We start from the raw sequence: 144,179 nt of genomic DNA, 5'->3' as shown, positions 1-144,179 counted from the left end.
GTTCGAATCCCAGTGTCCCATATGGTCCCCCGTGCCTGCCAGGAGCTATTTCTGAGCAGATAGCCAGGAGTAACCCCTGAGTACCGCCGGGTGTGACTCAAAAACCAAAAAAAAAAAAAAAAAAAAAAAAGAAGTGTTGTGTGTGTAGGTAGCCTCATCTCTCATCTGGGCTGATACTTTTATGGCACTTTAAAAAGGAGTGTGTGTGTGTGTGTGTGCGTGTGTGTGTGTGTGTGTGTGTGTGTGTGTGTGTGTGTGTGTGTGTGTGATGACCCAGGCACTTTAAAAAGGAGTGTGTGTGTGTGTGTGTGTGTGTGTGTGTGTGAGATGACCCAGCAGCGCTCAGGGGTTACTCCTGACTATGCTCAGAAATCGCCCCTGGCAGGCACAGGGGATCATATGGGATGCCGGGATTTGAACCACTGTCCTTCTGAACGTCTTACCTCCATGCTATCTCTCCAGCCCTGAGATTCCCCTTTTTGCATGAACTACAACAGTCCAACATAATATCTTACAACCTTTGACAGAAATGGCCCAGTTCCACAACTTTTTTTTTTTTTTTTTGGTTTTTGGGCCACACCCGGTAACGCTCAGGGGTTACTCCTGGCTATGCGCTCAGAAGTTGCTCCTGGCTTGGGGGACCATATGGGACGCCGGGGGATCGAACTGTGGTCCGTCCAAGGCTAGCGCAGGCAAGGCAGGCACCTTACCTCTTGCGCCACCGCCCGGCCCGAGTTCCACAACTTAATCTTATCGATTTTCCAAGTACCAAATTTGTTTTAGATCTATTAAAACCTGGACTGTGTGACCACATGTAGTTGCATGACACCGCAAAATTTTATAGTAGTGTCAGCCTAGTAATGCCACAGGAAATCCCAAGGGAAAATGACATAGTAATTACCAAGCTCAGAAGCCTAAACAGAAATACAGAAAGTCAAATTGCACCAACCACAGCCCAGTCAGTTAGTCCATAGACACTGACTTTAGTAACACCATGAAGAAATGTAATAATCATTTCAAATTAACCTATGTTGATCTAAGTTTTGATAATTCCATTTGCCCTGGTGTTGTAGGAAACAATGTAAAATTAATTTATTTTTGCCTGCATGCAGGCAAGTGACAGTGATGGGTAGGAGATTGGGAACACTGGTGAAGGGAAGGTCACACTGATGGTGGTATTGGCATTTGAACATTTGATACCTGAAACAATTATACTATGAATAACTTGATAAATCACTATTTTATAAAAAAAATAGAAGAACATGTAAATTCAATAGATAAAAATTAATCCCTTAGAGGAATATCATATGCTAAAATCTAAGCATACTGTTTTGTTTTTGGTTTTTGGGCCACACCCGGCATTGCTCAGGGGTTACTCCTGGCTGTCTGCTCAGAAATAGCTCCTGGCAGGCACGGGGGACCATATGGGACACCGGGATTCGAACCAACCACCTCTGGTCCTGGATCGGCTGCTTGCAAAGCAAACACCACTGTGCTATCTCTCTGGGCCCATCTAAGCATACTGTAATAAACTGAGACTTACATTCAAAGCAGATGGTTGATAAGTACCAAAGAAATTTTTCTGTGGAAAAAATAAAAAATGATGACTATTGGGGCTAGAGAGATAGCACAATAGCTAGGGCACTAGTCTTGCATGCAGCCAACCTGGGTTTGATCCTTTGACACCATATGGTCTCCGAAGCCTTCCAAAAGTGATACCTGAGTACAAATCAAAGAGAACTTCCTAAAAACTTCTAGGTGTGCTATCTGCACATACAAAAATGATGATTGCATATTGGAAATATTTTTGCAGAACAGATTAGTTGAGTTTTAGTTTTAGTAAAACATAAAAAAAGAAAATCAGCCTTTCTAAATACCTGCTTAGTATCTTAACCTTTATAACCTGTTATACCAAAGAACTTCAATCACAAAATCAGGTTGGCAGACTTTCAGAAATGCTTTTCAAAAACCTTTTTTTGGAAACTTGGATTAGCTTAACACAAATATGGATATGTAAAGTAGGCACTGAGTTATGCAATATTTATTCAAGTGAAATTTTTGCAATGTTTTCCAGAAGAGAGACACTTTTCAATAATGCTATTCTGTAGTCCAGCATTTTAGAAAAGTAGTTATAAGGGCCCAGAGAGATAGCACAGCGGCGTTTGCCTTGCAAGCAGCCGATCCAGGACCTAAGGTGGTTGGTTCGAATCCCCGTGTCCCCCGTGCGTGCCAGGAGCTATTTCTGAGCAGACAGCCAGGAGTAACCCCTGAGCACCGCCGGGTGTGGCCCAAAAATCAAAAAAAAAAAAAAAAGAAAGAAAGAAAAGTAGTTATAAGTATTCATGTAAAAATAGTAATATGAATAAAAAGACATAAATATATGAAAGTAAGAAATCTTAGATTTTAATGTGATTAATGTTTAATTTCAGTAAGTATTATTTAAAAATAAAATAAGCTCAAGGTTTTCCTCTAAATGTTCTCTAAATATTTTATTTCCATTTTTCAAATCCTGGTAAAATTCACTTTACTAAAATGTAAAAACATCTAATGTTCTCCTTTACTTCACCTATAACAAGCACACAACATACTAGGAGTGAATTATCTCTATTGCATCATCACAATATCATAGCATTCATATTATCATCTCACACACATGGTGCTCAGGGGTTAGTTAGTCTGACCTATAGCTAAATGGCTAAATTATTCCCAATGTTTGTGGCTGAAGAGATTTGTATTTAGTAAACCTGGTTTTAAGCTTTAAGCTTTGGGTCTTCCAAGACCCACTAGGAATGATCCTGAGCTCAGAGCCAAGAATCACAGTTGGTGGGCTCAGGGGGCCATATAGAATGCTACAGATCAGACCCAGGTTGTCTGTGTGCAAGGCAAGCAATCTCTACTTGTACTATCCCTCAAGCTCTAATAGTCGGCTATTTTACTTAATAGTAGGTGCTGTCTAGTGAGCTTTAGTAATATATTTTACTTTGATTTGTTTTTAATGAGAAAAATTAATTGCTTAAAAGTTTTTTTTTTTTTTTTTTTTTTTTTTTGGTTTTTGGGCCACACCCGGTAACGCTCAGGGGTTACTCCTGGCTATGCACTCAGAAGTTGCTCCTGGCTTGGGGGACCATATGGGACACCGGGGGATCGAACCGCGGTCCATCCAAGGATAGCGCAGGCAAGGCAGGCACCTTACCTTTAGCGCCACCGCCCGGCCCCGCTTAAAAGTTTTTTTGTACTTCTGTTTATGCTTTCATGTTTATATTTTTGATATATTTAATTTTTCAAAGTAGGCAAACTCCCTATCCACTTTACTATTCATCTAGCCCACCTTTACTATCACTATTATTATTCCTATCTTTACTATCATTCAATCCTTATTCTCATTTTCTTCTGCTTAATTTTTCTAATTACTTGAAACTTTGACAAAAATATTAAAATGATTATTTTACCATTGTAGTCATTTTTAAATTTTAGTTTAAAACAAGTTACTGACATGATAAATCAAAAAAAATTTTTGAGGGTCACACCCGGCAGTGCTCAGGGGTTACTCCTGGCTCTATGCTCAGAAATCACCCCCAGCAGGCACAGGGGACCATATGGGATGCCAGGATTTGAACCACTGAACTTCTACATGAAAAGCAAATGCCTTACCTCCATGCTATCTCTCCGGCCCCAATAAATCAGTTTCTAACTCACTCCCCTGGTAATGTTAGTGATGAACTGTTAAGATTTTCTTTTTTTTTTTGGTTTTTGGCCACACCCGGTGATGCTCAGGGGTTACTCGTGGCTATGCACTCAAAAATCACTCCTGGCTTGGGGGATCATATCAGACGTCAGGGATCGAACCGTGGTCTGTCCTAGGTCAGCTTTCGCTTGTGCCACCACTCTGGCCTCAAAACTGTTAAAAATTTTAACACCCTGAGCATGCTACAAAGGGGAACATGCAGTTCTAGGGATGGAATTTTATGCAATATGGGCTCTACCTATATCTCTACCTATATGAGCTATTGCCCTAGCCACTTTAGTAATTTTTTTTTTTTTTTTTTTTTTTTTTTTTTTTTTTTGGTTTTTGGGCCACACCCGGCATTGCTCAGGGGTTACTCCTGGCTGTCTGCTCAGAAATAGCTCCTGGCAGGCACAGGGGACCATATGGGACACCGGGATTTGAACCAACCACCTTTGGTCCTGGATCGGCTGCTTGCAAGGCAAACGCCACTGTGCTATCTCTCCGGGCCCAACACTTTAGTAATTTTCAATATGAATTCAATATATAGACATTTCCACTAAATTCTATTCCTAATTAAATACCACATACTATCAATTTGTGGTGAGAAACTATTCAAGGCCGGTGACCATCTCTTTATATGAGAGAATTAATATGATCAAGTATTCTAAATGTCTTATTTAATAGTAAACAATCTTTTTTGTTTGCTTGGCCACCCCATCAGTGCTCAGGGATTACTCTTGGAGGGCTTAGAGTCCATATGTGGTGCAAGGGAACAAATTCAGGTAGGCCACATTCAAGGCAAGTACCTTAACCACTGTTCTGTGGCTCCAGCCCCAATAGAAGTCTATCTTATTTAATAAGGAAGTGTTAGTGATATTTTTTACTTAAATTTGTTTTTAATGAGAATAAGTATATGCTTAAATATGCTTTTCTACTTTTAAGTTTGTTTTTTATGTTCATATTTTGTAATATTTAATTGTAAAAGCAGAAAGAAAAGCATTTAATTTTTAAAGTGGTCAAAAATGTATGAATTTTTCACAATGTCATGCTCAACGAATATATTTTAAGTAAAACATTTCAAACTCATAAATTTTTCCTTTACATCACCTTGAAAATATGACCTCTACAACAATGAAAGAAAGAGAGAAGAGAAAAGAAGACAAAAATAAAAGGAAGGAAGGAAGAAAAGAAAAAGTGATATGGTGGGGCCGGAGATATAGCATGGAGGTAAGGTATTTGCCTTTCATGCAGAAGGTCATTGGTTCGAATCCCGGCATCCCATATGGTCCCCCGAGCCTGCCAGGAGTGATTTCTGAGCATAGAGCCAGGAGTAACCCCTGAGCGTTGCCGGGTGTGACCCAAAAACCAAAAAAAGAAAAGAAAAAGTGATATCATTAGGGAAATCCAAGTCAAGATAACAATGAGATATCATCTTATGCCAGTAAGGATGGCACATATCAAAAATACTGGGAACAGTTTGTGTTGGCAGGGATGTGGTGAAAATGGAACTCTCATTCACTGCTAGTGGTCTGGACTGGTGCCATCTGGTCCAATTCCTATGGAAAAATATATAGAGGGTTCTCAGTAAACTCAAAATGGAGCTGCCATGCAATTTAGCAATCTTACTTTTGGGTATTTACCCCAAAAGTAGGACAGAAAAACATTCATCCAAAAAGATGTATGGTATTCATTGCAGCACTCCAATCCCAAGACATTTTAATAACTACTGCTTTGTAGTACAGTTTGAAGTTGAGAAAGGTGATACTTCCCATCCTCTTTTTCCCAAGAATTGCTTTAGTTATTTTTGGAAGTTTATTGTTCCATATGAATTTCAGAAGTGTTTGATCTGTTGCTTTGAAAAAAAGTCATGGGTATACTTATAGAAACTGCATTGAATTGATGGAATGCTTTGGTAAGTATTGCCATTTTAATTATGTTAATTCTCACAATCCATGTGCAGGTGATGTGTTTCCATTTCTTTTTTCTTTTTTTTGGTTTTTGGGTCACACCTGGCAGTGCTCAGGAGTTACTCCTGGCTCTATGCTCAGAAATCGCCCCTGGCAGGGACAGGGGACCATATGGGATGCCGGGATTTGAACCACTGACCTTCTGCATGAAAGGCAAACGCCTTACCTCCATGCTATCTCTCCAGCCCCTATGTTTCCATTTCTTTATGTCCTCTCTTATTCTTTGAAGTAGTGTTTTATAGTTTTCTATGTATAGGTCTTTCACCTCTTTAGTTGATTCCTAAATACTTGATTTTCTGAGACATAATTGTGAAAGAAATTGTGTTTGTAATGTCTCTTTTCTTTTATTATTTGTATATAGCAAAGCCATAGACTTTTTGCATTAATTATGTAGCCTGCCACGTTAGTATAGAAATCTGTTGTTTCCAGAAGCTATTTTTGGTAGATAAGCCCTATCTTGAGCTGTGCGGAGAGTCAATTTTTTCTTATACTTTTGGAATTAAAAGTAAAATAGGGACAACCACAATAATATAGTAAATAGGGTGCTTGCTTGGCATGTGGCCATTTCAAGTTTGATCCTAGCACTCCATATGGTCCTCTCTAAGATTCACCAGAAGTGATCCCTTAGGCAGAAGCAGGCAGAAGCTCTAAGCACCAACAGGTATGACCCCTGCCCTCCATTAAGAAAGAAAAAAATATAGGTGAGGGGCCGGAGAGATAGCATGGAGTTAAGGCAGTTGCCTTGTCTGCAGAAGGTCGATGGTTTGAATCCTGGCACCCCATTTGGTCCCCCGAGCTTGCCAGGAGCGATTCCTAAGCATAGAGCCAGGAGTAACTCCTGAGCGCTGCCAGGTATGACCCAAAAATCAATATATATATATATATATATATATATATATATATATATATATATAATCAGTGAATAAATGATTTTTGGCAAAGAAAAGAGATGCTATGATTACAAAATATCAGCAGGAGAAACTAAAGACATGCAAATTTTAAGTGGAGAATCTTTTTTTGGAAGAACATACAACTTGAGCACAAAGAATAATGCTCAGGAAACCACAAGGTACTGGGGATCCAACCTAGGGCATCTCCATGCAAAGCTATGGGAAATGGATTGGGTTGGGGGAACATATATGACTTTCTCTTGTTGGCCCTGAGTTGGAAGCTGACAGTAATTGACCAAGTTCTGACACTTACAACCAATTACTACAGAGCTATGATTCTGTCTGCCATACTGGATATTGCCAAACCTAGGTAAGTTTTGTAAGTGTTTAATTAACACTGAAATTTGGCCCTAATTCATTTGTTTACCTATCTCTCAGTATTCACTACTCTGGTGGATAGCAACCATTATGAGAGAAAGGAAAATGACCATGAAAGGCTAAAATCTGTAAAGTTTCAAAAGGAGAATACAATCATTTCTCTTTTACTCATAATTTCTTTTAGTTCTGAAAAATAAAGGCAGGATAAGAGTACTTGTCATTACTAGTCTTCATCCACCAAAATATAAGCTCTATTTTTATTTTATGTTATATGAACTGATGAACCAAGCAATCAATGCCCTAAGTTCCACAATGGATAAATGGCAGACAGAACTCCAGATTAAACTTTTTTGTTATTGTTTGGTTTTTGTTTTACTTGTCAATGCTCAGGGGTTACTCCTGGCTCTGCAATCAGTAATTACTTCTGGCAGTGTTTAGGAGATTACATGGGATACTGGGAACTGAAGCTACATACAAGGTAAGCACCTTACATCCTGCTCGATCTAGTCTACAGCCCCCAAATTTAATTAACCTTAAAAGTTTTTTTTAGGGGCTGGAGTGATAGCACAGTGGTGGGGCATTTGGTTTACACACGCAGATCTAGAACAAATTGAATTTGATTCCCAGCATCCCATATGATTCCTGAGCCTGCCAGGAGCGACTTCTGAGTGCAGACTGAGAGTAACTTCTGAGCACTGTTGGGTGCGGCCCAAAAACCAAAATAAAAAAGAGAAAAAAAAGAAAAAAGCTATTTTTCACTATGCCATTTGTTTATAGAAATATAGTTATTATTTTAGACAGGGGTATAGCTTGATGTGTGTGTGAGCCCTGGGTTTAAACCCTGACATGAAAGTCCCCAGCCTATGCCAATGACCCAACACCAACAATGTAGCCTAGGGCACCACAGAGAACTCTCCAAAACACACACACACACCGTACACACACACACACACACACACACACACACACACACACACACACACACACACACACACACACACACACACGTTATTCTAACATTAGGAGACACATTTATAATTAACAAAGGTTAAGCATAAAACATTTTTGAGGGGCTGGAGAGACAGCATGGAGGGTAGGGCGTTTGCCTTTCATGCAGGAGGTCATCGGTTCGAATCCCGGCGTCCCATATGGTCCCCCGAGCCTGCCAGGAGCGATTTCTGAGCTTGAAGCCAGGAGTAACCCCTGGGCGCTGCCAGGTGTGACCCAAAAACCAAAAAAAAAAATTTTTTTTTGATTGGCATATTAGTGTGTATTAAAAATTATATTTGCTAAAAAAATTATATTTGCCAATATGATATTAGAAGTCAGAAATGATTGCCACCCTTTTCAAGTTGAGTTTATAAAACTCATAGAACACTAGATGAATTGGGCCAGAGCAATAGTACAGAGGGTAGAGTATGTGTCTTGCACACAGTCAACCTAGATTTATTCTTGGTACCCAATATGGTACCCAAAGCCCACCAGAACTAGTTCCTGAATGCAGAATCAAGAGTAAACCCTGAGCACCACTGAGTGTGACCTAATTCCCCTCCTCCAAAAATGAAATATTAGTTGATATTGTTTGCTTTATTCTTATGTATTTCCCTAAAAATACCATTTACAATAGAGTTGTAGGAGCTAGAGAGATAGTACAGGGGTAAGGTACTTGCCTTTTACATGGCTAACCCTGGTTTGATCTCTGGCACCTCATATGGTTCTTTCCCCTCCCTCAAGCACCTCCCTAAGCACAATGCCAGTTGTAAGCCCTAAGTACAGCTGAATGTGGCCCAAAGAGCAAAATAAAATAAAAATAAAATGCAGTGGTAAACTGTAAAGTACTCAGCAGTAGAGTACTTGCATGTATAGGACCCAGGGCTTAATCCCCAGCACCACAAAAATTAATTAAATGCAGTTATTGCTCATGAGAAAATAGTACAGCAGGGAGGTTTTAATATCTTTCACAATATCCCTTTCAGAGCACAATCTATCACCTACAGTACAGATGAAATGGTAAGTGACAAGTTCTCTTTTTTGAGATGTTAATGACTCCATTTCCTGTGGGTTTACAGCAGGATGTAAACCAATTAACTGGCTTTTGTGTGGTAAAGTAGCTAGCCTGACTAAATTTTTAGTTAAGAGTTAAGAAAGTATTGTATTTATCTCTGTTTTAAGGAATGTAAACAAATACTTTAAGGGCTGAACAAATGTTTCTCTTTGTTCGATCTTGAAATCACAGTTGTGATTACTGCAATTAGAAAAAGAAATTTTGGGGCTGGAGAGATAGCATGGAGGTTAAGGCATTTGCCTTGCTCCATGACCCCTGAGCACTGCCGGGTGTGAACCAAAAACTAAAAAAAAAAAAAAAAAAAAGAAATTTTTATTTTAGATAAGTCACATTCACACATAACATAGATTAATATTTATAAATATCTTCTGTTGCTGTTTTGAATGTTATTGAGTCATATAATAATCCAGTGGTTCTCAAACTAAAGTAATATTTTGAAATCACTTGTAGAATTAAAAATAATACTATCATTTCCTGTTAGCTTCCCTCTCAAGAAGTTCTTAAGTGGTGTACTATAGATGTTTGTTTAATATCTTGAACTTCCTTTTCTTCTGCCTTTTTTAGCCTTCTCTAAGGTTTAGGGATCAATCCTGGTTTGGAGGGGTTGGAGGAGACATATGTGGTGCCTGGGATCAAAGTCTTGGAGGACATGTGCGAGGCAAGTGTTCTATCCACTGCACTATATCTCCTGTCCTTTTAAACTATTTTAAAGCTCACCATGTGACGATTCCTGAGAAAAAATAAATGTTAAAAGAGTTTACCATGGGGCCGGGCGGTGGCGCTGGAGGTAAGGTGCCTGCCTTATCTGCGCTAGCCTAGGAGACGGACCGCGGTTCGATCCCCCGGCGTCCCATATGGTCCCCCAAGCCAGGAGCGACTTCTGAGCGCATAGCCAGGAGTAACCCCTGAGCGTTACCGGGTGTGGCCCAAAAACCAAAAAAAAAAAAAAAAAAAAAAAGAGTTTACCAGCTGTAGACATTTGCCTTGCATGCAGCCAACTGGAGTTCAATTCCCAGCATCCCATGTGCCCCTGAAATTCCTGAATGGAGAACCCTGAATGGAGAACTCCTGGGCACCTACTGGTGACGAAAAGAGCCAGGTAACCCCTGAGCCCTGCCAGGTCTGGCCCAAATACAAAACAAAACAAAAAAAGATCTACTGAAAGTGGTCTTTATTAAAAAAAAAAAAAATCATTGGGGCCGGGCGGTGGCGCTAAAGGTAAGGTGCCTGCCTTGCCTGCGCTAGCCTTGGACGGACCGCGGTTCGATCCCCCGGTGTCCCAGATGGTCCCCCAAGCCAGGAGCGACTTCGAGCGCATAGCCAGGAGTAACCCCTGAGCATCACCGGGTGTGGCCCAAAAACCAAAAAAAAAAAAAATCATTAATCTGAAATTTTAAGACCTATCTATTTTACTAAACAAAAATTATACCACTGTTTTGAAAGACTTCGAAATTTAAGCTAATTTAAAACTAGAAAGGCAGTTACACCTCCTGGTAATGCTGGGCTTAATGGTGTAAGCCTGATTGTAAAGTAAAAATCCACGAGTTGTGAGACTGTCACAGGCATATTGTCTCTAAGACAGTAGGAGGATGGGTCTGATGAAGTAGGGTAGCTGCGAAAAAACAATACCAAGCCAGTCAAGACAGAATTATTGGAGTCAGTCTGTTTTTTACCTCATGGTCTCTCTGCTATGTGCTCCCTGTGCCCAAACCAAAATCCAAACTCTTTTCTTTTTTTTTTTTTTTTGTGGTTTTTGGGGCACACCCGGCACACCCGGCAGTGCTCAGGGGTTATTCCTGGCTCCAGGCTCAGAAATTGCTCCTGGCAGGCACGGGGGACCATATGGGGCTCCGGGATTTGAACCGATGACCTCCTGCATGAAAGGCAAACGCCTTACCTCCATGCTATCTCTCCAGCCCCCAAACTCTTTTCTTTATTCATACCAATTCCACTTACCAGCAGGGGGAAGGTCCAGTAAAGCACAATAGTGAACTTTTACATATCAAAGAAAGAGGTTACCAAAGAGAGGAATTTGGGGGAACACCTTTGTTTGGGATTGATAGCTGGATATTATCTTATAATTCCACCCTTTCTGTTTAAAACAAAACAAAACAAAATGATAAAATTTACAAAAATTTTGTTCTACTTTTCTTCACCAGAAGTGGGAACTCCAGATCCTAACATTAAAGTAGTTTACTGTGCATAGGCACAGTAAAAGTTGGCTGTAATAGCATCAAAGTTTAAATTGTATACATCATTTTTAAAAACAATCATCTTTTTCTATATCTTATACATATCTTTTCCATATCTTATACATATCTCAATTTTTTTCACAGACTTCTCTCAATATAAACATTAGAATCATTCTACAGATACACCTAATTGGAAAATCCCTAAACATTCTTAAGAGTCTAGAACATCTGAGTTCCTTAAAATAAACTTCTCTAGGGGACGGCATGGTGGCGCTAGAGGTAAGGTGTCTGCCTTGCCAGCGCTAGCCTAGGACAGACCGGGGTTCAATCCCCCAGCGTCCCATATGGTCCTCCAAGCCAACAACTTCTGAGTGCATAGCCAGGAGTAACCCCTGAGCATCACCGGGTGTGGCCCAAAAACAAACAAACAAAAAAATAAACTTCTCTAAACAAAATCACAAAAACATTTCTTAAAAAAATATAGTTTGCCCCAGCACCCCTCTACCGCCTTGCTCCAGATCTCCAGGGCTTCCCCGAGCCACATGCCTGGGCAAGCCAGCAAGGTAGATCCCTTGGCGGAGCTTGAAGGTTGCCCTAGGCTTTCCCCCATTCCCCACTCGGCTCCTTAGGGAGGGTCTGGGTGGGGGCCCCGAACTTCTGGCCTTCCAGCCTCTTGAAGGTTCTCTCTTTCCTTCCTGGGAGCCGGGAGTCTCTACCAGCATGGGGTTCGGCAGGCCTCCGCCATGCCAGAGGCCTTCTTAGGCCTGGGGGGGATGCAGGACTTGGGTGACCCCAGCACTCCTCTACGGCCTTGCTCCAGATTTCCAGGGCTTCCCTGGGCCACATGCCTGGGCAAGCCAGTGAGGTGGGTTCCTCAGCGGAGGTTGAAGGTTGCCCTAGGCTTTTCCCCATTTTCCACTTGGTTCCTTAGGGAGGGTCTGGGTGGGAGCCCTGAACTTCCGGCCTCCCAGCTTCTTTTTTTTTTTTTTTTGGTTTTTGGGTCACACTGGGCAGCACTCAGGGGTTTCTCCTGGCTCTAAGCTCAGAAATCACTCCTGGTAAGCTCAGGGGACCATATGATTGAACCATGTCATGGGGATTGTTGGACTTGTTCTTATGGCCCCCATATGCGCCAATAACGCCACGTGGCATTGCTCCTTTTTGCATAGGCACATTAAAATGGGAAAATACTATACATACAAATAAGTTCTTATCTAATAGAGATGGGAACACACAAATCTTGTAGTGCAATGGGACCTTACACCCTGAACATTGACATAATGACCTGGCACAGGCCTCAGAAGAATGGGCATTCTCCATTCACCCCTGATCTAGGGAAAACATCTACGAAACATCCATGGTTGTCTATAACATCACCTGGAGACAATCCTCTACCAGAGAAGACCCTACCGCTGCTCTGACATCGACCTACTCAAAAGAGACTTCCCTTAACACTGAGAAGACTTAACAACAACAATGACCTGCTTACTAGACTGGGATTTCTGCATTGCCCCTTAATTGTGAGGTGAAACTAGAGGATACTCCACACCAGCCTGACTTCAATGTAGGATGTGCAGATTCCAGGATCTTTAATACAGAAACCTGATGCCAACAATAGAGACTGCGTGAAAAATAAAACTGTATTGGCACTACAAACAATGACTTGGATTGAACAAACTAGTTTGCCTGGAGCCTAGAGTTGGTCTTATGCCAGGAAACTTCAGGGGTAGGATCTCCTTGTATTTAGACCAAGGCTTTTCCTTTTCATGTCCCCCATATTTTGGTGGGCCTATGCAAACAATATTTGCTACTCTAACACCGTTTTTACTGTGCTCCTTTGACTCTAACCCTTAAAAAAAAAACCTCTTAAACTTTTGATGTTAACTTAAACCAATATGCATGTGCATATTCAATGTTTAAGGAGTCACATAAATTTCATGGCTTTAGATTGCTTTGTGTACTGCTAAGAAATGATATAATGTACTACAATCTGGGGACTTGTGGACAAAGTAATTGTACATGGGTTCTGCCTTATTTTTCTTTTTTTTTTTTTTTTTTTTTTTGGTTTTTGGCCACACCCAGTAACGCTCAGGGGTTACTCCTGGCTATGTGCTCAGAAGTTGCTCCTGGCTTGGGGGACCATATGGGACACCAGGGGATCGAACCGCGGTCCGTCCAAGGCTAGCGCAGGCAAGGCAGGCACCTTACCTTTAGCGCCACCGCCCGGCCCCTGCCTTATTTTTCTTAATGCTCTTTGTAAGTTCAAAATTTAGGCATCAGCAAGGGGATTTCTTCTGAGAACTCTGTTTATGGGTGATTGTCCTTCCACTGTAATTTTACCTTGTCCTCTTTCTTTGCATCATTGTTCTCATAATTAAAAATAAAAAATTAAAAAAATATAGTTTGAAAAAAGTTTGCTAAACATTCTTATAATGAGAACTGTAATAAGAGTCTATAATTCCAAGGTTTTTTTTCCCATCTAATTCTGTGGACAAAGACATTAGGACATTTGAGGGTTTGGGTCACACCCGGCAGTGCTCATGAGTTACTCCTGGCTCTGCATTCAGAAATTGCTCCTGGCAGGCATTGGGGGGGGGGGGGGTTTGACCATATGGGATGCCGGGATTAGAACCGTCCGGGATTGGTTGTGTGCAAGGCAAATGTCCTATCACTGCACTATCTCTCTGGCCCAACATTAGAACATTTTGCAGGCATAATTTGAGAATAAGTTGCTATATAATATACACAATAAAGCATCATAGCAATTAGAAAACATTCACTATGATAGCTGAGAACTTCTAAAACCCTAACAGCATTATGCATTTCCCCAGAATTGTGCAGATTCATATAAACCACTGAAGTTAGATACAAAATTTTCTGTTTGCAGTGGAGCATAAAACAAAACAAAAATATCCATGCAGATAAAACACAGTTTAACCAGCAATATAGCGACTGATGTAAATAGATTCAAAAAATTAAACTAGGAGAAAGTTATAAGTCATTCTGAAAGCAGTTTCTCCTCAGTTGGGCTTCGGCTGGGCTTGGATCCTCCATTTTCTCCATCTTTTCCTTCTGAGTTAGGCTGCTTAGGTTGTCTGGGACGAAAAGGTCTTCAGTTCCTGAGCTAGAATCTGGTATGGGGTCCTGCTCATCTGCCTGCTGCTGGTCTCCTCCAATGGAGCTTTCTCTTTGGCTTCTGCCCCATTAGTGTCCTCAATAAGCTGCTGCAGGTTGGGGGTCTGAGGTCCTTGCAAAAGGCACTGCCTTTTGGGAGAGGAGAGATGGTAGAAATTAGTGTCTGGGACACTGCCCAGAATCTTCAGCTCTCTCCCCTTCACTGCCTGCTTCTCTCTACCTGAGGGAACTTTTGCCATCATAGGTAGAGAGCAGTGGAGTTAGTTGAGGGGATGAATTGACAGAACCTATATTGATTGGGAGCATATCTGCTACCTTTCACTGGCATTCTGCCAGATCTGGATACATTAGCAGCTTTTGGTCCCTTCCTTTCATGACATCAAACTCCACAATCTCCCCATCTCCAATACTACACAGAGGCTTCCTAGAATTATTTCTATTAATAGCTGTCCAGTGAACATCTTCTTTGGTGTCATTTCTGTTGATAAATCCATAACCATACTAGACATTGAACCATTTGACAGTGCCCAGGACTTGGGTTGTTAGCACCAGCTTGTCCACCTTACTTTGTGCTTGGGGCCCAGGAATATTTCTGGTTGAGTCTTTTTAAGGCTCTGAGTCTGCAGAAATGGCAACCAGCTCATCATCCTTGGTGGGAAATTTGGGTCTCTCTAGTTTAGTGTCAGTAGTAAACAATAAATTATCAGCCCTGGAAAGGCCTTTAGATTGGGAACTCATCACCACTGGGATGGCACCCTTACCCTCTTGTGGCATGTGTGCAGGAGAATCTCTAGGAAGCCTGGCACATAAAGTTCATAGTGAGAAATGCAGGTAGATGGACCAGGGCAAAATCAAGCCATTTTCAACAAGGACCATATGCACTGATGTTCCAGTAAAGGCCTGGCACATTCAGTCCAGCTCAAGGTAGCCAGGGTGATTATCCACCAGAGGATCATATCATCAACATCGTTGGGGTCTTTTTGGGTCTCTGGGTCCTGTTTCACTGTTCAAACACTAGTTGTAAAATAAAAATATCCACCAGTGGTACATGCCATGTTTCTAACCCCTTAGGGGGATGGTTGGATGAAACAGGTTAATGGTGGAGAAATAAGACACCAAGAAGTCAGGAATCATTTGTCAGTCTGCTTATTCCCTCCTGGAGCCTCTCTCTTCCAAGTGCTCCCTCTGCCCCAGCCAAAAGCCAGAACTCCTTTATTCAAACCAATTGCCCATACAGGAGGGGGAAGGTCAAGTAAGATACAAAAGTAACTATCCAATGGCTTTTACATATCAAAGGAAGAGGTTACTGGGAAGAGGAAGTTGCGGGAACACCTTTGTTTAGGTTTTAGCTAGGTATTATCTTAATGAATTTCAAGAAGTGTATACTTATTTTCTATCTCTTTGTGTCTCTCTGTTTTGTTTTGGAGCCATACCAGAGAGTGCTTGATGGGAAGTGTACTCCTAATCCTATGTTCAGCAATCTCTCCTGACAGTGCTTGCTTAAGGGATCATGTAGTGCTAGTGATGGAACATGGGCCTCTGCATGAAAAGCAAGCCCTTAGACTGCTGAGCTCTCTCTTTGGCCCAACACACGTATTTATTGAGATAGAAAACATTTCTTGGGGCTGGAGAGATAGCATGGAGGTAAGGCGTTTGCCTTTCATGCAGCAGATCATCGGTTCGAATCCCGGCGTCCCATATGGTCCCCTGTGCCTGCCAGGAGCAATTTCTGAGCACGGAGCCAGGAATAACCCCTGAGCACTGCCGGAGTGACCCAAAAACCACAAAAAAAAAGAAAAAAGAAAGAAAATATTTCTTTTTTTTCTTTTTTTCTTATTTAAGCCAGGAGTAACCCCAGGGCGCTGGAGAGGGGGGGGGAGAGAGGGGAGAGAGGAGGGGGGGGAGGGGAGAGAGGAGAGAGGGGAGAGAGGAAAGAGGGGAGAGAGGGGGGAGAGAGAGAGGGAAGAGAGAGATAAGAGAGGAGAGAGGGGAGAGAGAAGGGAGAGAGGAGAGAAAGAGGAGAGAGGGGGAGAGAGAGGGGAGAGAGAAGAGAAGGAAGAGAGAAGAGAGGGGAGAGAGAGAAGGGAGAGAGGAGAGGGGAGAGACAGAGAGGGAGAGGAAGAGAGGGAAGAGAGTGAAGAGAGGAGAGAGGGGAGAGAGGAGAGAGAGACAGGAGAGAGGGGAGAGGGGAGAGAGGGGAGGGAGAGGAGAGAGAGAGGAGAGAGAAGTGAGAGAGGAGAGAGAAGGGACAGAGAGGGGGAGAGAGAAGAGAGGAGAGAGGGGAGGGGGGAGAGAGGAGATAGAAAATATTTCAATCTTCCCAAAAAGTTGGTTTCACACATCCAGTTAATTCTTTCCTTTGAAAGTCACTTTATGACCTTTAAAACAGAGAGAGAGAGAGAGAGAGAGAGAGAGAGAGAGAGAAGTGAAATACTATGGCTGAAACTCAACTACGAACAATTTTGTAACCATGGTACTTAAAGTAATTATATATATATAAATATATATGTATATGTGCATGTATATGTATATTGGCTTTTGGGTCACACCTGGCACTGCTTAGGGGGTTACCCCTGGCTCCATGCTCAGAAATCGCTCCTGGCAGGCTCAGGGGACCATATGGGATGCTGGGATTCGAACCAACGTCCTACTGCATGTAAGGCAAATGCCTTACCTCCATCCTATCTCTCCGGCCCCATTATATATTTTTTAAAAAGATTTTTTTTCTTTGTTTTTGTTTTTGTTTTTGGGCCACACCCAGCAGTGCTCAGGGGTTACTCCTGGCTCTATGCTCAGAAATCGCGCCTGGCAGAAATTGCTCCTGGCAGGCTCAGGGGACCATATGGGATGCTGGGATTTGAACCACGGTCCTTCTGCATGAAAGGCAAATGCCTTACCTCCATGCTATCTCTCTGGCCCCTAAAAAAGATTTTCGACCTGAACAGCAGTTTGCCAACCTTGATAACGCTGGAAAACTATTTCTTCCTCTCCATCCTTCTATAATCAGTCCTTGTAGAGTGCATATAACCGGAGTAATGTGTGAATGTTCATAAGTACTTTCTTTTTTTTTTTTTTTTTTTTTTTTGGTTTTTGGGCCACTCCCGGTAACGCTCAGGGGTTACTCCTGGCTATGCGCTCAGAAGTCGCTCCTGGCTTGGGGGACCATATGGGACGCCGGGGGATCGAACCGCAGTCCGTCTCCTAGGCTAGCGCAGGTAAGGCAGGCACCTTACCTCCAGCGCCACCGCCCGGCCCCTCATAAGTACTTTCTTCCAGAAAATTAGAAGTATGAGAAAAGAATTACTCAGTTTTAGCCCTATCCCTCCAAAAAAACTTATTTTAAAAATTGTTGTTTTCTGCATGAAGGATTTGCACCAAAAGATCTTTTTTTTTTTTTTTTTGGTTTTTGGTTTTTGGGCCACACCTGGTGGTGCTCAGGGGTTACTCCTGGCTGTCTGCTCAGAAATAGCTCCTGGCAGGCACGGGGACCATATGGGACACCGGGATTTGAACCAACCACCTTTGGTCCTGGATCGGCTGCTTGCAAGGCAAACACCGCTGTGCTATCTCTCAGGGCCCACATGAAAAGATCTTTAGTGAGATCTTTTTAATGCCATTTTAAATGGTATGAGATATTATCCAGATTTTGCCAATGTATTAAAATATTTTTTATTTTTGTATATTGAGTACTATCTTTTTTTTTTATTGTGGTTTTTGGGTCACACCCAGCAATGCTCAGTGCTACTTCTGGCTCTGCACTCAGAAATCACTCCTGGCAGGCTCCGGTGACCCTATGGGATGCCAGGAATTGAACCACTGTCAATCCTACTTCTGTGCTATTGTTCTGGCACCCGAGTATTATCTTCTAAGCTTTGTAACTCACTATTTTTCCCTCCTTGGATTTTTGGTCAACACCCAGAATGCACAGAAACTACTTTCGGCTTTGTGCTCCAGAGTTACTTCTGGCAGTACTTGCAGAGAACCCAGATTCTCTACAAGTCAAGAATCTTAATTATGGGCCTGGAGAGATAGCACAGCGGTGTTTGCCTTGCAAGCAGCCGATCCAGGACCAAAGGTGGTTGGTTCGAATCCCGGTGTCTCATATGGTCCCCCGTGCCTGCCAGGAGCCATTTCTGAGCAGATAGCCAGGAGTAACCCCTGAGCATCACCGGGTGTGGCCCAAAAACCAAAAAACCAAAAAAAAAAAAAAAAAAAAAGAAAATAAATTTATTTATTTATTTATTTTAAATAATAAGGCAAGCAATTTAATCATTTTACAATCTCTCTAGCCCTTCAATGAATTTTTAGTTCTTTCATTCAAATATTGTATCTTTTATTAACTTACTGTTTTTTTCTGTACTATCTAGAATAGACTATATAACGAACAGTGATATTATTATGTTCTTTTCTACCTTACAAAGAAATCTTTAAAAATTTTTGTTTGTTTATCTGTTTGTTTTGAGCCACATCACACCCGGCGGTGCTCAGGGGTTACTCCTGGCTCTGCACTCAGAAATTGCTCCTGGCAGGCTCTGGGGACCATAGCTGGGGATCAAACCCAGGCCTGTCCATGTGCAAGGCAAACACCCTACCAATGTGCTATCACTCTGGCCCAATTAAAAACCTTTTAAATTCCAGGGGCTGAAGAGATAGCATGGAGGTAGGGCTTTGCCTTGCATGTAGAAGGATGGTGGTTCGAATCCCATATGGTCCCCTGAGCCTACCAGGAGCAATTTCTGAGCATAGAGCCAGGAGTAACCCCTGCACCTTGCCGGTTGTGACCCAAAAACCAAAACCAAACCAAAACAAAACAAAACAAAACTTTTAAATTCAATTATAAATATTAATATTTAAATTGTATGTTTAATGTATACTTTTTAAAATGCTTTATGTGGGTTATAAGATAATATAATGAGTAAGAAGCTTGCCTTGGGGCCGGGCGGTGGCGCAAGAGGTAAGGTGCCTGCCTTACCTGCGCTAGCCTTGGACAGGACTGCGGTTCGATCCCCCGGCGTCCCATATGCGACTTCTGAGCACACAGCCAGGAGTAACCCCTGAGCATCACAGGGTGTGGCCCAAAAATCAAAAAAAAAAAAAAAAAAAAGAAGCTTGCCTTGCACATGGCTGACCGTAGATCTCCTAAGCACTACCAAGAGGGATACCTGAGTGCAGCGTCTTCAGCTGGGAAGGAAGGAAGGAAGGAAGGAAGGAAGGAAGGAAGGAAGGAAGGAAGGAAGGAAGGAAGGAAGGAAGGAAGGAAGGAAGGAAGGAAGGAAGGAAGGAAGGAAGGAAGGAAGGAAGGAAGGAAGGAAGGAAGGAAGGAAGGGGAGGGAAGGAGGGAAGGAAGGAAGAGGAGGAAAGGAAGGAAGGGAGGAAGGGGAGGGAAGGAAGGAAGGAAGGGGAGGGAAGGAAGGAAGGAAGGGAGGAAGGAAGGGGAGGGAAGGAAGGAAGGAAGGAAGGAAGGAAGGAAGGAAGGAAGGAAGGAAGGAAGGAAGGAAGGAAGGAAGAGGAGGGAAGGAAGAAAGAAAGGGAGGGGAGGGAAGGAGAAAAGGAGGGAGGGAGGAAGGTCTGAAGGAGGGAGGGAGGGAGGAAGGAAGGAAGGAAGGAAGGAAGGAAGGAAGGAAGGAAGGAAGGAAGGAAGGAAGGAAGGAAGAAAAATACCTCTATTGGAATAAATATCTTTCTTTTGGGGGGGCACAACACCCAGTTGTGCTCAAGGTGTGCCAGGGTGTACTCCTAGCTCTGTGCTCAGAAGGAAGGAAGGAAGAAGGAAGGAAGGAAGGAAGGAAGGAAGGAAGGAAGGAAGGAAGGAAGGAAGGAAGGAAGGAAAAAAGGAAGGAAAAAAGGAAGGAAGAAAGTTTTCATAACAAATGGAGGTCAGATTTTATCAATACCTTTACTCCTGGGGCCAGAGAGATACTACAGCATATAAGGCACTTGCCTTCATGTGGCCAACCTGAATTCAATCTCTAGCATCCCCAACATGATTCCCAAGCAACACCAGGAGTGATATCTTAATGCTGAGCTAAGAATAATCACTGAAATAAACAAACAAAAAAAAAAAGAATAATCACTGAACACTGTCAGGTATGGTCCAAAATAACAAAGGAAAAAAAAATCCTTTTTCTTCATCTATTAAGCTCATATTATTCTTGTCTTTTATTCTATTATTGTGGTGAGTTATACTAGTTGTGTTTCTAATATTAACTCAATGTTTAATTCATAAAATAAACTCATTTTTCATGAAGCATAACCTTTTTCATTAATATTAAAATATTATCCATATGTGAGGCTGGTTTTTAATTTCTCATTATCCCATTATTTAATTTTCTCATCTCCTTGCCTGGGTTAAGTATAAAGATTATTCTGGCCTCATAAAATAATGTTTTCCTTTTTCATCTCTGAAAGGTTACGTTCTTCAATATTTGGTAAAAGTCTGGTCCTCAAGTTTTCCCATCTATGACTACTTTTTTTCCTACTTGTTTTTAATTTTCAGCATTTATTTAGTCCCCTCTGATAAAGTATTGGTCTTGATTATCTTGCTTAGAGTTCCTAGACTCTTTTTTTGGTTTTGTTTTGGGTTTTAGATTCTTTTGTTTTTGTTTTTATTATTTTGTTGTTGTTGTTGTTGTTGTTGTTGGTTTTTGAGTCACACCCAGCAGCGCTGAGGGGTCACTTCTGGCTCCATGTTCAGAAATTGCTCTTGGCAGGCTCCGGGGACCATATGAGATGCCGGGATTTGAACCAATGACCTTCTGCATGAAAGGCAAACGCCTTACCTCCATGCTATCTCTCTGGCTTATTGTTGTTTTGGTAACAACCTGTGGTTCTCAGGACTTACTCCTGGCTCCATATTTAAGGGTCACTCCTGGTATGTGTAGGGGACCAAAATGGATAGCAAGGATTGAACTCCAATTGGATGCATGCAAGACAAATGCCCCACCCAGTGTACCAACCTCAGCTCCAAGTTTCTAGACACTTTGGAACTTGAGACTTATGTCTTTATTTACTTTTGAAAGTTCTGGCCATTATCTCTTAAAAGACTATCTTTGACTTCCTCTCCCTCTCTTTTTAGGGCATTCAAAGATTTCAGACCTCCTCACAAGGTTTTCTAAGTTTCTTATACCTTCATATGCTTTCATTTCTCTAGATTCTTTATATAATCTATTTTTTTATTGTATTTAAAAATTTCATGCTTCTCTTTGCAACTTTCTTGTGGCAGACATGCTACAAATTCTCTCTCTGATATGTCTAGAGTTCTTAAGCTATTATATTTTCAGTTCTATTTATGTTGAATATAATCACCATTTTAGGGATGGAGTGACAGTACAGCAGGCTGAATGCTTGCCTTGAAGCAGCTGACCCGGGTTTAGTTACAAGTAGCTCATACGGGCCATCGAGCACCACCAGGGGTAATTCATGAATATAGAGCTAAGTGTAACTTCTGAGCATTGCGAGGGTTACACCCCAAAATAAACAAAAAACCCCAAATAACTATTTTAATACCAGTAAGACAATGTTTGTTATATACCTCTTTTAACTATACATTTCTACTGATTAGCAAATGATACCTAAAGAAATTTTAGAAAGATCAAATTATTGTCTAGGTAGGAGATGGTGTGTACTGTCTGAATGGTATGTGTGTGTGTGTGTGTGTGTGTGTGTGTGTGTGTGTGTGTGTGTGTGTGTATTGAGAAACAGGAAGAAAATGTGTGTTTAAGAAATTGTTTATTGGGGCCCGGAGAGATAGCACAGCGGTGTTTGCCTTGCAAGCAGCCGATCCAGGACCAAAGGTGGTTGGTTCGAATCCCAGTGTCCCATATGGTCCCCCATGCCTGCCAGGAGCTATTTCTGAGCAGACAGCCAGGAGTAACCCCTGAGCACCACCAGGTGTGGCCCAAAAACCAAAAAAAAAAAAGTTTATTTTCTCTACTTTCCCTTTCCCACAACTGAACAATAGAGATATGAAAAAGGTTGTAAGGTAGGAGTGCCCCTTAGCAATTCGTTTTGGAAAGTCATAAAACCAAGATTTGGGCTAAAAAAGGAGTTCCTGTCACCATTACCCCAGCTCCAAAACTAAGGCTGGACAGACCCTTTGGAGATGACCCTATAAACAAAAACCTTTTATTGAATTTGGGCAGTCCTCAAAAACCTGGAAATTGGGGCTGGAGCAATAGCACAGCAGCAGGGCATTTGCCTTGCATGCGGCCGATTCAGGACAAACCTGGTTTCGATCCTAGCATCCTATATGCTCCTTCGAGCCTGCCAGGAGCAATTTGAGTGTAGAGCAAAGAGTAACTCCTGAGTGCCACTGGGTGTGGCCCCAAAACAAAACAAAACACCCTAGAAATTGAGCTTCCATATGACCCAGCAATACCACTACTAAAAATAAACCCAAAGAAACAAAAGTATAATACAGAAAAGTCCTATGTAGTCTTAAATTCATTGTAGCACTATTCATTATAATTATAATCTCAAAACAACCCAACTGCCACAGAATAGACAAGTACTTAAAGAAGCCATGCTACATTTACACAGGGGAACACTCTGCAGCTATTAGGGAAAGTGAAGTCATGAAATGTGTTTATACAATGATGGTTATAAGCAATATTATGCAGAGTGAAATGAATCAGAGGGAAAGATAGACATAGAAGATTGTACTTATTTGTGGGATATTTAAAAATATATAGTATGATAGCAAACTAAACACAAAATGAACCTGTTATACTAGTTGTCCAGAGGGCTAAGGGTGGAGGTATCAGATGCATGCTGGGAACTATGATGGAGGGAAGTCAAGACTGGGTGGGAATGGCCCTAATTCACTGTCACTATATGCCTGAAATACAACTGTGAAAGACTTGAAATTCACAATGGTCTCAATAAAATTAAAATGCATATATTAAATATATATATAGATAGATAGATAGATAGATAGATACATAGGGAGAGAGCAAGAGCAAGAGAGAAGGAGAGAGAGGGAGAGAGAGAGAAGAGAGACTATGGTAATAACACCCAAAGAAAATAACCTAAAAGAAAAGAAAAGGAAAGGGAGGGGAGAGAAATCTCTGCCACAAAGGGGAGGAAGGCAGGAAGGAAACTGGGGACATTGGTGGCTGGAAATGTGCACTGGTGAAGGGATGGGTGTTGGACATTGTATATATATAAACTCAGTCATGAACAACTTTGTAACTATGTATCTCATGATAATTTAATTAAAAAATGTATTACCAAAAATGACTGAATGAAGCCAGCTCAAAAGACTAAGTCTAGGGGCCGGGTAGGTGGCGCTGGAGGTAAGGTGTCTGCCTTGCAAGCGCTAGCCAAGGAAGGACCGCGGTTCGATCCCCCCGCGTCCCATATGGTCCCCCCAAGCCAGGGGCGATTTCTGAGCACATAGCCAGGAGTAACCCCTGAGCGTCAAAAGGGTGTGGCCCAAAAACCAAAAAAAAAAAAAAAAAAAAAAGACTAAGTCTAGGGGCCGACGTGGTGGCGCTAGAGGTAAGGTGTCTGCCTTGCCAGTGCTAGCCTAGGACGGACCACGGTTCGATTCCCCGGCGTCCCATATGGTCCCCCAAGCCAGGAGCGACTTGTGAGCGCATACCCAAGAGTAACCCCTGAGCATTAACGGGTGTGGCCCAAAAACCAAAAAAAAAAAAAAAAAAGACTAAGTCTAGATTCTTAGAAGAGACTTTTTTTAAAAAATAAAAACAAATTGGGGGCCGGGCGGTGGCGCTAACGGTAAGGTGCCTGCCTTGCCTGCGCTAGCCTCGGACGGACCGCGGTTCGATCCCCCGGCGTCCCATATGGTCCCCCAAGCCAGGAGCGACTTCTGAGCGCATAGCCAGGAGTAACCCCTGAGCGTTACCGGGTGTGGCCCAAAAACCAAAAAAAATAAATAAATAAATAAAATAAAAAAATAAAAAAATAAAAACAAATTACATTTAGAGGTACTGAGAAAGGGGAGAAAAAGGATAAGAGATAGGGGGCCGGAGAGATAGCACAGCCGCATTTGCCTTGCAAGCAGCCGACCCAGGACCTGAATCCCAGCGTCCCATATGGTCCCCAGGGCCTTCCAGGAGCAATTTCTGAGCAGATAGTCAGGAGTAACCCCTGAGCACCGCCTGGTGTGGCCCAAAAACGAGAGAGAGAGAGAGAGAGTGAGAGAGAGAGAGAGACAGAGAGACAGAGAGACAGAGAGAGAGAGAGACAGAGAGAGAGAGACAGAGAGAGAGAGAGACAGAGAGAGAGAGAGACAGAGAGAGAGAGAGACAGAGAGAGAGAGACAGAGACAGAGAGAGAGAGAGACAGAGACAGAGACAGAGACAGAGAGACAGAGACAGAGACAGAGACACAGAGAGAGACAGAGACAGAGAGAGACAGAGAGAGAGACAGAGAGAGACAGAGACAGAGAGACAGAGAGAGACAGAGACAGAAAGACAGAGAGAGACAGAGACAGAGAGACAGAGACAGAGAGAGAGACAGAGAGAGAGACAGAGAGACAGAGAGAGACAGAGACAGAGAGACAGAGAGAGAGAAAGAAAATAACCTGCATAGAAAACCCCAAACCAAGGAAGTTTAGGAAAAGGCCTGTAAAATAAACTTAGCAAAAGCAACTTAGCAAAAGCAAGCACAGTCCGTCTTGGAATCACCCACACCACTCTACATTTTCCTTTTACATTATGGATGTGCTTCACTTGAGTTTCCCACATTCTTTGAAGCTTGTAATTCCTTTATTTTAATTTTGTTTTCTCTCCCAAGTAAAAACATTTGGGGGCTTAAAAAATAGGAAATTTAAGGTCTTTACCTTACATGTAGCTAACTATGGTTCAAAATCCCACCATATGTAGGTGTTGGTAGCAGGAATAACTGTAATCTTTCCTGCACATCAAGAATAAGTGAACAGAAGTCAGAGCAGTGGTGCAAGCACTAAAGCCTCTGCCTTGCCCACACTAGCCTAGGATAGACCGTGGTACTATTCCCCCCCCCATTTCAAAAGGTCCCCCAAATCAGGAGTGATTTCTGAGTGCATAGCCAGGAGTAACCCCTGAGTGTCACCGGGTGTGGCTCAAAAAAAGAAAAAAGAATAAATGAACATTGCCCAGGGAAAAAAGAGAGGGTGATATAGCAGGACTTCTAAAGCATTTTCTAATAGTGACTTGGTTTTGACCAAGACATTTTTACTCAATTCCAGTTTATAGGAATATAAAAAATAGTTATATAAAGAAAACACAAATAATACAGAAATTTAGTTAGGGTGGGAGAAATAGTACAGAGGTTAAAGTGCATTTCTCACATGCACCCCACCCAGTATGGTTCCTAGAGCCAGGCCTAGCATTTAATTGAAAGATCCAGTTAATCAGTATCAGGAATAAAACACTCCCATATTCAGTTATGGGACCCTATCTAGGGTCACAAGAAACTAGGACATAGATAAGTTAGTTTACTAACGAAAGATCTTTAGAATACACCTAGAGATACACTTAGAAGAAAATGAGGAAGGTAGAATATAGAAAAGATAGAAGGGACTGGAGTGATAGCGGAGCAATAGATAGGGCGTTTGCCTTGCAAGCAGCTGACCCAGGATGGACCTAGTTTGATCCCCAGCGTCCAATATGGGCCCCAGAGCCAGAGAGATTTCTGAGCTCATAGCCGGGAGTAACCCCTGAGCCTAGAGTAACCCCTGAGCCTAGAGTAACCCCTGAGCGTCATGGGTGTGGCCCCAAAACCAAAAAAACCCACAGCCTACCTTAACCAATGATCTTTGAGTTGTCCCTATTATAAGCAATGTGACCTTTGTATTCTCTTGTTAGCTTAATTAGTTTTCCTCCAAGCAATGCAAGTTCACTAGTTAGCGGGAAGTGAGGAAATAGCAACTGATTGTTTCAACAATTGGATTTATTTTCTGATTTTGCATTACAACCACTCAATATTTACACTTCTAAGGAAAACAAATTAGTACAATTGGTCCTGGGTTCACAGTTTGTGAGCAAGGCAAATTCCTCAATTATGCCCTTGCAAAACTGCACAAAGAAATCATTCCTGTGGGACTGAGTGACAGTACAGTAGATAGGGTGCTTGCCTGGCATGCAGCAGATGCAGATTTGATTCCTAGAATTCCAAATATGGCCCTGAGAGGTATGGGTGAATGGTGAGAGGCACTTTCACCTAAGAGGCAGATGAATAAAAGAAATAAATCATTCTTGTAACCCACCAAAGAATCAAAAGAAAATTTAGAAATAATATAATGAGGGGTCAGAGAGATAGCACAGCCCTAGGGCGTTTGCCTTGCATACAGCTGATCTAGGATGGACAGTGGTTTGAACCCGGGCATCCCCCGGCATCCCATATGGTCCTCCATGCCTGTCAGGAACGATTTCTGAGCATAGAGCCAGGAGTAACCCCTGAGCAGTGCCAGGTGTGACCAAAAGACAAAAAAAAAAAAAAAAAAAAAAAAAAAGAATATAATGAGGGGCCAAAGCGACAAAGCGACAAAGCGACAGATAGTACAGGTGTAGAGTGTATGCCTTGCACACAGCCTATCCGGGATGGATTTGGGTTTGATCCCCAGGATCCCAAATGGTCCTCCAAGCCTGCCAGGAGTATTTCTGAGCACAGAGCCAGGAGGAACCCATGAGCACTGCATGGTGTAGTCCCCAAACAAAAAACAAAGAACAACAAAATAATATAATGAAAGATTAACAAACTCTGAAAGGTCAAATTTGCTAGAAATTATAAAAAAATTAAGCCATCTTTAACTAATTACGATAAAGATTAAGAAGCATCTTTCTAAAAAAAATTTAATAATATTCTTATTTAAACACATAGATTATAAATATGACTTTAGTTGGGTTTCAATCATAAAAAGAGCCCCCCCCCTTTCACCAGTGTAACATTCCTACCACCAATGCCTATCATCTCTCTCCTCCACCATCCCCTGCCAGTATTCGAGACAGGCATTCTACTTCTCTCACTCATTAATATTGTCTTGGTAGTTGTTAGTGTATTATTTCTCTAATTGCACTCACCCCTCTTTGTGATGAGCTTCATATGATGAGCCAGTCCTTCTGGCCTTCATTTCTGGGCATTATTACAACAATGTCTTTTATTTTCTTTCTCAAAAATTTTAAAAGGCAAGGCAGAGAGACTTGCCTTGAATGCTGCTGACCTGTGTTCAATCCCCAGCATCCCATATGGTGCCCCCAAAACATCCTAGTTCTTGAGTGAGGAGTCAGGAATAACCCTTGAGCATTGCTGAGTGTGGCTAAATTATATATATAAAGGTAGTAGAGGTAGGTGCTTGTCTTGCATGTGGCTGACCCTTATTTGAGCAAAGAGCATTTTAATAATTCTTCCCTCTGCCCCAGACGATCCCACATGCCAGGATTCCTGCTCCTCTCCTATGGGTATGGCTGGGAATCTGGGCAGACAGCTGGCCAATGGCCTCTTGGGCTGACCACTTAGTCCAGGAGACCGAGATCCCCCCCCCCCATGCCAAACTGATCTTCAGGGCCAGGTCTGGCAACTGGGCTCTGGGGGGAGGGGGGAGGAGGAAAACTCCTCCCGTATTCATACTGGATCCCCTGCAGCAGTGTCTTTTCTTACTAAAACTCATTTTCATAACCGCATGGGCGAGAAATATCCTTTTTAAGCATTATCTAAAAATGTTCTTTGGCTCTTAGGAAAGGAAACGGAATACCAACGATTTGGATGATAACACTCAAATAGATCTTTAAAATCAGTCTTTATGGACATGACTTTCCATACTGACTCCAAGCCGAAATCACAAACAATTCATATATATATATTGTATATAGCCCCTATCATGTATTGCCTCTCCCCTACCCCTGTGTCTCTTCTATCCCCTCATCTCCCAATCCTGATCCGTTATCTTCCCCTAATTTAACCCTCTTTATCCTCAGTTCCTAACTCGGTAGGCACCAAGATTGACCTCCTGCCCCAACAGACCACCTTCCAGCTCCTCAGTGAAAGACACCCTCTGGGTCCCCGTTCTAATGCCTCGGCAAAGAACTACAACCAGCATGCCTGCTGACTCATGCTTGATGGCCCCTCTCACCTCCACCAAATCATGGACTGTTGCACGATATAGGAATCGGCCTCAGCAAAACTCCCAGCTCAAAGACACTATATGGTCTCGTAATTCAGCAAAGCATCTCTCAAACTCAATTCCAAGGCCTGTGAATCGAAAAGTACTTTTACTCCCCACAAGAATATATCAAAAGACTTAATTGGGAGTCTTATATTGCCTATGGAAGCTCAATACCTGTATAACAATACATCTTAAGATGTGTATTCCTAAATATACAAGTAGCCTCCTCCACCACTTGTTTTATTCGAATACCTTTTCTTTTTAACTCAGTTTTATTTATTTGTTCTATTTTAATATATACATTTTTTTTCTCTATCCTTACCATTTTTGGTGCTGCTTGGTACAAAAAGCCTTGATTGGGATAAAAGCTCAGAACAAAACCAGATGACAGAGACTGTGTGTGCAGCCTGTCATCCTTACCCAGAACAGCACCAGCAACATAGTATGACACCATATGTTTTTGTATGGGCACAGTAAAAAAAGGGGAAACCATACACACAGAAAGAAGATCTTATCTTCTGGGGATAAGAACTCACTTTTTATAGCAGAAGGGTGCCTCCCATCCTGAACATGTGTCATGTGGATACAACCAGTCCCCAGGAGATTGGACAGTGTTAGTCCAATCTGAAACCCCAGACCCCGACGTAAAAATGATACAGCTCCAGGCAACACCACCAGGAACTAAGCTCCATTGGGAAATTTATAACACTACTATGGCACCAACTTGTGCCAGTTTTGATATGACAACAAGGAAAGGAAAACTTGACCTAAGACTAGGCTGTCCTATCACATAACCTAACACTAAATGGAAATCAGAAGAGATATCGTCCTTTGAACTGTGAAAAATAAGAGCACCAACAACAGAAAGCTGACTTTGAGAACCGTGACTGAACAGAACCTACCTTGGGACTAATAAGAAAAACCCTACCCTCAGCTGTAGCCCAGGACACATAAACAACAACAACAACAACAAGATGTCTTATTGCAGAGGTCCAACTTGGACAACAGAGACTGAGCAGAACCTTTGGATCCATAATATCCTAGGCTTCTGCTTAGGGACTGAACGAAAACAGGGAGCAAGTGTTACAGAAGACTGAACATAACAACAAGGATGAATAGGAACCCTAGAGACTCTATCCTAGACCCTGACCTATAACCTGCACAAACACCAAGATCGCTAGCTACAGTGGCTTGATTTTCTCACACACAACCAAGAGGAAACTTTCCTGGCATCACAAAAAAGCCTTTGGGATGGGGTAATGAGTATATATAGAGCCAGGGGTTGATCCCATGATGGTATGCTTCAAGAATGGAGAAACCCTGCATCTCTTAGGCCACAGGAATTCCCTTTCTTCCCCAATGCTTACTGTGCCTATGCAAAAAAAAAAAAAAAAAGTGGGGGGAATGCCAAACCCTACCACTCCAGCACCCATACTTTTTTTTGTTTTGTTTTGATTTGTTAGTTTTTGACTTTATTTTCCTTCTCTTTTTTCTTTCATTTTTCTCTTTCTTTTTCACTCTTGTGGTTATTATTTAGAGATTTGTTTTTATTTTTATTTGCCGGGCCCATTTTTTTCTTTTTTTTTTCCATTTTTCTTTTTTTTTTTTGTTATGTATTTATTTTTTTTATTTTTTTTAAATTTATTTAAACACCTTAATTACATACATGATTGTGTTTGGGTTTCAGTCATGTAAAGAACACCACCCATCACCAGTGCAACATTCCCATCACCAATGTCCCAAGTCTCCCTTCGCCCCACCCGACCCCCGCCTGTACTCTAGACAGGCTCTCCATTTTCCTCATACATTCTCATTATTAGGACAGTTCAAAATGTAGTTATTTCCCTAACTAAACTCATTACTCTTTGTGGTGAGCTTCCTGAGGTGAGCTGGAACTTCCAGCTCTTTTCTCTTTTGTGTCTGAAAATTATTATTACAAGGGTGTCTTTCAATTTTCTTAAAACCCATAGATGAGTGAGACCATTCTGCGTTTTTCTCTCTCTCTCTGACTTATTTCACTCAGCATAATAGATTCCGTGTACATCCATGTATAGGAAAATTTCATGACTTCATCTCTCCTGACAGCTGCATAATATTCCATTGTGTATATGTACCACAGTTTCTTTAGCCATTCGTCTGTTGAAGGGCATCTTGGTTGTTTCCAGAGTCTTGCTATGGTAAATAGTGCTGCAATGAATATAGGTGTAAGGAAGGGGTTTTTGTATTGTATTTTTGTGTTCCTAGGGTATATTCCTAGGAGTGGTATAGCTGGATCGTATGGGAGCTCGATTTCCAGTTTTTGGAGGAATCTCCATATCGCTTTCCATAAAGGTTGAACTAGACGGCATTCCCACCAGCAGTGGATAAGAGCTCCTTTCTCTCCACATCCCCGCCAACACTGTTTATTCTCATTCTTTGTGATGTGTGCCATTCTCTGGGGTGTGAGGTGGTATCTCACTGTTGTTTTGATTTGCATCTCCCTGATGATTAGTGATGTGGAACATTTTTTCATGTGTCTTTTGGCCATGTGTATTTCTTCTTTGTCAAAGTGTCTGTTCATTTCTTCTCCCCATTTTTTGATGGGGTTAGATGTTTTTCCTTGTAAAGTTCTGTCAGTGCCTTGTATATTTTGGAGATTAGCCCCTTATCTGATGGGTATTGGGTGAATAGTTTCTCCCACTCAGTGGGTGGCTCTTGTATCCTGGGCACTATTTCCTTTGAGGTGCAGAAGCTTCTCAGCTTAATATATTCCCATCTGTTAATCTCTGCTTTCACTTGCTTGGAGAGTGCAGTTTCCTCCTTGAAGATGCCTGTAATGTCCTGGAGTGTTTTGCCTATGTGCTGTTCTATATATCTTATGGTTTTGGGGCTGATATCGAGGTCTTTAATCCATTTGGATTTTACCTTCGTACATGATGTTAGCTGGGGGTCTAAGTTCAATTTTTTGCAAGTGGCTATCCAATTGTGCCAACACCACTTGTTGAAGAGGCTTTCCCTGCTCCATTTAGGATTTCCTGCTCCTTTATCAAAAATTAGGTGGTTGTATGTCTGGGGAACATTTTCTGAGTATTCAAGCCTATTCCACTGATCTGAGGACCTATCCTTATTCCAATACCATGCTGTTTTGATAACTGTTGCTTTGTAGTACAGTTTAAAGTTGGGGAAAGTAATTCCTCCCATATTCTTTTTCCAAATGATTGCTTTAGCTATTCGAGGGTGTTTATTATTCCAAATGACCTCTTGCATGAAAGGCAAACACTTTACCTCCATGCTATCTCTCCAGCCCCCCCAAATGAATTTCAAAAGTGTCTGATCCACTTCTTTGAAGAATGTCATGGGTATCTTTAGAGGGATGGCATTAAATCTGTATAATGCCTTGGGGAGTATTGCCATTTTGATGATGTTAATCCTGCCAATCCATGAGCAGGGTATGCGTTTCCATTTCCGTGTGTCCTCTCTTATTTCTTGGAGCAGAGTTTTATAGTTTTCTTTGTATAGGTCCTTCACATATTTAGTCAAGTTGATTCCAAGATATTTGAGTTTGTGTGGCACTATTGTGAATGGGGTTGTTTTCTTAATGTCCATTTCATCCTTATTACTATTGGTGTATAGAAAGGCCATTGATTTTTGTGTGTTAATTTTGTAGCCTGCCACCTTGCTATATGAGTCTATTGTTTCTAGAAGCTTTTTGATAGAGTCTTTAGGGTTTTCTAGGTAGAGTATCATGTCATCTGCAAACAGTGAGAGCTTGACTTCTTCCTTTCCTATCTGGATTCCCTTGATATCCTTTTCTTGCCTAATCGCTATAGCAAGTACTTCCAGTGCTATGTTGAATAGGAGTGGTGAGAGAGGACAGCCTTGTCTTGTGCCAGAATTTAGAGGGAAGGCTTTCAGTTTTTCTCCATTGAGGATAATATATGCCACTGGCTTGTGGTAGATGGCCTTCACTATATTGAGAAAGGTTCCCTCCATTCCCATCTTGCTGAGAGTTTTGATCAAGAATGGGTGTTGGACCTTATCAAATGCTTTCTCTGCATCTATTGATATGATCATGTGGTTTTTATTTTTCTTGTTATTGATGTTGTGTATTATGTTGATAGATTTACGGACGTTAAACCAGCCTTGCATTCCTGGGATGAAACCTACTTGATTGTAGTGGATGATCTTTTTAACGAGGCATTGAATCCTATTTGCCAGGATTTTGTTGAGGATCTTTGCATCTGCATTCATCAGTGATATTGGTCTGTAATTTTCTTTTTTGGTAGCATCTCTGTCTGGTTTAGGTATCAAGGTGATGTTGGCTTCATAAAAGCTATTTGGAAGTGTTTCTGCTTGTTCAATTTCAATTGTTTCAATTTCTCTTTTCTTTCTTTTTTTTCTTATTCTTTTTATCTCCAATGACGGTGGAATAGATGCTCAATCTACAACAAACTGTAAAGTGGAGACCAGTTGCACTAGCATTCTAGGGGGTAGAGGAGGAGATATGGGATGCATACTGGGAACAGGGGCAGAAGGAGGACAGCACTGGTGGTGGGAATGCCCCTCATTCATTGTCACTATATACCATAAATGATGCAGTGAAAGATTTGTAATGCACTTTGGTCACAAAAAAAATTTAGTATAGCAAGTAGAGTTTTTGCTTTGCATACAGCAGACCCAAGTCTGATACCTGGCACCCCATATGGTCCCTCCACCTCCCAGCCCCCAGGAGTGTTCTCTGAGTGTAGCACAGGAGTAATCCCTAAATATTGCCGGGTATGGCCAAAAAAAGAAAAGAAAAGAATTTTTTTTTTTTTTTTTTTGGATTTTGGGCCACACCTGGCAGTGCTCAGGGGTTACTCCTGGCTATCTGCTCAGAAATAGCTCCTGGCAGGCACGGGGGACCACATGGGACACCGGGATTCGAACCAACCACCTTTGGTCCTGAATTGGCTGCTTGCAAGGCAATCGTCGCTGTGCTATCTCTCCGGGCCCCAAAAATATATTTTTAAATTTTTTTTTGGGGGGGTCACATCCAGCAGCTCTCAGGGGTTACTCCTGGCAGGCTCAGGGGACCATATGGGATGCTGGGATTCTAGTCACTGTCCTTCTGCGTCTAAGGCAAACGCCCTATGGCTGTGCTATCTCTCTGGCCCATATATATATAACTGACTTCTTGAAATGAAAATGGATTTTTAGTTCAACTTTCTTGCTTTGTGTTTGTTGCTTTTTTTTCATGGAGGAATGGTGTTGGAGATCCAACTTAGGACCTCATAGATATGAAACATTTTGCCCTACCACTAAGTTATGTCTTTGACTCCATTTTAAATCCTCTTAAAAACAAAACAGTTTTTAGGGGCGGTTGCCTTGCATGCAGCTGACCCAGGACAGACCTTGGTTTGATCCCCCAGTGTCCCATATGGTCCCCCAAGTTAGGAACGTTTTGGAGCGCATAGCCAGGAGTAATCCCTGAGTGTTACCGGGTGTGGCCCAAAAAACAAAACCAAAGCAAAAACTAAAACAACAAAAATTTTTTTTAGAACTGTGGGTAAGGCACTTGCCTTGCATTGGACCCACTTGGTTCGATACCTGAAATCCCATATGGTCTCCCAAGCACTGCAGGAATGATTTCTGAGTGCAGAGCCAAGAATGACTCTTGAGCATTGCAGATATGAATCTCACATTAAAATAAATATAAAACAAAACAAAAAATAAATATAAAAAACAACTCTTTTTTTTTTTTTTTTTTGGTCCACACCCGGCGTTGCTCAGGGGTTACTCCTGGCTGTCTGCTCAGAAATAGCTCCTGGCAGGCACGGGGGACCATATGGGACACCGAGATTCGAACCAACCACCTTTGGTCCTGGATTGGCTGCTTGCAAGGCAAACGCCGCTGTGCTATCTCTCCGGGCCCACAACTCTTTTGACTAATCAAAAGAGTTGATACTCAGAATGTTTTTCAAATTAGATGAAGCAGTCCAGTCTGACGTAAAAACAATTAATTGAGCTATAAAAATCTCTAATTTTTTAATCATCCTATGTTGTTTTTTAAACTGGTATTTGTACCTAATTGTTTTGGCCCACAGCTAAAGGAGTAAATTACTTGGAAAGGATCCAGAGGAAAGTAATAAAAATAATTACATACCTCAAAATAGGGCTCTAAAATGACAAAAGGAAATCATTGAGAAGTAAAACCAAAAATAATTTTATAGCTTATAGTTATCTAAATTTGAAGAAACAAATATTGTAATTGTGGGGCTGGAGGCATAGCACTGCGGGTAGGACATTTGCTTTGCATATGGCTGACCTGGGTTTGATTCCCAGGATCCCATATGGTCCCTGAAGCCTGCACTCATAAATCACTCCTGGCAGGCTTCAGGGAGAGAGCCACCAGATGTGGTGGTATAAAAACCAAAGACAAAAAAAGTAATTATTAGAATAATTTAGTTTAGAAGGCTGGAGAAATAGTATGTCAGGTAGGGTATTTGCCATGCATGCAGCCAACCTGTGTTCAATCTCTTGTATCCATACGGTCCCCTGAGCCCCTGAACACTTTCAGGTGTGATGTAACATCCTGGCTTCTCAAAAAGTTCAGTTATTTGGTTGCACTGGGGTATTTTTAGAGCTCAGTAAACTCGTGGCTTGTGGCTATTATATCTAGCATCATGGATATAAATATTTTTATCATCACAGAAATTTCTATATATTGCTGCTCTTAACCATTTTCTTCAGTAATTTTGTTCATCTTTATGTTTTATTATCGATTTGCAGAAATTCACCACATTTTTTTCTTTAACATATACACTTCTTGTTTTTTTTTTTTTTTAACTTTATTGATTGATTTGTTTTGGGGCCACACCCAGCAGTGCTCAGGGGTTACTCCTGACTCTGCCCTCAGAAATCACTTCTGGAGGCTGGGAGATCATATAGTATGCTGGGAATCGAACTGGTTCCCTCAGGGTCGGCTGCATGCAAGGCAAACGCCCTACCTCTGTGCTATCTCTCTATTCGCTCAGAAATCACTACTGGCTTGGGGGACTGTTGCAAGTCAGCCCCTGAAGAGGTTGACTGATGGAATGATGGAGGATGAGGTCTTTCCCCTCCAGCTCGGAGCATGTGTCTGCCATCCTGTTTAGCCGGCAGTTCTGAGGTGAAGCGGTGGGTAAATAGCTCGCAGACAGTCAGGCTTGTGGAAATATTAGCTTTATTCGGTGGACAAGACTGAAGTCCAAAGCCTCAGCATCAGTTCCAGCCAAAAGGCCCCCCCCCCTTCCACAGACCCCTGTTTTTATCCCCCAGAATCAGGTACCATCCAATGGTAGTATCAGATACCACCCAATGGTGGAAGCAGAATCAGGTACCACCCTAGGGTGGGGCAGAATGCCAGGTCACACCCTAGGGTAGGGCACAATCACTGATCAGGGTAGGGTCAGTAACATAATAATCCCATAAAATGTTTACATACACAACAGGGGACCATATGGGATTTGGGGGGATCAAACCGCATCCTAGGTTAGCGCACAAAGGACAGATGACTTACCACTTGAGCCACCACTCCATCGGTGTTTTAAGAATTTAGGACAAGAAAGTTAATTGCCGGGCCGGGCGGTGGCGCTGGAGGTAAGGTGCCTGCCTTGCCTGCGCTAGCCTAGGACGGACCGCGGTTCGATCCCCCGGCGTCCCATATGGTCCCCCAAGAAGCCAGGAGCAACTTCTGAGCGCATAGCCAGGAGTAACCCCTGAGCGTCACAGGGTGTGGCCCAAAAAAACCAAAAAAAAAAAAAAAAAAGAAAGTTAATTGCCATGTACTTAACTAACCTGGGTTTAAGACCTGCCAAGAGTGATCCCTGAGTACATAGGTAAAAGTGGCCCAAAATAAAAATAGAATGTAATAATATTCTGAGGCTAACTCTTCAAGTCTGTGTCTTGAATGTATATTTTGATTGCTTGTCTCTTCCTTTACTTCCTGTCTTAAAAGTATATGAAGATATTTTTCTCTTCATATCTTTCCTTTCTCTTCCCTAACATCTCCCTAAATAATTTTCTTTTTTTTCTTTTTTTTTTTTTTGGTTTTTTGGGCCACACCCTGTGACGCTCAGGGGTTACTCCTGGCTATGCACTCAGAAGTTGCTCCTGGCTTCTTGGGGGACCATATGGGATGCCGGGGGATCGAACCGCGGTCCGTCCTAGGCTAGCGCAGGCAAGGCAGGCACCTTACCTCCATCGCCACCGCCCGGCCCCCCTAAATAATTTTCAATAGAAACAATTTTGCTTCACCAAAAAATTATAAATGTAAAGAGTTTCGCATAGTATCCTGGCATATATATAATGCTATATATATATAAATGCTATAACTATAATCTCACATATCATACCTCATATCCTTTCTTTTCATGCACTTGCTCCTTTCCAGTCTACCCAAAATACAACCAGAGATTTAGTAACTGTGAATCTGACCATGTGTCTCTTATCTCTCAGGAAACCCTTTAACAGTTTTATAGGACTTATAAAATAGACTCCTTTTGCATCACTCTCTTAATCCTCAGGCTTTAACCAAACTGGTTTAGATAAGCCATTCACTTTAGGAATTTGTTTATTGATTTTTTGGTTTGTTTATTTTGGTCCACATCCAGTGATACTCAGGGATTACTCCTAGCTCTGTGCTCAGCAATAATTCCTGAAAAACTGAGAACATGCATCAGCTGAGTGTAAGGCAATTGCCCTATCCACTGTACTATGCTTTGGACCATATAGGAAGGCTTTACCTATAATATTTTCCTTTTTTTTTTGGGGGCCACACCCTGTGACGCTCAGGGGTTACTCCTGGCTATGCGCTCAGAAGTTGCTCCTGGCTTCTTGGGGGACCATATGGGACGCCGGGGGATCGAACCGCGGTCCATCCCAGGCTAGCGCAGGCAAGGCAGGCACCTTACCTCCAGCGCCACCGCCCGGCCCCTATTCAATCCATTCTTACAAATTGTAGTTTTATCCTCATCAGCCTTTGGAACTTCGATGAACAGTCCCTAAATTGTATCCTTCTCTTGCCTTTTTTTTTTTTTTTTTTTGTGTGGTTTTAGGGTCACACCTGGCAGTGCTCAGGGGTTACTCCTGGCTCCTAGCTCAGAAATTGCTCCTGGCAGGCTCGGGGGACCATATGGGAGGCTGGGATTTGAATCGATGACCTTCTGCATGAAAGGCAAATGCCTTACCTCCATGCTATCTCTCCAGCCCTTTCTCTTGCTTTCTCATTGCAACATGAATACTCTTTTCTGTCCTAGAACTTTTGGTTCACAATCACACAATTGTATTAGTGATTACCATACCTTAATTTCTTTCTTCTTTTCTTTTCTTTTTTTTTTTGTTTTTGTTTTTGGGCCACACCCGGGGGTGCTCAGGAGTTACTCCTGGCTATCTGCTCAGAAATCGCTCCTGGTAGGCATGGGGGACTATATGGGACGCAGGGATTTGAACCAACCACCTAAGGTCTTGGGTTGGCTTCTTGCAAGGCAAACGCTGCTGTGCTATCTCTCCGGCCCCATCTTATTTCTATCAAGATGTAGTTCAGACTGAACTTCCACCCAAGTGTATGTGCCTCCATCTCAAGAAACAGTCTTATCACTTTTCCATGGGCCCTTGCATACTTTTTCACACTGTATACCATTAAATTCAGTGGCCACCTCAGAATTCAACAAGACTTTCATGTCCCTTTCCACTGTTATCCACTGCAGTTAAAATTACATCATTATCTCCTGGATTGTTAGGATACATTTTGGGTGGTGGTGGTGATGTTGGGGTGTTGGGGTATGGATAACTCCTGCCTCTGCATTCACTAATCATACTTGGGATGGTGGGGATTGAACCTGGATTGGCCAAGTACAATGCAAGTATCCTTCCAGCTCTCCTACTTCTCCAGCTCTAGGTTCTAGCATAGTTTTTCTACTTGCTTCTTGGTTTTAGCTAACTAGGTTGATCCTTTACTCACTGTATCCTGTGTTTTCTCTATTCAGAATATCAGAACCTACCAGTGCTGAATTGTGCTTCCCCCAATAGCCAAAGTTCTCCGATTATACTGGTACTTGTTAGCCTTCAGGAGATGATTAAGATCAAATGAGGCTGAATGAAAAAGGTCCTGGGTAAAATGGGTCAAAGGACCTTGCATGTGGTAGCCTGAGATTGGATCATCAGCACTGTATTGTCCCTGAGTACCTGCCAGGAGTAGCCACATGCATCATTGCACCCAGATTTTGATTTGATTCCCAAATCAAAATTAAAGAATATATGAAGTCATGAGGTTAGAGATATGGTATCAGAGTTTCTCTGATACTCTCGGGGCCAGAGCAGTGGCGCAAGCTGTAAGGTGCCTGCCTTGCATGTGCTAGCCTCAGACGGACCTCGGTTTGATCCCGCGGTTCGATCCCCCGGCGTCCCATATGGTCCCCCAAGCCAGGAGCGATTTCTGAGCGCATAGCCAGGAGTAACCCCTGAGCATCACCGGGTGTGGCCGAAAACCAAAAACAAAACAAAGAAGCCTACTCTCAAGTTCTTTCTCCACCAGCCATAGGAAACAGTGAGAAGGGTACTTACTGTTTGCAGAACCCTTTCCAAACCTGATCCTATTAGCACCGTGCTGTAAAACTTTCCAGGCTCTAGGACTGTACTGCAACCTCCCTAAACACTCTGAACTAGACTTTGATTCTCCTCCACAATTCAGCAGCTGCAGCTTCAACTACAAACTCTTATGGGGGACATCAATTCCAAGTATATACCGATCCCGATCCTTTATTCACATTTGGGCCTTTGCTTTTTCTCTGCTTGGACCACTCCTTTTTTTTTTTTTTTCCTTTGGTTTTTGGGTCACACCCAGCATCAGTCACTCAGGGGTTCCTCCTGGCCCTACACTCAGAAATCGCTCCTGCGGGGATTCGAACCACCGTCGTTTTGAATGACAGGCAAATGCCCTACCGCTGTGCTATCTCTCTGGCCCCTGTATGAAAAATCTATCATCCATCCATCTATCTATCTATCTATCTATCTATCTATCTATCTATCTATCTATCTATCTATCTATCTATCTATCTATCTATCTATCTATCTATCATCTATCTATCAAAATGTGTCGCGAAGCCGAGGTAACGCAACTGAGCTCCCTTCTCGCCTCCCAACGTCCCAACCTTTCCCATTCAAGGTGTGCTCCAGAGGTGCCTCGCGAATGGCCTCTCGGGCTGTCAAAATCTCCCTCCAGCCCGGCCGAACTAAAGCGTCAGGATGGCCTTCCACGCTGCAAGTCGTGACTGCAGCCTCCCGCTAGTCTAGCGAGACTCAAGAGCCCGAGGGCGAGGGCGGGTCGTCGCCGCGGGTCAGCCGCCGCTTCGCACCTGGCTACGTTTTAGCACGGGAGGCAGGAAGGAAGGAAGGAAGCACCTGCGGGGCCGAGGCGATCGCCTTCCTCCGCCGAGCCGCGCCGGGCGGAAGGGAGGAGGGCGGGGCGGGGCGGGGCGAGACGGAGGGTTTTCTGAGCAGCCTCGGGTACCACGCGCCCGAGGGGAGGGAGGGGGGAAGCCCAGAGGCCCGGGCGGCCTGCAGCAGCATCTCGCGAGATCTCGCCAGCTCGGCCTCAGCGCTGCGAGTTTAGAACTTGAAAAAAAAAATCCACAAAAACCAAAGCGGGAGGGTTGGGGAGCGGTCGTCACTGTGGGGGTGGTTGATGGTGGGGAGAGAGAGAGAGAGAGATGGAGGCGGCCTGCCTGCCTGCCTAAGGGGCTCCCCCTCTTCTCCAGAGAGAGGGAGGGAGGCGGAAGCAGCGTGTGGAGCCTCTTCCCGGCGAGGCGGGCGGGCCCCTGACGCGCCTGCTGCCCATCATCACGGCGGCCGCGCGTCTCTATGTCTCTGTATGTGTGGGGCGCGCGCTGCCCGAGCCGCGACCGGAAGCGCTCTTCACACCGGCCGCTCGCTCTCGCGTGGGGTCGCGCGCGAGACTGTTCGGCCGCAGCTGAGCCTGCGCGGCGACTAGCGCTCAGTTAGAGGCGAAGCAGACCCGCCAGTGACGGACGGACGGACTCGGCGGCTGCTGAAAAGCGCAGCGGGCGTGGGCGGAGCCTAAGGGGGCGGGGCCTCCCGGAGCCGCCCCGCCTCCCGCGTGCCGCCGGCGGAGCCCACGGAGCCGCGCCGGGGAGGGAGGGGAGGCCGCGTCAGGTCCCGCCGAGGCTTTAAACAGCGGGGCCCGCCCCGCGCCGGCTGCAGTCGCGCGCTAGCTCGCGGCGGGGAGAGACACCTAGGGAGAGACACAGACGCAGATTGAGCTCGGCCGCCGCCGCCGGGGACGCGCCATCGGGGGTCGAGTCGGGTCGGGCCGGGCGGAGATGGAGCCGAAGCCGAAGCCCGCGGCGCCCTCGTCCAGCTCCCCGAGGCTGTCCGGGGTGCGAGAGGCAGCGGGCGGCGGCGCCCGGGTGGATCTGCCGGGCGCGGCGGTGCCTTCGGCGTCGGAGGATGCTGCTGCGGCGGCGGCGGCGGCGGCGGCGGCGGGCGAAGGGCCGGGCCGCCCCCCGGGCCCGACGCCGAGCCAGAGCCGCTTCCAAGTGGACGTGGTGGCGGAGAGCGCCGGGCGGGCCGCGGCCAAGGAGCCCCCGGCCGACGCCAAGGGCGGCAGCGAGGAAGCCAAGGGGCGCTTCCGCGTCAACTTCGTGGACCCCGCGGCCGCCCCGCCGCCGGCCCCCGAGGACAGCCTGCTGCTGGATGCGGCGCCGCCGGGCGACGGCCCCAACGTGAGCTTCCAGAATGGCGGGGACACGGTGCTGAGCGAAGGCGGCAGCTTGCACTCGGGCGGCGGCCACCCCGCGCACCACTACTACGACACGCACACCAACACCTACTACCTGCGCACCTTCGGCCACAACACCATGGACGCCGTGCCCAGGATCGACCACTACCGCCACACGGTCGCCCAGCTCGGGGAGAAGCTGCTCCGGCCCAGCCTGGCCGAGCTGCACGATGAGCTGGAAAAGGTGAGCGCGAGCGAGCCTGGCCTGGCTGGCTCCTGGACGCCCCCCCCTGGACCCCACGCCCCCAGGCGCTCTCTCTGTCTCTCTCTCTCTCTCGTCCAGCGCACAAGGAAGGGCCCGACCGTGCACGCCTCGCTGGCATCCCTCTCCGGGCAGAGATGTCACTGGCGGTGCTTGGCACTGCGGAGGAATGCCACTCGCATCGCGTGCTGCGAGTTGGCCGGGCGTGAAGGCTCGCTGCTGGCTCGCTCGGCTGTGGGAGCTTGCTGCCTCTGCTCGCTAGTCTCCGCTGTATTTCGCTGTGCATTGCCTAGACGTCTCCCCAGGGCTGCGAGCAACAGGGGGAGTGTGTTCGGGCTTGGGAAAGAAAGGTGCTGGCTGCAGACGTAGGTGAGGACGGCTTCTGGGAGACGGACACACACACACACACACACACACACACTTGGGAAAGAAAGGTGCAGGTTGCAGACGTAGGTCAGGACGGCTTCTGGGAGACGGACACACACACACACACACACACACACACACACACACACACTTGCCATCTGTGCAGCCAGCCAGGAGGGGCCCCTTACAGTGGAAGATTTTGTGTGTGTCTGTGTGTGTGTGTGTGTGTCTGCAGGGAAATCTTAACGGTGTTCCTGTGCGGCCCACGGATGATTCCGCTTCAGTAATCTGGCCGAATGGATATGCATTAAGTACCACGGAAATTTTCGAGTCCTGGGATATCTTTCTCCTGATAATGCCGCATTGTAAACTTCTTTAAAGAAGTCTCTGCATAAGGGGTCGGAGAGATAGCACGGAGGTAGGGCGTTTGCTTTGCATGCAATGCAGAAGGACGGTGGTTCGAATCCCGGCATCCCAGATGGTTTCCCCTGAGCCTGTCAGGAGCGCTTTTTTTTTTTTTTTTTTTTTTTTTTTTGTTTTTGGGCCACACCCGGCGATGTTCAGGGATTACTCCTGGCTGTCTGCTCAGAAATAGCTCCTGGCAGGCACGGGGGACCATATGGGACACCAGGATTCGAACCAATCACCTTTGGTCCTGGATAGGCTGCTTGCTTGCAAGGCAAACGCCGCTGTGCTATCGGGCCCACCAGGAGCGATTTATGACCAAAGAGCCAGGAGTAATCCTGAGCGCTGCTGCTGGGTGTGACCCAAAAACCAAAAACCAAAAAAAAAAAAAAAAAAAAAAAAAAAAAAAGTGGTCTACATAAAATTGGCGTGGGGTGGGTGTTGTGGCTTTGTTAAAAAGACAGAGAAACAGAATTGCCTTTTTTTTTTTTTTTTTAAGAGACATAGGGACACAGAGACATAGAATAACTTAGTAGTTTTTTCTAGGGAGCAGAAAATTCCGGGAAGCTATACATCTCTGTAATTCTTCTTTCTTTTTTTTTTTTAATGACCACACAAGCCTCTCCCCCCCCCCCATTCAAAACTGTTATGAGAATACCTGAGGCTTTTGTCATTCAATTAGTTTTCAACTTTTTTTGAGTTGGGGTATTTTGAAGTCTGCCTTTTCAAAACCCTAGTGATCACTTTTAAGGGTCATGCAAAGTTGGTACCCTGTTGAAATCGGAAAATTTAAAGAAACAGAGATCTCTTTAGACACTTTATACAAGACCATTTGTTCTTGCCCCAGTATTCGATAATGTAACATTCATACAATTGAAAATAGAGAGGTCCCAGCCCTTACAGCTTATTGATTGTTTAAAAGCTTGATGTCATTAGCTTTAGATAATAGTACTCCTGTTAGAATAATTGCATTTTGTCATATCAGAAGACATGTGAATTACAAAATTCTTATTTTTATTCATATGCTTATAGTTTAAGATCTTTTATTCCCTCAAAATTCAATCTTTGAGATTTTACCAAAATTGAATAATTTGGATACAAAGCAGTCTATTTCTCTTCAGAAAGGCCTTTATGATCAAAGGACTTGTATACTTTCTTGGAAAGTGTTTATTTTAAATTGCATGCTATCAAAAAGTCTCTTCAGGGTTGTTTTGGGCTATTCTTTTGACTTTTGGGGTCTAATTACCATGTCCAAGATAGAACACCTGTATTAGAAATATAAGAATCTTAAATAACTCAATTTTTTAGTCTCAACCTCTTCAACTTTCAGAATTATTTTGAAGAAAGGAATCATGTCAAGGCCTGTGTTAGGTGCTTGAAAATAATATCTTGTGTAGTCTTTATTTCAGTCTTTAGTTGGGCTTAAGTTCTCATTTATGCAACAGTAAAATGAATTTTTGGTAGTTATTTTCCTTAAGTAAAGTTCAGTGAAAAATGTGGTTAGATTGAACATAGGTTCTCTAACCTGAAGTTTTTAGGATTTTAACAAATGGGTTACCGAAGTGTTTTAAGGTGTACAAATCTGGCGATATATCTCTTGGAACAAGCATGAAAGAGGTAATAAACTGAGGAGGCTAGATCCCTTAAGTTTGTTTCTTACCCTTTCTAGATTATTTCCTCCTCTAGATTGCTTATAATGCTTCAGTAAACCATCATTTAGGATTTGTGACATTTAATATTAGAATTTGATTAACTATTGCGTAGTTTACTTTGATCACCCAGGTGATGAAGTATCATGCCTATAGTGCTAGGAACTAAGAAAAAAAAAAAAAAGAATGGAATTTACAAGGTCTGAGAAGGGGGAAAGATTATATATTGTCTTATGCTTGAATTCCTCTCATTTGACTTTTTCTTTTGGTTTCGAACCACACCAGCAGTGTTCAGTGCTGTTCTCTAGTTCTCAGGGAACACTCCTCATGGAGTCTGGAGAGACTATTCGGGATGCTGTGGATCAAATCCAAGGCTGCCCTCTAGCAAGGCTAGCAAGGCAAATGCCTTACTTACCCACAGTGCGCTTAGGTCAGTGCTTTGACTTTTTAAGTATTTTCTTAAGTCAACAGAAGAATAGATAAATATTCATAGAACATTTTGCTCTATTTACAGCATTTATAGGACCAGGACTCATGTGTTCCCCATTTATCAAATATTTATTTATTGGAGAGAAGCATTTTATATGTTAGCCACATGGGATATAGGGTGATAGATGCTGTGATTACCAAAGCAGATATTGTCTAGACATATTAACTAAGTAGATAAAGATGGTGTAGTTACAGATGGTTTTTAGTGTTAGAAGAGAAAAGTAATAGTATGTTAGTAAGGAAACAATGAAACTGAATTTTCTTTTGCTTGATTTTTATTTATTTTGTTTTTGGGCCAAATCTGCTCAGGGGCTTTTGCTTCTGATTGCGCTCAGGAATCAATCACTCCTGGCAGTGCTTGGAGGGCCATATGGGGTGCTAGGGATTGAACCCAGGTTTGCTGCATGCAAGGGAAGTGTGTCTTTCCTGCTATACTATTTCTCAGGTCCCTATTTGGTCCTAATTTTATTGTTTTTGTTTTGTTTGTTTTGGGTCCACACCCAGCAGTGCTCAGGAGTTACTCCTGGCTCTGTTCAGAAATCATTCTTGGCAGGCCCCGAAGACCATATGGGATGCCAGGGATTGAACTTTGGTTGGCCTTGTGCAAGGCAAATGCCCTACCCACTGTACTATTGCTCTAGCCTTGGGCCTAATTTTAAATGGAAAATTCTGAATGTCTTTCTTATACTAAAGAAAAAATAGATAAGGCAGAACAATGTTCCAAATATAGGAAAAACATATGTGAAGCTAGTTATGTGATAAGAGGGTATGTCCAGAGAACTAAAAAAACTAAAGGAAGGCTAATACAGATTCCACTATAAATGTGCTGAAGTTGATGGAGAATTTTCTATGAGGAAGCAACATTATGTTTTAACTTTTTGGGGGGTGGGTTTGGGCCACACCAGTAGCGCTCAGGAGTTACTCCCAGCTCTGTGCTCAGAAATTCATCCTGGCTTGCTCAGGAGACCATATGGGATACCGGATCTAATCAGTCAGCTGTGCACTATCTACTGCGCTATTGCTTCGGCCCCATGATGTTTTAACATCTAAATGTTAGGTGGAGAGTGAACTGGCAGAGGAACAAGTGGAATCAAAGAACCCTATTATTAATGTTTAATTTTGGGGAATAGTCCCAGGTGCTCTTTCTAGCACAATGCTGGAGGTGGGGGTTTTTAAGATCCCCAGGGGTCTTATATGCAGAGCATGTGATTCAGTACCTTGAGCCATGTGTCACAGATGTTTGGAAGATAAATAATGCTTAATCATGTTGGTTACTTGAAGTGGTGTGAATAAAAACTTCTTCAGTAGATCATTACTAAGCACTGACAGTAATGGAGATCCAGAAATGAATTAAGCAAAGTCATGGAGCTTTCTCATTCTAGTGTTGAGAGACAGTATCTATTTAGGTCAAATATAATTGCTGCGAAGATAAAATGTGGATAGACTGAGGTAAAACCTATTAAGAGAGAGAAGTCCTTGCTAGTGAGCACACAACAAACTTGGATGAGGGATAACCACAAATACTGGATTTGAAGGAGCATTCAAGGAAAAAGTGCAAACAATAAGAGCTTTAGATGAAAGTCTGTGAGGCGTGATTGAGAAACCCAGAGTAAGCAAACCCAGAATGACAAAAGAGTGATTAGGAGAGGGATAGTGGTGTAGAGCCTTCATGATGAAGACTAGAATTTGGGTGGGAACCAAAGATGTTACTCAGTAGTAATAGCACATTCCTTGAATATGAGGTCCTGGGTTCTATCCCTGCTGCCTCCTAAATATTTAGCATTAGAATAGGTAGTCATAGACAATTTTAAGAAGACATTAATGACATAGATTCTAATTGCTGTGGGGGGAATGTACTTTACAAATTTTTGGCCACACACGGTAATGCTCAGGGGGCTTACGCTTACTCAGTGATCATTTCTAGTGGGGTGAAGGGGGGACCATCTGGGTGCCTGCCATGTACAAGATAAGCTATCTCCCTGGTGTACTATCTCTCTAGATCCAAGAATGTACTTTTAAAGGGAGGAATGGGGTAAGGGTGAAAGCTGAAAAATATAAGCCTGTTTTGGTAAAGTTAAGAAAAAGATAATGACTTATCAAGTTGATAGTTTGATAACTGCATGACTTAAGATGTTTTGATAACAGTGTTGGATATAGTTTGCAGTTAGAATTGATGGGATATGGGATATACTGATGAGTTGAAGAAGGGATGAGGAAAGATTCATGTCAAAGGTTTTCTCCTTTTTAAATGGATTATATTTATGGAGTTGGAGAAGATTGTGGGAAGATCAGTTTTGGGAGGTGGAACTCAGGAGTTGAGTCTTATTTTACAAATTAGTTCAGTAGTGGGGCAAACACCTATAAAATTTTACAACACTGATTTGTGAAATAATAGTAATTAGAGAGCAGGTTTGAATTTGTAACCTAAACATGTGGTTTTATATTATAACTTACTGATAAAATCAGGAGAACTAAGATTCAAAGAAGTTTTTGAAGCAGAATATTTATTTTTGATTTTTGTTTGTTTGTTTTGTTTTGCTTTTAGATCACACTCAGCAATGCTCAGTGGTTACTCCTGGCTCTACATTCAGGAATCTCTCCTGGTGGGATTCAGGAGACCATATCAGGTGCTAGGAATCAAAGCTGGGTTGACACTCTATAACCTCTGTACTATGCTCTGGCCCACCACAAATAATTTTATTGAACCAAAATTATTTAGAGAAGAGAGAGATGATGCATGTTCAAAAGGGACTGCCCTGGGGCTGGGGAGATAGAGTGAGTAATGCACTTGCCTTGCACATGACTGACCTGGATTTGATCCCTGGCACAAGATGTGGTTCCCTGGGCATATGTTCCCCTGAGCCCACCAACAGAGATTCTGTGAGTCTAGAGCACAGAGTAAGCCCTGAGTACTGCCAGGGTCAGAAGGAGGGGGAGAAGGGAAGGAAGAAGAACCGAATACACAGGTTTCTTTAAAGTGGCAAAGCCAAAGAAGTATTTTTTTCTTTTTTGAGTTTTGGGCCACACCTGACAGTGCTCAGGAAACCACTAGGGGACCAATAAACCCAGGTCTGCTGCACGTGAAGCAGATGCCCTTCCTACCCGATGTACCCAAGTGCCTGCTCTTCTTGAGGTGTTTTTAAATAGGGTAAATTATAGGTAGGAATTACTAGGTAGCTACTTAAAAAATTGAAAGTAGAGTGAAGAATAGCAAGGAAAACTACAAATACTGAAGTTTAAAAACAGAGTGTCTTATATAAAACAAAACCTCTCATCTGTTTTAGTTTTCTACTTGTCACCATAACTGTATAACTGTACTAATGTCTTAAAACTATTATGAAAATCTTGGAGTTGGTAGGGGATTTGGGGATTTTTAATTTGCAGCAGTGGGGGAATCTGGAAAGCAAAAATAGCTTAGTGTGGAACATAGGTATAGTCTTTGCATAAGTTAATTAGGGCTAGTGTATTTGTAATACTGAAATACTTTGCTACTTTATAATTTTCAGGTTTTTTTTAAAGCGCAAATCAGATATTCAGGGGCCTGAGAGATAGCACAGTGGAATGACAGACTTGGGTTGGATTCCGGTATTCTGTGTAATTCCCAAGCCAGGAATGATTTGAGTGCTAGACCAGGAGTAATACCTGAGCATCATGCATGCGGTTCTAAATAGAAATCAGATATTCATTTAAGTTAAGAATTGTAGGGGCCGGAGAGATAGAATGGAGGTAGGGCGTTTGCCTGGCATAGAGAAAGGTGGTGGTTCGAATCCTGGCACCCCATATGGTCCCCCAAGCCTGCCAGGAGCGATTCCTGAGCGTAGAGCCAGGAGGAACCCTTGAGAACCCTTGAGTGCTGTCGGGTGTGACCCCCCCTAAAAAAAAAGAATTTTAGAAGTTCCTGGGATCTTTCTCTATTAGAGTGGTCTGAGCTAGTTTCTTCAACAGTTTATCTTCTAATTGAGTTTGATCATATTCTATTTATTTTTGGAGCCTTTTTTTTTTTTTAACTCTTGTGGCTTGGTATAATCCAATGGAGGAATGCTTACATAAATGAGATCCAGACCATCCAAGAAATGGGGAAGATGAAGGGAAAAGGAAATGATTAGAACATTAGTTCTACTAATTAAAGATTTGACTAATGCTATCTTGAGATGTGGATAAAATCCATGGTTATGGCTGCTGAGGCCTTCAGCTCAAAACTCTTACTAGGATTTATTTAGGTGGCATTTTCCACCAAAAGGCTCTGTCTGTCCCATAGAATGTAGCTAAGATTTTTCTAGTACCTATATTTAATAAAAAATAAGCAGATGAAATTAATTTTAATCATATATATTGATACCACATTCAAAATATTCATTAAACATGTAATCATCTAAATAAAAATAAGACATTTTACATTATTTTTGCAGGGAAAGTGGATGACCACATCTGTCTGTCCTTTGACTGTTGCTCCCTCTGCTCAGAAGTTACTGTTGGTAGTACTTTGGATGATTTGTGGTGCTGGAGATTCCAACTGGAATGGCCACATACAAGGCCAAGTGCCTTACCTATTACCTTTACCTCTAGCCCCTACATTCTTTTTATTTGTACTAAGCCTTTTTTTTTTTTTTTTTTTTTTGGTTTTTGGGCCACACCCAGTAATGCTCAGGGGTTACTCCTGGCTATGTGCTCAGAAGTTGCTCCTGGCTTGGGGGACCATATGGGACACCGGGGGATCGAACCGCGGTCCAAGGTTAGCGCAGGCAAGGCAGGCACCTTACCTTTAGCGCCACCGCCCGGCCCCTGTACTAAGCCTTTTAAAGTTGGTATTTGTTTTGCATTTTAGGTTCAGTATTTCACATACTCACTAACCAAATGTGACTAAGTTACTTTATGGCCAGAAAAATTTACAGTATATAGTTTGATTCTGAGGCCCATTCATTTTTAATGTATTTATTTTCATTTTTTGGGCCACATCCAGCAGTGCTCAGGGGTTACTCCTGGCTCTGCGCTCAGAAATCACTCCTGGCTGGCAGGGGGACCATAGGGGATTCGAGGATTCCAACCACTGCTCTTCAAACCACCATCGATACTGAATCGGCTGCATGCAAGGCAAACGACCTACTGCTGTGCTATCTCTGGCTCTCATTTTTAATTTTCTCATGTATATTTAACTTCCCATTGTTTTTGTTGTTTTATTTTTGGGTCACACCCGATGGTGCTCAGGGTTATTCCTGGTTCTGTGCTCAGAAATCGCTCCTGCCAGGCACGGGGGACCATATGGGATGCCGGGATTCGAACCACAGTTAGTCCAGGATCGACTGTGTGCAAGGCAAATGCCCTACTACTGTGCTATCTCTCTAACCCCTTAACTTCCCTGTTATTAAGGCACATTTGATGTAAGCAAATTTTAGATTTCCACTTGATGGATTAAAAGTTGAGGGAATAAAAGGTGAATGGATTTTCTACCTGAGGGAGTATAGCTGGCTGGAGCTATAGTAATTTGGATAGGGTGCTTGCCTTGCATGTAACAGGGCCAGGTTTGCTCTCTATTATTCCATATGGTCCCTCAAACACAACCAGGAATGATTACCAGGGCCGGAGCAGTAGCGCAGCAGTGGTAGGGGCATTTGCCTTGCATGCAGCTGACTGGGATGGACCTCAGTTCAATCCTCGGTGTCCCATATGGTCCCCCAAGCCAGGAGTAACCCCTGAATGTCACAGGGTGTGGCCCAAAAAGGGAAAAAAAAAAGGAGTGATTACTGAGTTGCAGATTCAGGAATAATTGAGTGGTCCAAAAAACAACTAAAAAATCTTTTTGTTTTTGTTTTTATGTCACACCCCAAAATGCTCAGGGGTTACTCCTAGCTCTGCACTCAGGCATCACTTCTGGCAGGCTTGAGGGTCCATACGGGATGCCCGGAATCAAATGCAGGTTGACTGCGAGCAAGACAGACACCTTCCCAGCTGTGCTATCACTCTGGCCACAGAGAGAAAATTTTGCCTTGAACTCATTTTTCTTGTAATAGACACAAACTCCTAACATCCTTACAGTCTAGTTAAGATCATTGTAACTATTCTGGACCTACTTACTTTTTACTTATAGAACCACCATCATTTTATCTAAGTAGTTCTTGTTAAAGTCACCACCATTTTCCCCTGTACCCAAGAAGCATTTGTTGTTTTGAGGTAGATTTTTTTTTTTTATCCACAACACAGCTTTTACTTTTCTTCTCCTATTTTGGCTCTTTCTACATGTTGTCTTTTACAATGTCTTTTATCTCTAACCTGTTCCATCTTGGTTTTACTTTGCTTTGAGTTCTCTCTTTCCCTCCCTCCCTCCCTCCCTCCTCCTTCCCTCTCTCTCCCTTCTTTCTTCTCCTTCCCTTCTTCCCTCTCCCTCCTTTCATCTCCTTCCCTCTCCCTCCTTCCCTCTCCTTCTTTCCTCTCTTTCTTTCTCTCTCCCTTTCTTCTTCCTCTCCCTTTCTCTCCCTCTCCCCTCTCCCCCCCTTGAGCCAGAGAGAGTACAGCATCCTTGCTGGATGCTTATCTAGGACAGACCCCCGTAGTCCCATATGGTCCCCAAGCCGGAAGCGATTTCTGAGTGCAGAGCCAGTAGTAAACCCTGAGAGTCACCGAGTGTGGCCCCAAAAAACCAAAACAAAATTAAATTTAATTAAAAAATTGTTTGTTTGTTTTTGGACTACACCCAGCTTTTCTCAGGGGTTACTCCTGGCTCTGCACTCAGGAATCACTGGAGTGCTTGGGGGGGGGGTGTCATTTGGCATGCTGGGGATTGAATCAGGGTTGGCCTTGTGCAAGGCAAACACCCTACCTTGCTGTGCTGTTGCTCTGACTCAAGATCTGGGTTTTTACTTGGAAGGACCTGCAAAGTTATTACTTGTCAGTTTTCAAAGCATTCTTAACTGGCATATCTGTATTTGGTCTTCAGATCAGTCTTTGCCAGATGGTAGGTTTTCATGAGATCTTAGAGTAGTCTCCATATAGCGAAGTAGTGGTTTGTTGAAAGCCACAACTAATACTTGGTGGTGAGACTAGATCTTTTTACTACTAGGTTTTAGTTTTCCTATCCTCCTCTTTTTTACCGGTGATCACCAACTTTTAAAAAGAATAACCTGGGGGAAAATTACAGGCTCCTCCTTCATAAAGATATTGTGGTTTTTAAAAGATTTCTAGTAGTAATTCTCATAGTTTGAGAACCAGTTGTCTAGACCATTTTGATTTAGGTATTAGCTGTACGACAGTATTACAATCGACAACTTTTAAATATCCTTATATATCTTTACATATTATTGGAGATCTGGCCTCTTTGGTAACTAGATTTGATTATATTAGGTTACTTTATTGAACATATGCCATTTGTTTTGATTTAGTTTGGGGGTCGTGCCTGCCTCTACACAACTCTAACTCCTGTTCAGTGATCACTCCAGCGATCAATCCTGCTGGGAATTGAATCCAGGTTGGCTACATACAAGGCAAGCACCAATCCACTTCTGCCACGTTAGCTCTGTAGAATGGGAACCTTTATAAACCTTTCAAAACATAGAGTAAACAGAAGCAAATTCAGGCTAGTAACAATTTACCCAAGTGTCATAACCAGTATATTGTAGCTACTGGTTTTAAACTTAGACATGTTCATCAGAAGCTCATATGTGAGGAATTAAGACAAATTTGTATGTTGCAAGTAAAGTGGCCTGTTGAAATCTTGCAGGGAAGTCAGCTAAAGTGTGAAGTGCTTGGAGATTGGCGTCCTGACAAAAGCACATGGAATAATGGACATAGATATTGACTCCTTAAAATTTTTTTGTTGTTAATTGACTTCCAATAGTTTCACAAAATCAGGCTTATCCCTTTTTCAAATTTAATCTTAATTATGTAGGTTTTGGGTCACACCTGCTGATGCTCAATCAAGGGTTATTTCCAGAACTGCACTACGGAATCTCCTGGTGAGCTTGGGGGTCCAGATGATCTGTCAAGAACAATACTGCATTGCCCATGTCCCAGGCAAACACCTGACCCACTGTACTATAGCTCTGACCCCAGGCGTAATCATTTAGAAACTAGTCTTTATAATAAGTTGCTCTTAAAACTGGCTTATTTATAAATTTCTGGAATAATAGATTTGGCTTAGATGCTTAGAGAAATTACTAAAATTTTAACACCATTTTAGACCTAATGATCATAGATTTGCTGACCCAAAACAGAGTTGTTCTAGAAACTAAGCAAATCTATAACACTAATAGAAAACTTTGCCACATTTATACTTGGGATGACATATTTATACTTCAAACATAGCTATATAAAATATGGCTAACTTTTTTCCAGGAAGTAGAGCAGGTTAGAAGGGAAAGTGAACATTGGTAAAGGTAGATCCAAAGATAGCTGGCATGTTTGTTGTAAAGATGATAGACTAGAAAATTATGAAAAGCAGAAACATAGTTATCAGAAAATAGCAATGTAGAATATTCCTTTAGCCAAAACCTGAGGCTTTGTTATTGCAGTATTTCCATTAGCATAATGCTAACATAGAACAAGTATTTTAATATAGAGATTAACAAACATTTTTAGAATATCTAAGTTTCAAATTAGCTAATAGTTATTATACATAATAGTTATTATTACATTATAAAAGATTGAATGTTGACGTTTTTAAGAACCAACTTCTTAAAATTATTGTCCAGTGGTTTTATTATACTTTATTGAAAATGTTCATTAAGGGAGAGATAGCTCAATATGCTGGACACATGTATTGCACACGAGGGCCGTGTTATAACACACTACATGGCTCCTTGAGCACAAGAGTTTCTTTCACCATTGTTGAATGAATAAGAAGTTCAATAGTCGTCAGTATATATACAAAAGTTCCTGTGTCATTATACTAATCACTATGAGTATATCCTCTCTGGAGATAATTTTGTACATTTACTGTGATTTTATTATATCTGAGCCTGTTGTGTGTGTGTGTTTTTTTTTTATTTTTTTAGATTTTCTTTTTCTTTTCTTTTTTTTGGGGGGGAATGGGGTCATAATCTAGCAATGCTAAGGGGTATTACTCCTGATGGGCTCCAGGGACCATATGGGATGCTGGGGTTTGAGCCCAGTGGTCTGCCACATGAAAGGGAAGTGCCTTACCAGCTGTGCTATCCCTTTAGCCCTTTCAGATATTTTTATTACTGTATTTTATTATATTGGTTTTTCTAGTTACATCTCTTTGCATAGTCATTATAGTGATTATTTCATTTATTGTTAATGCTTTTCTGCCATTTCCATTCTGCTGTTAAGTCTAATTTATTTCATTTGAATGACTGAGCCTTGGCAGGTTCCTTCCTTCCTTCCTTCCTTCCTCCTTCCTTCCTTCCTTCCTTCCTTCCTTCCTTCCTTCCTTCCTTCCTTCCTTCCTTCCTTCCTTCCTTCCTTCCTTCCTCTTTCTTTCTTTCTTTCTTTCTTTCTTTCTTTCTTTCTTTCTTTCTTTCTTTCTTTCTTTCTTTCTTTCTTTCTTTCTTTCTTTCTTTCTTTCTTTCTTTCTTTCTTTCTTTCTTTCTTTCTTTCTTTCTTCCTCCCTTCCTTCCCCTCCCTCCCCCTCCCTCTCTCCCTCCCCCTCCCTCCCTCCCTCCCTTCCTTCCTCCCTCCCTTCCTTCCTTCCTTCCTTCCTTCCTTCCTTCCTTCCTTCCTTCCTTCCTTCCTTCCTTCCTTCCTTCCTTCCTTCCTTCCTTCCCCTCCCTCCCTCCCTCCCTCCCTCCCTCCCTCCCTCCCTCCCTTCCTTCTTTCCTTCCTTCCTTCCTTTCCCTCCCTCCCTCCCTCCCTCCCCCTTCCTTCCTTCCTTCCTTCCTTCCTTCCTTCCTTCCTTCCTTCCTTCCTTCCTTCCTTCCTTCCTTTCCCTTCCTTTCCCTTCCCTTCCTTCCTTTCCCTCCCTCCCTCCCTCCCTCCCTCCCTCCCTCCCTCCCTCCCTCCCTCCCTCCCTCCCTCCCTTCCTTCCTTCCTTCCTTCCTTCCTTCCTTCCTTCCTTCCTTCCTTCCTTCCTTCCCCTTCTCTCCCTCCTTCCTTCCCTCCCCTCCCTCTTCTCTCTCTCTCTCTCTCTCTCTCTCTCTCTCTCTCTCTCTCTCTCTCTCTCTCTCCCTCTCTCTCTCTCGTTTTTGGACCACATCTGGCGACGCTCAGGGGTTACTCCTGGCTCTGCACTCAGAATTTGCTCCTGGTAGGCTCAGGTTTCATATGGAATGCTGGGAATCAAACCTGGGTCTGTCCCGGGTCAGCTGCATGCAAGGCAAACTCCCTACAGTTGGTGTTATCTCTCCTGCCTGGATTACTTGCTTTTAACTTGCCTAGACTTGACAAACTGGGGCCTCTCCCTTTCTGTAATAGCTGATAACTGTTTTATGGTTTCCGGCTGCTGCTTTTATAACCTGGTAACTGGGAAGGTCTTATCCATATTTGTGTAATTAATTTAGTGATAAGCTGGAATTGGAAATTTGGGCTTACCACATTTTTCCTTAGATGTTTTCACTTGATTGCCATCTGGAGGGGGCTTAGTATTTGTTCCACACCCAATGACACTCAGGTTATTCTGTGTACTCAGGAGTAGCCCTTGATAACAGTGCTCTGGGGACTAGATGTGGGTCCAGGATTTAAACAAGGGTTGGTCTCATGTAATGCTAGCGCCTTGCTTTCCATTATTTTTCTCTCTCTTAATTTTCTATTCTTTTGCTGACTTTGATTTATGATATTTCAAGCTTATGTTTGTTTTTGTTTAAATAGGGTTCAGGGCCACACAGGGAGTACTCCTCTCTTTTGTGTGTAGGGATCGCTCTAGACCAGGCACAGGGGATTTTTCCTTCCACCTGAGAATATTTTTTTATTTGTTTTTAGTTTAGCTGTCAATTCAAGATTTAAATTAAATATTGGCCTTCTCCATACTGTTATGTAATATTAAGAGGGCTGTTCTATCTTTAATCCTGATTACTGCCATAGGAAAATAGAAATGATGGCAGTTTAATTTTTATTGTTGCATGGATTTCTCCATATAATTGCTTTTACAATATCTTTTTAAATTAATTTATTTAAAGAAAATGTATTACAGGGCCTGGAGAGATAGCACAGCGGCGTTTGCCTTGCAAGCAGCCGATCCAGGACCAAAGGTGGTTGGTTCGAATCCGGTGTCCCATATGGTCCCCGGTGCCTGCCCGGAGCTATTTCTGAGCAGACAGCCAGGAGTAACCCCTGAGCACTGCCGGGTGTGACCCCAAAAAAAAAAAAGAAAATGTATTACATAGTTGACATAACTGATGATAATACATTTTTAGGGAGACCAAAAGCAACATGTTTTTTTAAAAAATAGAAAATTGAAAGAAAAACTAGAGATGAAAGAGAAAGGAAAGAATATTTTTGAAAATTGACTCACACTGAATTCATTGAAGCACCAGCAGAAAGTTTAATAAGTTCTTTTTTTTTTAAAAGGATGAGTTAAAAAAATAAAATAATAACGGTGTGAGAGTGCTTTTACAATATTTTATTTAATATGCTGCTAGTCATGGATTTATATTTTGGAAATGAAGTTATTTGAATTATAGATCAGTTATTATCAACATGGAAACGTTAGTTTTATGACAATTTTAATTATAATGTTACCAGTGTGTTTGACTTCAAGTTAGGTGAAATTTGTTTAAGTTATGCTAATTTTGTTCATTGCTTTTGTGGTCACAATCAGTGGTCATCATGATAACTCGTGGCTCTGCACTCAAGAATTATTCCTGGTGAGGTACAAGGGACCATATGAGATGCCAAAGATTGAACTGGATTAGCAGCATGCAGGACAAATTCCCTACCCTCTGAACTATCTCTCTAGCCCCAAATTAGGCTAGTCTTAATCCATTCTATTGAAAACAAAGTATTAGATATTTAGTAATAAACATTACAAGGTAGAACTTTGAATTCTTTACTACAATCAGCCGTTTTAACTTGGTTTATTTCAAAGTCACATGGTCAAACCCTCCACTTTCATCTATGGTACTTGAGTTTTGCGTTAGTGCATTAATAGAGCATTGTTAGCCAGAGCAGATTGGATTTCTGTAAAACAATACTTTGTTTTGAAAGAGTAAATCTGTATGGGGAGCATTATGCCCAATACACCAATCACCGACAGCACGGATAAGAAATGTTGATAACTTTGGGATGATATAATTGGCTAGTGGTTCATAAAAAACTGTCAAAATAAAATCAGCAATTTTCTCATCGAAATTTGCATGTGAATACATTTGTTTTAGTGCTAATTTGACTTTTTACGAAATGAGTACTTCAGTGTACTGTAGTGTTAAACAAATACTTTAAAATATGCAGTTTTATTTTGAGTATTCTATGGCCATCAGAGCCAAATACATTGTTGCTGGGGGGGGGGTCATAGGTATCTCATAAAATTCAAGGCATTTATCCTATATTTACATATATATTTGGTTTTTGGGTCACACCCAGCAGTGCTCAGGGCTTACTCCTGGCTCCATGCTCAGAAATCACTCCTGGCAGGCTCAGGGGACCATATGGGCTGCCGGGACTCAAACCACTGTCCGTCTGCATGCAAGGCAAACACCCTACCTCCATGCTATCCCTCCGACCTCCCAAAATTTCTATTTTTGTAGTATCATTATTAATATATTCATTCAGAACTTTGTCTATAGGACTTTTTTTAAGGCCACACCTGTGATACTTGGGTTATTTATGGCTCTGCTCTCCAGAATTACTCCTGGTGGTGTTTGAGGGGACCACATGGGATGACGGGATTGAACCTGGTTCAGGCACTTGCCCTGCCTTCTATGCTATTGCTCCGGCCCCAAAACAGTATTTTTTGATGAATATTTTGAAGTGTGTGTAAGTTCTGGTTTATTTACATTAACAGTAAGCTGCATATTAACAAAGGAGTAAATTCTTTTATAGTAATAGCATCCTGAAATAAAGATACTTATTACTCTAGCTGTTAGTAATTGTAGATTAATTTGTTTAAAGCTTAGCACAGATGTTACTTATATTCTCATAATGTGCAGTCTTTACATTCATCTCAGGCCTGCTGTGAAAATACATATCAATTATTGCCACTAAAGTTTATAGCAAAGGGAGGAAGTCTTCATTCAGCGTATTTTTAGTGCTAGGATGGTAAAACACTTCTATTTGGTCATATAATCATTGCACTTTTTACATTGCTTTTTTACATTGGTGATGGTGTGGGTGCTAAGTGTGTACCACATTGAAGAACATCAATGCCATAATTGTGAGAGTTATTGCTTTTGTCTTATTCTTTCAGAGGGGGGGGTCTTTAAATCCTGCTAATATCAAGTTATAAGAAGCAATATATCTAGATTAATGTTTTGTAATATTTTGGTTAATTAACATTTAGATTATTAAATTCTTGAGATGGAAATTTAATATTTTTCACCTGTAATTGTTGAAGTAAAAGATAATTTATTTTTCATTGATAACAATAGCCAGCTTATTGCACATTTACCCTGCTGGTGTCAGCAGTATATTAAGTACTTAATGTACTCAATTAAGAAATGATTTGAGTGGCCGGTGCTGTTGCACATGTCCAACCCGGGTTCCATCTTGTGCATCCCATACGGTCCCCCAAGCAGCACTGAATAATTCATAAGCACAGATCCAGGCTTAACCCCTGAGCACCACCAGGTGTGGCCCAGCCCCCAAAGGAAATGTTTTGATTTTTATATTTATTAGAAAATGCTGTGTTAAGTTAATCATATTTCTATGTATATGTAAAAATTTGTGATGGAAGCTTATTTAGGATTTACAATAGCTTTCAACTGTGCAGTGTAGTGTTAGCTATATTTATTTAGCTTTACATTGCATTCCCATACTTAACACTGAAAATTTTGGGACCAAAGCAATACTTACAGCATGTAGGATGCTTGTCTTGCACGGAACCAATCCAGATTTTAGCAAAACTTTCCCCTCAGCCTGTGTGGGGTGATTCTTGAGCTCAGAAACAGGATTAAGCCCTGAGCACCACCAGGTATGCCCTTAACACACACACACACACACACACACACACACACACACACACACACACACACACACACACACACACACACACACACACACACACACACACCACACAGCAAAACTTTCCCCTCAGCCTGTGTGGGGTGATTCTTGAGCTCAGAAACAGGATTAAGCCCTGAGCACCACCAGGTATGCCCTTAACACACACACACACACACACACACACACACACACACACACACACACACTCACTCCCCCGTTGAAAATGTAAAAACACACACACACACACACCCCACTCCCCCATTGAAAATGTAAAAACACACACACACACCATTCCCCCGTTGAAAATGTAAACTTTTTTTTTTTTTTTTTTTTGGTTTTTGGGCCACACCCGGTGGTGCTCAGGGGTTACTCCTGGCTGCCTGCTCAGAAATAGCTCCTGGAGGCACGGGGGACCATATGGGACACCGGGATTCTAACCAACCACCTTAGGTCCTGGATCGGCTGCTTGCAAGGCAAACACCGCTGTGCTATCTTTCCGGGCCCGGATTTTGGTTTTTGGGTCACACTTCGCAGTGCTCAGGTGTTCTTCTTGGCTCTGTGCTCAGAAACCGTCTTGGGTCACACTTGGCAGTGCTCAGGTGTTCCTCTTGGCTCTGTGCTCAGGAACCGTCCTGGAAGGCTCTCTGGGGATAATATGGGATGCAGGAAATCGAACCTGGATCTGTCCAATGTTGGCTGCATGCAAGGCGAACACCCTACTGCTGTGCTATCACTCCGGTCCCAAAAATGTAACCTTTTAATCTCCCCAAGCTCTGTATCTCTAGCAACTACCAACTTTTTTTTCATATCTGTGAACTTATCTTACTTTTGTTATTTTATTTTTTATCTAGGCTTTTAATCTAGGCTGAAGTAAGATCTATTGTTTGATTTTTTTTTCTGACATTCATGTAGCATTGTGCCTTCATGTTCCATCCTTGTTGTCACAGATGGTAGTATTCATATATATATATATTTTTTTGGTTAACTGAATAGTATTCTAGTGTTTTTTTTTTTTTTTTTTTTGGGCCACACCCAGTGACGCTCAGGGGTTACTCCTGGCTATGCACTCAGAAGTCTCTCCTGGCTTGGGGGACCATATGGGATGCCGGGGATCGAACCGCGGTCCATCCTAGGCTAGCGCAGGCAAGGCAGGCACCTTACCTCTAGCGCCACCGCCCGGCCCCAGTATTCTAGTGTTTATGTGTATCAATCAACCAGGGAAATTTAGGGTTTTGTTTACATATTCTGACTTTATCTTTTTGAAATAGTATTTTTATTTTCTTCAGATTAGTAACATAAGTGGAATTGTTGGATGAACAATAAGTAGTATTTTATACTTTTGAAATATCCATACTGTTTTCCACAAGTTACATTCCTACTACATGCACCAAGTTTCCCTTTACTTCAGATCATCACTAGCATTTGTTATTTTTTGTCTTTTTGATCATAGCTATTGTCAGAGTTGCCAGGTGACTTCTTTGTGGTTTTGGTATTCATTTTTCATAAATTAGTGGTTTATAATCTTTTCATGTTATGTCTTTGTTCTGAAAAGGTGTTTGCTCAGATCCTTTCTATTAAATACTTTTTTGAGTTTGGGAGTTATGTATGCCTGGAGATGGTTAGGGGTTAATTTCAGCTCAGGGACCTATGGGTCCCTCTGGCAATGTTCAGGGACCCCATGGTACTAGGGATCAATCCTAGAACCTTTTGCATGCACGCAAACCCACTAACCTATTTCTACCCTCTCCTATTCAGTTGGGGTTGGGTCACACCTGGAGGCGCTCAGAAATTGATCCTGTCAGGCATATGGGATGTCAGGATTCAGACCACTGTCTGGTCCTGGATTGGCTGTGTACAAGGCAAATGCCCTACTGCTGTGCTATCTCTCCGGCCCCTCTCATTCAATTTTAAATGGAATGGTTTATATTTTTGATTCTTGGATTCTATGGTTTCTTTATATAATTGGACTTCTAGCACCTTCCTGCATGATTTGCAAATATTTTCTTTGATTCAGTTGGTTGCTTTTCATTTTGTTCATGATTTCATTTGCTGTTGCAAGAATTTTAGTTTGGTTATGGAATGAAATCTGAGATCATCATTTAGGCTGATCAGGGATCTTTTGTTTTCGTTATTCATTTTTGTTTTGGGGATCACATCCTGTGCTGCATGGAGGTTACTCCCGACTGACTGCATTCATGGTGGGCTTGGGACCATAAAGTATGCCTGGGAATCGGGCCGGGAAGGTGGTGCTAGAGGTAAGGTGTCTGCCTTGGATCGCGGTTCGATCCCCTGGCATCCCATATGGTCCCCCCAAGCCAGGGGCGATTTCTGAGCTCATAGCCAGGAGTAACTCCTGATGGTCAAACGGGTGTGGCCCAAAAACAAACAAACAAACAAAGATCTTTAAAAAAAGGATGCCTGGGAATCAAACCTGTATTAGCCATGTGCCAGGCAAGTGTCCTGAGAGAGATTGTATTCTCTCTGACCTTTTTTTTTTTTTGTCTTTTTATGTTTTCTGAAGGCCATTTGTCTAGCTTTGCCTGCTTTAAAACTTTTTTTTTTTTTTTTTTTTTTGCCTTTTTTGGGGGCCACATCCAGTGACGCTCAGGAGTTACTTCTGGCTATGTGCTCAGAAATCCCCCCTGGCTTTGGGGAACCATACTGGACTCCAGGGATCGAACCACGTTCTGTCCTAGGTCAGCCCCGTGCAAGGCAAACACCCTACCCCTGCGCTATCACTTCGGCCCCACCAACTCTTATTTGATCCCCAGTACCACATGGTCCCTCAGCATCATTAAGTGCAACGGTGGAAGTCCTTTGAGCCTCCTCCCTGGGGTGGTATTATCCATGCATCACTGTACTACAGGGCCCAAACAACACTGCATCCTTGGGCCCTCTTGTAGATTTCAGAAACCTCCTAGAGACCCATTAGGAGCACTCTTTCCTCAAAAGAAAAAAAAAAAGGCTCATCACCAAGGCTATACCATGGGGTAGGAATTTGGCTTAAAGGCTGTGCATATATTCAACTTGAGATGATAATGCTGCCTTTTTTGGAGATAATATCTGTTTCCATTTGAAATTGTTGATTAGTTCAATTATTTTCACTAGCAAAATGTTTGGGAGATTTTCTATTTGTAAGATTATCATTTTCTCACACTTTTTTTTTTTTTTTTTGGTCACACCTGCTGGTTACTCTTCTCTGTGCTCTGAAATTACTCCTGGCACACTGGAGACCATATAGGATGCCCAGATCGAACCAAGATTGGACCAGACGCTTGCAAGGCAAACAATTTACCCACTGTGCTATTGTTCCAGCCCCACACTTCATTTTCTTAAATTATATGGGATAAGGTCTTTTCTTCTTCTGATAATGTAAACTGAGGGTTAAACTGAGAGAGATAGGGGTTAAATCATTTGCCAGAGTTCACATAGTTAAGAGAGGTTGAGCTGGAATTTGAACCTAGGTCTGACTGAGGAGCAGATACTTTAAATTTTACATCGACTATTTTCAGACATTCTTTGGCAAACCAGTTGCCTCTAAGGGCTAAATATTCGTTCACATCTTTGATAAAAGGAAATTTCTCACTTATGCTGACATTTTAATACATATTGACGGTGTGGAGGTAGGTTAATAGACAACAAAACTCTTAAAAAAAGATAATAATAATAAAGAAGATAATGAGATTTAAGATCTATTATGAAGAAAATAAAGAGGACTGCTGAGAAGGAAAAACAGTAGGACCTTTAGGACATTTGATTAAAAGGAATTGTAGGATAGGTGCAGCCCATAGAATAATTACCTTAATTTCATGTAAATAGTGATATCTTCATAAAAATTATATACAAGTGACTATCAGGGCTGGAGAGATATATAGCAGATAAGGCACTTAACTTGCATGTGGCTGATCCAGGTTCAATCCCTGACATTTCATATGGTTCCCCAAGCCATCCAAGAATAATTCTTGAGTACAGAGCCAGGAGTAATCCCTGAGCATGACTGCATGAGGCAAAAGACAAAGAATACATTAATTATTAAAGTGGCTATTTTGAGCAGCTAAAGTGGGTTTTGAATTGGAAAAAAGGAAGTCATAGATAAAATAGAAAGCAGTTGGCCTATTTTACCTATCCATTATCTCCAAACTAACTACCTGAGTTCAGTACCATCTATAATAATTTCATGTAATTATTCAATACAGTTTAATATTACATATAACAATTTGTTTCAGGTTTCACCAAATTGATATGCTTTTGAGTGGGTGTATTTGCAGACTGTTACTCTGTTGCTCAGGGGCTCCTTCTGGCTCTGTGTTCAAAGATCTTTTCTGGTGATACTGGGGATCATATATGGTGCCAGGGATAAAAATAAAACTGGGGTGGGGTTCATGAAATACAAGCACCTTAATTCCTGCATAATTACTTTGACTTTCAGAAAAACATTGAAAAAAAATTTTGAGGGCCATGCTAGAAAGCTTTTAGCTTCTGTAGATTTTGAAGTAGAGGAGGGAGTAAATTGCAAAGAATAAAAATAGCTAAGGGATAGAGAAATTTAGGTAGGAAGTTTTCTGATTTAGATAATTTGTCTATCTTCTGTCCCCTTGTCCAAACTAGATCTTTAAAATAATTGCCCTGAATATTTTGAGGGATCCTACCAGTGAGAAGATTGATTGAATTGTCACAATAGCTTCATGATTAAATTTGAGAGACTTTCTTCATTTATTAAATGCAAAGAATAGCTTTTAAAGATATGTCTATTCAGAGAAATAAACTTGAATATTTAGGAAAGTGTCTGATATGCAGTAGGCATCTTAGTGAATAGAATAGTGACTATTAAAATAAGCCAAATAGATAATGATGAATTAACATACTAAGAATTTTTAGTTTATTCCACAGGTAATGGGTAACTAAACCTAGATTAATGTACAACTGTATTATATAAGAAATTCTATTTATGAAGGCAGAAAAATAATTTTTTTATATTAGCACAAGAAAAGTCTGATTTATAGCTTAATGCACTTGAATTGATTAGGATTTTATAACATTTTATATCACCCGTAAATAACACATTTACATTACTTTCCTAACCAATAACGCTATATTTGTTTTGTTTTGTTTTTGGGTCACACCTGACAACGCTCAGGGGTTACTCCTGGCTCTGTGCTCAGAAATCACTCCTGGAAGTCTCAGGGGACCATATGGGATGCTGGGAATCAAACCATTATTGGTCCAGGGTCAGCTATGTGCAAAGCAAACTCCTTACTGCTGTGAATAAAGCAATTTTTTGGTTGCTTTTTTTGGGGTCATACTAGGCAGTACTGAGGAATTCTTCCTGGCTATATACTCAAATTACTACTGGCAGTGCTTTGGGAACCACTTGAGATACTGAGGATCAAATCCAGGTATGTCACATGCAAAGCAAACACTACTTGCTGCTCTAGCCCCTATAAAGCAATTAAAGCAAAACTTTTGTGTGTGCTTATGAGGGGAGTGATATAATAGCACAGCAGATAGGATATTTTTCTTGCGTGTGGCTGACCTGGGTTTGATCTCCCGTATCACATATATTTCCTGAGCCTGCCAGGAGTAAATCCTGAGCACAGACCAGTAGTAACCTCTGATTACCTCCAGGTGTGTCCCCAAAAGCAAACATAATTAGGTAAAAATTAGTAGTTTTCTTAGTTATTTTCTTCTATTATATTTTCCTCAGGGAGAAGGAATAGTTAGAAGTTAGAAGTCCTCAATTCTTTGAAAGTTATACTCTGCCTTCTAAATATGATTAACTATGTTTTAGATTTCTTTTTAAAATCAGATGATTTAGGGGGCGGGGGGGGGGAAATCAGATGATTTAAAATGTAGATATTCTTAATCATCGCCATTTCCTTTTCCCAGGAACCCTTTGAGGATGGCTTTGCAAATGGGGAAGAAAGTACTCCCACCAGAGATGCTGTGGTCACATATGCTGCAGAAAGTAAAGGAGTTGTGAAGTTCGGCTGGATCAAGGGAGTATTAGTATGTGCATATGGATTTCATTTCATTTAAAAAAAAAAACACTGGTTTTTAATTTTACTGTGTTTTTAGTGCAATGAATTGAATTCAGGTCTTTTGCTCTACCAGTGAGTTATATCCCTGACCAGTCTTCATTTTAGAGATATAGCATTTTTTCATTTTATTATAAAATCTAATATTTTATTAAATCTCTGGAAAGTTATCTTTTCACCACTCACCTATGTGTCTATGAAAATTATTAATAACTTATACCCCTTTCATTATTTTTCTTTACTTTTTGGGCTTCAGTCAGCAGCACTCAGGGACTACTAACTCCATCCTCAGAGATTACTCTTTGCAGTAATCTTGAGCCACTGGGATGCTGAGGATTGAAACAGTGTTGGTCTTATGCAAGGCAAACACCCTATAGGAGTTGCTGTTGCTCCAGTCCCTCCTTTCATTATTCATATTAAATTCATTAATGGAAACACAGTATATCATTTTAATGAAAGCAAGTTGATTATCCTATTACTGTTTTTTTCTCTTAATTATATCACATAGTGTCACTTTTTAGAAATCATAAAGTTGTTAAATTAACAGGTGCATCAAAATAAAACAAAACTAGAAAGAGTTGAAATAAACCTGTTTCATTTCTCTGCTGTCCCATTATCTTATTATTTTTTTTTTTTTTGGTCATACCCAGCAGTGCTCCAGTGTTACTCCTGGCTCTACGCTCAGAATTAGCTCCTGTCAGGCTCGGGACCATATGGGATGCCGGGATTCGAACCACCTTCTGCATGAAAGGCAAATGCCTTACCTCCATGCTATCTCTCCGGCCCCTCTCTAAGCTCTTAATCAACTCACAAGAGCCATGGAGATAATGCACTAGGCTATATATAGCACATGCTTTTGTATGCAAGAGCCCTGGATTTGATTTCTTGACTTGCTAGGGGCAGATTAGTTCATGAAACATTGCTGGGCGTAACCCTTGTGCACTGAGATAGGGGGCTCCTGAATATCACTGATGGCATCAAATTGAAAACAAAAACTACTTAGGAAAAGGGAGAGAAAATAAAAGTGCAGTTTTAAATGCTATGAATTTTTGCTAGTTAGGCATTTATGTATTGCTTTGGATTACTTTGAAATATTACTTGGTCTTCTTTTTCTTCCTAGGTACGTTGTATGTTAAACATTTGGGGTGTGATGCTCTTCATTAGGTTATCATGGATTGTGGGTCAAGCTGGAATAGGTATGTGAAATTACAAACTGCATGATTCATTTAAGAATGAATAAACAAAATAATTGCATGCTTAAGCTTTCAGTCTCATAAAATTCAGAGAATTGAATCATAAAGTTGTATCTTCCTTTGTATTCAGCTTGATATTTCTGTTTTCACTATTTTCTTTAGATTTTCTAAAATGGGATCAAGTAAAGTGATGTTACTTTATCAGTGTATTAACTTGTTTTATTAGTTACGATATTAAATTTGATAGGTCTGGAGCAATCAGTTTTGAATATGGCAAATTTAAATAAGAGTATGTAATTATTCTTGACTTTTTTCTTTGTTCCTAAAGGTTTATCGGTTCTTGTAATAGCCATGGCTACTGTTGTAACAACTATTACAGGATTATCCACATCAGCAATAGCTACTAATGGATTTGTACGAGGAGGTAAATTCAGTCTTTTGACATCATTGTTTAATTCCTGCTACTGAATAAATTATTATTTAAATTTATCTCTCTGTGCTGTCTCTTCGGCCCATCTTCAGCTCTTTAAATTTAGATAGTGAGCCTAAAAATGAGTGATTCATGAAACCAATAGCAGCATGACTTCTGAAGTGTTGTTCTCCATGTGAATTAGAACTTATTCAAAATATAGATCATACTGAAAATGTTGAAAACCTTTTTCATTATTCATAGCTACCACTAAATATATTTACAAGTACGTGTACCTCAGAAACCATGTCCAGTCTTCTGCCCTGAGATACCAAGGAAATATGTGGAATGCATAGAGATTAATCAGCAAATAACCAAGTGCTATAGTTTTTTTCTAACACCTTCACAGTTATAATTCATAAAGGAAAACATTGCATCCATCAGTTAGAACCTATAGTTTTAAATCCTGTTACCATCAGACACTCAAAAATGAGAAATTATGCAATATTCCTCATTTCATAATGAAAATAGTAAGCAAAACGTCATTAAAGAATGACCAAATTCTCTTTTGTGAGGAATTTTTTTTTTCATAACAGTTGTTGATTTGAAAGTCTGGCTGATAGCTTTTTGAATACTAACAAGCTGTATCACCTACAATGAATTTTGTAGACTCTTTTAATGAATGTATTTAAAGGGATCAATCTTTTTTTGTGTGTGGATGGGTACCTCAGTTAAGATTCACTTGTGGATCATGTAAAAACTTATTTTTTTTATAGGAAAGAGTACGTTAAGGGTATAAAACTGAATAGATTACATTGCCCTATGTAGTTCTTTTCTTTCTTTTTTTTTTTTTTGTTTTTGGGCCATACCCGTTTGGCGCTCAGGGGTTACTCGTGGCTATGTGCTCAGAAATCACTCCTGGCTTGGGGGGACCATATGGGACGCCAGGGGATCGAACCACGGTCTGTCCTACGCTAGCGCTTGCAAGGCTGACACCTTACCTCTAGCGCCACCTTCCTGGCCCCCTATGTAGTTATTTTCAAAGATATATTGAAATATTTAAATTTTTAGGGTATCACTTGGTAGGAAGAGACTATTATCAATTTTAACTTTACATTTGAAATAGAAAAGTAGAGATTTAAACAGCATTATTATTTTTTTAATTTTTTTATAGCAGAGTTATTTTTTTTTTTTTTTTTTGTGGTTTTTGGGTCACACCCGGCAGTGCTCAGGGGTTACTCCTGGCTCCATGCTCAGGGGTTACTCCTGGCAGGCACGGGGGACCATATGGGACGCTGGGATTCGAACCGATGACCTCTTGCATGAAAGGCAAACGCCTTACCTCCATGCTATCTCTCCAGCCCCAATATAGCAGAGTTATTTTATATTTGATAAATGAAGAACTCTCTGGATGTTGAAACCTTTTTTTTTTTTGGTTTTTGGGCCACACCCGGCGGTGCTCAGGGGTTACTCCTGGCTGTCTGCTCAGAAATAACTCCTGGCAGGCACGGGGACCACATGGGACACCGGGACTCGAACCAACCACCTTTGGTCCTGGATCGGCTGCTTGCAAGGCAAACGCTGCTGTGCTATCTCTCCGGGCCTGGATGTTGAAACCTTAATGAAGTGGATTGTAAAGAATTCTGTGTGTTTGTGAAAGTACGCTCACCCACTTACCCATTAATTTAACTGCTTATTGACTCAATGTGCTTTGTGAACTCTTGTATCACTTAACAGAACAATTTGACATTTAAAATCATTAACATTAGTGCTTTTTTGTTTGTTTTTTTTCTTTTAGGAGGAGCGTATTATCTCATATCTAGAAGTCTAGGCCCAGAATTCGGTGGTGCAATTGGTCTGATCTTCGCTTTTGCCAATGCTGTTGCAGTTGCTATGTATGTGGTTGGATTTGCAGAAACTGTGGTGGAGTTGCTTAAGGTGATTCACCGTTTTGTTATTTGTTACTATCTTTATTGAGTGTTTATAGTAAATCGCCATATTAGATATTAGGAAAGATAATAGGAAAGCAGTGATGAATATGAAACAAATTGTTCAAGAAATTTTGTGTGGAAAAACAGACAAAAATGTTACAGAATGTCCAACGTGACTAATTGAAAGGGCCTTGAAAACATGAAAGGAGATCACTTAACATCATCCAGGAACAGGAATGATCATGTCGAACATGGGGTTTTCAAGAGCAGAATCTAAATTGTAGGAAAACAGCAGTGAAGAAGTGTGATATGAGAAAAACAGGAAGATAATGGAAACAGCAGCTCAGAAAGGATAAAGTTTGATGTGTCCTTTTAAAATAAGGGAAATGTTTGAACTACAGCATGGCAAAGAAATTTACTAATAAGGGAGATAGCATAACGGTGTGATAGCATAAAGGGCTGTAATGTGGATGCACTAGGGAGATCCAAGTTTGATGCCTTGCATCACAGTCTTTAAAACATCATCAGGAGAAACCTTTTGAGTGTCAATACTCAGAATAACTTTGAATAGTACCAAGTGTGGTCCCAAAATAAACAACAAGAAAGAATACAGAGAAAAATGATCAAGTCAGGAAGGATCTTATTTGTTGCTAAATTTGAACTTTATCTTTTTATTTTTTGTTTATTGGGCCACAACTGGTGGTGCTTGGGTTTCTCCTGGCTCTGTGCTCAGAAATTGCTCCTGGCAGGCATGGGGACTGACCATATAGGATGCGGGATTTCAACCACTGTTGGTTCTGGGTCGGCCACTTGCAAGGCAAACACCCTACCGCTGTGCTATCTCTCCAGCCCCTGAACTTTATCTTAATTGGAGTTGGAGGCTTTGATATGATTAGAGTTGTATCCAAATAAAATATTTTAGCACTGTAAAGAATAAATTTAAGGGCTGTACCAATAGTATATTAGGTAGGGTGCTTGACTTGTATGAGAGCAACCTGGGTTTGAGCCCCCGTACACCATATGTTCCCCCATTCACCACCAGGAATAACTTCAGAGTGCCGAGCCAGCAATGACCCCTGAGCATTACCAGGTACAGGTCAAAAACTAAAAAGAAAAAAATAAAAGTGGAATTGAGCGATCAACATTGGAGGTTGAAATAATTAAAAAAAAAACTTTAGAGTCAGGGAGCTAGTTCAAGGGGCTAGGACATATGCTTTGCATTTAGGAGCCACAGTTCCATCCCTGTCACTGCAATGTGTGGTGCCTAAACTGAAATAAATGAGTTGATAAAAGATTGTTGGTAGCGGGCCGGGCGGTGGCGCTAAAGGTAAGGTGCCTGCCTTGCCTGCGCTAACTTTGGACGGACCGCGGTTCGATCCCCCGTGTCCCATATGGTCCCCCAAGCCAGGAGCAACTTCTGAGCATATAGCCAGGAGTAACCCCTGAGCGTTACCGGGTGTGGCCCAAAAACCAAAAAAAAAAAAAAAAAAAAAAAAAAAAAAGATTGTTGGTAGCTATTTTTGGAGAGAAATTGGTGTCTTGTTTTAAAACAATAACCAAGACAGTTGAAAAAAAGGTGAACAAGTCAAGTAAATGGGTTATTGATTAATAATATATTAATATAACAATATATTATGTTATATATTAATATAAATATAATATAGAGTATAAATATATATAGTATACTGTATTTACTATGTAAATAATATTTTTACACATAGTATAAATTTATATTTTGATATTTGACTTGAGGGTTTAGTTGGTGGGTTCAGACTGAGAAAGAGACCACAGAACATTTAGTTTTGCATATCTAATTCAGGAACTACAGTTATATCTAAATAGTGCTGACTAGAAAGCAGTTGATAATTCTGTTCTGGAGTTTATAGGATAACTTATTGGAAGAGACTTTGGGGGATGTATATAATTAAAATAGTAGAAGTAAATAGGGTTTGAGAGGAATTTTGAGTGACACCCATACTTTTTCATGGTAGGATCAGTTGTAATTTTCCATAGTAGTATGTGGTGCATGGACACTCAAAAGAAGCAGTCTAATCTCTGAGAGTTCTGTTCATTCATTTTTATGTTTAGTGAATATTTTGTTGTTTTTTATTGTATATTTTTATTGCTATTGATACTAAACAGTAAATGATTTTTTTTGTCACAAAATTAATCTTTGAGGTTTTGGAACTGCTGGAAAGGGTTTTCATTTCCTTTATACTTTGCTTGTTTGTTTTTGTTACGAGGTTGATACTCAGCAGTGCTTGGGACCTTACATTGTCTAGAATAGAATTTGGACTCCCCTATGCAAAGTGTGCACTTTTCCACCCTTTGAGATATCTGTCTTTCTTTTCATTATCTAATGTGACATCAAATTTTTAAATTACACAGATTTTTACTAATCACACAGAAAAATACTTTTGATATGTTACTTAAGAGATTTTAATGATAAAGAATAAATATGACATTCTATTCTTTTAAAAGAAGAAAAAATAAAAAAATTACTACAGTAGGAAAAAAAATTTAATGAGGGACTGAATGATAGTTCAGTGGGTTGGTTGCTTGTTTTGCACTTGGCTGATCCCATTTCAATTCCTGGTACCCTATATGGTCCCTGGCCTGCTCCCTGAGCACAGAGCCAGGAATCCCTAAACTCAGCAGGGTGTGGACCAATGGCTGCCCCACCCACCTAATCCTAATAATTTCTTGAGCTGTTTTTTTTTTAGTCAACATTAAAATATCAGTGTTAATAATTCGACCATATTTTTTGTCATCACTAGATACTTGAATGACACTTAAGTGGTAAATAATTTCTTCCTTTTCTGTTTTCTTATTCATTTATTAAGCAAGCATTCAGCCTCTGTATATAAGGTACTGTGATATGTCTAAAATGTTTAAAAAGCTTGCCACAAGTAGCGGGGAGTGCAGTTAGGGCAGAGAAGGGACCACTATGACTATGATAGTGGAAATGATCACTCTGGACAAGAACTGGTTGTTGAAAGGAGATAAGTGATATGCATGACACACTTTCAGTAACAATATTACAAACCACAGTGTCTAAAAAATGGGATGGAAGAAGGGAGAGGCAACAAGATGGAGGGAGGGAGAGAGAAAGAGAGAGGAGAATCTGCCACAGGGATTGGCAGAGGGGAGGGCAGGAGGGAAACGGGCCATTGGTGGCAGAAAATGTGCACTGGTGAAGGTTATTGTACATTATATGACAAACTCAATTATGAATAACTTTGTAATTATAAAGAGACAATTGTATTATGAAGAACCTTGTAAACCACGGTGTTTAAATAAAAGTAATTTTTAAAAATCTAAAAAAGGGCCCAGAGAGATGGCACAGCGGCGTTTGCCTTGCAAGCAGCCCATCCAGGACCAAAGGTGGTTGGTTCGAATCCCGGTGTCCCATATGGTCCCCCGTGCCTGCCAGGAGCTATTTCTGAGCAGACAGCCAGGAGTAACCCCTGAGCACTGCTGGGTGTGGCCCAAAAACCAAAAACGAAAAAACAAAACAAAAAAAAATAAAAATCTAAAAAAGAGAAAACTAGTTTATTTAAAATAACTAATTTTGATCATTTTAATTTTTTAAAGGAACATTCCATTCTTATGATAGATGAAATTAATGATATTCGAATAATTGGAGCTATTACAGTGGTGATCCTGTTGGGTATCTCAGTAGCTGGAATGGAGTGGGAAGCAAAAGTAAGTAATGATATTATTGAGATATCTTTAACACATAAACTTTGGGAGCTTAAGGTCTAAAACTTCTGGTCCACATAGGTGTAAATACGAAATGGTTGAAAATTGCTGGTTTAATTTAATTGTGGTTATAATTTAGATTTTGGAGGTCCCTAGGTTACCATTTTTTGAGAAATTTATATGAAAGATTACTTTCTATTTCAAAAAGTAGTAAGGAACTACTTTGAATTAATGTTAGATATAGGATTCACTTAAACACAGTGATTTTAAAACTTATTTCCTTATCCCCACATCCAAATTGAGATGTTGGTTGTATTAAAAGTAAATATTAAGGGGCCAGAGAGATAGCATGGAGGTAAGGCATTTACCTTGAATGCAGAAGAACGGTGGTTCGAATCCTGTCATCCCATATGGTCCCCCGAGCCTGCCAGGATTTCTGAGCATAGAGCCAGGAGTAACCCCTGAGCGGGGCTGGGTGTGACCCCCCCAAAAAGATAAGCAAACAAACAAAAAGTAAATTTAAAAACAATAAGCCCAGGAGAATAAAATTTAAATTAGTCTTCACAGGAAATAAAAGAAGTAAATTGTGGGGCTGGAGAGATAGCATGGAGGTAAAGCGTTTGCCTTTCATGCAGAAGATCGGTGGTTCGAATCCCAGCATCCCATATGATCCTCTGAGCCTGGGGCCAGGAATAACCCCTGAGCGTGGCCGGGTGTGACCCAAAAACCAAAAAAAAAAAAAAGAAGTAAATTGTTTTTCTTGCTAATTGAAATTTAAAAGATCTAAGTACCAATTTTTCCATGGACAATTGTTGAAGTCATATACACACCTATAGCCAGTGTACCCACAAAGGTTTCTATATCTTTGAGAGATTATGTCATAGCACAAATTTTAATATCCTGAATAATAGATATGTACACATGTATTACTGAGGAACTTGGCCTTTTTATTTAAAAAAAATTTTTTAGAGTTTCTTCATGTTTGCTTTCAAAGAGTGTATAAAATCATACTTGTGTTATATACATGAGCTATGATAATATTTACCAAATCAGAACAAAGGAAAATCTTAAGGAATAGTTTTTCTCGGGGTTGTTATTTATGTCATTAGTTTAAAACTTAAAATAATTTGTATACTTATGAAATGAAGTTAGGAAAAAGACAAGCCCTGAGCACTACCAGATTGGCCCAACCCTTTTTACCTTTTACCAATGCCATGATCCTATATTTGCTATCTATTTTTCTTGTTAATTGAATGTTCTAGGACAGTTGTTTAAAGACTACATTTTAAAAAAAATTGTGCACCCTACTTGTACTAGGCGCTAATTGAGAAAACAAGTTTTATTTTCTCTTGGAAAATTATATTCTAGAGGAACTGAATCAACATATACATGAAATGTATTTTTGATTTTGAATGTTTAAAATTCCAGGCTCAGATCGTTCTTTTGGTGATTCTACTATTTGCGATAGCTGATTTCATCATAGGAACATTTATCCCATTGGAGAGCAAGAAACCCAAGGGTTTCTTTAGTTATAAAAGTAAGTAAAAAAAGATTTATACATTTTTTAAAAAAAGTGCACATTATATTACTATTTAGCAATTGAATACATTTCCTGTGTTTTATAATGAGTTTGAGCTGTTTTATGTACTTTTCTTTTTACCTGTGTTTATATAGAGTAAAAATAACTTTTATTTACATCTTTTTCATTACTAGCACCAAAGCGGTAGAGTGTGGAAAAACCATTGCTACTAAGGAGAGGCATTTCTATTCTCCACAAATACTGGGGAATTAGTAACTAAAATTACTACTTTCAGTTTAGATTTATACTTCTAGTTATGTTTAACTAAGATGTGATAAAGACTGAAAAGATACTGAAATAAGTTTTTCAGTGAAATTGTGACTTTAATATAGTTTACATTACAACTAGATTAAAATAAACATGTTTCTAATTTACATTATTATGTGAAAATTTATTTTCCATAACTCTTTCCATCTTATAATTATTTCTGCTGATGAAATTTACTTCTCATGTATTATTTCCTAAGGTACCTCTCTGAATTTTCTCCCTTCATCTCTCATCTTCCTATCTATTTCCAATTCATTGAGCATCTCTAAACCTATCCCAACAAAGTGGAGGCAGGAAAGAACAAATCCAGTAATCAGGGAGGTTTGTTACCTAGAGTAATAGATCTCTTCTCAGTTGACGAAACCTCATTGTTTTGGAAGAAAAGACCTACCTAGCTTTTCCCAAGTTTGTTATACTATAGCTACTTATGGATCTCTGTAAAAATGTGTAGAGTAAAAATCAGTGTACTTTTCCTTCAAAAAGTCTTAACTGGAAAAAAATTAACTGACCTAAACTGAAGCTTAGAGACCTAGATGATTTATATTTTGACGTAAGGTCCTTAACCTTCTTGCTGATTTAACTTTGCAATCTGCACCATATTTGAGTGGCCCTGTGTTGGCCAGTACCTAACACTGACTTAGTTGGTCAGTTTTCTGATAAAGATTTTTTTAAAGTTTTTTTCCTTTAAGCCCACATGCTGCTATTTCTACTCCTGGTCCTGGATTAATAACTGCAATGTCCAGTATTAATGGTTACTTGTACTTATGTTTATTTGCATACTGTGTGTTACTTAGAGTTTCAGTTTACTTGATTGGGATGAAATTTGCATTCTAGGCATGTCAGAAATGAATGTTGATAAGTCAGTTAAAATTTCTTTATATCTATTTTACCCTCATTTCAATATTTCATATATTTGTTTTTGGACCACACTGGTGTTTCTCAGGGGTTACTCCTAGCTCTGTGCTCACATTACTCCTGGCAGGCTCTGTGGACTTCATGGGATACCAGTGATCAAATTCGGGTTGGCAGCATAGAAGGTGAAGAATGCCTTACTTGCTGTACTATCATTCCGGTCCAGATACTTTACTTTTTAAGTAGTCTACTTTTTTCCTTTTAAATCTTAAATTAACTTCCAATTACCACCTCACTTTGTGATTCTATGTTTTGGGGTCAGGACTTATTCCTCAGGACTTACTCCTGTCTCTGCATTTAAGGATCACTCCTGGTAGATCTACTGTGGGCAAGTTAAGAGCTGTACCCACAGGATTTGCTCCTGCCCTGCAGTTCTTTTATAGACAAATATTACAAATCTCTTATGTGTTTAATAAGTTTATTTCTATAAAAGTAGTTTAAACTTAGCTTGAAAAATTAATACAGTAAAAATACATTTTACAATACCCAGCATCATATTTTTGAGCCAAATTTATTTTATTATTTCATATCACTAAACCATAGGAAAGAAATTACAGAAATCATTCCTGCTAATATGCTGTTACTTGATTTAGAATTACATACTAAGGAAAAGAACAGTTCAGGAAATTTAACTCACTTTCTCACAATACTAATATAGCTGACTCATGTACAGATAGGAATCATGACCATGAACTGCATTTAGTTATCATTTCTCTTCTCTTAGTTTTTCCTTTTTCTTTTTATGTGTGATTGTTTTGGGGTCACAATCAGTGGTCCTTTTCAGAGTATGCATTGCTGGTTTTCAAACCCAGGCCTTCCTCATGCAAAGCAGATTCTCCAGCATCTTAAGCTATCTCTCTAGTCCTCATTTCCTTTCTTTAAAACAATTTTTGTTTATTTTATTGTAGTACAGATATTACTGTTTTATAGTGGTATCATTGTACACCAGAGTACCATAATCTCTTATATCTAGTTTCCTTCCTTTCTTCCCAGCACCTTCAGAACACATTTCTGTGTATTGTAATTGAGGATCATTTGCACTATGGATTGCCAATTCCCTTACTTTGTTCCTTTTTTACTCTGCATATGTGTGAGATCTGCTGATTTTCTTTTTCTAATTTCACTTATCATGTTGCAACAAATTTAGACTTAATTTCTCATAGCTGAGTAGTATTTCATTTTGTGACTAAATTAGATTATTTCTTCACTCCTCTGATGTTGGAAATTGGTTTACAGGCCTTGTGTAATATATTGTATTGCATTCTCAGGCTTAAATTTTACTATAAGGAGACTGGAAAGATTTGCATAGGGATAAGGTACTTGCCTTGCATGCTGCCATCTTTACTAGATCTCCAGCACTGCATCTGCCCTCATGAACACCATGACGAGTGATCCCTGAGCAAACAGCCAGGTGTAAATGCCAAGTAAACAGCTGGATATGGATGGGCCCTTCTGCCCACCAAAAAAAGACCACAATCTTGTAAATGAACAAAGATGTTCATATGTCATTTTTGGTTTAAAGCTTGTTTAAAGCTTGTTCTTGGGAGAGATGCCCAAGGGTGACACTGTGTGTCAGATGGAAACTCTAAATTTTTTGGTAGGTCTCCAAACCATTTTCCAGAGTCTGAACCAAATAGCAATCCCAAGTGAGTGAGAAGATTGTGGTACATTTCCCACCAGCACTTATTGTGCCAGTCTTTCTTATTTATTTATTTATTTACTTATTTATTTTTACTTATTTTTTAGTATTGTTTATTGAGATATTAGTTGTTCACAATAGAGTTGTTTTAGGGAGTGCTCAGGGGACCCACATATGGGGTTGAGGATCGAGCCATAGTCAGTTGTGTGCAAGGCAAGCACCTTAATCCTTGTGCTTTATCTCTCCAGTCCCTGTAGTAAAATTTAAGCCCCCATCTTTTTTTTATTAGGATTGTTTTGGTGTTTTGGGGAGTTCTGTGGTTTCACACATTTTAGAAACATTTTTCTGTGTCCTTGGAAAATTCCCTGAAAACAGTCGACCTATAACTATAAATTGCTTTGGGTAAAATGGTCATGTTGGTTTTTATCCAGGAGCAAGGAATACATTTGCGTTTTTTGGTATTGTCTTTTATTTCTTTCAGAAATGATTTATAGCTTTTACTAAATAGATCTTTCACCTTGTTAAATTGATTTTTTTGAGCCCAATTGTTAATGAAATATTTTAAAGAATCACGTGAGTGCTGGGGCTTACACAGGCCACCCAGGTGGTATACAGGACCTCATTTGGAGGTGCTTGGATTTGGTGGTATACAGGACCTCATTTGGAGGTGCTTGGATTTGGGGGAACTACACCTAGTGATGCTTAGGGATCTTGTCTGGGGAATAGATTCAGGGTTGGCTCCATGCAAAGCATGGCCTAAAGTCACTCCTATACTATCTCTTTGGCCCTACCTCTTCTTTACTGTCATTTTATATGATTTGAACCTTTTCATCTGAAACAATTCCTTGATCTTGTTTGCTTTTGTTTTTGTTTTGGGTCACATTTGACCGCACTCAGGAATCACTCCTGACAGTGTTTGTGAGACCATAGGAGATACCAGAGATCAAACCTGGATTAGCTATGTGCAAGGCAAGCACCTTACCAACTGTACTACCTCTTTGCACCCCCCCCCTTTTTAAAATAGCAATATGTTTTTTTCAAGAGTACAAACCTTTTCTTTTTTTATTTTTTTGTTGGGGGTATACCCAGCAATGTTCAGGGGTTACTCCTAGATCTGCACTTAGAAATCACTTCTGTTGGTGCTCAGAGGACTTCTGGGAATGCCAGGGATTGAACCCAGGTTGGCTGCATGCAAGGCATGCACCCTTACCCGCTGTGTATTTGTATTTCTCCGATGCTTGTCCTTTTAGAAAGTACATCTAATTTGTTTGATTTGTTAAGGTAGTCGTTGGTAAGTATTGTATTTTTTCTTAAAGATAGGACCACCCACAACATGTAGAGAGTCTGGGTCCACTCTTGGTAGAGCTCTGCCTGCTTTCATAGGCCAGTGGTGCTCTGCTTCCAAGGGTGGTTTTCCTCCAAGATCTTTCTCAGTGTCTGGTCCAACTGCTTTGGGGCCTTTACATTATACTTGTTGGTGCTCAGGGTACTATGTTGTACTGGGGATCAAACTAGGGATCTCCCATGTGCTTGGCATCAGCTTATCACTGAGCTGCCTCCCACCCTCGTTATTAATTCTGGCCAGAATTACAAGAATGGTGGGTATCCTGTAGTGCTTCCCTCTAAGAAACTTACACAGTGTTGACTTTTTCCATTATTGATTGTAAGTGCTTACCTCTTCTATTATCTCTCTAGCTCCTTCGCTGCACTTTGGTTTATGTTTGAACTAGTGTGAGCAATAAAATTTAGAGTTGCTTGAAATATAACTAGCAATGAATGCAGAATAATAGGGCATGACCCATATCTTAATTCAATAGTAAATCATTCCTTCATACATTAAGAGGAACACAAATCCTTGAATTAGGAAACATTGAAAGAATTTACCACTTCAAATCATATTTAATCTTGACCTAAATTATGGTATATACTATCCACAAATTGCAAAAAAGTGTTTTGTTCTCTACAGCTGAAATATTTTATGAGAACTTTGGACCAGATTTTCGAGGTGAAGACAATTTCTTTTCTGTATTTGCCATCTTTTTCCCTGCTGCAACTGGTATTCTGGCTGGCGCAAATATCTCTGGTGATCTTGCAGTAAGTATTGTAAAGGATTGTAATAGTTATATGATAAAAATGGCATTTATGTATTTTAAAGGTATATTGACCAAAGTCTTCTTGTCTTCTAGGATCCTCAGTCAGCAATACCCAAAGGGACACTCTTAGCCATTTTAATTACAACGGTGGTTTATATAGGAATTGCAGTGTCTGTAGGTAAATATCCTAACATTTCTTTTTTGTGCTCAGAAATTCGGTGTGCATAATATAAATATTTTTTTTTTTTTTTTGGTTTTTGGGCCACACCCTGTGACGCTCAGGGGTTACTCCTGGCTATGCGCTCAGAAGTTGCTCCTGGCTTCTTGGGGGACCATATGGGACGCCGGGGGATCGAACCGCGGTCCATCCTAGGCTAGCGCAGGCAAGGCAGGCACCTTACCTCCAGCGCCACCGCCCGGCCCCATATAAATATTTTTTAATGAAATTTCTAACTTTAAAATCAGAAATATTTTAACAAAATACCAAAATGTTGCATATTTTAGTTAAGCACTTAAGAGGAAACTAGTAGTGACTTTTCTGGATCTGTTTCACCTCTCTTCTCCTTTCCTTTCCCCCTCCAAAGGAAACTAGTATTGATATTTAGAAGCATTAGAGTAGAGAATTGTGTAAGCTCTTATCTCCAAAATACAAATTTAATAAAATATTTATAGAAAATAAGGTATATGTCAAAGTAAATGCATTTTATTCTGTGATATTTACAAATTTATGAAATTTTATTACTTTATGTACTATGTGGAGATGGTTTTAAGGTCATTGACATACCTTTGGGAGGCATTTTTTAATGCCTTTTCAAAACTATCGTTTTCAAAAAATTTTTTAAGCAGATCTCACCACGTGTTTTCTCTTATTAGGGTAGTCTTACTTGAGACAAAGGTATAAAAATACAATTATAGTTTTCTGCCATGAAACATTTATATTATTGAAGTTTGATTTTGCAAATATGAAGTACTTAGAGTTTAAAAAATTTTATGTTATTTGGAATATAAGAGTTTTTTGCTTAGGACATTGTAAACATATAGGCTTGGAAATTGTTTGGCTAAGGTTGTTAAATTTATATGTGTACATTTTAACTATAAGGTACATTTCACTGCTCAAATACTGTGGGCCACTATACTTCCAAAAGTTTGTGCCAGGTAAATTTATACTAACTGTAAATATGTATGCATATATCATTTTGAGTGAATATAAATCTGACCTGCATTTATTCTCATTGTCACTTGTGTAGGTTCTTGTGTTGTTCGAGATGCTACTGGGAATGTTAATGACACTATTGTATCAGAGCTTACAAACTGTACTACTGCAGCTTGTAGATTAAACTTTGACTTTTCATACTGTGACAGCAATCGTTGTTCTTATGGCCTAATGAACAACTTTCAGGTGAGTATCATACTTAATCTGATAGACATGCTATGTTTTTTGTTTTTAATTGTTTATTTTACTTTTGAGCGACACCCACTTCTGACTCTGAATTCAGTAATCACTCCTGGAAACCATATGGGATGCCAGGGATCAAATTGGGCTCTATCATGTTCAAGACAAGTACCTTAACTACCACTATATTGTGTCTCTCACCCCCAAAGCTTATGAAATTTTGAAGATCTCAAAGGTGTGGATTTAATTAAAAAATGCACACACACAAAGTAAATTTATAGAAGTTTCTAACTAAAATTGAATAGTAAAATTTTTATTTTTTAGTGTTTTTATTATGTAAGTATAGGAAACATGAATATTTGGGAATCTGCTTTCATGATCACAATATCAATCACTTATTTGATCTCTAAATTTCTTATGGTTTACAGGCATCTTATTTCCCTGTTGTATAGTTTCTATCAATTGACTGCACTTTTTCAGTGAATAGAAGTGGTGAATCCAATTATGTAATAGAAGTTTTGTCTTTTCTAGTCACAAGACAAGCAGAATCACAGGAAGGAATGAAAGAAAGGCTTGTTCTGACATTGATATTGAGTATGAAGAACAGAAATGCTGGTCTCTGCTCAGTGATTGAAATATCATTAAGATTTTTCCTGTCTTAAAATACAAGTGTCTTTATCATAAAGATAAAAGACTTCATAAAGAAGTCTTATATATGATTCACTCAATCAAAGGGGAGTTTGATCTATAGTGCAGCTATTCCTAGCTAGTTTTTAATCATTTATTTGTTTGTTTGTTTGTTTATTTATTTATTTATTTATTTATTTATGTTTTGGGGCCACACTAGGCTGTACTCAAGGATGACTCTTGGTTCTACACTCAGAAATTGCTCCTGGAAGTCTCAGGGGACCATGTGGGATGCCAGGAATTGAACCTCCATCCCGGGTTGGCCATGTGCAAAGCAAATGCCCTACCTACCGCTATGCTATCACTCAGGCCCCTGGTCTTAACTTTTTAAAGAAAAACATTTTTTTGGACCACTCTTAGTAAAGATTGTATGGCCTTGCAATGCTAGGGATCTACTCAGGGACTTGTACATGGTAGGAATGTGTTGTACCACTCACACTATCTTCCTGGCTCACAAATTAGAGTTGTTTCATTTCTCTGTACATTGTCTTGCACATGTGAAGCCCTAAATTTATTTCCCGAGACTGAAAAACAAAAATGCTTTTTAAAACAATACAAAGTGGGAGGAAAATATGTAAAAGCACAAATTGCTTATTATTAAAAATTATAGCTGGAAAGTAAATGAGGGTTATATAACTAAAATTATGAAATCATAAAACTGTACTTTTGGGGGCTGAAGAAATAGAGCAATTAATGGAATTGCCTTGTACATGGCTGAGATGTATCTAGCCTCCCATATCATCCCTAAGCACCACCAATAGTAATTCCTGGGCACAGAGCCAGAAGTAATCCCTGAGCGTTCCCGGTGTGGCCCTAAAATAAAAAATATAAAATAACTATATAGAGGCCGGAGAGATAGCATGGAAGTAATGCATTTGCTTTTCATGCAGAAGGTCATTGGTTCGAATCCTGGCATCCCATATGGTCCCCCGAGCCTGCTAGGAGCGATTTCTGAGCATGGAGCCAGGAGTAACCCCTGAGCAATGCCGATGTGACCCAAAAACCAAACCAAACCAAACCAAAGGAAAAAACTATATAATACTGTTTTACAAATAGTTGACTTTTGTACTTGAGAAAAAGTTATTTGAATTATTTGTCTTAAGTTTAAAATTATATATTGTTTTGGGCTTCATATGTTTGCACATTAAATGTCCTGAAATCTTTGAATTTTCAAAATCATCAGACACAGAGCCTTCTACACCTAGTCTGTGGCCTCTTGTCTTATTTTCATGCTAAACTGCTATATGTGTACCTTTGTCTTGCCTAATGTGAAGCCAGAATTCATTTTATATGTCCAGATGTGCCTGATTTAAAGGCAGTTCATTAAATCAGAATCCTATTGTTTGTGGGAAGGGGAGTCACACCCAGCAGTGCTCTGCACTCAGGAATCATTCCTTGCTGTTCTTGGGTCACCTTATGGTATACTGGGAATCAAATGTGGGTCAGGCACCTGCAAGGCAAACAGTCCCAATTCTAATCTTTTATCTTAACATTGAAAAATTGAAACAAGCTTTTTTTTTTCTTTTTTTCTTTTTTTTTTTTTTTTGGTTTTTGGGTCACACCCAGCACCATTCTGGGGTTACTCCTGGCTTCACACTCAGAAATTAATCCTGGCAGGCTCGGGAGACCATATGGGGTGCCGGGATTCGAACTGATGACCTTCTGTATGAAAGGCAAACGCCTTACTCCATGCTGTCTCTCTGGCCCCGAAACAAGCTTCTTAACAGAAGCAAATCTCAGCATACTGAAATGTTGCTAGGAAGTTCAGATCAGATTAACAATATAAGTCTACCTCTTATTTTTACAGAGGAAAGAGTAATATAGGGTATATTGGAAATGGTGCCTTTTGAAAAATTCCAAATCAGGGATTTTTATAGGGCACATAACAAAATAAGTATTGAACTATAAAAAGAAAGGTTGATATGTAGATTGAAAAAGAATCGAGACATATCTCCAGAATGTAATTTGTAACCTTTATATGAATTCTTATTTGAACAAGCAAAATACAAAAAAGGAAGTACAGTTTGAGGAATTTGAATGCTGAGTTATATTTGGTGCTATTAAGATATTAGTTCTATTTCATGATAAAGCCTTTGTGGTTACAGTTCTTACCCTGATTTGATCATTATCACATCTGAGTGATAGATACTTAATTTCATGTTCAGTATAATCCTCCCAGTGCCATTGTGTTTTGAAATTTTACAAAATAAGAGATATTTTGAAGTTTAAGGGGGCTAGTGGTAAATGCTTAAATATTTTATAATGCACATATAATTTTTTCTAAGTATTCTAGTCATGACACTTCTTAGTATTAGTTTTCTTCATTAGAATAATAAATATGTGTAGCATTATTGTGTGTTTGTTATTTGTAAAAACTTTTCTACTTTTGTAACTTTTTTTTTGAAGGTAATGAGCATGGTGTCTGGATTTGCACCATTAATTTCTGCAGGTATCTTTTCAGCCACTCTTTCTTCTGCATTAGCCTCTCTTGTGAGTGCTCCCAAAATATTTCAGGTAAGTTATTTTCACATTACAGACTTTATGGAAAGGGGAAGTTAGGCGGTGATTAATTCCAATTTTATGCATGTGAATATATGCTATTTATAAATTCATATGTCTAAAGTGGCACATTGAACTTCTGTTAGTATAAATTTTTAGTACATCCTGTATGAGTATAAAGAGAATTAAGAAAATTAATCAGAGGGATAAAATATTCTGTACCAATTAGCATAATGAAAATAAAAACGAAATGTTTTATTTTTACAAATGCTTGAATCCCTAATATGTGCAATAAATACACTGTTACCTACTTGATAGATAATGATAAATAATATAGACTATTAAGCAGGTAGCTAATACTAAACAAGATACACTTTAATTTTTTATAAGTACAATATTTTAAATTAATTTTAATGTATTATAATTAGTGAGGATGGTAAAGATATTTAGTGCATTAAAATTATTTATAATAATACTTTAGGAAAAATGCTGATGTATTATTATTATATCAGTATTTTTTATGTCAGGGTTTTTATCTGCTTCTAGTTCAGTTCTTAGACTCTTTTTATAAAACAGGCCACACCTATCTTTTACTTAACCAGACTTAAGTATCTCCCTCTTACTTTGATGTATTTTATTCAATATTGACATTTTTTTAGGCTCTATGTAAGGACAATATCTACCCAGCTTTCCAGATGTTTGCTAAAGGATATGGGAAGAACAATGAACCTCTTCGTGGCTACATCTTAACATTCTTAATTGCACTTGGATTCATCTTGATTGGTTAGTCATATAAGTGGTGTGCTAATGTAGGTTTTATTGTATTTACACTCTTCGCTCTAAACATTGAATTAGTAAATTACAAAATAAAGCAGTTTTCTTTCTAATCAAATGACGTGTTTAAATAATATTGCAAGTTAACCACATTCAAAACATAACTTGAATAATTAAAATAATTAAATTTAGTATGATCTTACTGCTCATTAGAACTAGCGGGGGCTCCAAGTTCTTTATTTCTTTATTTGTTGGGGGGCCACACTCAGGGGTTATTCCTGGCTATGCACTCAGAAATTGCTCCTGACTTGGGGACCATATTGGGACGCCAGGATTTTGAGCCACCATCCGGGTTGCATGTAAGGCAAAGGCCTTATTGTGCTATCACCCTGACCTGCCAAGTTCTTCCCCCCCCCCCCCCCAAGTTATTATTTTTAAAAGAAACACAATAATAGCATAAAGAAGAGGATTTCAGGGCTTCCCCACAAAACATTCCCCTGCTCATTTACTTTTTGGTACTTTGTTGCTTCCAATTACAAGCCACTAAAAAAGTAGTGAAAAAGACACTGACCTTGTATTAAAAATTGTTCAATACCATCGAGTATGTAAATTAATTTTTATTTAATGCTGTTACAGTTATTACTATAGGTTAGTTACTTTTGAAGACAAATTGACAAGATAAGTTTCGCATGACGCAGTTTGGTGGTGGGGGATATTCAACTAGTAAACAAGGAAAAAAGAATAAATTTTACTTACAAGTATGGATCTCAAATGAATGCAGAAAAAAACTAAAGAATTAAATAGTATAGTATATTCCTTATGTAATCAAAAAGTATATAATGCTTATGGAACTATGTGTATGATGACACTATATCATCGATGGAAAGAACATAACAACTTTTGAAGAATGGATATCTGAGAATTTAAAAGTACACCTATGAGAAAGTAAATTACTATGTGGAACTTGATGAGAGGTTTATTTCATTGTTATTATCAAAAAATCTTTAATTTTTAAAAAGTACCAAACACTGGTTATAATAACTTGCCTGATGGAGTTTTTTTGATTTGTTTTGCAGCTGAACTGAATGTTATTGCTCCAATTATCTCTAACTTCTTCCTCGCATCATATGCATTGATCAATTTTTCAGTATTCCACGCATCACTTGCAAAATCCCCAGGTGATTCTCTCTTTTTTTTTTAATTTTTTTTATAAATGTGTTTGAGAAAAAATTAAATTGGAGATTAACTCATTAAAGCTCAGTTAACCATTAAAATAAGGGTACCTGAAGTCTCTTAGAGCTTATGTTGATTTGCAATTATTTCATACTTTTAATTTATAACAGAGTACATATATCATATGCAAAGGTATTTTAATTAGTACTTTGCACTATTTAACTACCTGTGAATGAAAATTTGCTCTTTAAAGCTATTTTAGAATGAAGTTAATTTATAAATGCTTTACCATATGGGAAGGGTGGTTTTTATAGTGAACTCTTAATTTTTTATAAGTAGGTGTATTTTAATGGTTCATAAGAACATTTTGCCTAGGTTGTTTTGTATTAGAATATACACTAGAATGTGGTTCTATTTTATACTAAAATCCAGAAAATAAAGCCACACTTATATTAAGGACTCAATTGAAAAACCTTCCTTCTTAAAATTTCTAATTTCTAGTGTTTATCAAAAGAGATTGATTGACATTTTATTGCTAGATTTTCAGCATATCAGCCACAGAGAGTTATTTCGGGCATTTACTTATTGTCTATATCATAGTAACTTTACTTACTTACCCATTTGTTTGTTATTGTTAGGATGGCGTCCTGCATTCAAATATTACAACATGTGGATATCACTTCTTGGAGCAATTCTTTGTTGTGTAGTGATGTTTGTCATTAATTGGTGGGCTGCACTGCTAACTTACGTGATAGTCTTGGGACTGTATATTTATGTCACCTATAAAAAACCAGGTTAGTAATCTATTTAATATCAAGCTCAAACACACTTGGAAGTTCTTTGATACTTTTCATACCTAACCATCATATATATTTTTTTTTTGGGGGGGGGGTTTGGGCCACACCCGTTTGATGCTCAGGGGGTAACTCCTGGCTATGTGCTCAGAAATTGCCCCTGGCTTGGGGGGGACCATATGGGACGCCTGGGGATCGAACCTCGGTCCTTCCTAAGCTAGCTCCTTAAGCATCATTTTTTAATTGTAATTTTAAAGATACTTTGTATAAGCTATTAAATATTTTGATTTTAAGATGATAGTTTTTTTTGATAGTTTTAATAAAGTAATTGCCATGATTACTACGATACTTTCTACTTCATGAAAGTCGGTTCTTAACCATAATTTAAGGTGAAATAAACCTAATTTTAAAAATCAAATTAATATAATTAACATATTGTTGCGCTCATTATAGTTTTATTTTATGGAAGACTTGGGAAGCTTGAAGGGCCATCTCTGATAAAATAAGCTTGGCTCTGTGCGTCAGGCACTTTACTTCACAGAGATGTAGCTGTGCTGAGGGTCACAAGGGCCAAACATGGAGGTGTTTGAAGGAAGATAACCAGAGCTATTCCTGGCAGTACAGTATGGGGGATCAAGCCTCAGGAACTAACATCTACAAGTTATGAACTCTAACCCTTAAGCTACTTCCCAGGTCCTTCACTCTGTATTTCAAAATCCTTTAGATTTAGAAGGATTAGGAATTGTAGAACTGTAGTTGGACTGCTCTAGTTAATACATGTCACAGAATTAATAGAACGCTTCTCACTGTTTATGTGTAGCAGGAAAATTTGAACAGATAATTTAATTGAAAAATAAAAGATCGGGCCCGAAGAGATAGCACAGCGGTGTTTGCCTTGAAAGCAGCCGATCTAGGACCAAAGGTGGTTGGTTCGAATCCCGGTGTCCCATATGGTCCCCCGTGCCTGCCAGGAGCTATTTCTGAGCAGACAGCCAGGAGTAACCCCTGAGCACCGCCGGTGTGGCCCAAAAACCAAAAACCAAAAAAAATAAAAATAATAAAAAAAAATAAAAGATTACCTTGAAAATGACAGATTGATAACTGCTAGATATGTATAAGATGATGAAGTTAGGTATGTTAGGATTGTTCTATATTTGGGCTGGTATAGTCATGGCAAACTATCCTACAGATGAAAGAATCATTGAAGAAGGTTTAGAAGTTTTGTCCCAAGAGAATATATTGGGTAGAGACTGTAAGAGTTCTTGTAATATATCTTAAATAATAAACAAACATTTAGTAATCCAGTTATCAAAGAATAAGTTTTAGTGCTACAATGAACAAAGGTATTTACTGTTTTGAGAAGCAATTCTCTACTAGAACTATTTTGTCTTTAAAAACTAAGTAAAATATAAACTTATTGGTGTCCAAGCTATTTAAGAAATAATAAAATTTGATAATACAAAAAAAAAAAAACCTACTTTTTTTTTTTTTGGTTTTTGTGTCAGACCCGGCAGCACTTGGGTTTCTCCTGGCTCCATGCCCAGAAATCACTCCTGGCAGGCTCGGGGACCCACATGGGATGTCTGGATTCCAACCACTGTCTTTCTGCATGCAAAGCAAATGCCTTACCTCCATGTTATATCTCTGATCCCAAACCTGCTAACTTTTAAGTTGTGCTTCATAGCAGTCACATATCTGTCCCTTTCTCTTGAGACCTTTTTTTTTTATAGAAATTATAATTGTAAAAATTGGAGTTTTGGGTCACATCCATGGTGTTCAAAAACTTTGTTTTACTTGGGGACCAACTATAGTACCAAGGATCAAACTGGGTTTTGCGATATGCAAAGCATTGCCTAAGCCTGTACTTTCACTCTAACCCTTCTAATTTTTTTTTTTTTTTGTGGTTTTTGGGTCACACCCGGCCGTGCTCAGGGGTTATTCCTGGCTCCAGGCTCAGAAATTGCTCCTGGCAGGCACGGGGGACCATATGGGGCACCGGGATTTGAACCAATGACCTCCTGCATGAAAGGCAAATGCCTTACCTCCATGCTATCTCTCCGGCCCCCTAACCCTTCTAATTTTAAAGTGATTTTATTTATGAGGCATAGTCGTAATTCTTTTTTTTTTTTTTTTTTTTTTGGTTTTTGGGCCACACCCAGTGACACTCAGGGTACTCCTGGTTATGTCTCAAAAATCGCTCCTGGCTTGGGGGGACCATATGGGATGCTAGGGGATCGAACCACGGTCCGTCCTAGGCACTGCTTGTGCCACTGTTCTGACCCCAATCCTCTTTTTTTTTTTTTTTGTTTGTTTTTTGTTTTTTGTTTTTTGGGCCACAACCGGCGGTGCTCAGGGGTTACTCCTGGCTATCTGCTCAGAAATAGCTCCTGGCAGGCACGGGGGACCATATGGGACACAGGGATTCGAACGAACCACCTTTAGTCCTGGATCGGCTGCTTGCAAGGCAAACGCCACTGTGCTATCTCTCTGGGCCCGCAATCCTCTTTTTTTTAATCTTTTCTAAGTTGTATGTTTTCTTAAAGACATGCTTTAAGCTGAACTACTGAAAGGTCTGAGCCTAATAACCTATTTCAGCAACTTTAAATATGAGAGCATTGTTAATTAATCATCTTATTGGTTATTAATAATATTGGTGTCATGCTTCATGAATACTGTCTTCTCACAGATGTGAACTGGGGATCTTCAACACAAGCCCTGACATATCTTAATGCACTGCAGCATTCAATTCGTCTTTCTGGGGTTGAAGACCACGTGAAAAATTTTAGGTAAGTGAGTGATAAGGCAATATAGAAAAATTCTGTTCTTTGTGGTACCATTCAGTATTATTTTCATATGTTAGCATTACATAAAAGTTCAATAGCATAAGATAGTGATTTGGTCTGATTGTACTAGGTGTTGTATTAAAAAATGAGATTGAGGTATCCTAATTACAAAATTATACAAAGAGGGCTGAAGAAATAGTATAGCAAGCAAGTTTCTTTCTTGCCTTGTACTTGGCTGACCCAAGGTTGCTCCCCAGCATTCCATGTGATATCCCTGCCTGGAGTAATCCCTAAGCATAGAGCCAAGTCTAAGTCTTGAACAATACCAATGTGGTCCAAAACCCCCACCAGAAAATATTTTATTTTTTACAAAGAAAAATCACCATCTGCCTAAATGTTGTGATAATTTAATCTTTATTTTATTTTATTTATTTATTATTTTTTTTCCACAGAGCCAGAAAGGCAGGGGCTGCAGGGGCTGAGCAAAGGGATGGCTAGGAGGCGGGGCTAAGGGGGAGGAAGAGAAGTAAGAGGAGGAGGGAGGATGAAGAGAAGGAAGAGGAGGAAATAGAGAAGGGGGAAGAGCTAATTGAAATAGTTTTAATGTCTTGGCCACTTGTACTCAACATCTTTGAGTATTGGCTCTTTCAGAAAGTGTAAGATGGGGGCTGGAGTGATGGCTCAGCGGTAGGGCATTTGCCTTGCATGCGACTGACCCAGGACGAACCCCGGTTCAATCCTCTGGTGTCCATTTGGTCCCCCAAGCCAGGAGAAATTTCTGATTGCATAACCAGGAGTAACCCCTGAACCTCATCTGGTATGGTCCCCTCCCCCCCAAAATAGTGTGAGAAACAGAAATCTTCCCAAATAGAGTGTATGAGGTAAACATTGCCCTGAAAACCAAAGCAGAGACACTAGCAAAAACTATTGATGAACAGATGCCAAGATCCTCAACAAAAAAATAGCAAATTCAATCTATGAACACATCAAAAAGATCAAGTCAAGAAGATCTTGTCTAAGTAGTAGTCATCCTACAAATGCAAGGATGGTTTAACATATGCAAGTCAATCAACATGAAACACTTATCAATGCTTGAAGAAAAATAAAACTCATATGGATGTAAATAAAGCGTTTTGATAGGACATAGCACTTATTCATGATGGTAACTTTCAATAGAATCCCGGGGTCCCCCATGCCTGCCAGGAGCAATTTCTGTGCATGGACCCAGGAATAACCCGAGTACTGCCGGATGTGGCCAAAAACCACACACACACACACACACACACACACACACACACACACACACACACACAGGAAATTGAAGGAAATTTACACACACACACACACACACACACACACACACACACTGGAAATTGAAGGAAATTTCCTCAATTTTGTTAATGTTATTTACCACCAGCCCATAGCAAACATTGTACTCAATTGTGAAGATGGTACAAGACAAGGTAGCTCACTCTTACACTATTACTGAATATGGTACTGGAAGTCCTTGTTAGCAATTAGCTAAGAAATACTCAGGAAAAGTCAAACTTTCACTATTTCTAGATGACATTCTATACTTATAAAATTCTGAAGACAGTACCAAAAACTATAAAACACTACTAAAATAAATCAAAGAGGATATGAGGAAATGTTAATATATCTCCTCTTGATGAGTTAGGAGGGCTAACATTGTAAACTGGCAGTATTGTTTGAATTATTATATAAATTTCATGCAATTTCCATGAAAATACCCAGGGCATTTTTCAAAGAAATTGAAACACGACTGAAATTCACATGGAATAATGTACCTCCATGCCACTCCTTGCAAAGAGTAAAGTAAATTCTAGGGGGAAGAAAAAGAAAATTTTAAACTACTATTTGCTAGCATCATGCACCAAAGTTATTTTTAATTTTTATTGTTTTGTTCTTAGGGCATACCCAGGAATGCTGGTGCTTGGAGTGGGAGGGGACAATTTGCAGTGCAGAATTTGGGGATTAACCAGGGTCTACTGCATGAACAGCAAGCTTTTTGCCCCTTATACTATCTCTCTGGCCCTGTGATAATTTTAAAATGTAATATGAAGACTTCAAATGCAGTAAGAATGATGATAAACTTGCTCATTCTTATTATGATTGATTGCCTTCTCTTTCCTTTGACATTCTGTCTCTAAAGTTAATCCAACTTTGTTTTGTTTTGTTTGGGGGGGCACACCAGTTGGTGTTCAGGGGTTACTCCTGGCTCTGCTCAGAAATTGCTCCTTGCCTTGGGAACCATATTAAATGCCAGGGATTGAACCTGCATCCATCCTTGGTTAGCTACGTTCAAGGCAAACGCCCTACCACTGTACTACCACTCCAGCCCCCCAACTTTTTTTCTTAATGACTACCCTTCATAAAACTTGACAGATCATTTAGTATTCATCATTTTATAGTTCTGTTTCCTTTAAGTTTTATTGTTTTATTGTTACCTGTTTCTTTAATTTGGATTCTTAGATTTTTGGCATGTGAAATACCTGATCCTTGGTAAAGGAAATTCTGCATTGTGTGTAGATTGTCAATTGTAGCTTGACTGAATAATTGTGGTTTTTCTTATTTGTTTGGAAAATTTAAATTATCTTAAAAGATTTTCCTTTTTATCTGATTAGATTCCCCAGAAAAAATTCTTTTTAATCTTCTTGTTGTTAGTTTTATTTACCTTAATAAAGGCTGAAAAAATACTGCCATTCCAAGAAGATAGGAATTATTACATTTGATAGTTGAGAGGATAACAGGGACTATGAGCTCTTCAGAGTATGATTTACAATTGTTCCTAAGCAGTTCTTCCAGAATTTTTTTTTTCAGATAGCTTGCTATAAAATCCTGCAACTATTTCAAAGAAATGTTTAAGTAAGGTAAAAATTTAAAAACAATTGATTTTCACTTCATTTTTCGGGGAAAAAAAAGAATGTATGAAAATTCTATTTATTTTGCAGACACGATATATTTTAATTTTGATTTTCCCATAATTAGAATCAAAACTTTTAGTTTAAATAAAAGCCTTTCTTTCTCCATAGATGGCTTTACTTATGTGATCGTAGTCATTAAAATCAAGCTAGATTCGACAAGTTTGATATTACAAAGTTGAAGTAATTATGATGTGAGCAGGCTGAGAAGAAAAGTGACCTGTCTTGTGTTGAAGGCAAGGCATAAAGTCAGGAATATTTTGAGCTCTGAAAGAAGTAGATTATTACATTTAGAAGGTGAAAATCCATCACAGTTTATAATGAGCATAGTAATTTGTTTCCTCTCACAGAATCTTTTACATGTAATAGTATTTATTATTTTAGAGAGGCAGTTGATATTGGTGTTTGTTTTTCCAGGTTTTGTTTCTGTATTTCCTGCATATCAGTAAACCCTACTTAAGAGCCATCATAGGCAAGGAAGATAATTCAAAAGGTTAAGGATATAAGTTTTGCTTTCTGATAACCTGTATTTAATTCCTGGTACAATTGGGCTTTTCCCCAAAACAGAGATGGACATGGTTTATCTTCTCTGATGGGCATTAGCCAGACCAAGGCCTTCCATGTGAGAATGTGAGACCCCGAGTTCAATCCCCAACACCACAAATTAAGTTCTCTACCAATTTTGTGGTCTAGGGACAAGAGCACAAAGGATATTCTTGTGTAATTTATTCTTAGAGAAAAAGTTTAAATATGTGTCATAGCTATCAAAAAACAAACTGCCTTTTATTTTTCATTTTAATTTAGGCCACAGTGTATTGTTCTGACTGGTGCTCCAAACTCACGCCCAGCTTTGCTTCATCTTGTTCACGATTTCACAAAAAACGTTGGTTTGATGATCTGTGGTCATATACATATGGTAAGTGTTAAGCTTTTTCTTCTATACTAAAATTTTCTTTTTATCTGTCTGGGGGTGGGATGTGTGGGACAACACACTTACTTATACTCAGGGCTTACTCTTGGTCTGCATACGGTGATCTCTCCTGGTGGATACCAGGAACCATATGGGGTCCCAGGGTGAAAATCAGGTCAACTAGCACCTTACCTGCTGTATTACATCTCTGGCTTCTGTTCTAAAAACGGGTTGGCTCTAAATTTCTATAAAATTGGGACATTTAAGATCTAAGATAATTAACTATCAATATGTTTTATTTGAAGGTAGGTACTCTCAAATTACCATTGTATCTAACCTGTTCTCCTTTTGGTGGGGACTTTGAAGTACAGGCATTTGGGTCACACACAATTACTCATGGCTCTGTGTATAAGGATCACACTTGGTGGTGCTAAGAGGGACCATTATTTCAGTACTGGGGATTGACCTGGTTGACCATGTGTGAGGCAAGCACCTTAGCTCCTTAGACAAGACACCTTAGCTGTCTTTCCAACCCTCAAGTTATCTTTAACTCATCATTTTAGTAAATATTTTTTAATTTACTTATTTTGGAGCAGTTCTCAGGAGGACCAGGGTGATTGTTGGCCAGAGGTTTAATTAAGGCTACAAGGAGCCTGTACTTCTGGGCCCTGTGGCACCTGGAATTATCTGACCCACCAGGGTGGTGCTTGAGTCTGCTGGGCTGCACCCACCCGTCAATACTCCAGGGACCAAACCCTGCCACTGCTATACTCTACCCCTGTACTATCCTCCTGGTTTTTGTCAAGCTTAATTTAATTAATTTAGCAAATAATCATACTTCTTTATCAAATGATTTATCTAAAAAATGTAGTTTCTAAGACTAAAATAAATTCAGTATGTTTTACTTACTGTTATGTCTTCAGAAAACTTAGCACATTGACATTGCAGGGAAAAAAATGTAGGTGATAGTAATGGGTCAACTAATGCTAAATGTACAGTTTTTAAAATACCAGTGGATTTTATATATTACAAAAAACAAAATACCATATGTTTTTTTTTTTATCTATAAGACACACATAGATTTTAGACAAGGAAAACAAGAAAAAAAATATTCTCAAGTAAATGGTATACTAACATTTAAGAAACGCAATGCGGGCACCTTCAGGAGACAGTGGCTGGGAACAACCAGCTTGCAAGGCCAAAGTATATTTACAGCCCACAGCTGGTTAAATACATTTACCTAACTCTTTCTTACATCAGAAAATTAAAAAAACATTTTTTAAAATATGTTTTCATTAATATAAAAAAGTCACAGCAGTGATCAAATAGTCTTAAACAAAGCTCTCTATATGTGATGGTGAAAGTGCCTTAATCTGATTGATTGTGCTATGTGGAATGTCTGCGTAATAAAGGGGGCATAACACTACAGATTTAAGTGGTTAGTATATGCTCTCATCCCCTGCACGCAGGCTTCAACTCCAGGCCGCATTCGCTCCATAAGATGCACAGACATTTCCCCCATCTTTGTGGGGAGAGGGGAGAATGCGTCTTATGGTATGAAAAATACAGTAGATGCTAACTTCCCTGGTACTTTCAATTTTCAATTATTGTTATTTTAAAAATAACTTTTTAGAAATAACTTTAAAATACTCATTAACTCTAGCTGAGTATGCAGTTTAATTGTTGTAGAGCAACTACTTTAATATGTGATTTAGTTTCTATATCCCATGTTCACAGGCACTGTGAGGAGTAGCCTCCATTACTGACAAAGAGTAAATTATCATTCAGAAATTTTTTTAAATTTGTTTTGGGGCCATACATGTTAGTGCTCAGGTCTTAATCCTGCTTGTGCACTCAGGGATCGCTCCTGGCAGGCTCAGGAGATGGGTACTGGGGATCGAATCTAGGTCAGCTGTGTGCCAGGCAAGTACCTTACCCACTGTACTATTTCTGGCCTTAATTTAGAATTATTCATTTTTTGGCATCTGGACTATTGTAAGCAGTCAGTAGATGAAGGATATCTGTGTGTATTTATCTAGTTTTGCTATTAAAAATGTGTTTTATTTCTGAGGTTCCAGCCCCTGCTACAGCTGCTCTTATACTTAATATAGTAGCAGAGTGAAAGCTATTTGTGTGCATGTGTAGGTTGGTAAAGGGAATTATAAAAAAGAAAAAAATATATAAGAAAACCATAGACCTTGGGGCTAGAGTATTGGTGCAGCAGTATTCACTTTTCTTAACACCTCAGTACGAACAGATTTTTTTAGAATATACCCAGAGACCCCAAACAAATCACACCAAGCAAGTCAAGGTTTAGGGGAGGAATCCCCATAGACAATCTGGCCCACAGCCCCCCACCCCATTCACAGTCTGAGTAAGAGGGTGTCATTATTGCTAGTCGCCGTGTAGTCATTATGGTCACTGCGGAAGGAACACCAGGACTGTCTGCCTTCTTTTCTGGTCCTGTGAGCTGAGTCAGCTGGATCTTCAGGCTTTCCTTCTGATTCCAACATGAAGAAAAGGAGGTTCCTGCTTCCTCTTTAATCCTAGAGGTGTCCTGGTATATAGATGGACCTGGGAAGCCTTATTGGCAACTGGTTATGTCAATTCTATCCCAGCAGAGCCCCCAAATGTAGGGTTCCAGAGTAGAAGGACAGACCACACAACCGGAATAAAGTTTTTAACACTTTAATCCGTCTGCCAACAGATTCCCCAGCCTGGCCAGCCAGGTGTTATCCCCTGAAGGAGATGAGCGAAGTGTATTACTTTTCTGTACTGTCTAGCCTAGTACAATGAAGTTGTGTTTGTGTGTGTGTGTGTGTGTGTGTTTGTGTGTGTTTGTCTGTCATCCCCTGAAGGCGATGAGCGAAGTGTACAATGGAGTTGTGTGTGTGTGTGTGTGTGTGTGTGATCCCCTGAAGGCGATGAGCGAAGTGTATTACTTTTCTGTACTGTCTAGCCCAGTACAGTGGAGTTATTTGTGTGAGTGTGTGTGTGTATGTGTGTGAGTACGCATTAGATGACCTTTCAATTTAAAATGTTATTATATTTACACTAAAGGGCCCTCGACGACAAGCCATGAAAGAGATGTCCATTGATCAAGCCAAGTATCAACGATGGCTTATTAAGAACAAAATGAAAGGTTTTTATGCCCCTGTACATGCAGATGACTTGCGAGAAGGTGCACAGTATTTGATGCAGGTAAATTATGCCTTTCAGTGACAGTATTTTTGTGTGTTAGCTTTACAGTGCTTTTCCATTCTAGGTTTCCCTCTTCATTTTAATACAAAGTCTTTTTCAAATGCCTTTATTAGATTCAAATTTTTAAAATTTGTAAGATTTGTGAGCTAAAGGGGCTGTAAAAATAATGTACTATTTGATGATAAGAATTGTTGTTTTTTTTCTAAAATATTCCCATTTATTCATTTCTATACTTCTATTTTTTTAAAACACAGGTTGTATGAAAACTGAAAGTACTTCTGATTAAGTAGCTATTTTGATTACACTCTTCATAGGATTTCAGGATGAAATACATGTGAATTTGGGGGGGCATAAGCGATTTTTGTAATGGAGATATTAATTTAAGGTAATGTGAATAATACAGAATGACTTAGTATTTACATATATTGTGTAGTGTTCGCCAGAATACCTCTAATTAACATATATCTGGAAGTGTTTGGAGTGTTTTTGTATGGTTTTGTATTTTCTTTATTCAATCAGTCTATAGTAATAAAGTTGAAAGCAGAATACAGCAGAATGCATTACAGAATGTTGTTAAATACTTCTGTTTTGCGCCACTACTCATTAATTTTTCTGGGTGCAAGACAAATTGTTGAGAAATTATCCTAATTTTAGTAGATTTCTTGATTGCAAAAAATGAAAAGTTTAATGTTGTAATTTAGAACTGCAACTAAGTACTTTTATGATTTAGGTTTTATATACTTATTTGGGAGGCCACCCAGTTACTTTCCACAGAGTTTTAGTACAAGGGCCTGAGGATGCAACACTGTTCATGCTCTACAATACCGGGAATTACCCTACCAACTCCAGCAGTGCTTGGGAATCTCCAGGATCGTGTAAAAAGATGGCTAGTGGGACCATATAGTGCCAGAAGTTATTCTAGAGTTTTCTGTCAGTACCTTGTACCATCTTTGACCCTCAATTTAGGTTTTAATAGCTATTACCAAAGTATATAACAGAATGCTGCTGTGTGATAGCAATTTTTATAAATGATTATACTATCATTTACTAAAAACATGAACATTTTGATACATTTTAGAAGTATGAAAACGGGGCCGGGAGAGATAGCACAGCGGTGTTTGCCTTGCAAGCAGCCGATCCAGGACCAAAGGTGGTTGGTTCGAATCCCGGTGTCCCATATGGTCCCCCGTGCCTGCCAGGAGCTATTTCTGAGCAGACAGCCAGGAGGAACCCCTGAGCATCGCCGGGTGTGGCCCAAAAACCAAAAAAAAAAAAAAAAAGTATGAAAACGTTATGCTATGCCTTTTCAGGTGTTTGATTTTTCATCTATTTTTTAATTACAATAGGTGATAGTTGTATATGTAGTTTATAAATATGTTGGAAGTGAGTGATCAGGATGTTTTTTGATAAAGGTACATGATTTTAAAATGCTTAGAGATTGTGTAATGTGTATACACTGCATATTTAATGTGTATACTACTGCATATTTAAAATTGTATTTTTCCTTTATCTTATTTAGGCTGCTGGTCTTGGCCGTATGAAGCCAAATACACTTGTTCTTGGATTTAAGAAAGATTGGAAGCAAGCAGATATGAGGGATGTAGATGTGTATATAAACTTATTTCAGTAAGTATTTTTCAAGTTTATAACTTACCTGATTTTTAAAATTCATTTTAAAAGTCTGTATTAGTTTTGAATTCATTGTAGGACTAAACGAAGACATTAGGATCATAGCATCTTGCCAGCTCTTATGTGTTCTAAATCAATAATCTAGGAACAAAAGTTTCTCTTTGATCTCTTTATCCCCTCTTTCCTCCCCCCACCCTGCACTTTATTTCATCCCTTCACCAGTGTCTTTCTGGCCACAGATCACTAGTTTTCCTCTGACTCCCCCAATTCCCAACTTGCCTCTATGGCAGACACTTTTCTCTCTCCTTTTCTCCCCCTCCTTTTTTTCCTTTTAGGCACTGTGGTTTGCAATACTATTATTGAAAGGGTATCATACATATCACCTTACCTCCTTTCAACACCCAGTTTTTGTCTACGAGGATCGTTTCTAACTATTGTCATAGTCATAAAAAGTTAAATTTTAAGTCATGTCACAAAAAATTAAATTCTCTGTCCTAATGAGTTTCTCCATTCCCCCATCCCCCCATTTTTTATTGCCTCTGGTCTGTTTCCCTCAAGTTTTTTGCTTATTTATTTTGGTTTCTGGACCACAGCTGGTGGCGCTCAGGGGGTACTCCTAGCTCTGTACTCAGAAATTACTCCTGACGGGCTCAAGAGACCATATGGGATGCCTAAGATCAAACACTGGTCAGCCACATTCAAGGCAAATGTCCTACCCATTATACTATTGCTCTAGCCCTAACTCTCTGGTTCTTTTTTTTTTTTTTTTGGTGTTTGGGCCACACCCAGTAATGCTCAGGGGTTACTCCTGGCTATGCGCTCAGAAGTCACTCCTGGCTTGGGGGACCATATGGGACGCCAGGGGATCGAACCGCGGTCCTTCCTAGGCTAGTGCTGGCAAGGCAGATACCTTACCTCTAGCGCCAGCACGCCGGCCCCCCTCTGATTCAACATGTTACTCTAATGTCTTCAGAAAATTTCACAACTTTATTTTTCCAAACAGTTGTGTAGTATTCCATTATACTATAGTTTCTTCATCCACTCATCTATTTGTGGGCAGTTGGGTTGTTTTCAGATTCTGGCTATTGTGAACAGTGCTGCAGTGAACACAGGAGTATAGAGAGTTTTTCTGCATTGTGGTTAGGCTCCTTAGTATATATTTCCAGGAGTAGTATTGCTGAATAGAATCAAAGCTCAATTTCTATCTTTTGAGGAACATGCATATTATTTTCCACAAAAGGTTGCACCAGTCTACAATCCTTTTATCTCTGCAATTGTGTCAACATTGGTTGTTCTTGTTTTGTTTTTTGTTTTTGTTTTTGTTTTTTATTTAAACACCTTGATTACATACATGATTGTGTTTGGGTTTCAGTCATGTAAAGAACACCACCCATCACCAGTGTAACATTCCCATCACCAATGTCCCAAGTCTCCCTCCTCCCCACCCGACCCCTGCCTGTACTCTAAACAGGCTCTCCATTTCCCTCATACATTCTCATTATTAGGACAGTTCAAAATGTAGTTATTTCTCTAACTAAACTCATCACTCTTTGTGGTGAGCTTCCTGAGGTGAGCTGGAACTTCCAGCTCTTTTCTCTTTTGTGTCTGAAAATTATTATTGCAAGAATGTCTTTCATTTTTCTTAAAACCCATAGATGAGTGAGACCATTCTGCTTTTTTCTCTCTCTCTGACTTATTTCACTCAGCATAATAGATTCCGTGTACGTCCATGTATAGGAAAATATCATGACTTCATCTCTCCTGACAGCTGCATAATATTCCATTGTGTATATGTACCACAATTTCTTTAGCCATTCGTCTGTTGAAGGGCATCTTGGTTGTTTCCAGAGTCTTGCTATGGTAAATGGTGCTGCAATGAATATAGGTTGTAAGTAAGGGGTTTTTGTATTGTATTTTTGTGTTCCTAGGGTATATTCCTAGGAGTGGTATAGCTGGATCATATGGGAGCTCGATTTCCAGTTTTTGGAGGAATCTCCATATCGCTTTCCATAAAGGTTGAACTAGACGGCATTCCCACCAGCAGTGGATAAGAGTTCCTTTCTCTCCACATCCCCGCCAACACTGTTAATTCTCATTCTTTGTGATGTGTGCCATTCTCTGTGGTGTGAGGTGGTATCTCATCGGTTGTTTTGATTTGCATCTCCCTGATGATTAGTGATGTGGATCATTTTTTCATGTGTCTTTTGGCCATTTGTATTTCTTCTTTGTCAAAGTGTCTGTTCATTTCTTCTCCCCATTTTTTGATGGGATTAGATGTTTTTTTCTTGTAAAGTTCTGTCAGTGCCTTGTATATTTTGGAGATTAGCCCCTTATCTGATGGGTATTGGGTGAATAGTTTCTACCACTCAGTGGATGGCTCTTGTATTTTGGGCACTAATTCCTTTGAGGTGCAGAAGCTTCTCAGCTTAATATATTCCCATCTGTTAATCTCTGCTTTCACTTGCTTGGAGAGGGCAGTTTCCTCCTTGAATATGCCTGTAATGTCCTGGAGTGTTTTGCCTGTGTGTTGTTCTTTATATCTTATGGTTTTGGGTCTGATATCGAGGTCTTTAATCCATTTGGATTTTACCTTCGTACATGATGTTAGCTGGGGGTCTAAGTTCAATTTTTTAATTTGTGTCAGTTCTATGAGATGATCTCATTGTTGTTTAGATTTGCAAGGCAAGCACCCTCCCTGCCGAATTATCAGTAAACCAGTCCCAAGGAGACTGATTTTAACTCTTCTTCCAACATTCAACTGACCAAAGTTAATGTGCTTATTAATTTCTTTAGTTACTCTCAACCATAGCTAATTTATCCTATAAATAGGCCAAAATGGTCTTCCTAAGAGTCAGAACTTAAAAATGACTTACTATACCTTAAACATATACTTTAATTTAGTAATTTAAACATTGATATTTATGATTTTCCTTAGGTTTATAGATGCCTTTTCATTTTTACATAAAGCTGATATAGTATGCTATGAATGCTTTTATTATAGAAATTTGATTTTTCTATAATTAAAAACAAAAGCAAATTTTGATCCACAGACCAACCTGCAGTTTTATCATTTTAAATATTCCAGAAACATGGTTTATGGTCTTAAAATTTCCAGAATTACTTAATTATTAATAATTCCAGAATTATTAATAATTCCAAAATTGTTAAGAGCATCCTTGCCGTTTTTGTATAGAACATATATACAGTGTTTCTCTTTTGTTTAAAAATTAAAAATACATGGACTCATCAGCAAATTTATATAAAATCTGTGGACTACTTTTAATAAATTGGTTTGTGAAAGTTAGAAATGTCTTTAAAATTTTCTACTTTTCAGAAATAATCATTTACTAGCTACTATTTGCTGTTGATATGACTAGTCAGTGATAGAGCACCTGCCTTTACATGTGTGAGGTTGGTTCAATCTATCACCAAAAAGAAAAAGAAAAAAAGCTCTATTATTAATTCATTTTCAGTAGAATCTGTTTTTATGTACTTCTTGAGTTTAAGGGGTTAAGCCTAAATTAAGTATGGTGGAAAAACTGTACAGTTCTTTTTCTGTGAGTTGTTCATTTTAATTAGATAATAGTACAATTATGATAGCTTCTTTAAATAGTCAATTCAATAAAGATTCCACTTTTATTTTTACAGTAAAATTATGCTTTATTCAGAGATACTGAAGAAGGGAGGATAAGGAAGAGAGAAACTCATTCAAAGGAGAGCTCAGTCTTCTCCTAAGGCTGAGAGAATTCCAGTACATGTTCGAGAGTTAAAGTATGAAAGTCCACACATCTCAAAGAGAGATGCAGGCAACATATATGCATACACATGCTGGCAACACACACAGACCACTTTGATCCAAGTTGACTTATTGCAACAATTCTGATTTACAAAGTTCATAGTTGAGTTACAGAAATACAGTATACCAGAGCAAATCTGACCACCAGTGTCAACCTCCCCCACCAGTGTTCCCAGAGTGCATCCTCTTTCTCCCCCGCCCCCCAACACCCAGCCTGCCTACATAGTCGGCTGTTTTAAGTTTAGATTGTTCTCTTGCTTTTATTGTTGTTAACTTTGGCTTGGATATTTAGTTCTCTCCTTTTTTTAAACACCACCAATACATCTGAGATCATTGGCATCTGGCACCCCATCCTTTCATATTTGTGTTTCTTCTCCACTCAGTTTCTTTCCTTCTCCTTGCTATACTCTGGCATCAAGGATGTTCAAGACAACTCCCATTTAAATCATTGCATTTCTTCATGCAGTTGTTTTACCACATATTCTACCACTACCAATAATATTCTGTCTTTATCCTTCTTCTGGCTTATTTCATTTAACATAATCTCTTCCAGTTTCATCCATGCTGCAGCAAATTGCATGGTTGCATCATTCCTTAAAGCTATGCAATATTCCATAGTATATGTGTACCATATCTTCATGATCCAACTGTCGTTGGGCATCGAAGTTGATTCTAAGTGCTGCAATGAATAGTGGTGTGTATACATGAATGTTTTTCTGTCCAGGGAAAGCTCAATTTTGAGTTTACAGAGAACACTTCATACTATTTTTCATAGGGGTTGGACCAGACATCATTTCTTCCAGCAGTGGATGAGAGTTCCTTTCTCGTACATCCCTGCCAAAACAAATTGTTCCCATTATTTTTGATCTGTGCCATCCTCACTGATGTAAGATATCTCATTGTTGTCTTGATTTGGATTATCATAATAAGTGATGATTTTTTCTGCGCTTGTGTCCATCTTTTGGTCTTCCTCAGAGAATTATCTCTTCATTTAATCTTCCTATTTTTTTGATGAGGATTTGAGGTTTTGTGGAGTTAACCTTTGTGAGTACTTTGTATATCCTAGATATCAAACTTTTATCTGATGTGGTATAGCAAAATTGCTCTCATACTCAGTCTTTTAATTTTAACCTATGTTTTTTTGCTATACAGAAACTTTTTAGTTTTATCTAGGCCCACTTATATTAGATTCTCTAGTCCTTGCTATTGGCATCCTATCATTGAAGATTTCTTTGAGGACCAAGTTTTGGAGTGTTGTACCTATGTTTTCATCAAAGAGCTATGGATTTGGGTCTAATGTCAAGGATTTTAGTCCACTTTGAATTGACTTTGTGTAAGGTGTGAAATATGGTTCAATATTTAATTTCTTACATGTAGTTTCCAATTGTTCCAGTACCATTTATTGAAGAGAATGTCTTTATTCTATTTCAGTTTCTTGGCTCCATTGTCAAAGATTAATTGATCATATAATTGGGGGCTTGTCCTAGTAAAGATCCTACTTTTAAGTAGTTTCTAGGTTATAAAAGGGAAGGAAATGTATAGGATTTGAAATTAATGTTTTTTTAAGCATATAAAGAAAAGCTAGCATTTTATTCTTTTCTTTTCTAAGCTAGCATCTTTAATGCCAGAAGTAATTGTAAAGATCATCTAATATTGCCTTCATTTTTATAGAGGAGGTCACATACAGAAGTTTTTGATGATCTGATATATTTTTTTCTTTAAAGTGATGCCTTTGACATACAGTTTGGAGTAGTAGTTATCCGCCTAAAAGAAGGTCTGGATATATCTCATCTTCAAGGACAAGGTAAGTTTTTATTTCTTAAAGATTATATCTAGGTTTTACAAAATTTTCGGTTAATTTAACATCTATTGTCACGTACATACATAGCATTTGAAGATAAGACCTAATTGATTTTATCAGCTTGTTTCATCTTCATACTAGTCTAGATTTAAGTTTAGTGATTCTTTATTGAGGAAATAAAATAGTCCAGACCACAGGTGTAAGAAAAATAGCATTCTTCATAACAGTTTTTTTAAAGTACATGAAGAATAATCTGAAGAGAAAAAAATGTAATGAACATTATAAAATAGTAAACCATTTCATATTTGTAAAAATAATGCTTCAGAGCCATAGAGATAGCACAGTGGTAGGGTGTTTGCTTTGCATGCAGCCGATCCAAGACGAATCCCAGCAATCTCATATGGTCCCCTGAGCAGGCGATTTTGAGCACAGAGCCAGGAGTAACCCCTGAGCACTGCCAGGTGTCACCCCAAAACAAACAAAATAATGCTTCATACACGTGGCATATTAAGAAAAAAAACATAAATTTTGTGTTTTCAGTCTATAGAAAGTTCTGTACATTTTTAGTTTGAGGGCACATTGGCTGTGCTGAGAATCACACCTTGCTCTACCATACAGGGAAAAATTCTGCTATCTCACTATGTAGCTTTAAGGAATATATAACTTTCTCATTTCAAAATAAATTTTAAAAGTATTTTAGAAAAAGTCTGTCAGCTAACTAAGCTAGTGGTTCATTGCATGAGCCTGATGGTGCCTCCAGGGCTATACTTGGTGATGCTCAGGGAACCATGTGTTGCTGGGAATCTAACTCTTAAAAAAAACTTATTATGATAAATTCACTGTTTTTGTTAACTTTCAAAAATGGTATAAAATCAAATATTCAAATAATTCCTAATATTTTAAATAAATATGAACTTATACCCATAGCAAATAACCAAATCATTAAAATTAGTAACTAAGCCTCTGTAACTGAGAGAAATATTATGAACTTTTGTTACATTTTAATCCTCCTACTCACTATTTTAAGGGGATCAACATACCTTTGAAAGAATGTTTTTAGGTCTTGATCCCTGTAATGCAAAATGTTTGTGAAAATGTATTTTCTTACTCAAAAGCTGTGTTTCTCAATCAGACTCATGGTCCCTGTGGACCTCAAGAATGACACAGGTGTAAATATGGGGACACAGAAAGGAAAACAGGTCAAAGCAAACCACAGTTGGATAAAGCTGGAGAATCACTTTCTAGAACATATGCTTCCAGGCTTATTTTGTCTACCAATTCTTTTCAGAAGAAAAGTACCCCCCCCCACCCAAATGCACTGGACTTACTATTTATTTCCCCTTTTTGTCTCTGCTGAATCTATGATTTCAATTTTTTCCTGCTTTGTGATTGAGATTTAAGGTACCTGTTAACTTAGATTAGTGACAGTTCACTAACTCAGATTTGAATGTTAATGATTTTTAAGAAAATGTATATAATCATTAGTTAAAATGTTTTTGAAAACTTTGCTCTTTGGCTTTAGAATTTGGAGCTAGGTAGATCTACATAGAAAAAAAAAAGCCAGCCTTCCTTAGTGGTTTTGTTGTTGTTTTGTTTTTATTTTGGGGCCATGCCTGGTGGTGTTTGGGTTATTCCTGTTTCTGCACTCAAAAATTATTACTGGCAGGTATATGGGATCAGATGGGCTGCTTGCTGGGGATCAAATACAACTTGGTCATGTGTCAGGCAAGCAAGCTACCAGCAGCAACACCTCTCTGGCCCTTCTTGTAACTGGGAAAGACAGACCATATTTCACTTGGATTGTGAAAATTAAAAAGGAGATATTTGGGCCAAAGAGATAGCATGCAGGCAGGGCCTTTGCCTTGCATGCAGAAGGATGGTGGTTCAAATCCCGACATCCCATATGGTCCCCCATGCCTACCAGGGGCCATTTCTGAGCGTAGAACCAGGAGTAACCCCTGAGCACTGCTGGTTGTGACCCAAAAATAACAAAACAAAAAAAGAGATATGACACTATGCTTTTAGGTTCTGATCCTTAAGCTCACATAGTTTCCATCCATTTTCTTAATATAAAGAAAGTTATGCACAGATTGTTTTTTGTTTTTGAGTTACACCCAGTAGTGCTCAGGTGACCACATTGGATGACAGGAATTGAACCTAGGTTGGTTATGTGCAAAACAAGCATGTTCCCTAATGCTACGACCCTTATATAGATTTATATTTGTCTTTATGACAAATGTTTTTAATACGAAACATTCATGTTTATAAACTCACAATGATAGAAAATGAAGGAGGAACTTATTTTAAAAAATGGTACTTAGGGGGGTCGGGTGGAGAGGAGGAAGATTTGGGACATTGGTGATGGGAATGTTGCACTGGTGATGGGTGGTGTTCTTTACATAACTGAAATCCAAACACAATCATGTATGTAATCAAGGTGTTTAAATAAGATATATATATATATAAAAAAAAAGAAAAAAATGGTACTTAGACTTTTATGTTGTAGAAAGAGCTGTGGTGCTCTGGGGACCGAATTCTATGCCAGGGATCAAAACCTGGTCAGCTGATGAAAAGTAACCACCCTAATAATACATTATTACTCTAGCCCCTTCTGGTTTTAGCTCTTGAGTCACAATCACACATTTCCAGTGTAGTTTATCATCTTACATAATAACCATTTTTTATAACTTTACAGTAGATGTATTTTCAAATCATATTTTGACTATGGAATTTGTTTCCATAAATCTTTTTCACCACTAATTTATTGATTCTAGCACCTGCCTTTTAGTTACAGATCAAATCATTATGAAAATCTGATAGCTTGTTTATTTAAATCATAATTATTATTTCATAACTTTTTTTGTTAAAATTATTACTTAATTTATTAAACCATGATACTTTAATAGTTTACATAAGATTCAGGTAATATTTGAATACTTTTATATTTGCAGAAGAATTACTGTCATCACAAGAGAAATCTCCTGGTGTCAAAGATGTGGTACTAAGCATGGAGTATAGTAAAAAATCAGATTTAGATACTTCTAAGCCATCTGGTGAAAATATTGTTTCACATAAAGGTAACTTGTTTGAAAAAGAAATTTTAAGTAGAAATTGTTTTTATGGTATCATATGTCTTATAAAATAACTTATTATTGTTAACTTCTATTCAATTTGGATTGCTCAGGCAAAATATATGGCTTTCAGGAATTTATAGAACAATTAGATAATAATATACTAGCTTGTAAAACACATAGATTAAACTGAACTTGGAAAGAAACCTGATAATCTAGAATAATTGTATCATATCACTTTAAGGAGTGAGGTTTATGACAATTTACATAATTTTTTCAAATCTAGAAATTTAAATACCATGTGTTTTGTTTATATGCTTAGTCAACTTTTGTTGACTGCATGTGGAGTTCTTTAGGTAAAATAATGTAATTAAAAATCTAGTACAGTTTTATTTCTTAATTTAGTCTCTGACGAAATAAGCTCCTTGTATTTGGCTGCCTGAACTATTGGGTCATAGGTACAGTTCTAAGATCCCTGGTGACTCCTGTGATTTAAGCCATAGTAACTTCCAGACTTCAATACTCAATAGGTCTGGACTATTGGATTATTTCACCTACAAATCTATGTCATATAATTGAGAATGAAGGGGTGACTTCCAAATCTTATTTCTCCCACCCTCACTCTCCTATCTCTGTTCAGTCTAGTATCTCCATCTGTCCTATTTCCAGCTAACATGCAACAAGGAAAAAAATCTGCACTGTAAATCATCAAACCATATCATACTTCTGATTCCTGTGACTTGCCATTTTTTTCTGAAATTGAATACCAGACGATTTCTACCTCTATGACATCTTTCTAGATAATTTAGAAGCATTTGTATTACTTTTTATTTCACGCTTCTGTGGTTTTATGTTTTTTTTTTTTGTTTTTTTTTTTTTTTTGTTTTTTTTGTTTTTGTTTTTTGCTTGGTGGGTTAGAGTTTAGTTTGACCCATTGTTCCTTTCAGTTCTTTGCTGGCATTATTAAACATGGTCTCATCTCAAAGCATGTGTAAGTTGATTGATAACATAATTGATAATTATGTTTCTGCATTTGTTTTTAGTTCATGATATACAGTCTCTCATTTCTCCTTTTAATTTGTCCATTTCTTGCCTAAAATAGGTACTTTCAGTATCTATTAGTAATCTATTAGTAATCAGTAATGAGAAAGGGAACAAATAATACTTACTAAGCATCTACTCTGTGCCTCCCACTATTAGCAGATGTATCTGCTCATGTGTTTTACAGTTTTGTCTTTTTCTGCTCTTTTAAATATAAATGCCTTTGGCTGGAGCAATCGTGGCTAGGGTGCTTGCCTTGCATGCAGCTGACCCAGGTTCAACCCCCAGCATCTATATCATTCCCTGAGCCTGCCAGGAATATCTGTTAAGCAATGCTGGGCATGGATTCACATGTCCCCCTATATATTATATATACATGAATGTCTTAAACTTAGTTTAAATAATTTTGAAGCATTAAAATTTCCTTGACATTTTTTGAGTTCTTTAAAGAAATACAGAAGTCCACAGCTATATTTTTATCAAATAGATCTATATCTATATTATAAGAACACTAATACTTAATACTCAGAATTAAATTTAATACTTAAATGTTTATTGTTCTACAACGATCATAAAGTTAGAATTTAAAATTAGTGTAGAGACATTAGAAAAGTTTATGCAATTCTAAAAAGAATTCAGAATTAGAAACAGTTTGGTGAAGTTCTTTATAGCCATAGACAGATGGTAGGTCTGTCTTGGTTATTGAGGTATATACAGTGTGCAGGGAACAAAAAGATCACCTTGTTACTCTTAGCTAAATGCATTCATTAATGCTTGCAATTCAACAATCTAAGAGGTAGGTATTATTTTTTAACAAATGAGGAAAGTGAGGAACTAAGTAATTAGCACAAGCTCACATGACTGGAAAGGAGATTAGAGATAATAATGGAATGCTGGGAGTCTGACTCTAGAGCCCAATGTTATATACTCCTTCCATAAGTAAATAAATCATGTCTATATTAAGAAGAAAATAAGATTAGGAAAGCTGGTCATTCCGAAGAAATATTTATAGAAAATTTAAATGAATGGATAAGCATCTATAGGTTATGCTTATACCTATATATGTAATAACAATTTGCATACTTTAAAAATACACACACGTCCCAGCATTTTATATAAACCAAAGACTAACAAAATGCCTAAATGTTTCAAGCAATGATTGATATTTATAATGATCAATAATCAATCAAATATTAATGATGCATTATCTGCAACATCAAAAAATTTTAAATATGTTTCTACTCTGAGCAGTAGTATTTCAACTTTTTCAATGGATTTCAAATAATCTGATTAAAGTTTTGGTGGGTTTTGTTTTTTGGTCAGTTTTACAGGAATAAAATGTTTGCTTTTTAAAATTATGAACACTCACTAGAAAATATGAGCCTTCAGTCTTGTTTATTTTTAGACTGTTGCTTCTACTATGATTTGTTTATGAATGTACTCTATTTACATTTTTAGTATCTTATTTCTATAAAGGCAATTAACTTATATTTTGTGTTTTTTAAACATAATCTAGATGAGGAAGAGGATGGCAAGACTCCAACTCAACCACTGTTGAAAAAAGGCAGGCATTTTTCATCATTTTATTTTAATCCTTCTTTTCATACTGTTAACTCTAATTCCAATCTTATTATTTTCTTTCTTTAGTTTTTATTTCCATGGTGAGGTGATATTACAGTTCTTTTCAAATGCAGATCAAAAAATTATTAGTCCAACTAAAGAGTTAAATTGATAGGGAAAAGTTATATTAGTGACATTCTTTTAAATCTTTATAGCATTTATTAATATTCAGACCCTAAAAATCAGTATTTTTTAGTTTAAACTGCATGGTTTAGATGGTAAGGACACACCAAAATGGGTTTATTTACAGTGTCACTTGCATTCTTTACCATCAGTTGTACTAAGTCACATCCATAATTTTGATACTAATGTATTTTTCAAAAATCACAATATTTCTCACAGTCCTGCTGCGTTTGGGAGATACACAGTCATGTCAACATACATGAATTTTATGAGAAGGAGATAGAGGTGAGAGTTATGGAGCAGTATGGTTTGGTAGCCATATTATTTCATCATGCAAAATCATTCGTCATGTTTGCGTACATCACAGCAGCATGAAAAGTGAATGATAGATGCTTTACAAAAGTAATCAGATTTCCTCCTTTGGATTTCTGCTTTTAACAGTTGATGTAGGAGTTTCATAACAGTCATTTGCTTGCTCTCAGAGCCAGTGCTTTTTTTATTTTTTTATTTTTTTCCTCCCTCTCCTCGCTTTTTTTATTTTTAATTTTCTTTTTCTTTTAATTTTCTTTCCTTTGTTATTATTATTTTAAATTCTCGGGGTCATAGAAGGGAACTCCTGTGGCATTATACTCTTGCATAGATAGGTGCACCTCCAAGGAGTTCCTCCATCTTTCTGTGATTCAGAGAAAGATGCAATGATTATAAGTCTTTATAATTAATTGACTGTCAAATATTGGTACAAAAATTAGGAAAATGCAAGGCAGTTTTCCTTAGACTGTTTCTTCACTGTGATAATTGTGAGATTGTTTTGTGTCTTCCATTTCCTTATGTCTTTTATAGTAGAAATAATGTTTCATTGAAAAAAGGTTTAACCTTTATGTTATTGAACCAGATTATAAAATTAAACATGCTCATGGGCCAGTCATTTTTTTTGCTCTGTTAATGTACACTGCTGTTGTAAATCTATCAATTTATTACTATTTTCTTTAGAATGTTGGGGGGGGGGGCAAGATAATTTAGATGTACCTAGGTATTATAAAGATATCCTGTATCCTTTAAAAACTGCATTAAGTTATAAACAGCTGAAAGATCATGATAAATCCCATCAACAACTTTAAATATATAGGAATTAAAATTAAGCAAAAAGGACATTGAAAAAACTACCCTTACTTACATCTAATTTTTCTGCTTAATTCTTCAGAATCTAAAGGCCCTGCTATGCCTTTAAATGTAGCTGACCAAAAGCTTCTTGAAGCTAGTACACAATTTCAGAAAAAACAAGGAAAGAATACTATTGATGTCTGGTGGCTTTTTGATGATGGAGGTAAGGTTTTAATGTTTCTTAAAATACTGTAGTTGGAATGATGCATACTTTGCACCCAGAGACTATTTTAGTTTTCCCAGCAGTTAAAGAACAGGTTTCGTGTGTACCCAGTTGTAAAAAGTACCCTTCTAGTTTAGAAGTTTTCTTGGTTCTTCCTTCATGATAAGTTTAATATCATAGAGCACCTTGTAGCTTCTTACTCATTTTGGAGTGCTGTTTAATATTTCATTATTAATAGTTTTTAGTTAATGTGCTTAGGTAGAAATGCCACAGAAGGATGCTGGGCTTCACTGGCCAGACCTCATTAACTAGCACATACTGATCTTCTCACTACTGGTGAAGTTAGCTTTGACCATTGAGTTTTGGTCTTTTTCACCATATTTCTACAATTCCCTTTTCTAAAATATAGATATTTTGGGGTTTGGGATTTACGTGGAGAATATATATACACAATATCTTGTAACTGAAGGGCTAGAGGGTGGGGCTACTACCAAGAAGTGCTCCTGAGAATCTATGGATCCCACCAGTGAATCTCTACTAATTGTACCAATGATTCAGTGCAAGGACTTGAGGATGTAATGCCAATGGGGGGCAGAGGAGAGGGGAGAGTCCATGTGGTGCAGGGAAGAAAATACAGGTCAGGGGGGCCGGGCGGTGGCGCTCGAGGTAAGGTGCCTGCCTTACCTGCGCTAGCCTAGGAGACGGACCGCGGTTCGATCCCCCGGCGTCCCATATGGTCCCCCAAGCCAGGAGCGACTTCTGAGCGCATAGCCAGGAGTAACCCCTGAGCGTCACCGGGTGTGGCCCAAAAAAAAAAAAAAAAAAAAAAAAAAAAAAAAGAAAATACAGGTCAGGCACATGTGCAGTAGCTACTCTATTAGGTCCATTCCAGTGGTTTTTTTTGTTGTTGTTGCTTTTTATTTTTTTGATTTTTGGGTCCCTGGCAGTGCTCAGGGTAACTCCTGGCTTTACTCAGAAATTTCCCTGGCAGGCTTGGGGGACCATATGGCATGCCGGGATTCTAACCACCATCCTTCTGCATGCAAGGCAAACGCTTTACCTCCATGCTATCTCTTTGGCCCTCAAAAAAGATGCAGGCTGGAAGGACCTGCTCATGATAGGAAGCTTTTTTTTTTTTGGTCATTAATGCAACCTTTTTCATCAACTTCAGCATGCATTGGCATTTTGCCTAAATTTATTATTTGTTGTGTTAGTAGTTGTTAACATAGTTTTCCAGTCCTGTCATCTCCATCCTTATATATTAGTTTATAGTTTTTCTTGGTCTTGTGGACTCAGATTTCTCTTCTTTTAAATGGAATAATATTTGTCTTTTTTTTTTTAAATGTTAAATGGTTTCAGGTCTGGCTAGTGGCATCCTATGGTCATTTGTCATATTCTGATCATTTTCTGATAGTTAAGTTTTTTGATGCTCAGAATTTTACTTTCCATACAACTATTTTTAAATTATCTATCCTCATTAATATAATAAATATATATTTATTTGATAAATTTATTTATTTTTTAATAGAGGAGATTTTTAGAAACCACAACAGGACTGCATTAGATGAAAAGCTTTCACTGCTAGGATTATCATTGATTTCATGCCCTCTTGTGGACAAACTAGGAAATATGTCTTAGATACTGACTGAAAACCAATTCTAGTCCACTTCTAAGATTCAAGCCAGCTTGTTCCTTTTGCTGTTTCCCATTTCAGTGGGGAACTCAGCTCTCATTAGCTGCAAAGAATATTGTCATTTTCCTAATTCTGTATATGATTATGTATCTCCCAATACTGCCGTACCACCATCCCAGTTTGCGTCTTCATAAAACTTTACTCCATTGGGCCTCTCTTCCATTTCAGACCTAACTAATGACAGAGAGAAAAAGACTGTTCTATACTGAGGTGTAGTAGAAATTCTTAAGTGAGAATCAGCACTTAGGAAATAATGTTATATTTTTATGATTCAGGTTTGACATTACTGATACCTTATCTTCTGACTACAAAGAAAAAGTGGAAAGACTGTAAAATCAGAGTTTTTATTGGTGGAAAAATAAACAGAATAGACCATGACCGGAGAGCGTAAGTTTATTTTCACTTGAAGCACATTTTTTTCTTACAGTAGCCTTCTCACTATATAAATTTGAAGACAAAAATTAGGCAATCCAGAAAATGCCATTTATGTTGCATTGAACCTGGCATCTCTCGTTACATAAATCTCATCTTTTTTAATTTAAAGTTGTAGATGCTTAGTTTTACTTATATAAAGTATTTTAGAAATAACATTTTAAACAGTCTGTTGTGACAGGCATTCAGGATAACAGAAGTGCAGTTACCATCGCCATTCATTCTTGTGTATGTGTGTGCTGTCAGGATTCTGATTTAGTGTTTCTCACTAAGTACCTGTATGCTTTGCCCTTTATTTCCTTTCTCCTGTTCCTCTACTTGTGCCACTGCTGAGTTTACCCAGGAGCCCTAAACATGGGTTTTTCAGACACTGATCCTTTTCTACTGGAATCTATATAATTAACTCCTTTTTTTTGCCTCTCATTCTTGTGTTAAAATGATCGTTTTTTGTTTTGGGGCCACGCCTAGCAGTACTTGAGCTAATATGGGATGAGGGTGGGGATCAAACCTAGGTCGGCCACATGGTAGGCAAGCACCTTATTCATTGAACTAACTCTCTGGCCCCAAAATATTCTAGTTCAGTTGTGTTATATTTCATGAACCGTGTTTTACTAATATTACTCATCACAGTCATCATGAGGCTTATATTATGCTTAATTTTAGATTTCAGATTTTCTTTGGCCCTGTAAACACGTCAGTCACCTAATAGAGTTTACTAAGAATTCACTCAGAATTTTGCGGCATACTCAGTAAACCTTCTCACTGCTTGCCAAGTACTACGAACCTTAAGCTCCTATACTGTCATTTTGGCCCCAAAATTTGGGCTTAAAGATAAATGCCTTCTTTCAGGTGAAATAATAACCTAAAAGTAATGGAATTTGGCTAAGAATGACTTAACAAAAACTAATTTCCCATCCATTATTGAATACTAAGGAAAAATTTTGAGAAAGTAGTAGAAAAGTAATATTCTTTGGGAATTTTTATTTTGTGGATATATAATAGGAACTAATTCAGATGAACTAAATTACCTTTTCCTATGATCTTGCTTTGCATAATATAGATTCATTCCTACGTGTAATAAAAACAACATACTAAAAATAAAAACTTTCAGTGGCTACAGAGATATTCAATGTGCTAGGGTACTCACTTTAACCCAGGTTCAATTCCCAGCATCCCATATGGTCCCCTGAGCATTGCAGGGTATGGCCTATAAACAAAACAAACAAAACCTTCATAAATCTTAATGATGTTCACATTTGTTTTCAGGATGGCTACTTTGCTTAGCAAGTTCCGGATAGACTTCTCTGATATTATGGTCTTAGGAGATATTAATACTAAACCAAAGAAAGAAAAGTAAGTTCTTAGAAATTACTTTGTACATATTTTAAAGTATTTTTCTGACTGGGGGGAGATTTGGACTATATCTTGTTATGCTCAGTTGACAGATATTGAACCTATGTTTGCTGCAGGCCAGGACTACAGCTAACTATACTATCTATACTATCCACTATGATAGACAGATGGACAGATCGACCGGCCCCACAATATATACCCACTGTACTATCTCTCTGGCTCAAAGCTAAATCTTGAAGGATGGCGTAGACACTAGTTACAGATTGTTTGATTTAAACTAAATTATATGTGTTGTTTTTTTTCCCTGCTGTTTTATCTGGAGTAGATATTTTAAAATCTACTAAAGATAGTTTGATACTGCTCTAACATAAGAAGTGAGTTTTCTGGATTCAGTGGTGGGTAGTACAGTGGCTGGGGCATTTTTATGGCACATAGCTGACTCCAACTTCAATTCCTGGCATATTCCATATGTATGGACTCCCCCACCCCCAAAAATGAAGTGCTCAGTTTTTAGCAAAACTTTTAATACTGTTTATATATAATTTCTGAAACAGTGCCACAGAAATTTCATGACTCATTAAGTTACCATTGTTCATGCTTCACATTTGTTAGAATCATTCAGTCCCTACTCAGCAAGCTTATCTAAACTCAGAATCTAATATAATAGTTACATTCAGAAATCCTATGTCAAAGAAAAGTAGATTCTTCTACCTGAAAAATAGTATCTAGAGTTTTTGTTATATTAATTTTAATCAAACGTAATTTAAAATATTCTCAATGTTAATTTGATTATGATGCTGATACAAAAAATTTTAAATAATACATGCTTTGAAGACATAGTCAGAGAGAGGTCTTTATTAAAAGAAAAATTTTATCCATAGAGGGAATGAATGCTGATCTTGCTCCTCATTTGTACTTAGATGTAGGAATTAAAGGAAGTTTTTTTTTTGTTTTGTTTTGTTTTTTACCTTTTCTTTATTTTATTAAATGGTACATAACTGGGAAAGCTCTTGAAAGTCTTGAGGAAAGGAGTAACACAATCTACTCACTGCTCAAGCCATTTTGACTGTTGTAAGAAAAATTTGTGTAGGTGAGTTAGGAGCCAGGGATAGAGTTCAACATTAAGAATTAATTGCAGTCGTGATGTAGAATAATATCACTCACTAGTGGGATATTAGAAAAATAAAAGATAGTATGGTAATAATATCCATAGAGAGGAGGACCAGTCCATGGCAGGGAAGCTGGCGACAAAGAGCCTGTATTAGTTAGGGTAGAGAAGGATCCATGATGGCAGTGATAGTTGGAACTAATCACTATGGACAAAAATGGGATTCTGAAAGGGGGTAACTAATACACATGGTCATCTTCATTAACAATAGTGCAGACCACAGTGTCAAAAAGGGAAGAGAGAGGGGCAGGCAGTGGAGAAAGGGGAGGGAAATTGGGGACACTAGTGATGGGAAATGTGTACTGGTGAAGGGTCAGATGTGTACATTGTTTGATACTCAATCACGAACAATTTTAAGTTATAATTCAGTGTTTTAAAAAATCTTATTGTGAGATCATATAAAATAAGATAATTATCAATATTCTTTCTTTGTATATAGTATAATAGCTTTTGATGAAATGATTGAGCCATACAGACTTCATGAAGATGATAAAGAGCAAGACATTGCAGATAAAATGAAAGAAGATGAACCATGGAGAATAACAGATAATGAACTTGAACTTTATAAGACCAAGGTATTTTGCTCTTTCATTAATCTTCCAAGTGATTTTTTAAAATAGTATTTATGTCATAAGTGTCAAGAATTTTAATACAGTATAAGGAATTGTGAAAATTTTAAGTTGTATTGATTATGTTGACTGTAAACTATCAACTCTTTTTGGAGAACAGATACTTTTATTAAGCCAAAATTACAACCAACTACTTTATTGTTTTATAGTATTTTATTTATTGGAAGGGTTAGGATTACACATCTATACACATCTATATCTTGTGGTATCAGGTCAGATACTTATACCTTTTTCTGTGTACTCTCTGTGTCTGAGTTTTATAAGCTGTAATAAATTTCAGTTAATCTAATAATAATATTGCACTTTTTCATTTCAGACATACCGGCAGATCAGGCTAAATGAATTATTAAAGGAGCATTCTAATACCGCTAATATCATAGTCATGTAAGTATTATATAACTTTTATATACTATTTTAGCTATAATGACTTTAGTGGTTTTTAAAGAACAGGAAAGGAAAAGTTCTTACCCTTTAGTTTATATTCAACTATAATTTTTGTGGATGTTACTTTTTTCACAAGTTTGTTCTGGAATATTTCTTTAATATATCCTTCTTTCTACCTTCAAAAAAATCCATTATCTTTGAAGGTAGTTTAGCATAAATATTTAGCATATATATAGTAGCCCAAATTAAAATTTTTTGGTTTATGGGCCATGAGGTATCAGGGATGGAACTCTGGTCAGCCATGTACAAGGCAAGAATACTCCAGAAGGGACCGGCGAGATAGCATGGAGGTAAGGTGTTTGCCTTCCATGCAGAAGGATGGTGGTTCGAATCCCGGCATCCCATATGGTCCCCTGTGCCTGCCAGGGGGTGATTTCTGAGGCTAGAGCCAGGAGCAACCCCTGAGCCGTGTGTGACCCAAAAACCAAAACCAAAAAAAAAAAAAAAAATACTCCAGACTTTGTTTATAATAAAAACAATGTAAAATTGTTTGTAGGATTGAATTTGAGTATTTCTGTGTGATAATTCAGGTTTCAACACAAAATTTACATAGCAGAACATTGCATTTAGTATTGATTCTAATGTGTACTCTTGACTTTTCCTCCACCAGTTTAGCCAAATATTACTTAAAATTCAATTTTCTCAACTCTAGGACTGATTCATAAGTCATTAAAGACAGTTCAGACATCCAAAAGTGAGCCAAATGATGAAATTAGGTAATAACCAAAGAACAGCAGAAAAATAATAAAAATTTAATAAACCAGAAAGGTTTGAGCAGTGCTGTAGATTATTTGAATTGGAAGACCGTCAGAGTCACATTCTATAGAGCAACTACTACCATCTTGAAATAGAAACAAAAGCTCATTGATGAGATTAATATAGGAAGTTAGGTGCTTGCTTTGCATATGGTATACTAGGGTTCAAACTCTACTACCTTTATGCCACCACTCTTCCACAAGAACTATATTGAATGAACCAATTGAGTCTCACTTTTTGTTTAGTTTCTACTTTGTAATTGTCCTTCCTAAAGTGAAGAGGAAATAATTGAGGTAGATTAAATAATACATTGTGATTCTAGAAACTCAGAAGAATTTTAAAAAATGAGCCTTAATCTTTGAAGTTTGAACATAGAGGTTCGTGGTATAAAAGTATAGATATTGTTGGAACACAGCACAGAATTTCTCACAAATATTCTGTAATTGTAATACTTTGTGATTTTTCTGTCTTAGTTCATATCACATAACATTTTATTCTTTACTATTTTTTCTATTCTGATATTAGGAGTCTCCCAGTTGCACGAAAGGGTGCTGTGTCAAGTGCACTCTATATGGCCTGGTTAGAAGTTTTATCTAAAGACCTACCACCAATTCTCCTAGTCCGTGGAAATCATCAGAGTGTCCTTACCTTCTATTCTTAATCATTCTACACAGTGGACAGCCCTTCAGATGGTACTTCAGTACCTCATGGTGAAGTAACTGAATCTTCAACGACACATTAACATCACAATGGCGAACTGTGACTCTTCTTCCCATTACTCATTTGAAAGCACACTGGGAGTTCTATTGATGTGTTGAGACTGCAGTTTCTGTCAATTCCATATCAGTCTTACAGGATGATTTCTTATCTTTGTACAAAAGCTCATGAGAGTAAAGATTTTCTCTGCTACTTGAACAGCAATAAAAGTGTGTTATTTTTATTTGTTGAAAGGAGTACAAAAAGCCTTTAGCCTTGAGGTGCCTTCTGAAATTAACCAAATTTCATCCATATATCTTCTTTTATAAATTTTTAGAATGTCAAATTTTGCCTTTGACCATTTTTATTTCTAGTCTCTTCCATCGGCCAATTAGTGTTGAATACTGTACTTTTTTTTATTACTATAAAGATGTCTGTTAGATATTAAAGGTAAGAATTTAGAGCAAGTCAATGAAAACGACAGAAAAAGACTCCAAGGGTAGGTTAGATAAGTATGTAGACCTAAGGGGAAAAGATTCAATACAATAAGCCCCTTAAAATTTTTAACTTCAGATTTGGCTGTTTTTACTTTTATCATCATCATTTCTTTAAACCTGAGGTAAGGTTGGAGATTTATGTAATAGTTCTATATATCTTGCTGGAGAAGCATACTGACATTCTTTAAACACAAATTTCCAAATTATTTTATTTAATAGGAGAGATCTGTGTTTAAAAATCCCTCAGATTGAGGAAAACTCCAGGAAATGCTAAAAGATTTTCTGTAGGAAAATTTGATATCAATGCTATTTAACATACTGTTTCAATAAACACTAATGGAATTTCACTATACTGTGCATCCTTTATAAATCGTTAAAATATTTAATGTTTCATCACATGGTTAAATGGAACATTGATTTCTTAATGAGATATTTCTGGGCTTCATTCAATTTGTCAAGTATTTACTATTCTCAGGATTGAACATATTCTAAATATTTAAATTTCATTCTTTATACTTTAAAAACTTACATGTTAAGAAAAACTGCCAGTTTATGCTTGGAAATGTCTATTTTGACATAGTCTATAGTACGATTTTGATAGTGCGCATGCACTGTTAGCTAAAAGCTTTATATACAGTGATTAATGTGAAGTTTTTCATTTTTTTATTCAAGGAAGGATTTCCTAAAAACATTTCAAGGGATATATATCTACATAGCTGTATGTGTATACGCATATACAGATACATATGTGTTATGACTTAAGTTGTATTTTTGCACTTGAAAGAGATTGATATTCATTCGATTAAAGTTTTGTTTCTATAAACTTAAGTTCAAAATTTAACAGAAGCATATTTCTTAAGAGAGAACGAAGGGAAGGCATCTAACTATACAGTTTTCATTCAATTAAGTGGAGACTTTCCTCCTAAGTACTCTCTTGTGGATTCATTGGTATGAGTGGTCGAGAAATTTGCAGTTTTTCATGAAACCTGATAAAAAGCTTAGATTACTGCTTTTGTTAATAGTGCAGTATTTTTTCTGCATGAATATGAAGTTAAAATAAAAATGGAAGTATGGTCATTTTGAATTAAAAAAAATTGTTTTTTCCAAATTTTCCCCACATTTTAGCTCACAGCATTGTTCCATTTACTAAAGGCTTTGAAATTTGAGAGGGAAAGAGTAGAAATTTTCTTTTGTTCAGTAAACAATGTTTGACCTTTTTACGTGGATAATAAGGCATGAACTGAGTGCTGCTATCTTGAAATGTTCACAGGTACACTTGTTTTGTTTTCTTTTTTAAATTCCACATTTTTCCCGTTTAGGAAAACATTGTGTGATCTGTATTGCAGGAACCAAATGTCATGCATCATACATATGTGTATAAAATAAATAAACTATACCTAAATATGCATAATATGGGGGGAGGGTAAAACTGTGAAATAATGTATGATGCTGTTCACTTTTTTAAAATTGCATTTACTTTCACTTAACACTAGATACCAGGTCAAAAATTTTAATTTTGTGGTAGTGCTCTAATAAATTTCAAAATCCTTAGAAATACTAGCTAGTGTTCAAGCTCTCCTCTTATTTATGCTGAATTTGATTATTTCAATGCCAAAATGTTTTAGTCCTAATCATTGGAAATAAATATTTATGCAATGGTATTTGACAGTTTATTATTTCTATAGGCAAAAAGTTAGTGGGTTTAGAAAGAATGATGGTGTTAAACTGATTATTAACAGTTAATTAAATCAGATATTTATTTGTTACATTATCTCCTTTGTATTTTAGGTTTCCTTTGATGCCTTTTTTTATGCTTTCTGACATTACCTATTTTTAAAGACTATGGAAATAATTTAAAGATTTGAACTCTGGTGGATGTTTATCTACTAAGTGTGAAAATGTAATATTTTGATAATACTGTACTATAATTGTCACAAAGATGCTTTTCTAATGTTTTAATGTTTAAGTATTGCAGTTGCTGCTTTGTACAGAGGTTACTGCAATAAAGAAGTAGATTCTTTAAAACTACTAATTTTATTGGTCTTATAAATCTGTGTCAATTTTGTGACTTAACCTCACACAAAGTAGTTTTCATTGATTCTCAGTTTAATATCCTTAACCTTGGGAAATTTTGAAATGATGCCCTGTTCCTGTGATTTGGATAACCACAACTGACATTGCAATGTGATTAAGTCGTAAGATGCAGCACAATTTTTTTATGGGCAATTTTGGTGAAACTTGGCTGTGCTTAGGTTAGCCATATGCAAGGTCTTAATTCTCTATATCTATGGTCCTCAATTTTGTTTTCAGTTTATTTTTCTCATTTTATTAAAAAAAATCAGGCTGGGGCCCGGAGAGATAGTATGGAGGTAAGGCGTTTGCCTTTCATGCCGAAGGTCATTGGTTTGAATCCTGGCATCCCTTATGGTTCCCCCGAGCCTGCCAGGAGCAATTTCTGAGCATAGAGCCAGGAGTAACCCCTGATTGCCACTGGGTGTGCCCCTCCTCAAAAAAAAAAAGGCATATATGAATTAGAAGATTAGAATGAATTGAGGCTGGTAGGACACTTGCCTTGCACACAGCCAGGTTCATTCCCCAGAATTCCTTATGGTTCCCCAAGCACTGACAGGAGTAAGCCCTGAACATCAATGGGTGTGGCCCTAAAATTCCCAAAATTAAATGAGTTGATAGTTCCTGAATATAACCTGATTTTTCCTTAGTTTGGTGAAAATTGATATTCAGTTTTACAATGAAGTTGTCCATTTGAATATTACAGTAGATATTTTATCTTTCTTGAGAAGGATTTTGGAGCTACACAAGGAGTTTCTCGTCATGTTAAAATAGCAAAGGGTGTGTGCCTAAGAGTTCATATTTTTTGTTGTTGTTATAACTAAGGAATATTTATTGGTCTTTCACTAAGGTTTATCTTGAGGACATAATTGAACGGTGTTGTTACCCATCCCCAACCCAATCCCGAAGAAATGTTAGTATAGTACAGGGGTGGCAAACAAGTTCGACACAAAGAGCCAAATTTTTAAACTATGAGACAGCCACACCACGCAGTGACCTGCCAAAACAGAAAAACACACAAAAGTATATAATTTTAACAATAACATATTAAACACATAAGAGGCAAAGAGCCGCATTTATTTTGGCCGGGAGCCGCGTGTTCACCACCCCTGGTATAGTATCATTAAAGTGGAAATGAATAGTTCATAGGGCTCAAACCAACAATAGCTGACAAAAAAAAAATCCATCTAAAACACCATAAAAATGTTTAAGTAAAAAAAGGGGGGATGGGCAGAGGGAAGGAGGCAACAAGATTTTTCAGATTGATCAAGATAAGATCCTCATATTTCACTCTATATTCAATTGTGGCAAGAGTACACCAAATAGAAACAGGATTATTAGAATACAAAACACCCTTTATAGTTTGCTGTACACACTTGTATTCCAAGCCCACTCCCAACCCCCTAATGCCCCCAGCTCAATTATTTCCCCGCCAGCTGGGCCCTCCAACAAAGAAGCACATAGATCTTCTCTTTAATCCAGTCGTTTTTGTAAGATTGGTATGTCTGGGTATCAGCTAGGTAAATGAGGCTGCTGAGATCATCAATAAAATCAAACATAATCTGGCTGGTAATCATGTGGTGGAAGGGCTTTTGGGGTTCATTCTCTTCAGATGTTCTTCATACATTTTACAAACGCCTCCCATGCATTCATTCATTCACAGATTCAAAGCGTAAGTTCTGCCTTCTGGCTTCTTGGTAGGCTGTACTACTAGAATGGTATAAGACATGGTGCCAAACTATTTGATGCAGCCACCGCCAACACCACCGCCACAACACTGCCAACAGCCAGTCCCCTGAGAGGAGCCGACAAAAGTCCCATATCTTTTTTTATTATTTTTATTGTGATCAATGTGACTTACAAGTCTTTCACAGTTATATTTAAGGTACATAGTGACCGTGAATTAGGGCCACCAGTGTTCTCACTCTGCCCCTGTTCACAGCATGCATCCCATACCTCTCCGCTTTACCCCCTGGACTGCTAGTGTAACAGGTCCTTTTTGTATATAACTTGTTATAGATTGGCTATCTTGATTCTGTTGTCATTGACTTTGGGTTTGGTATTTAGGTATGATCACTTTTTATTTCCACTCACTGTTCATACTTATGTTTGCTCCTGGTACTATCCACTTATTTTTTTCCCCCCTCAGTTTATGAGGGAAAACAAGATGATTCAAGTTCTGTGGTTCTGTTGGGATAATAAAAAGAGCTGGGAGGAGTCCATCTAGGAGCTTAGGAGCTATCAATATCAATTTAAAAGAAGGAAAGGAAAAGTGAGAAAAAAAGACAAGCAACAACAAAAAGCACAATAGCAACAGTAAACAACTAAACATCAAAAAAAAAGGGAAAATGAAGGAGAGCTGGGATTGCAAGATTTTGTGGGGAATTTTTGTTGTTTGTTTTGCATAGGCACAGTTAGTATTGGGAAAATTAGAAAGGAAATTCCCTGTCCTAAGAGATACTGGATTTCTCTACCTTTGAAGCATAATGTCATGGGAACAACTACAGACTCCAGACATGCTCACTGTTGAACCCCAAGCAGGAAACATTCTGCTCATTTGTGGTTGTCAAAATCACTCTTCTGTAATTAGAGATCTTAGTATTTGCACAGATCCTAGGACGAAGTCTAGGATAGATTTTTTTCTTTATGGTTCCAGTTCTGCTCTGTCACAGTTGTAGTTGGTATTCTTTAATGAATGATCTTGGTTTTTGCACAGAGCCTAGAATAAAGCCCAGGATAGTCTTTACTTATGATTCCAGTAGTTCTGCTCAGTCGCAGTTGTCAGATTCGGACCTCTGGAATTAGAGGTCTTTGTTTTAGTACAAATCCTAGGCCGAAGCCTAGGCTAGGTCTTTCTTATTTGTCTCAGGAAAGGTTCTGCTCAGTTGTGGTTGTCAAAGTCAGTCTTCTGTAATTAGTGATCTTGGTTTTTGCACAGATCAAAGAACAAAATGTCTTCTGATTTCATCTTACCGTTAGGTGATGAGATAGAGCAATCTGCTCTTAGATCAAGTGTTGCTATTTCCTTGTCATCAGGATGTCATATCAACTTGGCACTTTAGTTGGTGCCAGAGTGGTATTAGGGACTCCCCGGGGTAGGGGTGGGGGTTGATTCCTAGTGCTGTTGCAGGGAACTGTGCCAGTTCTATGGTTGGGATCTGGGGTTCCGGCTTGGATGGTCATTGTCCTATCACATGGAGTCTAAGTTGAGTCCCCATGACAAATGTTCAGGGTGAGATGTTCCCCTGTATTATAAAATTTATGGTTTCTTATCCCTAGTAGATAAGAGCTTGTTTCTATACATAAGATTTCTGTCGGGCCATGCATAGTCATCTCCATTAAAGGGGTGGATTCAGATGTATCCCTGAATTTCCCTGGCACGGAGAACTGAGAAAACCCCACGGAATTCTTCCAAAGGCCTGCTGCGGATGCTTTGCCCCTGCGTGGAGAGTTGGTTGAGGAATTCTGAAGAGATATTTCTGAAATTCATATCTTGGTACTGATATTATATTTCCTTCATAGTATTTGGCTTATTTCTCCCTTTTTTTCTTTTAAATTTCTCCCTTTTTTTCTTTTAAATTTACAAGCCGAAATATAGCCTCAATCAAATTATTTTGCTCAAGAGAATTCTTAGCACCAAAAACAAAACTAAGACAAGCTTTCTTTCTGTCACCCATAGCAGGATTGCTTTGCTTCAGGTACTTCCTCTAGTCCAGGGGTCTCAAACTCAATTTACCTGGGGGCCACAGGAGGCAAAGTCGGGGTGATCCTTGAGTGCAAAGTTAGTAGTAAGCCTTGAACATTGGGGGTGTGTGACCCAAACAACTAAAACAAAACAAAACAAAAAAAGATTCCTCTAGGGCAGGGCCACAAAATGTTGTACAGAGGGCCCCTGCGAGTCTAGTCAGTTTGAATACCTGCTAACTAATCTACACTCCAAGAAGTTTAGGCCAGGATAGCACTGGTCTATTGAATTTACTAGGTATAATTCTGTACCTCTTTCATGTAAGTTTTATTTCTTTCAAAACCAGAACTTAGGAAGTTAGTCTTAGCCCTTAAGCTAGAAACCTGTTCCCTTAAATAAAGGAAATTTGTTATAGGAAACCTGGCTTCTTGCTAATCTCTTAATTTACATCAGTATGACACCTAGGGCCAGGCCAGAGAGGAACTACTTTGAAATATAAAAGTTTGCCTTCCTATTATCCTTTGGGCTTCTAACGGAAATATATTCTATTCTAAGGTTGCAAACCATCTAGAGCCATGTGTATTGTTTTAAAAATCAAACAAGGTACACTTATGTACTTTGCAAAGAAACAAAATGTGAGCACTCACATGTATGACTGTCATTTTCCTTTAAATACTCCTAGCATGGAGATTAAAGTTGTCACATGTTCTCCAGAACGTGGGTCCTTATACTTAGTGTGTGGTTATCATTTCTTTAATATTTCACCATACGCCGGCCCATAATTTACCCACTCCCTGAAATAGGACTCATTGAAGCCCACGGGAGCTGTGGGACAGAAGCCGCCTATAGCAGATTTTCCCTTTAATTAGTATGCCTATGCCACAGGGAATGGGCCATATTATATGCTGGTGCATTTGGGGATAAGAATGACAGGCTATACAGTCTCTGTCCTGTTTTGACCTGAGCTTTTATTTTATTCCCAGCAAGATTTTTACTTCTAGAATTTTGTACCAAGCAGAACCAAACAAGGAAAATTTAAAAAAAAAATGATATAGAAATTTTTTTAAAAAAAAGGCCAGACCCCCTCCACTGGACTGGGAAGTACACGCACCTGGGCGCTGGACCTTGGGTGCCCTTCCACCACCCCACTGGAAGCTCTCCACCTGACCCGGAAGCTCGCTCACCTAGGTGCCAGACCTTTAAGCAAATGTGAGACCGCCCTTCCCTCCCACCCCTGCCAGAGAGGGAAGAGTGTGCTCCTTGGTGCAGACCTTTGGGCAGGTTTGAGACCGCCCTTTCTCTACCTCCCCCGACTATACCCTTCTGCTGGACCGGCCAAGCACATGCACCTGTGCTTGGGACATTTGGGCAGGGTAGAGACAGCCCTCCCTTCCCCCCAGACAACGAACCCCTCAAATGCACCACACCAGATAGTCTAACTTACACCACATAGGTCCAGTCAGCTCAGACCTAACACTCAATTTCCTCAGATAATCCACAGCCCATAAAACAGGATAGCAAAAACAATAAAGCAGCTTGTAATATCCCTATCTTACTTAGACAAGTCACCTGGCTAAGGAAAAATAAACTCTAAATTGAATATACATACCTTCAAGCACCTTGAATACAATCAGTACAGCAGACCACTTTATTAAAGAACCAGAAAACTCAACATTCAAAACCACCAGATGCAAAGAAGTATGGGTAAACTAAGGAAGATACTAGCAGCTGGGGAAATGGAGAGAAATCCTATTAAGTTTCCTATTAAGAAATAGGAAAGCCTATTAAGTTTGGTGGACTCCACCAAAACCATGAGCCCAATAGATGAGAATCTAAATGCTACAATGAATGCCCTAGCAATGGAAATTAAGATATCACTAACCTGTGAGATTAAGAAATCTATAGATGAACAATTCAGCCAACTCAAAGAACTTTTACAACAGATAAAAGAATCCATACAATTGGAACTAAGGGAAATAAAAAAAACATGTTAACAAGACATAATAGCAGAATTACACAGTTAGAAGAACGTATAGAGGAACTTGAGGAAAACAACAAAACAACAATGACAAAGAAGTCAATAAGAAAGCAAGAGACAAAATATTAGAAGAAAAAGAAAATGAACAAAGATAAAAGAAATAACCTATAAATTGTAGGAATACCAGAAGGGAAGGAAAAGGTGAAAGGAGAAGAACAAGTAGTGAAGGAATTAATAGGCCCTACCCTTCTGAGGAGGGCTTCAGGAGATCAGAGAAGAGGAATACACAAAGCCAACAGTTCCCCTCCCAATAAAATAGTTTTAATACAAATTTTAATAGAGATCCATGTTCAATCCTTGACATTCCATATGGTCCCTCGAGCCTGCCAGGAGCTATTTCTGCACACAGAGCCAGGAGTAACCCCTGAGCGAAGCCCAGTGTGTCCCAAAAACAAAAAAAATAAATTTTAATAGAGATTTGTATGAATGTATATGAATGTTATTTATATGATGAAAATGTTACCTAATTTTAAGAGGCATATAACTTTCTTTAAAGTATGATTTATACTTGCTCTTTTACTTTCTAAGTAAGAATTAAGCCCCAACAGTAGAGATAATCCATGTGTACCTGTAAGTAAACATAATTTAGCATTGTTGACATAAGTTTCACAGGATTTTTTTGAAAAAAAAATATAAAGGATAAAGAATTCCAGGTGTATTATGTATTGAAACAGGACAAGGAAGGTGGTTATTAGACTAGTGTGCATAGGAATCATCTGCTGTTTTTGTTCACACATACTTGATTCCTGCCCAACAGAGTCTCTTTTCCCTCTTCCCCCTCCTGATGTTGCTCTGTAACAGCTTCCCCACCTTCATGGTCTCCTTTTTTGATACCTCCTCTATTGATTCTTCTATCACAGGAAACATATTTGCAATCTCCTCTCTGCAGCTGAGAAATTGCCTCAAACAACATTTCTCAGTTTTCCTTTTATAGTTTGGTCTTAGTGGCAAGAGTGGAATACAAAGCGAATGAACAGAAAAACAAGTACTCTCAGGGGACAATCCTGATTTAGCAGGATTCCAGATACTGACCCTTATGCTCTTCCTCTCCTCTTCACTCTACCACCTAGCTTTGCTCTTTAGGTAACTCTTCACAGTCTAAAAACTCTCCTGGAAAACCTCCCTCAATGCCAGTGGTTCACATGACTTCACTTAGAGGCAGCAGTGAGTCCCAACATGCTTTGGCAAGGACTCCTCAGGGAAGATCCTTGTAAACTCAGCTTGGGAAATATGAGTTCAGACTTGCCACTGAGCATTTTAGGATCATATGCCCACTTGACCTACAATAGATCAGTGGTTCTCAAATAGTGGGGCATGCAGAGGGGACACGAGGCTCCATAAAGGGGGTGCGTTTGACCTCGGTAAACACTGTCATAACAAGCTCAGCCCAGTGTTTATGTCTCTGTCTGTCTCTGGAGCTGAGAGTTGCTGTGTCCTGCTTCAAACCCCACTTTGAAAAGCTATGCATTGGGGCTGGCGAGATAGCCTGGAGGTTTTGCCTTCCATGTAGAAGGACGGTGGTTCGAATCCCGCACCCCATATGGTCTCTCGTGCCTGCAAGGGGCTACTGGTATTTCTGAGCGTAGAACCAGGAGTAAACCCCTGAGCGCTGCCGGGTGTGACCCAAAAACAAAAACAAAAATAAAAAAAAAAAAAGAAAAGCTATGCATTGCAAAACGTGCTCATTGTAGCCATTAATCCAGACATCATCTCTGATTAAAAAATCAGTTCAAGGGGCCGGAGAGATAGCACAGCGGTAAGGAGTTTGCCTTAGGCACAGAAAGACGGTGGTTCAAATCCCAGCATCCCATATGGTCCCCCAGCCTGCCAGGAGCGATTTCTAAGGATGGAGCCAGGAGTAACCCCTGAGCACTGCTGGGCGTGACCCCCCCCCCAAAAAAAATCAGTTCAAATTATTTTATATATTTTTGTTTTGCAGGTTAAAGGGTTTTTTTTTTTTAAATAAAGATACTATTTACAGGCAAGTGGGGGGGGTACAAAAATGTTTTCTTCTTCTTAGGGAGGCATGACAGAAAATAATTGAGAAGCACTGCAATAGATTGACCATAAAAAATACTATGCTACTGAAAAGAAATCTGGAAAGTCCAAAGCAGTCAATTTTTTGTTTGTTTGTTTTTGGTTTTTGGGTCACACCTGGCGGCGCTCAGGGGTTACTCCTGGCAGGCTCAGGGGACCATATGGGATGTCGAGATTCTAACCATCAATCATCCGTTCTGGATCAGCTGCGTGGAAGGCAAGCCCGCTGTGCTATCTCTTCGGCCCAGCAAGTTCTAAAGTTCTAAAGATCCGTTACCCCTTAGGTTGCTATAAATAAAAATGCCATGTTCAATAAAAAATTCATCATAAAAAATATTCAGCCTATGTCATCTACTTTCTTTGGACACTGTGGCTATGGACAATATATGAATATTATCCAGGTCCTGTGGTTCCGTATGACCCTGCAAACTGAGTGGCTGGCAGATAAATACTTTCACTTTTATAATACTCTACGTTTTATGTATTTTTTGTTTTGTTTTGTTTTGTTTTGTTTTGTTTTTGGGAACATTCCTGGCAATCTCATGTTACTCCTGGATCTGCACTCATGGGAATGGGATGCCAGGGATGAAACCAGGTCTGCCACATGCAAGGCAAGTGTCTTTACTTGCTCTACTATCACTCTAGTCCCCCAAATACCCATTAATTATTATTGAATGCCTTCTTTAGCCATGCACTTGACATTTGATCTCATTTAACTTAACAACTGTGTCCACTCTAATCACCTCTGAAAAGAGGGGAATTCAGGTAAGCTGTTATCAAAGCCACTATCCAACGGAATATAATCAAAACCCATGCTATTAACCACTTGGGTAGTTTGTACACAACTCATTCTAGGAAGCAAACAGGTCATTTGTTTTGGGTTTGGCCTACAACTGGTGGTGCTGGGGTGGCGGACTCTATTTCTGATTCAGTTTTCAAAGGACTGTGTTAGAGGGAAGTTACATTTGAGGTCAAGTTATTCTCTAAAGTCCACTGAGGAGTTTTGCATGGAACTTACAAATCACCAGAATCCTCCATCCCAAATTACACAACATTACTTCTCCATAATTTTTTTAAATTCATTTTTATTGAGGTAATGTTGACTTAAAGAAATATAATTATTGATTTGCTTTTCTTCATAAATCTTAACACTGACTTTTTCTCTGCATGATTTAAATTGTGCACCAACTTGAATTGGCTGGCTTAAGATTACATGCTTATTATTCAAATAGTCTATACAGTCAATACCAGGATTTCTTTTTGTTTGTTTTTTTCAGGCCACACCTGTTTGATGCTCAGGGGTTACTCCTGGCTAAGCACTCAGAAATTGCCCCTGGCTTGGGGGGACCATGTGGGACTCTGGGGGATGGAACCGCGGTCCTTCCTTGGCTAGCGCTTGCAAGGCAGACACCTTACCTCTAGCACCACCTCACCGGCCCCAATTCTAGGATTTCTAATGGCACAAGATTAACACCACTGACAGGAACAACAGATTCATCTTCCTTTTCCTATCTTCTTTCAGGACAAATAAAATCAAAGGACTTTTTCAACCTGGCAGTGAGAGAGTTTCTTAACAAAAATTTGATCTGAGAGTTTCCCTTCACATAGCCATTATTTCCAGGCTCGGTGAGCACATGCTAGAGTTGTATTAAATGGTGACCTTTTCAGCAGGATCTGAGACTGATTTTACAGCCTACTTCTAGTAGCCCCATTCAGTGTGTGTGTGTGTGTGTGTGTGTGTGTGTGTGTGTGTGTGTGTGTGTGTGTGTGTGTTGAGAGCCATCGCCAGAACAGGCAGTTAGGGTATGCTGGAATGCAGTAACCAGTAAAGAAAAGTATGGGTAGGGGGTAAAATCTCATCTCAAATTAGATTAAAAAGTCAGATATGAGGGTTTGGAACCCAACAGGACAATTAATTACTGAATTTCTGAAATAATTCACCAATGAGCTCAGGGGAACTAGAGCCTTCTTGGAAAAAAGTACTTATGTTAGTTCATTCTATGGTTACAGTTTATTTAGGTTTCCTATTGTGCCAATTTTTATTTAAAAAGTCATTTTCTAAATGTCAGTGCTTACTCATGGAAAAAATGTTAGCAATAGTTTTATAATTTTAGATTTTTATGTAATAAATGCATCCATTTTTACATCTCTAATTTTTTGGGGAAGGGCACACCTGGTGTGCTCAGGGGTTACTCCTGGCTCTGTGTAGAAATGCCTCCTAGCAGGAGGCTCAGGGGACCATATGGGATGCTGAGAATTGAACCCGAGTCCATTCTGGGCAAGCTGCATGCAAGGAAAATGACCTTTCACTGTGCTATTGCTTTGGCCCCTACATCTCTAATTTCTTGATTGTATTATCTACCTCCTGATAAAAGAAGGCCCTTTTGAATTTATTGAACACTCCTATTCATTTTCTGAAACCAACAGAAGCAAAAAACTATGGCTTCATCTTGCCTCTTTTTAGAAATGACTTAGGGATATGATTTTGTTCTCACTCTCATAATCCCAGATCATATTACAGTTTAAAAGTACAGTTAAAATCATCTATGAAGATAGTTACTGGTTCCCAAAAGGTCCTAGTAGCTTGCAAAAAGAGCCTATAAGATAAAGGAAAAATCATGTGTGTATGTCCAACAGGCTGAACTAGTCCAAAATATCAAAGTGACTTTTCTATTTCTAAAACTAGGGCACAGAATTAGCTCTTTGGCAGAAGGCTGTGCACTGAGCTTAAGTTACACTGAGCACTGATATATTCTGTTGGATGAACTTATTGTACTCGAGTCACTGATAAACAAGTAGTATCTCTTAAACTCCTCAACAAATGAAAATTAACAGTATAGCTCAATGAATATTTTCTGCTGACTCTAGGAGACTTCTGCAGAGAAGCAGCTAAATGCAGACTGTAGAGATAATATAGGAACTAATGCATTTGCCATGCATGTAACCAACTCTGACTTCACTTTGAGTCCCACACCTCAGGGCAGGGCCCAAACAAATTTTCTTAGGCTCTCACACTTAAACTCCAGAAAAGAATTACTGACAAGGGCCCTTAGGCTTTCTGAGCATTGTTTTGGGATGTGTCTCCTCCACTCAATCTGGAAAAAAAGCCTAACTTTCCTGCTTATTATGAGCCCTCCTAATGGAGTATGCTCACCAGATCAATAGTAGGGGACAATATTATTCACTTCAGAGGGGTATATTGATATCTAAATGAATTGGATATCCTGTGGGGCAAATTCTTCCTTCTCCCATCTCTCCTGGGTTTGAAGGAAGATTATACATAGCTGGGGTGCCATAGCCCCCTCCATCTTTCGTACACCATCCCAGAGGAACCATCTGACCAATGTTTTACTATTTTCTGCTAAGCATTTCAAATTTCTTTTTCTTTAATACTTACGCTGTGGTGTCAGTTCTAGTTCCCCTCAGGAAGTCTAACATGCCAAATCTGCTTATCCCTAATGAAACAGCTGAAAAAACTGCAGGGTTCTGGAGCCACATCAAGAGAAGCCTTCCTGCAGGAAGTGGGCTCATGTGTTCTAAATGTAGGGCAGGCATCTTGTCACAGTTGCCACTGACTTTGCCTTTATCTCTCTTAAATATGGTAGGTGTATTCCTTGGTCCCCAGAAAGCTACTCGCAACCCTGCGTATGAAGGCACATACTCATGTGACTCTTCTTTTGCACTTTTTATTTGGGGTAAGAGAGGTATACTGAGTGGTGCTCAGAACGACTAAGTGGACCATATGTGATGGACCATATGTGATGCCAGGATGCACAGCAAGCATCATAACCCTTGTGCTCTCTTCACTTTTTATACTGTTTTCTTCGTTGCTCTTCAAATGAAGACCATTTAACCAAAGCTGAATCTTTATCCTCAGCACCAGATTTTGTGGGTTGGCCAAAGGCATATTTCTCTCTCACATGATTGCAAATGGTTTTGGATTGGCTATACAGATCCTATAAGGCCACCATTTTTGCATTCAGATGTCTCCACACTAAGCCAGGGCTAAAGTTTTGTTCTGCTTGTTTTATGTTTGTTTGCTTTGTGTTTCTTTTTCATAGGAGCCATAGTCAGTAGTTCTAATGGGGAGAGAGACATTTGATGACAGGATTTCGACTAAGGACTTGACACATGCCAGGCACAATAAGCACCTGAGCCATATCCTAAACTCCTAAAATGCATTTGTTGGTTTTGCTTTGTTTTGGTTTGGTTTGGGGGTCATATCTGGTGGCTCAAAATCAAACAGGGGCCTTGTGCATGAAACCTGCATTCCAGCCCATTGAGCTCTCTCTGGCCTCCATGACAAGCATTTCTTTTCTTTTCTTTTCTTTTCTTTTCTTTTTTTTTTTGGTTTTTGGGCCACACCAGTTTGACGCTCAGGGGTTACTCCTGGCTATGAGCTCAGAAATCGCCCCTGGCTTGGGGAGACCATATGGGATGCCGGGGGATCGAACCGCGGTCCTTCCTTGGCTAGCGCTTGTAAGGCAGACACCTTACCTCTAGCGCCACCTTCCCGGCCCCTTCTTTTCTTTTCTTTTCTTTTCTTTTCTTTTCTTTTCTTTTCTTTTCTTTTTTCTTTTCTTTCTTTTCTTTTCTTTTCTTCTTTCTTTTCTTTCTTTCTTTCTCTTTCTTTCTTTCTTTCTTTCTCTTTCTTTCTTTTCTTTCTTTCTTCTTCTTTCTTTCTTTCTTTTCTTCTTTCTTTCTTTCTTTCTTCTTCTTCTTTCTTTCTTCTTTCTTCTTTCTTTCTCCCTTCTTTCTTTCTTCTTTTCTTTCTTTCTTTCTTTCTTTCTTTCTTCTTCTCTTTCTTTCTTTCTGTCTTTCTTTCTTTCTTTCTTTCTTTCTTTCTTTCTTTCTTTCTTCTTTTCTTTCTTTCTTTCTTTCTTTCTTTCTTTCTTTCTTTCTTTCTTTCTTTCTTTTTTTTTTGGTTTTTGGGCCACACCCGGCGATGCTCAGGGGTTACTCCTGGCTGTCTGCTCAGAAATAGCTCCTGGCAGGCACAGGGGATCATATGGGACACCGGGATTTGAACCAACCACCTTTGGTCCTGGATTGGCTGCTTGCAAGGCAAACGCCGCTGTGCTATCTCTCCGGGCCCCAACATTTCTTAAACCATCCCAAGTATTACGCTAGGGGACAGAGATAAAAAAAAAAAAAAAAAAAAAAAAAAGGGAAGCAACTGGCCATGTCCTCAAGGGTTTTCCAGTCTCCTTGTTGTAAATCAGTCATCGCAAAGCAATGCCAATCTCCCAGATTTTTTGTTTTGTTTTGTTTTATTTTTGGGTCACACCCTGCAGTACTCAGGGATTATTCCTGGCTCTGTGCTGAGAAATCGCTCCTGGCAGGCTCAGGGAACCATATGGCAGGATTTGAAACCATATGGGATGGCGGGATTGGGGTCTCCTGTGTTGGCCTCGAGCATGACAAATGCCTACCGCTGTGCTATTGCTCTGGCCCCATAAAGTGTTAGATTCTTTTTTGTTTGTTTGTTTTGTTTTGAGGCCACAGCCGGTGGCGCTCAGGGGTTACTCCTGATTTAGCGCTCAGAAATTTTTCCTGGCAGACTCAGGGGACCATATGGAATACCAGGGACTGAACTCGGGTCCATCCAGTGTCATCTTAGTGCAAGGCAAATGCCCTACCACTGAGCTACTGCTCCAGTGCCCCAGATTTTTAAAAACTGCTCGAGAAAAACACTTGGAGGAAAAGTCAGAAGCACAGGCTAGAAGGGGATTTGAAAATCATCTAGTATCATCACCTCCTTGTGCCCAGTCCTCAAGCTGAGGCTGCCTTGACATGAAGGGTCAGGGACCTGACAGGAAGCAATTCTCTTGACATCAGGCACTCTTTGCCAAGACCCAAGACCTTCACCTACACTTCAGTAAAAGAAAAAAAAGAAGAAGGGTTCTGGGTATTTCTCAGGAAACCCTAAGCTGGGCCCAAAGGCATCAGTATTTCAACATTGAGGTCCAGATGAGGCTATGGGGTGAGGAGAAGACCCTTTGGAGGCCTGAAATAGAGACAGAAATCTGAGGAACCCGGAGGCCAGAGAGATAGTACACTTGGGAGGGGTTTGCCCTGCACACAGCCGATCCAGGACCGAAGGTGGTTTGAATCCCAGAATCCCATATGGTCCCTCGAGCCTGCCAGGAGCAATTTCTGAGCACAGAGCCAGGAGTAACCCCTGAGCGCCACCGGGTGTGACCCAAAAACAAAAATCCAAACAAACAAAATAAAGGGAAATCTGGAATCGGAAGAAGAGGAAAGGGAGCTGAGTGGACTTGAGAAGAACAGGCCAGGGGACCTGGTCTTGGGAAAGGGGAGTCCTTTAAGACAATCTCAAAGACCACAAAACCAGAAACTAGCATCTGGGGCTAAAGGTAGAGGACATCCCTAGCTATAGCCTGCCTGGCAGAGAGGCAATAGGATGAGGTTTAAATTCCAGGGGAATAAGAGCCTGTGTTTGACAGGGTATTTGCTTAAGTCACCTGCTTGGGCAGGCTGTCACCTCAAAGGCCCTGGAAATGGTTCCCAAGTGGCTTTTGTTTTTGCAGATTATTGAACAAGTTAGTCTCACAGGTGTTCACTGTTTTGAGAAAACTCAGTGCCCGAAAAGCAAATAAATGGAAGCAAATCCTTATTTATTATTAAACGTCTACTCTTTTGAGAAGTTCTTTCCCAAGACAGGTGACTCTGTTGTTTGACCTAGATTTAATGATTCAAAAGGGGTGTGAGTGTGCATGGGGGGATTGGGAGCATGGAGTTTCTGCATTCCTGCTGGGAGCAAAAGAGAGGGGGTTGAGGTTTGAAGAATATGTCTTGAAAAAAAAATATTTTCTGCATTTTTTTGGGGAGGGGTTTGGGTCATACCTGGCAGTGCTCAGGGGTTACACCTGGCTCTAGGCTCAGAAATCGCTCCTGGCAGGCTCAGGAGATGATATGGGATGCTGGGATTTGAACCACCGACCTTCTGCATGCAAGGCAAATGCCTTACCTCCATGCTATCTCTCCAGCCCCATTTTTTTGCATTTTTTGAGGATGTTAGAGTCATATGTAGGGGTGCTGAGGAATTACTTCTAGCTTTGTACTCAGGGATCATTCCTGCATGAAACTGGACCTGGCAGCCACGTGCAAGGTGTCTAGCACGTCCTGTACTAGCTTACTGGCCCTTTTTTTGTTTTTAAAAAGACAACACAAGTTTCCCTTCCTTATTGTGAATTTGTTTCCTTGAACGCTGACCCACTGGAGTGGAGGTTGAGAAGCAGAGACCTGTATGCTCTCTAGGCTGCAGGGTCAGGTAGCTGTGACTGGCTCAGGTCCACCTCACAGGGAATTCACATTGCTAGGCAGAGCCCAGGCACCCCACGAGGAATCATGTTTGCCTGACAAGAGCTCCCCCGTGTGGTTCTAGGAGATAGTGGGGCCTGGATGGGTACTCCTTTATGCTGTGGGGGAAGGCAAGGGCTGCCCTAAAAGCAGGCAGAGGTACATAATCTTATTTAGTTTTATGTGTCTTTATTTTTGGACACATTTTGGGCATCTCCAGAACAGGAAAAATATTTCTCAGACTAACATGGGTATGGGCAGAGAAATTTGAAGGGGTGTCCACTTGCCTGGGGAGCTGTTCAGGGTTTGAATTATTGCTAAATACTTAAGGCTACTCTCTGCAAAGGAGGGAAGGGAGATAGAAAAGTCAGAGAGGGGCCCGGAGAGATAGCACAGCGGCGTTTGCCTTGCAAACGGCCGATCCAGGACCAAAGGTGGTTGGTTCGAATCCCGGTGTCCCATATGGTCCCCCGTGCCTGCCAGGAGCTATTTCTGAGCACACAGCCAGGAGTAACCCCTGAGCAATGCCGGGTGTGACCCAAAAACAAACAAACAAACAAACAAAAAAATAGAGAAGCTGTGTGTATGTGGGGTGGGGGAGGGAATGCGTCATTTCTAGATCTCATATCCCTTCTAAGCACTAGCAGTGGTCGGTAACCTGCGGCTCGCGAGCCACATGTGGCTCTTTACACTTTTAATTTCGTTCTTCTGTGTGCCGGGCAGCCGCTCCAGGAGTCAGGACTCTGCTCCTAGCCTCTGTCAGTGCGCGCCCTGTGTGGCTCTCAAAATAAATTTCAATCGTGGTTTTGGCGAGATTTGGCTCAATTGAAAAAAAAAAAAAAAAAGATTGCCGACCACTGCAAGGAGCTGACAACTCTGGTTACATAAAAGAGGGACTAGAGGTGCTCAGGTTTCAGAAGTAGTGAGGCCTTTGACATGACTGACTCCTGAGTTTACAATTTTACCCAAGAGAAGTGAGCACTTTTTTTTGTTTGTTTGTTTTGTTCTGGAGGTTGATGAGGGAGTGCATTCAGGCCACACCCAAGGTGCTCAGGGATCTCTCCTGGAGGGCCTTGGATATCACATGCAGTGCCAGGGATCAAACTTGTCTGTAGCCTGCAAGACCAGTACCTTTCCCACTATGCAATTTCAGTCTCCCGTGCTCTCTGCTGTGTTCCCTTCCCCTCAAAGCTTGCACTCTAGGTAAAGTGCCTCTTCTTTCAAATCAAGACACCTCACCGTAGGTCTAACCAGCACTGCGGAGGTAAGTGCCTGTCACTTCCCATCTCTATACTTTTAGGGATACCGGTCTTGTACCTGATCTTGAGAACAGATCCATGCAAGATCCATGAACAGATCCTTGCAAGGGGGGGTAGCGGTGGCTTGGAGCGGTAAGGCGCTAGCCTAGAACGGACCACGGTTCTATCCCCTGGTGTCCCATATGGTCCCCCCAGACAGGAGCGATTTCTGAGCACATAGCCAGAAGTAACCCCTGAGTAACCATGTGTAGTCCAAAAACAAAAAAAGAAAAATTGGGGCCAGAATGATAGCACAATGATAGAATGTTTGCTTTACATGCGGCCAACCTGGGAAGGATCCGGTTCGATCCCCAGCATTCCAGGTGGTCCCCCATGCCTGCCAGCAATGATTTCTGAGCTCAAAGCCAGGAGTAACCCCTGAGTGCTGAGAAGCCAAATAAATAAATAAAAGATAATTAAATATATAAAAGAGAATTATATAAATAAAAGAAAATTAAAAATGAGATTAAAATTTTTGACGAATATTTTCTTAATTTGAGGTAAAATGGCCAATAAAATCTTGAGCTATTGAAAGTGTTTGCTGTGTAAGCCTGACAGAATTGTGGAAGATATTTTCCATCCTGGAAGTCAATAATTTTTTTGCATGGGAAGTGATATGTTTGACATTATGAAGATAGCAAATGAATTTCTTCCTCAAGTTCAGTGATGTGGAACTGATTTGTATTCTCATATCATGTTTGTCTTTTTCCATGCTTTTACAGAATTGTTTTTTTTTTTTTTTTTTTTTTGGTTTTTGAGCCACACTGGCGATGCTCAGGGGTTATTCCTGGCTGTCTGCTCAGAAATAGCTCCTGGCAGGCACGGGGGACCATATGGGACACCGGGATTCGAACAAACCACCTTTGGCCCTGGATCGGCTGCTTGCAAGGCAAACGCCGCTGTGCTATCTCTCTAGGTCCTCACAGAATTGTTTTAAAAAAAAAATCTGTGAAATGAAAGGGCCAACTGAGTCCTCCATTTGATCCTAGTTCTCCAGTTGTGTGTGATTGTTTTATTTATTTTGGTTTTGAGTTCATGCTACAGTGATGCTCAGGAGCTACTTCTGGAATCAGTAGTTGTTTAAGCAGTGCTTGGAGGGATTATATGGTGCTGGGAATTTTGAGTTTGGATGACCTATCCTCTGTCATAAGTGGTCTCAGTCTCAATAATCCCTTCTCACTCTTCTTGGCTCTCACACAGTCTTTGTGTATGGATTCCCTCAAATCTGCCTTAGTTGTGGTACTCTGAATTGAAAGAATGCCAACCAGGGTCTAGAGAAATATTACAGGGGTTAAGGCTCTTGACTTGCAAGTGGCCATTCTCTTCTGATTCCCAGGACTACATGGTCCTCTAAGCACTAATTCCCACCCTGATCAAATTCTTCCAAACTGAAGAGGGCTGACCGCTTTAAAATTTTTTTCTATGAGTTCACCATTACTCTAATTCCCAGGATAGAAAAGATCAGTATAAAAAGAAAGAAAATTACAAACTGATATATCTAAAGAAAAATAATGCAAGAACCCCCCCCCTCCCAAATCTGGAAAATAAAATCCAAGAGAAATATTCATCAAGACCAAGTGTGATTCATTCACCTAGCGATAACATTATGGTGATTCATTATGCTGATATGACATGCTGGTTCAATGCTTGCAAATTAATTAATGCACTACAGCATGCCCAGAAAGAGAAAAATAAAAATTATATGGCCTATTTCCCAATCTAAGTCCAATACCCACTGATATGGCCATGAAGGAAAAATAAATCTCCATGTTTTATTATGCAAACCCTGACCTGGTACTATGTATCTATTTTAGATCGAGATATAACTTATTACATCTAGTAATGATCTTACTTCCACATACTTTTCCTTTCGGAGGAGCAAGACCTTATTAACTATTTTAGAGAGAAACTGGATATGCCCATTGGTGACTTTTCACATACTGTATTTTCTACTATAAGATGCACTCCCCACCCCCCCACAAAGTGCATCTTATGAAACAAATGCTGCCTGGAGCTGAAACATGAGTGCAGGATAGGAGAGCATCTAAAAACTATGGGCATCTTCTAGAGTGAAAAATAAGGTGGAGAAATATGGCTGATACTTGCGGAAAGCTGCAGAAATGTTACTCCATATCTCTAGTGGGCAGATATACCAAACTCAGGGACTGTTATACATCTGAGTTCAAAGCCCTGGAACACTCAGTATTAACCATCAACCACAAGTTGATTCTGATCTGGAGCAGACCACCAAAACCCAGGTCCATTAAGTTCCATAAAGCTTGGCAGAAGTTCTGCAAAGCAGATGTTATCTATGTGCCAGGAAGCTTCGGAATCAGAGGAACGCTGGGGAAAATCCAGGTTATTTCTTGGACCAGAACAAAGAAGTTTCCTTTTGCTGGAGTTGCTTTGGAATGCGGCTAGCCAGAAGTTACCTTGACATAAAAGATGCCAATTCCTCAGAATTTGAGCCAGATTTCCCACGTCCCATGGTGATTGATATACCTGAATACAACCTTGGCGATATAAGAACAATGAGGTTGGAAATCCAAAGAACTGTTTCCAAATTGATAATTTAATATTAGGAAAATTTCATGGTGATGTTCTTTTTATAGAAGAAAGACACAGATGTTGTTACAGGTGAACCCGAATGTGATCAGCCACTTTGAGAAGAATGACTTGAATTTTGTAGGCCAGGATATCAAAGGGGAGAGAATGCGAATCATCAAACTGGCAAATCACACTTATTTAGTTGGTGTCCAATTCCATCTAGAGTTTTCTTCTAGGCTGGCTGATGAAGCCTTCTCCTCTATCTGGAACTATTACTTGCAGCAGCTGGGAATCTAAATAACTACTTGCTGCTGGGTTTCAAACTATCTTCCAGTGACAGATATATTGATGCCAGTGATGACAGCTTTTCAGAGCCAAGATTTTCTGAGTTGGAAATAGGCTAAAACACACATAACTTGGATATCAGGCCATCTGAGTGCTCTGAAGGAAGACCCAGATAAAAGACCTCTCTGAAGAAATCACTGCACTTACTAAGAATCTTTTTTTTTTCCTACCCAAAGTGGAATGTTAAAAACTTGGAAGGGAGCCTGATACCTACCCCCCATAAACCAGACCAAAAACTATTTCCATCTAGAAGGTGACCTTTTGTTTCCCCAAATTTTTGTAACTGATTAAATAAAAGCTTTGTTGGAAAAAAAATTACATGGTCATATCAGTAGATACTGTAGATTCTTGTATGTTAAATATATGCTCCATAAATTGAGACAGAAAGGAAAATGCCTAATTTAATAAAGGTCACTTATGACTAGACAGATAATACAGAGAGAAAATAGGGTCTAACCTTGCATGAGGTCTTTCTGGGTTCAATCCCTGGTACCACATTGCCAGTAGCAATACCTCAGTACAGAAGGTATCAAAACCCTGAACATTGCTGCATGTGGCCCCCAAACCAATATGTAAATAAAGGCAATATATAACACAGCGAATATCATGCTCAATGGTGAAAATAGAAAGTTTATCCATTAAGATCTGGAACTAGACACTACTTCTTTTGTAACATAGTTCGGAAATTCCTAGACAGAGAAATTAGAAAATAAAAAAGGTATAAAAACAAACTAAATTGAAAAAGAAGTAAAATTTGCTATTAGCAACTTACAGATGACATAACTATGTACATAGAAAATGCTAAAGAATTTACTAAGGGTTTTGGAAATATTTCAAAGGACTGGACTATAGTCCATGCATGTATAAGTTTGATTTCTGGCACCAAATTCCTCTCCTCCCCTATATTGCCCCTACATTCTCCTCCCAATACTGCCAGGTTCAGCAGAGAAGGTTACCAACCTTGTCAGGATTGCTAATGGATTAAAAGATAAACATCATTAAAATGGTAGTTTTACTGAAAGCAATTTACAGATGTAACACAATCCCTACCAAAATACCAGTGTCATTTTTCAATTCTAATATCTGTATGAAACCCAAAGCAACTTCAAATAGCTAAAATAATCCTAAGAGAACAGAAGAAAAATAGGGCCCGGAGAGATAGCACAGTGGCTTTTGCCTAGCAAGCAGCCGATCCAGGACCAAAGGTGGTTGGTTTAAATCCCGGTGTCCCATATGGTCCCCTGTGCCTGCCAGGAGCTATTTCTGAGCAGACAGCCAGGAGTAACCCCTGAGCAATGCCGGGAGTGGCCCAAAAACCAAAAAAAAAAAAAAAAAAAGAGAGAGAAAAGAAGAAAAATAGAGACATACAACACATTCTCTGAGTTTAAATGATATTACAAATAAATACTAATTAAAACGCTATGGTACTGGAGTAAAAATGGGCATGCAGATTGATGAAATAAAATAGTTTAGAAATAAATATATCTAACCTAAATAATAAAACCTAAACCATAAACAAGAAAAAAGAAACCAGTTGTAACAAATAGTTTTGGGAAAACTTGACTGCCATATGCAACAAAAAGAAACAAGAAAAGCATAAAATAAAAAAGAAGAAAAAGAAACCAAACTAAAAATTTAACTCAAAATAATTTAATGACTTAGATATCAGAGCCAGAGCAATTGTACAGTTGGTAGGGTACTTCAAACCCCAGTACCATATATGGTTCTTTGCTCCCAGTCTGGAGTGTTCCCTAAGCACAGAGCCATGAGTAAGCCCTGAGCACCTCTGAGTATACCTCCCATTCCTCAAAGAGATATCAGACCTGAGCTCATAAAAATACATAGATGAAAATATGGGCAATACATAACAGTATCCTAACATCAAAGACATGCTTGTATACTAAATGCTATTGCAAAAGGAAACAAAAGCAAGAATAAACAAATGGAACATCAAATAAAAAATTTTATATAACAAAAGAAATTCTCATATAAATAAAAAGATGACATAGTAATTAGGAGAAAATATTTTCATGCCAAGGGTCAGAAAGATAGGCATTTGCCTTGCTCACCTGGCTAGCCCTAGTTTGACTCCTGGCACCGCAAATGATCCCCTGAGCACCATGGGGAGCAATTCTCTCCACCATTCCCCAAAAAACAAAGAAATCTGTTTGCATATTTACAGAGAGCTAATACTCCCAAAACATAAAGAACTTATATAACTCATTAAATATTAAAACACAAAATAATTAATAAGCCTACCAGAAATTCAGTTTTTAAAAATTGGTCAGTGGGGCTAGAAATAATACAATAGATAAGGTGCTTGTCTTGTACACAACTGAGCCCAGTTGGATTTCTGAAACCATAAAGGAGACCCCATACACTGTCTGTAGTTGAGCAGATAGCCAGGAGTAAACCCTGAGCATAATCAGGTGTGGGCCAAAATATCCTCTCTCCCTAAAACATGAAAAAGACCTAAATAGGTGACCCATTGACCCATGAAATTACTTCACATCACTTAACTTCCAGGAAGTACAAATCAAAACCACAATCAGACATCACCTTACAACAATGAAAAAAGTCTATGTCAAAAAGATTGGAACCAACAGGTATTGGCAAGAAAGTAGAAGGAAAGAAAGTCTGTTCCGCTGTTGGCATGAATATAAACTGGTATAGTTTCTGTGGAAAATAGCAAGAAAAGAAATTGGAAATGCTCTATCATCCAGCAGTATCACACTCAGGCATTTATCTGAAGAATGTGAAAATGCTGATTTGAAGGGTTATTTGCATATCTATGTTCCTATCAGTATTGTTCTTAAGTCAAATCATGGAATCAAACTAAATGTCTATCACTAATGACTGAAAGAAGCATGTATACATAAAGTACTGTTCTATTCAAAAGGATAAAATCAAGGCTTTGGAACAAAATCATGTCTTTTGAAATTTTTTGGGTGTGTGTGTATATGTGTGTGTGTTTGTATGAGAGAGAGAGAGAGAGAAAGAGAGAGGGGAGAGAGAGAGAGAAAGAGAGAGAGAGAGAGAGAGAGAGAGAGAGAGAGAGAGAGAGAGAGAGAGAGAGATCACTCCAAAAGGAAAATAGCCAAGAATAGCTTTTAGGAGAAAGGTCATATATAATTTCTTCAATTGTCTTGGCCTGGAGTTCTCTGCAGACATTAAAGTTAATTTGGTGGTGTGTCACAGGAACTGGCTCTTGAGGTGATTAGTAAAATAAGGAAGTGAAATACTGATCTGATGGTTTCACTTATATATGGAGTATGACTCACTAAAGCAGACAAAATTAACTCCCACATTCAATAAAAAACTATGGTGGCTGTGAAAGGGAAATGGGTGGAGAAGTTAGCAGAGGGGTCTTTTCAGTGGTAGGAGGACTTTGGAACTTTGGTAGTGGGTGTGGTGACAACTATACACAACTATATAACTATTCAAGTATAAAATTTGAGACTAAATTGAAATAAAAGAAAGACAAAGGGTTCAATTCTAGCACCCACCCTCCAGAAAAATAAATTTTGTAAAGTTTTAATTCAAGAATATGGAAACTAGAATATCATCACCCCCACCATTTCTACTAACTGGTTTGGAATATTTGTAGTAGATCATTTACATTAGCATAGCAACTACATAATCTCTATAAAACTGTGATGCCAATAACTAAGAAAACCAGTGCGGCACTATATATTTAAAACAAATATAATAATAATGAAAGTTGAGCAAAGGAAATTCAGTAGAGTGAGAGCTGTACTTGGCATATATCTACACCCTGGGATGAAGGCCAGTGAGGGAGGTCTGTTACTTGGCTAGAGCGGTGAACATTTTCTTGGTAATTGCTCTCAGTTGTAGGTCAATTTTTTTTTTTTTAATTTAAAAACGTTTCAACTATGATTTCACATTTTAGGAAGCCTATGACAAATGCAATGGTATACATCAATAGCATTAACTTAAATGGAAGAATAGTTATAACTTCTCCACTTACTCTTTAAAAATATTACGGCTTAGGGGCCGGGCGGTGGCGCTAGAGGTAAGGTGCCTGCCTTGCCTGCGCTAGCCTTGGACAGGACCGCGGTTCGATCCCCCGGCGTCCCATATGGTCCCCCAAGCCAGGAGCGACTTCTGAGCACATAGCCAGGAGTAACCCCTGAGCGTCACCGGGTGTGGCCCAAAAACCAAAAAAAAAAAAAAAAATATTACGGCTTAGGTCTCATGTTTGCAATAATGTTTATGTTTCTAATTTTTTTTTATGTTTCTGATTTTAATGTAAACAGTTACCTTAACTCACATCACCAAAAAGCCCATACCTTCTAACACTGTCCTTTTAATCCTTATTAGAAGGACACTGTCCTTATTATCTTTCCCCCACCCCATTGATTCCCTTGCTTGGTGCTCTCAATTTTGTAGTACAGACAAGAGGATTCCATATTCTGTTTTGGGAAGATGAGGTCACACCTGGTAGTGTTCAGGGCTTATTCCTGGCTCAGTGCTCAGCAATCACTTCTGAAAAGACTCAGGGAACAGGGATCAAGTCTGAGTTAGCCATGTCACACAAGTGCCTGTCTCACTGGCCCCCCATATAAAACTGTATTTTCCCTTGGTGATACAGGGAATTAAACCTAGAAGCTCACACATGCAAAGGAAATGCTTTACTGCCAAGCCACATCACCACACAGTCCTCATTTTTCTTCCTGGCTGCAGTAACATTCAAATATGTAGGTAAAAAGCCATTAGGCAGGCTCTTACTGCAGTGCTCACAGAACCTACTTTTATCTGAGTTCCAAAGAGAATAACCTTACTTTTGGGGGTATGGTCCTGCAGGATCAGATCACTGTAAACCCCACTGTGAATTCCTAATGCCACCCATGGGAACTACTTTCTAGCAGCAATGAGAGCAAATAGTTGGTCCTGCACTGCTTCCTTTCCTTGTTAGCCTTCTGCAACAGAAGTATCTCACAGTTTTACTTACATAATCATCCCCTTTCTCCTGCCACTTTCTGGAATGCAAATTCCTCTGTTTTTCTTGTACTTGTACTAGCACAGTTCCAGGTATAGCACTGATTGAATCTCAAGGGAATTAATTCTACTAAATTGGATTGAATATGCAATCTTATTGTGCTTTTAGTTCTCTCTCTTTTTTTTTTTAATTTTTATTTTGACCAAAGTAGATTACAAATCTTTCACAGTAATATTTTAGGTACATAGTGACATTGAATTAGGGACATTCCCACCACCAATGTTGTCCTCCCTCTACCCCTGTTCCCAGCATTCATCCCATATTCCCCTCATTACCCCACCCTGGGCTGCTAGTAGTATAAGTGGTCTAGCTTATTGTAGATTGGGTATTGATTCTGTTGTCGTTGGCTGTTGCAAATCAGCCCCTGATGAGGTTGACTGATGGAGGGATGGAGGATGAGGCTTTTCTCCTCCAGC

At 39.4% G+C, this 144,179-nt stretch overlaps 1 protein-coding gene and 2 pseudogenes across 1 annotated transcript; 2 read left to right on the top strand and 1 right to left on the bottom strand.

Annotated features, from left to right (window-relative positions):
- Nucleotides 1-40,799: 40,799 nt before the first annotated feature.
- Nucleotides 40,800-119,428, top strand: SLC12A2 (solute carrier family 12 member 2). Its single transcript, XM_049786719.1, has 27 exons — nt 40,800-41,441; nt 64,298-64,417; nt 65,567-65,642; nt 65,968-66,063; nt 67,847-67,986; nt 71,574-71,684; nt 73,110-73,218; nt 78,045-78,172; nt 78,265-78,349; nt 79,419-79,570; nt 82,658-82,765; nt 83,410-83,533; nt 84,601-84,702; nt 85,336-85,491; nt 88,178-88,277; nt 92,021-92,132; nt 95,187-95,327; nt 96,847-96,953; nt 102,477-102,556; nt 105,505-105,630; nt 108,182-108,229; nt 109,610-109,732; nt 111,701-111,812; nt 113,124-113,210; nt 114,818-114,953; nt 115,324-115,391; nt 116,733-119,428. Exons 1-27 carry the CDS (start codon nt 40,800-40,802, stop codon nt 116,866-116,868), a joined length of 3,525 nt encoding a protein of 1,174 aa, XP_049642676.1. The 3' UTR covers nt 116,869-119,428.
- A 1,463-nt stretch (nt 119,429-120,891) lies between these two features.
- LOC126027796 (enhancer of rudimentary homolog) lies at nt 120,892-121,199 on the bottom strand (annotated as a pseudogene).
- Nucleotides 121,200-137,591: 16,392 nt separating this feature from the next.
- LOC126028375 (CTP synthase 2-like) lies at nt 137,592-138,802 on the top strand (annotated as a pseudogene).
- The last annotated feature ends 5,377 nt before the right edge of the window (nt 138,803-144,179 follow it).

Source organism: Suncus etruscus, chromosome 14 (assembly GCF_024139225.1).
Source record: "Suncus etruscus isolate mSunEtr1 chromosome 14, mSunEtr1.pri.cur, whole genome shotgun sequence".
In the NCBI taxonomy this organism is placed as follows: Eukaryota; Metazoa; Chordata; class Mammalia; order Eulipotyphla; family Soricidae; genus Suncus; species Suncus etruscus.
The sequence above is the reverse complement of the archived record's forward strand: the minus strand, read 5'-3'. Positions and strand labels throughout refer to the sequence as shown.

Bases quoted from the DNA above. Each gene is read 5' to 3' on its own strand.
- SLC12A2 (XM_049786719.1), top strand. From the start codon at position 40,800: ATGGAGCCGAAGCCGAAGCCCGCGGCGCCCTCGTCCAGCTCCCCGAGG. The intron at 78,173-78,264 runs GTAAGTATTGTA...CTTGTCTTCTAG, and splicing joins ATATCTCTGGTGATCTTGCA to GATCCTCAGTCAGCAATACC. The intron at 84,703-85,335 runs GTGATTCTCTCT...TGTTATTGTTAG, and splicing joins ATCACTTGCAAAATCCCCAG to GATGGCGTCCTGCATTCAAA.